General features: G+C 44.2%; 1 protein-coding gene across 1 annotated transcript; it reads left to right on the top strand.

Moving 5' to 3' along the window:
• The first annotated feature begins 38,789 nt into the window (after window positions 1–38,789).
• On the top strand, window positions 38,790–128,168 carry TMEM131L (transmembrane 131 like). The gene is made up of 35 exons (XM_066573629.1): window positions 38,790–38,987; window positions 39,540–39,610; window positions 50,925–50,968; window positions 66,025–66,087; window positions 69,751–69,874; window positions 77,059–77,175; window positions 80,209–80,313; window positions 83,045–83,122; window positions 83,207–83,357; window positions 83,464–83,519; window positions 85,403–85,508; window positions 87,336–87,438; window positions 88,012–88,165; window positions 91,669–91,839; window positions 93,274–93,340; window positions 95,232–95,352; window positions 95,440–95,575; window positions 96,904–97,013; window positions 97,138–97,210; window positions 97,562–97,689; window positions 97,900–98,042; window positions 99,096–99,282; window positions 99,608–99,793; window positions 100,223–100,372; window positions 101,614–102,230; window positions 104,849–105,000; window positions 109,418–109,545; window positions 111,567–111,724; window positions 115,712–115,894; window positions 119,923–120,001; window positions 123,194–123,276; window positions 124,393–124,513; window positions 126,000–126,088; window positions 127,194–127,366; window positions 127,737–128,168. The coding sequence occupies exons 1-35, from the start codon at window positions 38,870–38,872 to the stop codon at window positions 128,010–128,012; spliced, it is 4,821 nt and encodes a 1,606-aa protein (XP_066429726.1). The 5' UTR covers window positions 38,790–38,869; the 3' UTR covers window positions 128,013–128,168.
• The last annotated feature ends 16,011 nt before the right edge of the window (window positions 128,169–144,179 follow it).

Raw genomic sequence — 144,179 nt, 5'->3', positions numbered from 1 at the left:
AGCGTAATTCGCCGCGGAAATTCCAGTGGCGGTTCTGCCATGTGAACATACCCTTATAGCTAAAATGAAGTTTTACTTTTCACCACTATTGCAACGTTATGCATAACAATAGAATGTACAAGAATGTGATGTTATTATGCTTGGAATAACTAGAGGGTTCAGTTTGGGGGTAAATTATTAATTGAAGAAATTATCTTAATAAATAGTGCTAAAAAATAAGCAAAAAAGAATTTTTATCTATTTCTTACCAATTTTACCTAAAAAAATTCATTAATATCAGCTACCAAATCATAAGGAAGCCTCATGTGTCCAGAACATAAAGGAATAAAATATTTTGGGGTAGACCAAGAATCTCAAACAAAAAAATTTACCTTTAGGCTGGCTTTACACGGCCGAGAAAATTGCGTAAGTTTTGTGCGTTACAAGGTGCGCAAATCTCGCACAAATATGAACCACATTCTTTTGAATGGGGTCACACACATAAGTGATGCTTTCTGCATAGCATTGTGATGTGATGCTATGCAGGAAACAAATCGTGGCATGTTCTACCATGATGCGTAATCTCGCAGCGCCCATTGTTTTCAATGGGGCCGGCAGCATCATCGCACCATGTGCTAGGTGCATGCGGTACAATGCGAGATCTCCCATCAAAAACAATAGGAGTACCTCCGCGAACTCCTTTCCTCCCCGAAGTGATGTCAGGCTGTTTTCACATGAAAACGCCTTGCATCCTCTGGGATTCCACAAAAATGGGGAGCGCAATATGAGGGCGGGATTCATGGCCCCATATTGTGCTCACTCGTGTGAAATTAGCCTTATAATGCAGCATTCCAAAAACAGGAATTTTGCTCTGGGCATGAAGGTACAAAATACCCATGGTCATGAAGAGATTTAAAGGCGTTTTCCGGGATTTTATAAAAATATTTCTCATGCTTATAATTGTGTAAAGTAAAAAAAACAAAACCATACCTACTGCAGAGGCTCCCTGTCTTGTATTGGAGTCCCAGTGACCACCGCAAAGAACCCAGAGGAAGCTGGTTGGTGGCCACGTGCTGTAAATTGCACATACAACTGCTAAACCAATCACAAGTTTCAGCAGCCATGGAAGATTAACTGCTGAAGCCTGTGATTGGCTGAGTGGTTATGTGCACAATGAACAGCACAAGACTGCCAGCCTGTTTCTTCAGGGTTGTGAGTGGCAAGCCCTGGGGTCTAGTGCTAGACAGAAATTGCTGGAGTAGGCGAATATCCTTATTTACTTTATTGTAAAGAATTTTAAGCCTGGGAATTTTTTTAAGTCCCGGAAAACCCTTTTTGAGGTTACTCCTACAAAAACATGTTTCCATCACTGCTGCCTTCATCTGATTGTGACACTTTAGATATCACCTATGTTTATTGTACTTGCTTCCATGCAGTGTAGAATCCTGTCCTATAGTTATAAGACACCATCTTGATTTCCCTCTTTCTTATATGCTGTGCTAGCAAGCCCATGATGCATCATCACAGCAACACATGACCAACTAGAGCCAGTACCATTTCTGCCTGCTGGGAGGACTGTGTGATTATCATTACCTTCTATACTCGCCTAAATATTAGTTATATAGTCAAGAGTAATAGCATAACTATAGGGGATGTGATTGCACCCGGGCCCAGGAGCCTTATTGGGGCCCGTAAGGCCTCTCCTCTCCATATAGGGAGCCCAGTATTATGAATAAATAGTTATAGTTGGGGGCCCACAAGCTTTAAGTTACACCTCTGGTCAGGAGGATGAACTGTGAAACACAACCCCCCTCCCATGAAGAGCCTTTAATATCTGAATAAAATTGCATAACTCTTATTTACTAAGTGCATGAAAATGCAAGGTTTTTAGTGCATATTTTGATCAAAACATTTGGGCTCATCCGCCACGTCCAGGCGAACATTGCTTTCGGACAGGTTCCTATCTCTAACAGACACCTCACTTTGGGCTTAAACCTCTAAAGAATGCAGGGAAACTAGAACACCAAGCTATGTAGTCTAATTAAAAGACTTGGGACAAATGGGTAGATGAGAAGTGCACAAGAAAAGTGGAGGCAGCCACTCCTCCACAAATGCGAAGTCAGCACTTCCAACAACTAGATCAAATACACAGGTGCATGTAAGCTATGGCTGCGACCAAAACATGCGCTTCAGCACTCATATTTAATATCTCATTAACATTGCACAACTGTTGTATATACTAACCGCATAAAAATGCATCAGTCGTAACAGGGAAGGGGGCTGGCTTAGTTATTAAAATGCGACAAACAGCCCTTTATAACAGGATAGGCACAGAGAGGAGGTGCCATACAGTGTGACCTGGTATTGGAACCAGGCTGGTAGTGGAGGTTCCGACACTGCGGGTCCATAGTGTATTTAGGTTCCTTAGACAACCCCTTTAACTATCTGTTATCTCAATTCTGCAGCCTTTTACCCACCACTGATATAAACAAAATTGAATCACGCTGCTTGTAAAAAAAATTATGTCTGAGCATCATTCTGATTTCTGTTCTAAAGACAGATCTGTATGGACAATGATTAAACACATTATGATAATAATCTTTATTTGTATAACGCCAACTTATTCTGCAGCGCTTTCAGGCATGGGATAAATGCAAAACAATACAACAATTACAATGTGAGATACATTGGGTTAGACACAAGTGGGTTGAGGGTGGTACAGGAGGTGCAGGGGGTGGGGAACACAGGCAGTAGGAAATTTTATGCACAGATCATTGACAATCAGGACAATAGTAATAGCAACAGAAAATAGTGTGAGGTCAGCACCAGCCATCCTCTATCCACCCTCTCCAGAATTGTAAGTGGCCAGCAAGTCAGGATCAATCCTGCCTGGCTTTAGTTAATTACATTAAAAACACCATAGAAAAGAAAACAGCCATACTTACTGATACAAAGTTATAAGGGCAGGTACAAACACCAGTTCCCAGCAGCATGCAAAAAGGCAAAATGTTATGTGGGGAGGTAAAACAGGTGCCAAACACCGATGAACAACTACTCTAATACCTACCATTCATTGGGGCTGTTTAGTATTATACTTGCACCAATTGTTGAATGGGAACTGCCGGACATGCAAACTGGCTTCTGCAAAGGATGTGGCACCAGAGACCAAATCGCGAACCTGCGCTGGATCATGGAGAAGGCCCGATAGTATCAAAAGGACGTGTACATGTGCTTCATCGACTACAGCAAGGCATTTGATTGTGTGGAACATGACAAGCTTTGGAAGTGTCTGAAGCAAATGGGCGACCCAGAACATACTGAACAGCTTATAAGGTCACTTTACAACAACCAAGAAGCAACAGTCAGGACAGCTTATGGAAACACGGATTGGTTCAGAATCGAGAAAGGCGTACGGCAAGGCTGCATTCTATCACCAGTCCTTCTCAATCTGTATGCAGAAACAATCATGAGGCGATGCAATCTGGACGAATCAGAAATCGGAGTCAAAATCTGTGGCAGAAATGTTAACAACCTCCAATATGCAAATGATACCACCCTGCTTACGGAAAGTTAAAGGGACCTGGAATATCTTATCCAACGACTGCAAAAGGAAAGCGAACGCATGGGACTGAACCTCAACAGCGAGAAAATGAAGGTCATGACCATAGTAAGCAATGGTACAGTGAAGACAAAAATGAACGAAAAAGTCGAGTCGGTCCAAGATTTCATCTTCCCTGAATCCAAAATCGATTGCAATGGATAATCTGGACCTGATATCAAGAGACGGATTGCACTTGATAGGATTGCATTGCAAGGAATGGAAAAGATCTGGAAAAGCAAGGATATTAGCATTGCAACAAAAACCAGACTGGTCAATGCAATAGCCTTTTCTATAACAACGTATGGTTGCAAAGGTTGGACGCTCAGAAAAACAGACGGAAGGAAAATTGATGCGCTTGAACTATGGTGCTGGAGGAGAATGCCACGGATACCTTGGACTGCCATAACAACGAACAAGGTAGTGTTTGATGATTTTGGCCTCTAGTGATATTTTCGGTTTTACACAATCTAACAGGGGCTCTCTTTTTTTTGGACACGTGATGCGTGCTAACTTACTGGAATGCGTGGCTCTCTCTCGAGTAACTGACTTATCCGAGCGTGCTCGCTCATCTCTAATCATCAGTATTATACTTGCACAAAGATAAGGCTTGTATAGGGTGCCAATCACACAGATACATATAGTGCCCTGTACAGGTTTACAGCCTATTAGCGGCATCTATACTATTAGATCAGGTGGACTGTCCCACACATTCTAAGGCCTCATGTCCAATCGAAAAATACAACCCGCGCAGAATCTGCCACGGATTTCCGCGGCAGATTCCGCGCGGATTTGCTTTAAACGGTATTTTTTTTGCATGCAGATATCCGCACACATTGCTATCAATGTGATAGCAATGTTGCCGATCTGCGGCAAAATGGAGCATGCCGCGTTTTTTCTCCCGCACATGAAAAATGCAATTCTTTTAAAATGCCATCCGCGGATGCAAAAATCAATTTAATGGACCGCGGATGGCCAATGATTCCCTATGGGCAAAATCCGCTGCGGAATCCGCAATTCCATTTAGCTAGTGGACATGAGGCCTAACTGAACCACACAAAGTACTGACACCCTGCGCTCTTCCAAGGTCTCAGGGCCCAACTGCTTTTGTAAATATATATGTGAAATTGTTTGATCTTTTGGTCAAAATGCTCAAGATCACAACCCAAATCAAGGGACCTTGTGTCTTGTGAGTCCCTACTAGAGATAAGCGAGTATACTCGCTAAGGCTAACTACTCGAGCGAGTAGTGCCTTAGTCGAGTATCTTCCCGCTCGTCTCTAAAGATTCGGGTGCCAGCGGCGGGCGGGGGAGAGCGGGGAGGAACGGAGGGGAGATCCCTCTCTCCCCTCCACTCCCCCCTGCTCACCGCCGCAACTCACCTGTCACCCGCGCCGGCAGCCGAATCTTTAGAGACGAGCGGGCAGATACTCGAGTAAGGCACTACTCACTCAAGTAGTTAGCCTTAGCGAGTATGCTCGCTCATCTCTAGTCCCTACACTAACACAAATCACTGAAAAGAGACTAAATCCATACAAAAGTCACTGAAAGCAGCTATACTTCCTATGCACACTGAAAAAAACCTTAAAATAAAATTATTTCTCTACCGCAACATTATAAAACCTATAACATTTTTCTTTTCTTCGTCAACTGAGCTGTATAAGAGGTTAATTTTTGTGTGACAACAGGCACTTTTCATTGGTACCATTTTGGGGCAGAGATGATGTTTTGATGGCTTTTTCTTTCAAATTTTTTTTGGGTGGTAGGATTAGCAAAAAACATCAATTCAGTTTTTGTTTTTTAATCAAACTATGTCTTGTGTTTCAAAACCGGGGTGCTACGCCTAATTCCTAAGTGTGTTGATTGCAAAAAAAAAATCAATAACATAAAAACTATTAACCCTTTCCAATCCACTGTCTGACATCTAAAGATATTCTGATTGAAGGCTGTACAGCTCTGATGTCTGAGGACATCCAGCAGAGTATTACTATATTACTGGCTGCTCTGTTGTCGGTAGGCCTTTCCAGCATGTCCCATACCGCAGTACTGGCTCTAGGCAGCAGATGGCGCCATTGCATAATGGCAGAAAGAGAAAGCCCCCTAGGAAATGCTGTATCCAAAATAGGATTGCAAAAGGGTTAATGATAGATACATGAACAATATTGCAATCAATAAAGCATTAAACAGAGCATGTCTAAGATACTGATTGACCTTACTCTAACATCATCAGCCGATGCTTTCACAAAGTTGAGTCATGAAAATGTGTGTATCAATATTTAATACTTGTTTACATGTCGGACTCCGAAGTGCGGAAATTTTCACTGCAAAATTAAAAAATGGCCAAATATATGCATAATAAACACCAAAAGAATTATAGAAAACGTTAATAGGAAGAAAGATCTAGAGACGGGGAATCCAAGAAGACCCGGTGTAGTTAAACGTTGGCTTCAATTTCTACAAAACCAACCGCGGTATAGACTATACAATATACAGATAGAGTGGAGCAAATTGTCTGGCGCTATGCAGATAATCACGCAGTGCCATCTACTTCACGAGTACCGATTCAGCCGTTACCACAGCGACAAGACATAGAGGGATATATCACCGATACAGATCCTGATTCAGAAGTTCTCGCTGTAAGGCAACACACTACTGTGAAATGAAGAATGGTGTCGTCAAAGGTATCTATCATACATTTAAATGTGTTCCAGCCACTGAGAATATCACATGCAAACAAATAGAAGATTGACGATTCCACGATTCCAGGAATTTTGCATTTCTCAGATCATTACCGAACTCAATGGTATTTTGGCAGAATAGGTAAAACAATCTTTCCACCATGATCGGTCAACTTGGCAACCCCATTATGTTCTTAACGATGAACGCTAATGAAATAAAATGGCCACATCTGCTTTAATCATTATACAGATTGAATGATTACTTTAAACACAACGGCAATGTGAACATCATGAATATTGTGGATAAATTAAATAGACGTAAGTTGTTGTTGTTAGCCGTTTAGTCGTTCACGACCCTCGGCAATCCTGAAGGCTCCCTCCCTCCATGTTTTTTCGGTTTTGCACTGCTTCTTTTAGTTGTGTGATATCCATGCCAGTATCAGCTTTGACAGTATCAGCCAGGTCTTATTTTGCCACTGATCAGTCCAAGCATTATACATTTTTGCTCCCATTACATGGCCAAAATACACAAGTCTGAGTCTAGTCATCTTGCCTTCCAGTGATATATCGGGTCTTATACGATTCAGGACTCTGTTTGTTACTCTTGTCATCCAGAGCATACACAGAAGCTTTCGCCAGCTCCACAGCTTAAACGCATCACTCCTCCTATCAGCTTTCTTCGCAGTCCAGCTTTCACATCCATATATGGCTATGGGGTAAACAATGGTTTGCACTATCTTGCATTTAGTTGCTATGCCAATATCCCTACTTTTCCAGATTTTGTCCATGTTTAGCTTCACCTCAATGCTATCCTACGTTTTATCTCTGGCATAGATTCTCCAGCCTGGTCAATTTTTGAACCAAGGAAGATGCAGTCTCGCACGCATTCTATGGCCTCATTGTCGATTTTGATTTGAATTTGGCCATTTTTTTAAGTTGTCATAATTTTAGTCTTCTTTAAATCCAGGTAGAGGCCCATTTTTTTCACTTTCAGTTTTAATCTTACATGTCAGCTCCTTCAGACCTGCTTCTGTTTCTCCAAGCAGAGTTGTGTCATCTACATGATGGAGATTGTTGATGTTTCTGCCACCTATTTTCACCCTGATTTCCAATTTGTCTTGGTCCATTTTACGCATGAACATTTCCGCATATAGGTTAAACAAGAAGGTTGAGAGGATGCAGCCCTGTTGGACGCTTTTGCCGATCTCAAACCAATTTGTGTCCCAATACTGTGTTCTCGCAGTGGCTTCTTGATTGGTATAAAATGATTTTATCAGCTTGACTAGATGTGCCGATACGCCCAGCTCTTGGAGGGCCTGCCATAGCTTGTCATGGTCAACGCAGTCAAAGGCCTTGATGTAGTCGATGAAGCACATGTAGTTATTCTTTTTGTATTTTATTTTTTTTTTCCATGGTCTATCACAGGTTTACAATATGGTCACAGGTGCCGTGTCCTTGCCAGCATGTGGAATTAAGGCTGGTTGGAGCAATTCTTGAGTCACCTTTCTTTGGTAGAGAATATTTTTATGCTGACATCCAGAAAACTCTAAACAAAGTGCCAAAGAAGGACATCATTTACATTATGGGTGACTTTAATTCCAAAGTCTGATAAAGTTTCTTTATGTCTAATTGGAAACAGTCTTGGGAGAAGAGGTTAGCTTGTCCCATCTTCAACTGATGCATTGTCCTGCCATACCCAAAGTGTTTTTTTTAAGTGATGCTGCCAGTGCAAACCTCCTTTGGAATTTAATTCTAAAGTTGGAAGCCAGCCAGAAGCAAGCATAACAGGAAGATTTGGGCTTTGTGAAAGAAATGAAGCTGGTGATCGCCTGGTACAGTTCTGCCAAGAAAATCGGCTCAGGATAACAAACACATGGTTTATGCAACCCAAATGCCGACTGTACACGTGGACATCTCCCAATGGAAGACATCTATTGAAATCAGATTGATTACATCTTGTGTAATCATTGTTGGCAAACTTCAGTCGTTTGTATCAGCAACTGTGTCCAGATGCGGTCCTACATCATTGGGGCAGTAGGCTATGGGTAGAAATAGAAAATGAAAAAGATCCATTCCTGATTCAGGGGGCTTTTTGGATTCTGAGAAGTTGTCTCGGTGATCTTAGTGGACTGGATTTGCTGAATCACAAAGTCTAGTTAGCTCTCTGGGACCTCTTACCACGTTATTAGGAAATCCCTCAATTCAGAGTTACCCTCTAGAATTCTGTTTTGTTGTTTCTTCCTAGTTCTCCGATGCCATGTTTGAGGGATGTTTTCTCCCATTCAGGATTGCGGCCCTCTAAGGACTTTTAAATCACTTTAAAATACCATCCGTGGCTATTTATATAATCGCGGGTGGTCAATGCATTCCTCTGGGGAAATTTTACATGCGGATCACGTGTGCGAGTGATTCGCTGCGGATTTTAAAATATATTTTTCCTGTATACATGAGGCCTTAGAGAATCAGGGGCACCCACCAGGGCATCATTACAATATTTTCAGTTAAGAAGTTTTGTGAGCTCCCTGACACCCGTGGAAAATCTCAATAGACCCCTCACTCCATTTGAAGTACTGTGTATGGCCTCAGAATCCCCCAGACTCACCATTTCATTGATCTATAGAAAGCTGCTGACCTGGGAGATGGGGGACACCCAGCCGGATTAAGTATATGTTTGGGAGAGGGAAATAGGTAGAAGCTTTTCCATGGAGCTTTGGCAAAAAGCCTTTTTCCTATCACACAAGTTAGCAGTAGCCTGTAGGCTGCAGGAGCTTAACTTTAAGATTTTAACCAGGTAGTACAGAACACCGGAAAAACTACATAAAATGTATAATCAGCTTTCCCACTTATGTTGGAGGTGCTCTGCTAAGGTGAGCAACATGCTTCACATATGGTTGGAGTGGCCTTTGGTAGCCAGTCTTCGGAGAGATATTATGTTCATCTATAATCTCACTTGCGGTCTGTCAACTGACTTGACTCCAGAGGCGGTCCTGTTGTCGATGTTCCCCGGATCCATCTCTAAAACAAAAAGGGTCTGTTATACCTCTTTGTCTTGGCAGCTAGACAGATTATCCCCAGATTGTGGGGCACCACGACTGCTACGGCAAGAACAACATGGGTGGAAACCCTGAACACCCTTATGAGATATGAGGAAATGAAAGCTGATGAAGAAAACTCTTCCTCCAGGTTCTGTGCCATTTGGCAGCTGCGAGTGCAGATTCAAACCTCACAGAGATTTCAAAGTTGCATAAGTCAGGGAGCGTACGACCTATAATTATTATACTCCATCTTAGATTAAGAAGAGTTAGATATGTCTAGATTCTCTCCACCTCTCCTTATTTGCTTCCACCCCCTTCCTTCTTCCCCTTTCCCGTCTGTTCTATATACCCAGGATTGTTTGGGTGTAGTTGACTGTTTTTTGTAATAGCACTTATTTTATACAAAACTGACAGCGTTGTGTTTATTTCTGTTCTCCAGACCCGGTCCGGTCCTGGTGGATGTGCACTAAATTACATGGTTTATATGCTTAATATATACTGTACATGCTTATGACAAAATTGTTGTTGGCTGTCTAATAAAATACTTTAGAACATAAATTATTTAAACTGTGTTGTACAAAATGATTTCTTATTCGCCAAGTGGCCTCACTGGTGTATTTTACACCTTAACCCTTTCCAATCCACTGTCTGAAGTCTTCCAACATTCTGATTGAAGCCTGTAAAGCTCCGATGTCGGTTGACGTCCGGCAGGGTATTCTTACTGTATATTACTGGCCGCTCTGTTGTCGGGGGTCTCTCCGGCATGTCACATACTGCAGTACTTGCTCTAGCCAGCAGACGGCACCATTGTAAAATGGCAGAAAGAGAAAGCCCCCTAGGAAACCCTGAATCCAGAATTGGATTGCAAAAGGTTAAAACTAGCGACTGTTTTCTGACACAGCCTTGTCTGACATTTTTTATTATCCATCTAATTTACAGGTCTTAAAAAGTCAAATACATAATTTAAAAAACTATTCTCAAATAACGTTTATAAAGTTATATTCATACACATCAAAAAGCAATAACAGAGGTGGTCTGTAGGCAGGTAACCCAATAACTTTCATGATGAAAGGGCATGGTATCCTCCTTGATGCCTTACTCTTGCTGGTGCTACTTGCAGATTTCTGTCATTATAGATCTATGAGAGAAGATTTGCAATAAACACCATTTATATAATTTAGATATTTTCCTTTTATTTGGTGGTCTTATGTGTGTTCTGATCATTTGAAAGGGTGGAGCTTTATGATGTTTTAGTTCAAGGATCTATTTCTTTGGGGATTTTTTGCCTGTCCTGCTTTTTAACTTCATGGATTCCACTTATACAGCCACAAACTGCTCTAAAGAATACCATAATCTGGATAATTCTGATTATGTACGGAAACTCAGTATATGGGAATATATACTTTATTTTAAATGAAGGAAAACAATGTAAGGCAAAGACCTCGGTAAAAAAGCTCAAGATGTCATTTACAGTAAATGAGTGTTTCCATGTCGTGTCATGAGATAAACTGTTTTTCCTATTGTTGTAACCTTCATGTTCGTAATATTTCAATGAGGCTCTATTTTTAGTTGAGATATTAAAAGAACATTGTCTCCTTACTTTGGGATTGGTGTTTAAAGTTTGGGATTTGGAGAGGGTACCAGTTTATTTTCAGTTTAGTGGCATTTTCCATTATTTTGTACACTATAATAATGTGACAATTATATAATTGCATAAGAGCACACATGACAAAAGTCAGAGGGGTCCTCTCTGACCTACGAAATCTCACAGGGTGACTTTACACTGGAACCAAGAGCTACAATATGGTGATTATTTCTGTGATTTTATTATACTGGATTGCTGCACGGACACTAGTATTGCTGGCGCATAACAGGGAGGCTGGAGAAGATTTCTCTCCTCACGCTCCCCCGCCCCTCTCCATTGACTTAGCATAGGGGCTGTTCAGTACTGATCAGCTGCTATGTACACTGAACGATAAGCGATCAGCAGAACGATCATCGTTCAGTGTAAATAGCCGTTTAGTACAGAACGGCCGCTATGTTAAGTCAATGGAGAGGGGCGGGTGAGCGCGAGGAGAGAAATCTCCTGCAGTTCCCCTGCTGGATGCTCCGTGAGCAAACCAGCACTACTAGCTCCGGTGCAATAGCATGAGAGCGAGGACACACAGGGACGACTGTCGGGCATCATTTGCCCGACATTCGTCCCATCTAAATGGACCTTTACACTGACATGGGAAGGTCTTGCGGATGTTAGTTAACTGTAAGCTTAAGTGGAGCAACCAGTGTCAGGAAGCTTCTGCCAAGGCAAATAGGATCATGGGGTGCATCAGAAGAGGTCTAGGGTCACATGACGAAAACATTGTTCTTCTATTTTACAATCACTGGTCAGACCAGACATGAAATATTATGTATAGTTTATGTAAAGTAATCTTTCCAAACATGACGCATTTTCTGCACTACATGAAAGATTGTTGGTAGCCCCTTAGGCCACTCTCACACACACATTGCTATTACCACGGCACTCTGAGGGCCATGCTAACCGCGACACAACGCTCCCATTGATTTTAATGGGGTTACACAGACCTCTGCTTGAACGCGGTGTTTCTAATGGCTCGATTTTCGAGAGCTGTCTTTTCTGTTCTTGCGTATTTTGACGCACCTCCTCACCTATCACAATGATGGGGTGCATTAAAAAGTGCTGTCAAACTCTGTACCATGCGTTCAAAAACACCGCTCGAAATTGCGGTAAAAATATGACGATTTCGAACTGCATTTTCGGAGCGCATGCATTTTCGGAGAGTGGTCTTAGGGTGTGCTCATGTTTGTTGTTGTACTTTTGAACGACAATTAAAAAAAGAAACACATAAAAAAAAGCTCAAGATGTCATTTACAGTAAATGAGTGTTTCCATGTCGTGTCATGAGATAAACTGTTTTTCCTATTGTTGTAACCTTCATGTTCGTAATATTTCAATGAGGCTCTATTTTTAGTTGAGATATTAAAAGAACATTGTCTCCTTACTTTGGGATTGGTGTTTAAAGTTTGGGATTTGGAGAGGGTACCAGTTTATTTTCAGTTTAGTGGCATTTTCCATTATTTTGTACACTATAATAATGTGACAATTATATAATTGCATAAGAGCACACATGACAAAAGTCAGAGGGGTCCTCTCTGACCTACGAAATCTCACAGGGTGACTTTACACTGGAACCAAGAGCTACAATATGGTGATTATTTCTGTGATTTTATTATACTGGATTTCTTCTAATTCTGCTAACTGTATGTGATCATTGGCATATGCAGGGAGAGTGTTAGAGATTCACACCCTTGCTGCTGATCTCTTCTGCACCCGTTACCGTACATAAACTAAGCCCAGTTTAGCACATGAACCCACCTTGCTCTGGCTATGGTGCTTTTTACTGATGCATTTCACATGGACTTCTTTCTCTATAGGCCTTGAAAACTGCTAGGATCACCGCATGTACAAAATGACACTAAATCAAAAACATGACAACTCATAATAAGAAAGAATGAAGATTAACATTCTAGATAAAGCCAGCCCTTACATATGAAGTCAGAAATAGCTGCTGGAAGCAGTAAATCACTTCTTATGTAGAGGACAGGCACTTTTCAGAGTCCTGTAGAGTGCAAACAGAAATATAACTTGTAGCACCCCTTACTTAGTGTCCAGGGAACACCTCATCACGGCTCTGGTACAGAGCAGTGCAGGACATGTAGTACCGCACTGTAGAGAGGCAATATATCTAAATTATTCATTAACTTTTTTTGCATGTCATTCACCATGCAGGTTAAATAACGTATTGACTTGGTTATACAGGTCATTAGGATTGCAAAATAAAACTACTTTTTAAAAAACAAAACAAGCTTTTTTTTTTACCATGAACACTATTTTTTTAAATAAACTTAAAAAAAATATTTAAATTAATTTGTTAGTCACAGTCAGGTCTTCACAATGTTATCTGCGGATCGCTTATCCGAGTTGTAGTATACTGGTAAAAGCCCTTCTACAAGAATTAACATAACAAATCAGCATATACTCACCTCTCGATCGCTGAGCTCTTATTGGCTGCAGCCCGTCACGTCACATAAACCCAGCAGGACGGCAGCTGTCGACAGAGAACAGAACGAGGAACCGAACTTTGGAGCTGATTTATTATGTTAATAGCTGCAGAAGGTTTTTTTTTACTAATATACTATAGCTTGGACAACCCCTTTAAATAAAGCTTTGGTACACCCAAGCATGATTGCCTGTCCGTTATAAATTGACAGGCAATCTTTTAGGTCATGCCTTTGGTGCGGCCTAATAGGCATATAGCTATGGTAGACTTGAGGACCTTTGTTAGGCCCCAGTTACCATGGCAATCTCACGGTGCCCTGTGTCCGCTGTTTGGGGTGCGAATGGACTAAAAGAGGGATCCCCCTTCATTTGTCAAACACCTTTGATGTTGTGATCGCTATTGACTGCAGCATCTAAAGGTTAAATGGCTGCGATCAGAAGTTTATCTGATTCCAGCAGTTACAGCAGGAGCCCAGCCTTCAGTCTCTGCCTGGTTCTCATGGACAGGGCTAGTTTAAGACAAAATGGGGCCCCAAATTGGGAAATATTGCACCAACACAATCCCTGACCAACCTTAAGGGCTCCTACCCACTTGTGTTTTTTTAGTGCTGCGTTTTTTTAATGTGAATGTCAATGGGACTTTCTAATGTTAAAAATGCATCACGAGTTTGTGTCTTGCGATTTTTGTGCGAAGCGTTTTTAACATTAGAAAGTCCCATTGACATTTGCGTTAAAAAAACACAGCATTAAAAAACCTCAAGTGGGTAGGAGCCATCATTGCTATGCACATATAGTACCTGCGGTGCCAATATTGAAAAAGAGGTCAAAAAGTGAACCTGGAAACTACAGGCCAGTAAAGGCCCATTTACACGGAGCGATGATCGCTCAAACAACAGTTTAAGTGACAGCTTTGAGCGATCATTTTGCATAAACTATTAAGTAGCTACTCAGCTACCTAAGAGCAATTAAAGGGGTTGTTTCGCGCCGAAACGGGTTTTGTTTTTTTTCAATAGGCCCCCCGTTTGGTGCGAGACAAACCCAAGGGATGGGTTAAAAAAAAAAATATATATATATATATTACTTACCCGAATTCCCGCTCTGCGACGACTTCTTTCTTCCTTCTCCAAGATGGCCCCCGGGATCTTCTCCCATGGTGCACCGTGGGCTCTGTGCGGTCCATTGCCAATTCCAGCCTCCTGATTGGCTGGAATCGGCACACGTGACGGGGCGGAGCTACGATGACGACGCGGGACCAGCTCTCCGGCACGAGCGGCCCCATTCACCAGGCAGAAGACCGGACTGCGCAAGCGCGTCTAAAAACGCCAGAAGACAGCGAATTTAGATGGATCCATGGTGACGGGGACGCTAGCAACGGAGCAGGTAAGTGAATAACTTCTGTATGGCTCATAATAAATGCACGATGTATATTACAAAGGGCATTAATATGGCCATACAGAAGTGTATGACCCCACTTGCTGCCGTGAGACAACCCCTTTAAGTGTGCAAATGAAGCCTTAGCTGAAAGCAGTTAATACATGAGGGCTCTTATCTGCATTCAGATCCTTTGTTCTCCTATGAGAAACAATGCTATCAGCACTCCCTGCGGAGAACTGCTGATAAGGCTGAAGGACGATTTTTAAGTTGGACTGGATTTAACAATCAGCTAGCAGTGCACGAAAAGTGCACAATGGGCGCACATTTAGAAGCAATGATTATCGCTAAAACGATTGCCTTTTAGCAATTTTTTTAGCGATGATCGGTTCATGTAAATGGGCCTTAAATCTTACTTCTATTGTGGGTAAAATGTTTGAAGGGTATCTAAGAGATCCTATACTGGAGTACCTCAAGAAAAATGGCTATATAACTCCATATTAGCGGGTTTATGAGGGGTCAATCCCTGAGGAGGTAAGTTCTAGGCTGGACCGGGCAGAGTCACTGGATCTTGTGTATCCGGCATTTTCAAAACGTTTGGTTACTGTGCTGCATAAAAAGTTGGTATATAAAATGAGAATGCTTGGTCTGGGTGAGAATGTGTGTAAGTGGGTAAGTAACTGGCTTAGTGATAGAGAACAGAGGGTGGTTATAAATGGTACATCCTCTGATTGAGTCACTGTTACTAGTGGGGTACCACAGGGGGCAGTATTGGGCCCTACGCATTTTAATATATTTATTAATGATCTGCTAGAAGGATTGTACAGTAAAACATCAATATTTGCAGATGATTCAAAACTATGTAAAGTAATTAACACAAGAGGACAGAATGTGGTTGTAAATGGATTTGGATAAGTTGGGGGCTTTGGCAGAATTGTGGCAAATGAGATTTAACACTAATAAATGTAAAGTTATGCAAATCGACCAAGGAAATACATGTCACCATTACAAGCTTAATGGGAAACCACTGAGTAAAGGCCCAGTTAGACTAGACAAATGTCAGGCAAACGATGCCTGACACTCGTCCCTGCACATACTCGCTCCCGTGTTGCTGCACGGACACTAGTATCGCTGGCGCATAACAGGGAGGCTGGAGAAGATTTCTCTCCTCGCGCTCCCCCGCCCCTCTCCATTGACTTAGCATAGGGGCTGTTCAGTACTGATCAGCTGCTATGTACACTGAATGATAAGCGATCAGCAGAACGATCATCGTTCAGTGTAAATAGCCGTTTAGTACAGAACGGCCGCTATGTTAAGTCAATGGAGAGGGGCGGGGGAGCGCGAGGAGAGAAATCTCCTGCAGTTCCCCTGCTGGATGCTCCGTGAACAAACCAGCACTACTAGCTCCGGTGCAATAGCATGAGAGCGAGGACACAAAGGGACGACTGTCGGGCATCGTTTGCCCGACATTCGTCCCATCTAAATGGACCTTTACACTTACATGGGAAGGTCTTGCGGATGTTAGTTAACTGTAAGCTTAAGTGGAGCAACCAGTGTCAGGAAGCTGCTGCCAAGGCAAATAGGATCATGGGGTGCATCAGAAGAGGTCTAGGGTCACATGACGAAAACATTGTTCTTCTATTTTACAACCACTGGTCAGACCAGACATGAAATATTATGTATAGTTTATGTAAAGTAATCTTTCCAAACATGACGCATTTTCTGCACTACATGAAAGATTGTTGGTAGCCCCTTAGGCCACTCTCACACACACATTGCTATTACCACGGCACTCTGAGGGCCATGCTAACCGCGACACAACGCTCCCATTGATTTTAATGGGGTTACACAGACCTCTGCTTGAACGCGGTGTTTCTAATGGCTCGATTTTCGAGAGCTGTCTGTTCTGTTCTTGCGTTGACCCCTATCACAATGATGGGGTGCATTAAAAAGTGCTGTCAAACTCTGTACCATGCGTTCAAAAACACCGCTTGAAATTGCGGTAAAAATATGACGATTTCGAACTGCATTTTCGGAGCACATGTATGAGAGTGGTCTTAGGGTGTGCTCATGTTTGTTGTTGTACTTTTGAACGACAATTAAAAAAAGAAACACATAAAAAATCTACATGCAGTATTCAAAGACCACACACGCTTTTGAGAAACTGCATACACTATTAAAAAGCCCATGTGTTTTTGATGTGTTCTGTAATTGTGTGTAAAGTGTGCGTGTGGAGAACTACTGATAAAAATGAGTGACGATTTTTATATTGGACTGATTTTAACAATCAGCCGAAAAGCAGACAATGGGCGCACATTTACACGCACCGATTATTGCTAAAACGATTGACGATTAGCTGTTTTTATTTTTTAGCGATAATCATCCAGTGTAAATGGGCCTTGAGAGAGAGAGAGAGAGAGAGAGAGATAGATAGTGAGAGAGAGAGAGATAGATAGTGAGAGAGAGAGATAGTAAGAGAGAGAGAGAGAGATAGTAAGAGAGAGAGAGATAGATAGGGAGAGAGATAGATAAATAAATAGATATGAGATAGAAGGATAGAGAGATAGATATGAGATAGATGGATAGATGGAGGATAGAGAAATAAATAAATATGAGATAGATAGATGATTGAGAGATAGAGAAATCAATATATATTAGACAGATATATAGATAGAGGATAGAGAGATAGATAGATATTAGATACATAGATATATAAATAGATATTAGATAGATAGTGAGATAGAGAGTGAGAGAGATCGTGAGAGAAAGAAAGTGATAGATAGATAGACACCGAGATAGATAGACAGATACTGGTAGATAGACAGGTAGATAGAGAGATAGTGAAAGAGAGTGTGAGAGATAGTGAGATAGAGAGAGAGAGAAATAGTGAGATAGATAGTTAGTGAGAGAGAGAGAGAGAAATAGTGAGATAGATAGTTAGAGAGACTGTGAGAGAGAGATAGATAGATAGAAATGAGATAGATAGTGAAAGAGAGATAGTGAGATAGATAGACAGACAGTGAGAGAGCGTGAGAGAGATAGCGAGTGAGGGATAGTGAGGGAGAGATAGTGAGATAGATTAAAGTACTTACCACCTCCTCCGGGCTCCTATGCTCCCCGAAACTGCCGGCCATGTGATTGATCAGTGCATCACCGGCCAGTCCAATCACGCGGCCAGCAGTGCACTGATAGATTGCAGTTGTAATTAATCACAACTGCAGTCTCTCAGTGGGAGAAGTGCACCACTGGGGAGTCTGCAGCCTGTAATTGGCTGCCAGCTCCCCTGGTAATGGCCCTCCCCTTTCTGAGTGCCAGCTCATGGGCTGCGGCGGGCAGACTGTAACTGACAGGTGGCCCGCAGGTCGCAGCGGTGAGGCAGCATGTGGCAGGGGGCCCATGTTTGCTGAGGGGCCCGGTTGCCATTTCGACCCCTAGTGGTACGCCAGTGCCCAGAGAGGTTATCAAAATTTAGGTTATTTAGTTTTGAAAAAAGACAGCTGAGGGGCGACCTAATAACTATGCATAAATATATCAGGGGACAATAAAAAGTTCTCTCCCATCATCTATTATACCCAGGACTGTGACTGTAACAAGGGGGCATCCTCTACGTCTAGAGGAAAGAAGGGGGTTCTTTACTATAAAAGCAGTGACACTATGGAACTCTTTGCCTGAGGACGCGGTGATGGCAAATTCGATAAAAGAGTTCAAGAAGGGTTTCAACGCCTTTCTTGAGTGTTACAATATTATATGTTATAATTAGGGATGAGCGAGTATACTCACTAAGGCACTACTCGCTCGAGTAATGTGCCTTAGCCCAGTATCTCCCCGCTCGTCCCGAAAGATTCGGGTGCCGCCGCGGGGCGGGGAGCTGCGGGGGAGAGCAGGGAGGAACGGAGGGGAGATCTCTCTCTCCCTCTCTCCCGCCCGCTCTGCCCCGCTCCCCGCCGCAACTCACCTGTCAGCTGCGGTGGCACCCGAATCTTTCGGGACAAGCAGGGAGATAATCGGCTAAGGCACATTACTCGAGCAAGTAGTGCCTTAGCGAGTATACTCGCTCATCCCTAGTTATAATCACTAATTACTTCAGAAGGGTCAGTGATCCAGGGATTATACTGATTGCCAGACTGGGGTCAGGAAGGAAAACATTTTGTTGTTGATTTTGACTCCTATTGAACAATGGGGAAAATCTGAAATAAATTTGCAACCAAACCACAGCAAAAAAGTGACATGCTGCAGATGTAAAATCCGCAGCACAGGTCAATTTCCAAAGCTAGTGGATGGGATCTCTTGAAATGTCATGCATTTTGCTGGTACTATGAAACTCTGCAGGTTTAACACAGCCAGTTAGGGTATGTATACGCTGTGTATTTTCCAATGCGGATTTGCGTTTAAAAATCCACAGTGCAGTACAGCTCAAGCAATGTGAATGAGATTTTATTAAATCTCATCCACAAGCTGCAGAAAAAAGTCTACAGCAGAAATTGACCTGCAGTGATTTTAAATCCGCAACATGCCAATTTAGGGTGCCCACCCACTAGCGTTTTTTTCCCCTGCGAAATTCGCAGCATTTTTTTCTCTGCAGGGGTCTATGGGACTTGTAATGTTAAAATCGCGATTTTAACATTACAAGTCCCATAGACCCCTGCAGAGAAAAAAATGCTGCGAATTTTGCAGGGAAAAAAAATGCCAGTGGGTGGGCGCCCTTATGCTGTAGATTTTCACTGCAGACTTCAACTCTTTAAATGATAGGGTGAAATCTGGAAAGAATCCAAACCGAAATCCATGGCAAATCCACATACATGTGGAATTTGCTACAGATTTAATGCAGAATTTGCCACGGAATCACAGCAAAATCTGTGTTTGATAGGCAATACAGTGGACAATACGTCCTGTGTGGACGTAACCTTATACATACATACCTGTTTCCCCGAAAATAAGATGTACCATGAAAATAAGCCCTACCCTGATTTTTCAAGGAGCCTTGAAATATAAACCATACCCTGAAAATAAGCTCTAGCTGCATTACATAAAAAAAAAAAGAAACACGCGATGGAGAGCTAGGACGTGCTACACTTCAGCTCCGTTCTCCCCACGGCTGAAACCACATTAAATAAGGGCATCCAAACCCCCTAATAGCACCAAACCTGAACATGGGGAGGAGAAGAAGAGCCACGAGCCCCACCAGGAGCAGAGAGGAGGATTCCGGGCCCCTGGACCGCTTCATAACAGCCGGCGGGGATCGCTGCAGGCGAGAGGAAGAGGGCGGGAATCGGCCCCCGGCGGAGAGGACGAAGGAGAGAGAGGGGAGATGTCGCACAGAGGAGCCGGAGGAGGCGGACGTCAGCGCAGAGCCCCGGGACGAAGAGCGCGACTGCAGGTCTCCCACACAGCCGGCGGAGGATCCACGCGGCAACAAGATGGCGCCGGATGAAGCCCCGCTGCCGAGCCCGAAACCCTCAGCGAAAAACGGAACTCACCAGGCATCCACAGCGGCGCACATCGGCTCCCCGCCACGCAAGGTGCTCCATTCAACATCTGCCGAGGTCCGCCGCCCACCGCCAGAGGAGTCGCGAGCCCGGGGATGCCTGCCGGAAGTGCGGGCCCGGCCGCCATCTTCATCCACCGCCGTACCGGAAGTGAGGGAGGAGCAAAGAGGGAGGCTGCAAAACGCCGGAACGGAGGCCCCCAGCAGCAGCCGGGGACCCGGTGAGACACCAAACAGGGGGGGGGAGGCCAGAAAACCCCATATAGCCCCGAGGACCGCAGCCCTATCCGCAGGGCAGGCCCAGGGCAGGAAGGGGGGGCAAAGAAGGGCCAAGGGGAACGGCCCAGGCCATATGAGCCCATGATGGAGGGGGATGAGGCGTGGGCAGCCTCCCCCGGACCCTCACCCACAATAAGGGGAGGGAGTGGGGCATCAAAGCAGCCAGACCAGTGGCCCGACACTAGGAGGCAACAGGGGGACCCTGACCTCCACACGCCCCTGCCACCCAGATCAGCTCCAGATCGTAGGGGATCTACACAGGTGCAAAGATCCCACACCGGAGACTACAGCAATATGCCCCCCACCCCCCCTACGTATGCCAGTATAACTAAAGCCCCACAAGGGCAACAGAAACCGGCCACACAGCCTCCCACAACGACAAGTGGCCGAGCGGGAAGCGGGACCCCCACGCAGGACAAAGATCCCTCAAACGATAATTGGGACTGGAAGGAGCACCTCAGATCCATCCCAACCAAGGGAGATCTTGATGACCTCTTCGCCCGATTTGCCTCGTCACAAACAGCAGCGCTCGAATCCCTACAAAAAGAAATTCAGCAGATGGGAAACCGAGTAAGAGAGACGGAGGAGACGCAAGAACAAATACTTCATCACGTGAACGAGCATCATGACATCCTAAGCGAACACGCTAGCCTGATATCAGAACTCGCCACCCAACTAGACGACATCGAGAATCGCCACAGGCGTAACAACCTAAGGATCAGAGGCTTAAGTGAGGAGATCGAAAGCAGACACCTGGAGACCTGGGCGCAAAAATGCTTCGGGGACCTCCTGAGCAGAACCGCAAGCACGCCGATCGAAATTGATAGAATACACAGAGCCTTGGGGCCCAGACCAACAAACCCAGATAGACCGCGTGATGTGATCTGCAGGATACACTTCTATAAAGAGAAGGAAGAAATCCTGCGCCAGATTCGATCTAAAGGCCCAATCAAGGTCAGGGACAAAGAGCTATTGATACTACCGGATCTGTCAAGAAGAACCTTACAACAGCGTCGGGCACTTAGGCCCTTACTGACATTACTGAAAGAACGGGACATCCCTTATCGCTGGGGCTACCCCTTCCAGCTGGTGGCCGGCACGGGAAATGAGACAGCCATATTCAGATCCCTCGGGGACCTACCTAAGTTCCTTGCCGCTCTCGGGCTCCCAATGCTCTCACTCCCGGAGTGGCAGACAATAAGGGCCCCGGCGCAGCCCCCACCCAAAAGTCAATGGCAGACAGTACAACCCAGCAGAAGAAAGGAAAGCAATAAGGACGGAGGCCGGCGAGCACGAGACCCCGCCTCCTGAGAGACGAGAGATCCCCAGATAAGAGACTTCCTGTGCGTCGAGGAACGTTTGGGAACCACAATACAGACCCAACCTGCTCCCATCTCAGCCTGCTGCCATACTCCTCAAGATCCTGAGAAGCCCCCCCCGATGATGTTGCAACACTTAAGGCCAGGCTCTGAATCATTACCCAAGGAAGCGAGCCACCGAGGTCTATCACCCTACGCCCACTGGAACAGAGCCCTATCCGCGTGCCCACTCCTTCTAGAACACAAGACCCAAGACGGATAGGCTCATCCAGCTTATCTAGGACTCACAACATTGAAACCCCCTGGGTTGCGGCATGGGGGGGCTTCCCCCCCTCCCCCGTCAGCAGCATGGGCGCAGGAGGAAACCATTTACCATCCTCATTCTTCAGCCCCCCCCCCCTTTTTTTTTTTTTTTTTTCTCTTTCTCTCTCTCTCTCCCTCTTCTTCTTTTCTCCTTCCCCCTTTTCTTTCTCTCTCTCTCCTTCTTTTCCTTTTTTCTCCATGCCTCCTCGCTTTTCTTTCCCTCTATTTCCCCGGCCTGCACGGATACACACATCAAGGTTTGGATGCCCACCACACAACCAAGTTTTTTCTTTTCAGTCGCCGTGGAGGAGAGGAGCTTTGTCCGAGAGACTCGACCCGACCCCACAGCTCCCCCTCTAGGGACCGCAGCAAGTTCTTGCTGTAGAGACGTTAGTCGTTAGATAGCTAGTGTTTAAGTGTTTTCCACCCTAGGCTTCAAGTTTGTTATGTTTAAGTGGCTACCAGGTGGAACACTGTTACCCCGTCGTCCCTTCCTTCACCTTCCCTCTTGTGTGTCCCCTGCCCCTCCACGCCTCCAACCCCAGGTACTGTACACAAGCGGGACTCAGTCCTCAAAAATTAAAGGGCCAGCAGGTCGTTCTCCTAATATGTCCAGATGACACGACTAAATATATGCTCTTTTAACACAAAGGGGCTTAATAGCCCCAATAAAAGGAACCAAGTGCTGTATAGACTCCACAGGAAACAGGTCGTGGTCGCATTGTTACAGGAGACGCACTTCCCACGCTCGGGTCCACCGGACTGTGGTAGGAACAAATATTATCCCCTGTGGTTCCATTCCACCCACCCTGAGACCAAAACCTGTGGAGTCTCTATTGCATTCCATAAATCTATAACCCCGACGGTGATATCCCAGGAAGGGGACGAGGATGGGAGATACTTGTTTCTCAAGGTGTCTATCAATAGTAAAATGTACACGATCGCTAATATGTACTTCCCCAATCAAGGACAAGCGAGCTTCGCGGCCGGGGCTCTCCGGAGCCTCTCGGACTTCGCAGATGGAACCCCGATCCTGCTGGGAGGCGACTTTAATATGTGTATGGACCCCCGGTTGGATTCCTCCACAGGGCGTTCAGCGCTCTCAAGGTTAGCTACCCGAAAGGTTCAGGAAATCCTTGTGAGTATGGACCTGATAGATCTCTGGCGCATACTTCATCCGGGTAAGCGAGACTACACCTTTCATTCCATGGCACATAATTCCTATAGCAGGATCGACTACATTTACATCTCACATGGCTTACTGGACGGGGACCCTCGATGTTCCCTGGACATCCTGCTGTGGTCTGATCACTCCCCAGTGTTTGCATCCTTGGGCCCGGGGGACACGGAGTTGAGGACGCCCACGTGGCGTCTAAACGACAACCTGCTCAAAGACGTTGTCTGTATGAATGACGTCAAAAAAACAATAGCCAACTTCAGGATAGATCACGAATTAGACCCCACACCCGCCCCGTTAAAATGGGAGGCGTTGAAATGCGTCCTGAGAGGGGTTTTCATCTCACACGGCGCCAGGATTAAAAAAGAACAAACAGCTAGGCTGACCCAATTGATAAAGGACCTCCAACAAAAAGAAATGGCCAACAAGACGCACCCATCTCCCACCCTCCAAGCGGAGATCTCCGAGATTAGACACAAAGTCCTAGACATCCTCGACCAAAAAGCCCTGTGCAGAAGGGATAAGCTCAAAGCGGGATTCTATGAGTATGGGGATAAGAGTGGCAGATGGTTAGCCAGGGCCCTACACCCCAAATCGTCCCACCCCCACATACACTCCATAAACTCTGCGGAAGGTGGGAGAATTCACTCCCCAAAAGAAATATTAGAGGAATTCCGAAGGTTTTACTCAAAGCTATACAACATCCCTGAGCCACGACACATCTCTGACACCCAACACGCACAGAAGCTTGAGGAGTATCTAGACCAGTATGTTCCCAGAAGATTTTCGTCAGACGAAGCTGGGGATTTAGAGAGGGACTTCGACTCAGAAGAACTCTCAAAAGCATTAGCGGACATCAAGCCAGGAAAGAGCCCAGGCCCAGACGGCTATTCTCCGAGATTTTATAAGGCATGTGGGGACTGGGTATCGGATCTACTGATGCAGGCTTTTAACTCAGTGTCCCGGGGGTGCCCATTCCCCCCACAGGCCTTACAGGCTCACATTGTCTTGATCCCCAAACCGGGGAAGGATCCCCTGTCCTGTGGCAGTTACCGTCCAATTTCGCTGATCAATTGCGACATTAAAATCTTTTCTAAAATAATAGCCAATAGACTAAATCCGGTGATTCCGCGTCTCATCCACAATGACCAAGTGGGATTTGTCCCCGGGAGGGAGGCAAGGGATAATTCCACTAAAACCATGTCCCTGATAGATCGGGCCAGGAAAAAGGGAGTCCCTCTCTGTCTGCTTTCTGTGGACGCTGAAAAAGCGTTCGACAGAATCAGCTGGAGATTTCTGGAGGCGACACTGGGGAGGGTGGGGTTGGGGACGAGGGCACTGTCCTGGATACTGGCACTATACAACAACCCATCGGCCCGGATCAGGGTGAATGGCAACCTGTCCACTCCCCTCGAGATCAAAAATGGTACGAGACAGGGGTGCCCCTTGTCGCCAACCCTGTACATACTGGTAATGGAGACGCTCGCAAACGCCATCCGAAATAACCCCTCAATAAAAGGGATGCAGGTCGGGAAGGCAGAATATAAAATATCGCTTTTCGCGGACGACCTCCTAATATATGTCACTAACCCCCGTGTAGGCCTCCCAAACATTATCCAGGAATTTAACAAGTTTGGAAAAATTAGCAACTACAAAGTTAACGCACAAAAGTCGGTGATTCTGAACATTTCAATACCTCAGACAATCGTAGCTGATCTGTCCTCAGAATTCCCTTTTATTTGGAAACAGGTCTCAATCAAATATCTAGGGATTCAAATCCCGACAGACCCGACCGCGACCTATGAACTAAACTACAAACCCCTCCTTAGAACCCTTGAGAAGGACTTGGAGAAATGGGAGGGTATCCCGCTATCATGGTTTGGCAGGATGAGTGCGATCAAGATGGATATCCTCCCAAGGGTCCTATATATATTTCAGACCGCGCCATGTAACCCTCCAAAAGCTTTTTTCGATAAGCTACGTAGCCAAATCCTTAAATTTGTATGGAAAGGAGGATCCAGGAGACTTAGCTACAAAAGCCTAACTAAGCGGAAAGAGAGGGGGGGGGCGGGACTCCCAGACCTGCGTCTCTATCATAAGGCGGCGATCGGCACCCTCATATTAGACCTCTTTCACCATAGATCTGACAAACAGTGGGTGCAAATAGAGAATGATGGTAACGACATCGAGACGCGAGGGGTGTTCTGGGTCCCCGGTCTGAGGACACATGAGAAATCGACGATTTCGTTTTTAATGAACTCACTCCTGGGGGCCTGGAGAGGGGGGTGCGACGTGTCAATACCAGGGCCTCTCACACCACTGGCTGGTAACCCACAACTCCCAGCAACACAGCACACACGCAACCTGAGGTTCATGCCACTCGGAGGGGAGGCAAGGGTAGGGGAGGTGTTGGAGTTGGGAAAGCTGCGGGACATGGCAGATATTAGTGGAACAGCGAGCTCTCCCCCGGGCTCATGGATGCAATACCTCCAAATCCGTAGTTACCTGGAGAGAATAAAACCCGCGGGGGGCTGGACAGCGAACCTCACCCCCTTCGAGAAGTTATGTTGCGCTTCGGAAACGCCCAGACACACAGTCTCACTGCTATATAACCAACTACTAGACGAGAAGCTAGGAGACCATCGCCCCAGGTGGGTGGGGGCGTGGGAAGAGGCGCTAGGCCGGCCGATCCCAGAAGAGCTCTGGTCTAGGGCTTTTCTGCTCACACATAAGATGTCCATCGCGAGCAGAATCCAGGAGCTAAACTTCAAAATTTTATCTAGATGGTACATGACCCCGGAAAGATTGCACACCATCTTCCCATCAACCTCGAGCATCTGCTGGCGCTGCAAAGCAGAGACCGGCTCGATGCTTCACATTTGGTGGGAATGCCCCATGGTCGCATCCATTTGGCACCAAGTGAAAAACCTGTATGAGAGTACGTGCAGGGAGACTCTGGACATGACACCGGAAATGGCGCTTTTGTCGATTGCCCCCAACACCCTGTCCCTCAAAAAAGGCCTCGTAAAATTCTTCATTTTGGCAACCCGCCTGTCAATCCCCAGGTTTTGGAAACAGGATAAGGAGGTTCCCAGACACGCATGGGTGGGGGCAATGGACGAAATAGCCCAGATGGAGAGACTGAGGCTAACCGATGACCCCCAGGGCTATGATAATTTCTATAAGACTTGGGCAACGTGGATAGATATACGGGAGACACCCTCATTCACCAGATGGCTACAAACGGGTTCTTGCTCATAAAACCAAACGACCACGGCTGGCTTCTATACCACTGAACCAAATACCTGGACCCCCCCCCCCCCCCACCACACACATTTCCCGCTCCTCCCTCCCCCCCTGGTCCCAAACCCCTGTCTTGTCACATGTTTTGTTTACAAGATGACAAATTACAAGCAAAACGCATCTTTGTATGAATAAGAATTTATTGCAATAAGATTCATGGGGTCACGAACGCCCTGTCCATGTCTAATATCATTTACGTGTCAATGGAACTGTTTTGCCTTAATGTTAAAATCCAATAAAAATTTATTGAACGAAAAAAAAGAAACACATTGCCTATCAGGCTCGGTACAGGTCTATCCCGCTGCTCTCCAGAACTCCGACGCATTTCTTGCAGTCCACAGCAGCCCACAGAAGATTACTTCCTGGTTACGGAATTCATAAATCCTGCCTCTACTCGTTCCTTATTCCCCATGTTAGCTGTGGTAGACCATGGCCATAATCCAGTCTAAGCGTCTTGAAGTCTATGGGTGGTTTGGACAGCTATTGGTTCCCTTATGACTACGGGCAGTCACTCAAACTGCCAAGTATATGCTGCACGCTCTTGCTTCCAGCTGTAGATGACTCAGAATCACTCTCCTCCTCCACCGTTCTGTTACTGCATGTGCCTCCTGCTATGCCTTTCAGCTGTGGCGCCCCCAGGCTGCTTGCTTCCAAGGATGAGCAGCACCACAGCTAAACAGTAGTGGCAATTCTGAAGGTAGGGGGCCCCTTTGCTCAGTTTGCCCCCTTAACATTGGCCATGCTCATGGGCACAGCTTATACAAGGGGCTGCTGATAATTCTTTGGCTTTACCCAGAAAGAAACAAGATAGGAAGATGAAACTTTACATTTATTCCACATACTCTCCACTGATGTTAACACACTTCTTACACCGGTATTCCAAGTTTTGTAAGCCTTGCAAAAAGAAGGATTTGAGTTGTGCCTCAAACCAGTCATCCGTAGCAGCCATGGCATCAGAAATGGTGTTAAATTTAGTACCCTTGAGGTGTTTCTTCAGGTTTGGAAACAGATGATAGTTGGAGGGAGCTAGATCTGGTGAATAAGGTGGGTGGCCAACCAGCTGGAAGCCTACCTCCACCAGTTTTGCCGTGGTCGCTTGTGCAGTGTGAGTGAAGGCGTTGTCTTGCAGGAACAAGATTCCTTTGGAAAGCTTGCCGCGCCTTTTGGCCTTCAGAGCTGCCTTCAATTGGTCCAAAAGTTCAATGTAATACCTTGCATTGATGGTGGAACCATTTTGAAGGTAGCCCATTAGCAGCATGCCCTCCTTATCCCAGAACACAGACGCTCAACTTAGTGGCTGATTTTTGCACCCTGAACTTCTTTGCGTGAGGAAAACCACTGTGCCTCCACTCTTTTGACTGCTCCTTGGTTTCAGGGTCATACAAATAAATCCAGGTCTCATCCATAGCGACCAGTCCATCCAGGAAGTTCTTATCAGTCTGGAAACGCTGACAAATGGGCCGGGAAGTTTTCACTCACATTCTTTTCTGATCTGTTGTCAAACATTTGGGGACCCACTTTGCAGATCGCTTCTTCATGTTCAAATGTTCATGGATAATGACACAAACACGTTCACGAGAAATCCCCGTGATGTCTGCTATTCCTTTAGCTGAAATTGGCCGATTCTCCAGTATGGGGTTGTGCACAGCATCGACGATCTCTGAAACAACAACCTCTCTGGGTCATCCAGGACGCTCCTTATCATTGGTGTTGAAGTGGCCCGTTTTAAATTTGGCTACCCAGTTCTTAACTGTAGAATATCGAGGGCATTGATCCCCCAATGTCTGTGACATATCACCATGAATATCCTTTGCTGACTTTCCTTGCAGAAACAAGAATTTTATCACTCCTCAGCTCTCATTTGCTGTGAATATCGCCTTAGACTCCGCCATTTTGTTTTCCCGCGTGCCGAGATCACTATTGCCATAAGCTACAAACACAACATTTTGAAAACATATATTAGACACAAAAGGCTTTCTTGTGATGTGACATTCGTTACCATAGAAACAAAAAAAGAACGCAAAGCCAAAGACTTATCAGCACCCCCTCATATGCCTGTGTAATCATTATGATCTATATGAACATCAATTTGCCTTAACGAAAGGCATTCTATGATGTCTATGTATGTAATTTTTACTAATATTTATCACTAAGGCCTGTAGATGTGTTCCACTTGTGTTGAACTCTAGTGTCTTATCTATCTACTCTGCTATCTAGAAGAAATCTGGTGTTTATAGCCTTAGTGTTGACAAGGATCAGTATTTGTCGGACACCTCTAAATCTTCCTAACTCTGGAGAAATAATTGATCATGCAGGTCAAAATGCAACATGATGGATTCTTCTTCCTTTTCACCCACGTATGATGTCATGGTAGAGTGGGATAGTCCGGTACTTGGAAGCTTGTTGTCCTAGCCTATTCTCACCGAACATTTAAGTTCAGCTAAGTAAATGTCCTTTTACACAGGCCAAAAATTGTGAATAAGATTTAGTAAGTACGCTCATTGACCCAATCATTACTCAGTGTAAACAGCGCAGCGATCGGCCGAGGAACAAGCAAACACTTGTTCATCAGGTGATGCATCTTTTGTGCAGCCAGAAAAATAATCGTTCTCGATATCACATCTCCCCATGTGCTGCCAACAGCAATGGAAGTGTATGGGAGACGATTGATCGTGTGAATTATTTTTTATCCCCCATGGAGTCTAAATCAACCAGGTGAACAACTGCCAATCTCGATCATCTGCACTTATCAAAAGTCTGATATCGACCTATGAGAAGAGCTATGTGATGTGTAGTTTTCAAACATGACACGATGTGTTAACCAACTTCTTTTTTATTAAGTATATTAAAAAATCAGCAAAGGATACGCATTTCAGGAAGAATCTCTTCTTCAGTTAAGCTGGGTGGGACATCACTTCTGGCACTAAGGGATAGGGGACCCAAAAGTGCTGGAGCAGGAGACAGCATTCTCTACTTCTCCAACTGTCTCCAGCTCCATCACTAGTTCCACCAGCACTTTTGGGTTCCCTATCCCTTAGTCCCAGAAGTGATGTCCCTTATTGCCTGAAATATGGGGGTGGGAGGGTGGTCTCCACGCCCGTACAGTAGGCAGATCTGACGGCTGATACTAAGGGCTCATTCACAGGGGAATATCATCATTGCATATTATGCTCATGTATATCCCCGTTGTAACAAACGAAGAATGGAGTCAATGGAAGTCAATGTACTTTCATTGTTCCATGTACACCTGTGTGTGGGCACTGCCTATAGATATGCAAGAGAACTAAATCACAGCATGCTCTATTTCCCTACGTATCATACGCGGCCCTTCTATGGAAATGCTGTCTAAATGTAATACATTGCATATGGGCAGTGCTTCCATATACATCCCTGCTCTGAACAGAGTGAGGAATTAAAAAATAATAATCACACTGCGTGTGTCCATGAGTGTGTCATTTGCAGGCATGTGCAGTACCACACTTGGTCTCTGCCGGCACAGCGTATGGACTGTTATGTGTAAAATGCTGCGGAAAACCCTGCAGCATTGCACTTATACAGCCAGGTGAACTAGCCCTAAGGTCGATTACTTTATTTGTATATACAGGGTGGCCCAAAAAATGTATAAACACTGCAATAGTCCAAATTGAATTATGGCAACAATATGTAGTATTATCTTCTCTACAGATGTCAGTAGTCGCTCTGTTGGTAAAGCCGCCATGTGGCCGTCCTTAGAGTCAGACACACTTGACAATCCCAATCCCTGTGGACACTGTAACTGTTGTTGAAGTGTGTATATATGTTTTGGGCCTTCCTGTATGTTACTCCCATTGATTTAGGTGGGAACTATATACGTGTGTATGCAGTGAGCGCCACCTTGTGGGGGGTGCTGGTAGACAGAATTTTAGCATTTTAAAATATTGCTGTGTAAAATGAAGCACCCTCTCAGCACTGTTTATGAGGGGACACTGCTGGCATTCTATATCAGAGGTACTCTCCTGGCACTGTTTATGAGGGGACACTGCTGGCATTCTATATCGGAGGTACTCTCCAGGCACTGTTTATGAGGGGACACTGCTGGCATTATATATTGAAGGTACTCTCCTGGCACTGTTTATGAGGGGACACTGCATTCTATATCGGAGGTACTCTCCTGGCACTGTTTATGAGGGGACACTGCTGGCAATATATATCGGAGGTACTCTCCTGGCACTGTTTATAAGGGGACACTGCTAGCATTATATATTGCAGGTACTCTCCTGGCACTGTTTATAAGGGAGGGAACACTGCTGGCATTATATATCGGAGGTACTCTCCTGGCACTGTTTATGAGGGGACACTGCTAGCATTATATATTGGAGGTACTCTCCTGGCACTGTTTATGAGGGGACACTGCTGGCATTATATATCGGAGGTACTCTCCTGGCACTGTTTATGAGGGGACACTGTTGGCATTATATATTGAAGGTACTCTCCTGGCACTGTTTATGAGGGGACACTGCATTCTATATCGGAGGTACTCTCCTGGCACTGTTTATGAGGGGACACTGCTGGCAATATATATCGGAGGTACTCTCCTGGCACTGTTTATAAGGGAGGGAACACTGCTGGCATTATATATCGGAGGTACTCTCCTGGCACTGTTTATGAGGGGACACTGCTGGCATTATATATTGGAGGTACTCTCCTGGCACTGTTTATGAGGTGACACTGCTGGCATTATATATTGAAGGTACTCTCCTGGCACTGTTTATGAGGGGACACTGCATTCTATATCGGAGGTACTCTCCTGGCACTGTTTATGAGGGGACACTGCTGGCAATATATATCGGAGGTACTCTCCTGGCACTGTTTATAAGGGAGGGAACACTGCTGGCATTATATATCGGAGGTACTCTCCTGGCACTGTTTATGAGGGGACACTGCTAGCATTATATATTGGAGGTACTCTCCTGGCACTGTTTATGAGGGGACACTGCTGGCATTCTATATCGGAGGTACTCTCCTGGCACTGTTTATGAGGGGACACTGCTGGCATTATATATTGAAGGTACTCTCCTGGCACTGTTTATGAAGGGACACTGCATTCTATATCGGAGGTACTCTCCTGGCACTGTTTATGAGGGGACACTGCTGGCAATATATATCGGAGGTACTCTCCTGGCACTGTTTATAAGGGAGGGAACACTGCTGGCATTATATATCGGAGGTACTCTCCTGGCACTGTTTATGAGGGGACACTGCTGGCATTATATATTGGAGGTACTCTCCTGGCACTGTTTATGAGGTGACACTGCTGGCATTCTATATCGGAGGTACTCTCCTGGCACTGTTTCTGAGGGGACACTGCTGGCATTATATATCGGAGGTACTCTCCTGGCACTGTTTATAAGGGGACACTGCTGGCATTATATATCTATATATCGGAGGTACTCTCCTGGCACTGTTTATAAGGGAGGGAACACTGCTGGCATTATATATCGGAGGTACTCTCCTGGCACTGTTTATGAGGGGACACTGCTGGCATTATATATTGAAGGTACTCTCCTGGCACTGTTTATGAGGGGACACTGCTGGCATTATATATTGGAGGTACTCTCCTGGCACTGTTTATGAGGGGACACTGCTGGCATTATATATTGGAGGTACTCTCCTGGCACTGTTTATGAGGGGACACTGCTGGCATTATATATTGCAGGTACTCTCCTGGCACTGTTTATGAGGGGACACTGCTGGCATTATATATTGGAGGTACTCTCCTGGCACTGTTTATAAGGGAGGGAACACTGCTGGCATTATATATCGGAGGTACTCTACTGGCACTGTTTATGAGGGGACACTGCTGGCATTATATATTGCAGGTACTCTCCTGGCACTGTTTATGAGGGGACACTGCTGGCATTATATATTAAAGGTACTCTCCTGGCACTGTTTATGAGCGGACACTGCTGGCATTATATATCGGAGGTACTCTCCTGGCACTGTTTATGAGGACACACTGCTGGCATTATATATCGGAGGTACTCTCCTGGCACTGTTTATGAGGGGACACTGCTGGCATTATATATTGGAGGTACTCTCCTGGCACTGTTTATGAGGGGACACTGCTGGCATTCTATATCGGAGGTACTCTCCTGGCACTGTTTATGAGGGGACACTGCTGGCATTATATATTGCAGGTACTCTCCTGGCACTGTTTATGAGGGGACACTGCTGGCATTATATATTAAAGGTACTCTCCTGGCACTGTTTATGAGGGGACACTGCTGGCATTATATATCGGAGGTACTCTCCTGGCACTGTTTATGAGGACACACTGCTGGCATTATATATCGGAGGTACTCTCCTGGCACTGTTTATGAGGGGACACTGCTGGCATTATATATTGGAGGTACTCTCCTGGCACTGTTTATGAGGGGACACTGCTGGCATTCTATATCGGAGGTACTCTCCTGGCACTGTTTATGAGGGGACACTGCTGGCATTATATATTGGAGGTACTCTCCTGGCACTGTTTATGAGGGGACACTGCTGGCATTCTATATCGGAGGTACTCTCCTGGCACTTTTGATGAGGGGACACTGCTGGCATTATATATTGGAGGTACTCTCCTGGCACTGTTTATGAGGACACACTGCTGGCATTATATATCGGAGGTACTCTCCTGGCACTGTTTATGAGGGGACACTGCTGGCATTATATATCGGAGGTACTCTCCTGGCACTGTTTATGAGGGGACACTGCTGGCATTCTATATTGGAGGTACTCTCCTGGCACTTTTGATGAGGGGACACTGCTAGCATTATATATCGAAGGTACTCTCCTGGCACTCTTTATAAGGGAGGGAACACTGCTGGCATTATATATCGGAGGTACTCTCCTGGCACTGTTTACTTAGAGACACTGCTGGCATTATATATGAGAGTTACTCTCCTGGCACTGCTTATGAGGGTACACTGCTAGCATTATATATCGGAGGTACTCTCCTGGCACTGTTTATGAGGGGACAGTGCTGGCATTATATATCGGAGGTAGGCCCCCTGCACACGGGCGGATTTGCATTGCAAAATCCAGAGCAGGTGCCCGCCTCTGGATTCCGCTGCAAATCCAGCCCATAGCATGCTATGACAATCCACGATTTCCTGCCCACGAGCGGAAATCGATTGCGATGTTCCGCTCGTAAGGAAGAAATCGCAGCATGCTGCGATTTTGTGCGGGCTAGACACGGACAGCTTCCATTGAAGTCAATAGAAGCGGTCTGTCCCGCAACTATTCTGCTATCATCATTGCAGAATCGCTGCAGGAGCCTCGTCATCGTCATAGCGACAGCGCGGCGTCATCCCTACTGCACATGTGCGCTGGCCGGCACATCCATGCAGAGAAAAGAAGATGCAGGAGAGGTACGCCGGGGTCGCCTGCCAGGCACTGGGTGTCGAGCTCCGCTGTGGGATACCGTATGCGGGGTCCGACTCGCCCGTGTGCAGGCGGCCGTACTCTACTGGTACTGTTAATTAGCGACACTGCACTATTATACTGTATACTGGGGTCTTCTCCAGCCACTGTTCCTGAGAGCAAACTGCTGACACTACTATATATTGGGGTCCTCTGGCAGCATTGTGAGGGGACTCTCTTGGCATTATATATCAGAGATACTCTGCTGGTGTTAGAGGCACTGCTAGCATTGTTATATATTGGGGTCCTCTCTTGGCACTGTCATTTATTGGGGTCTTCTTCTGGCGCTGTTTATGAGGGGATACTACTAACACTTATATATTTGGGTCTACTTCAGGCACTGTCATAAATTGGGGTCTTCTGGCACTGTCTATGAGGGGGCTCTGCTGGCACTATTATATATTTAGGTCCTCTCTCGGCACTATTATATATTGGGGTTTCCTGGGACTGTTGGCTGGCTCTGCTAGCACTATTATATATTGGGGTATCCTGGCACTATTATATATTGGGGTCCTCTCTTAGCTCTATTATATATTGGGGTCTTCTCCTGGCACTGTTTATGAGGGGGTGCTGTTAGCACTATTATATATTGGGATCCTCTCTTGGCACTAATAATAATCTTTATTTATATAGCGCCAATCATATTCTGCAGCGCTTACAAAAACAAGGGGATACAGAAAGACAAAATTGCAAAAATACAAAAACCACAGTTACATGTAGTAATCAGTTGATGGAAACAAAAGGGGTGAGGGTCCTGCTTTAACGAGCTTACATACTACAGATAATGGGGTGATACAGCAGGTAAAGGGCTGGAGATGTGCACGGTATGGCGAGGTGGAGAGTGAGGGATGCTATACACATCTGGTCAGACATTAACCCCTTAGTGACGGGGCTATAGTAAAACTACGTCCTGCTGTTGCAGGACGTGTATGGAGGGAGGTAGCGGCGCTATCTCCCTCCATACAGTGCGGGTGTCAGCTGTTTATTACAGCAGACACTCGCAGGCAATAGCCACGCTCGGCCGTTCGCGGCTATTAACCCTTTAAATGCCGCTGTCAATTTTGACAGCAGCATTTAAATCCCCCGAACGCTGTTCGGGGGTCCCGCACGCCCCCCTGCGGTGAGATCGGGGGAGCCGTGCAGGTGTCATGGCAGCCAGGGGCCTAATGAATGGCCCCAGGGCTGCCTTAACAGACTGCCTATCAAGCCTTCCACACAGGGTGGCTTGATAGACTGCCTGTCAAAAAGCAGTATGACGTAATGCTATAGCATTACGTCATACTGCAGGAGCGATCAAAGCATCGCATGTTAAAGTCCCCTAGGGGGACTTCAAAGTAAAGTAAAAAAAAAAAAAAATCAATAAAGTTTTTTTAATTGTTAAAAAAAAAGTTATAAAATTTAAATCACCCCCCTTTTGCCATATCTATTATTAAAAAATCTAAATCATAAAATAAAAATATGTATTTGATATCGCCGCGTCCGTAAAAGTCCGATCTATCAAAGTAGCGCATTATTTTTCCTGCATGGTGAACGTTGTCCAAAAAAAAAATAAAGAACGCCAGAAATACACTTTTTTAGTTCCCCTGCCTCCCAGAAAAAACGCAATAAAAAGCGATGAAAAAGTCGTATGTATTCCAAATTGATACTATCGGAAACTACAGGACATCCCGCAAAAAATGAGCCCTTGCTCAACTACGTCGACGAAAAAATAAAAAAGGTATTGCGCGCACAAAATGACCGCAGAAAATAATTGAAAAAAATTAAATATCTTTTTAAAAAAAATTTAAGTACTACAGCAAAAAAAATACTATACAAGTTTGGTATGGTAGTAATCATACTGACCCATAGAATAAAAATATCAGGTCGTTTTTGTTGCAGTTTGTGCGCCGTAGAAACAGGACGCACCGAAAGATGGTGGAATGTCGTTTTTTTCCCATTTCTCTCCGCTTAGAATTTTTAAAAAGTTTTTTGAGTAAATTATATGGTACAATAAATAGTGCCATTGAAAAATACAACTCGACCCGCAAAAAACAAGCCCACATACAGTGACGTTGATGGATAAATGAAGGAGCTACGATTTTTTAAAAGGGAATAGGAAAAAACAAAAATGGAAAAAAGCAAAAAAGCTCCATCACTAAGGGGTTAAGCCGTGTGGTGGTTGAATAGGTGTGACTGCGGGAGGCAGTTGATGGCGGCTAGCAGGGATTGCAGTCTGTGGGACAGGGGAGCATGTTATCAGGCGGAATACAGATGGGTTTGGTTTAGGGGATGTGGTATGCCTCCCTGAAGAGGTGCATTTTTAGGGCATACCTGAAGTTTTGTGAATCAGGGATTGTAACGGATAGTTTTTGGTAGCACATTCCAGAGGACCGATGCTGCTCTGGAGAAGTCTTGGAGGCGGGAATGAGAGGTTCGAATTAAAGTGGCGCTCAGTCTGGTTTTGTTAGCAGAGCGGAGAGTCCGGGCTGGTTGATGGATTGAGATGAGGGGGGCGATATAGGGGGGCGCTGCGCTGTGGAGGGCTTTGTGGATGAAGGTAGCGAGTTTAAATTGAATTCTGTATTTAACGGGCAGCCAGTGCAGTGACTGGCACAGGGCAGAGGCGTCCGAGTAGCGGCTGGACAGGAAGATGAGCCTGGCTGCCGCATTTAGGATGGATTGGAGAGGGTAGAGTCTGGTGCAGGGGAGGCCGATCAGCAGCGAGCTGCAATAATCGAACAGGGAGTGGATGAGGGCAACAGTGAGAGTTTTTAGCGTGTCCACAGTGAGGAAAGGCCGTATTCTTGCGATGTTCTTGAGGTGCAGCTGACATGTGCGGGCCACAGATTGGATGTGGGGGGGGGGGGGGTAAATTTGAGATATCAGAGTCGAATATGACCCCAAGGCAGTGGGCATACTGTCTGGGAGTTATGGTGGTGCCACACACTGAGATGGAGATGTCAGGATGACATTGGTTAGTAGAGGGCGGAAATACCAGTAAGGCCGCCTGCAGACGAGCGGGTCCGATCCGGCAGCGAGAATTCTCGCCACGCGATCCGACCCGAGCGCCTGCAAGGACGAGCGCGTACTCACCCGCGCCTGACGGCCCCGGCTCTTTCATGTGCCGGCTGCCGCGCAGCCGGCGCATGCGCAAACCGGAGCCGGCGGCCAGGTGAGTGCGTGCCCCGCAGAAAATTAGGACATGCCGCGGTTTGTTTGCCGCGCGAGATTTCGCGCGGCCAAACCGCGGCCGTCTGCATAGGAGTGCGTATTTTAATGCACTCCTATGCAAACTTTCAGCGGCGCAAATCCCGCGGCGGGATTTCCGCTCGTGTGCAGGCGGCCTAAGTCAGTTTTTGAGAGGTTCAGTTTTAGTAGACAGAGGACATAGTGTCAGAGACAGCGGTCAGGCAGTCGGTGATGTTTTGGAGGAAAGGTGCAGAGATGTCACGGGCAGAGGTGTATAGCTGGGTGCCGTCAGCGTAGAGATGGTATTGGAGGCCAAAACTCCTGATGGTTTGTCCAATAGGGGATGTGTAAATGGAGAAAATATATTATATATTGGGGTCCTCTCTTAGCACTATTATATATTAGGGTCTCCTGGCACAGTTTATGAAGGGATGCTGTTAGCACTACTACATATATTGGGGTCTCCTGGCACTGTTTATGAGAGGGCGTTACTATATATTGAGGGTCTTCTCTTGGCACTATTATATATTGGGGTCTTCTGGCACTGTTATTGAGGGGGCACTGCTAGCACTAACATATATTGGGGTTTCCTGGCATAGTTTATGAAGGGATGCTGTTAGCACTATTATTTATTGGGGTCTCCTGGCACTATGAGGGGGCGTTACTATATATTGGCGGTCTTCTCTTGGCACTATTATATATTCGGGTCTCCTGGCACTGTTTATGTCAGGGCACTACTAGCACTATCCTGTATTTGGGTCTCCTGGCACTGTTTTTGAGGCGGCACTGATAGCGCTATCATATGTTGGGGTCTCCTGGCACTGTTAACGAGGGGGCACTGCTAGCACCATCATATATTGGGGTCTCCTGGGACTGTTTATGAGGGAGCACTGCTAGCACTATTATATAGTGGGGTCTCCTGGCACTTTTTATGAGGGGGCACTGCTAGCACTATCATGTAATGGGGTCTCCTGGCGCTGTTTATGAGGGGGCACTGCTATCACCATCATATATTGGGGTCTCCTGACACTGTTTATGAGGGGGGCACTGCTAGCACTATCATGTATTGGGGTCTCCTGGCATAGTTTATGCCAGCACTCTGCTAGCACTATTATATATCGGGGTCCTCTCTTGGCACTATTATATATTGGGGTCTCCTGGCACATTTTATAAGGGGGCACTGCTAGCACTATTCTATATTGGACCAGTTATATCTTGGGGCTCTGCATTGTGGGGTGCAGCTGGTACATGCCAGCAGGGTCACATGGAGAACTCCTCATGGAGTGCCTGCCCAGGACGAGAGAACTTCTGTGACACGGGACGGGGCCTGCTGTGCGCGGCCAGCCGTGAGATAGCCAGTGAGCGGCCGCCATAGGCACTGCCCCCGCCCGCCACCCGGAATAGCTGCACAGCGCAGCACATCTGCCCGGTGCGGCGGCCCCGTGCCCATTGTTCGGGCGGGCACAGCTGCCTCTTTGTCTGGGAGGGCCAGCACCGCCCCGTGGCGCACGCAAGCAGTGACAGGCCGGAGCTCTCCCCTCCCCGGGCCGCGTTCACACACACCTCGTCCCACGTGTGCACGGCGGGCCCGCCCGCTCCGCGGCTGCTGACACCCGAGCGAGCACTGAGCCCGAGCAAAGAGCAGCAGCATGGCGGGGCTGCTTGTCCCTCACCGGGGCGGCCGCTGCTGGAGCGCTACAGCCGTCAATATTCTACTGGGGGTCCTGCAAGTCCTGCTGCCCTGCTTCCGGCAAGGAGGGGGACAAGGTGAGGGCGGCATGCACAATAGGGAGTGCGGGTGCAGCTGGCGGAGGGGCCCTGCTGCTGCTGGGGTGCAGGAGGAGGCTCCGGCGGCGGAGAGGAGGGAATGGGCCTGGCTCCATGGATGGCTGCTGCCTGCAAACTCCACTACTTCTGCTTTGTTCATGGGCAGCGTGCATGATGCCAGTGTGGGGGCTTCTGGCTGCAGGGACATGGCATCACAACTTCTCAATATTATTGTCCCCATGTGTAGCTGGCATCACTTCCCTGGTAGCCCTGGCACATGTCCTGCAGCCGAGGGGACAATAACACTTCTTATATCTGCAGTCACAATCTGCCCAGGATGGAAATGATGTGCAAATACGGGAAATGCAATTAGTAATCTGCGGGCACATGCCTCTAAGGGAGCCTTTCTGACAATTGGCGTCACGCTGATGCCACTGCCGTCTTTGTCTCCCGGAGTACGGCCAGCTCGCCGTCATGGTGTGCACAGGGGTAGGCCTTGCATTTTGTAGGATTTCCTCCCATTAACGTGGGTTATTTTGTATCCCCTTCTAGTGATCGAGCCTGTACCCAGCATGGTGGAGCTATGGCAAGCGGAAGACGCTGAGCTTATGCTGCCCACTCAGGTGAGATGGAGATCAACCACGTAGTCCACAAACTTGATGACTATTATGCTCCGTGTTGGCAGTTTTCTGGTTATTGCGCTTCCTCGGTGGATGAGATAATGAACTTTCAGGATGCTGCTGCTGTAAACAAACGAGGAACGGTCCCTGGACAACAATGAGGACTACGTGTGCAGCAGCGTCTTGTAAGGGAATGCGTGCGACTCCTTGTTCTCACACCTAGGGTCGCCATGAGAGCTTCCCATTGTTAGGCGGCGTGTCTGTGTGGATGGGGCTGCTATGTATGGGTGATGTTGGTGAACTGTATTGTGTACTTAGACTATAATGTATTAGCATTGGCAGACTTTTCAGCAAAATTCTGGTAATTTTGGCACAGTTAGATAAAACTGGTTCGCCTGCCGTCTCTTAGGATGGCCTATATAATATACTGTATATTGTAGCAGAGCGTTTAGTTTCCTGCTTAGCAAGAAGCCTACAAATGCTATTGTTGCATAGGAGAAATGACATGCTACATTCTTGATACATTTACTTATGTCCTGCTGTGTTCTCAGGAGACTTTCCTTTATAAAGGGTCATATTTGTAGAGAAGGACTGTTATTCGGATACATACTTATGGGGCCCCCCTGGCTGAGAGTTCCACTTAATGTTGCGAAAAAGTTGTTAGTGACTATGTACTAAAAGAAATGGGATTTATAGAAACTTCGTAAGACATAAGTCTACTTAGGGAAACGCACTTATTTTGCTTTTTTACGGCTGTGGCAGCTCGGTAGTCGTCATTGCTATTAAACTTTTGAACTTTGCTGATACATTCAGTAGAAGGCGACTCATGTTGCTAGGTTTCCTGTTTATTTACATTATGCCAACGTATTTCTTCACATTCTATATAGTAGGTAGTAATCTCACTGTCGTTCTTCTGCCCAATGGAGCTAACAATCCAACTTCAGAGCTGCAAGAAATCACACTTTGGGGACCTTTTTCATAGATGTCCATTTAAAGCAACCCTCTGGATAAAATTCTGTCCCAGACCTCAGGTGGGGTATTTTACCTCCCATTGTTCTTCTTTGCCAGTGTCCCACCGATCTGCCAGTCCTGGGCACGGTTTTTGGCTGTCCAAGATGGCCAATTTTCTAACTACCTAGTGCACACTGTGCACTGCTCTTTGATTGGCCAGCATTGATGTGAACACTTCTGGCCAATGAGAGTAGTTCTAGTGCATTGATAGGTCAGGTAGTCTGAAGATTGTGTTGGATCTGTTTGAAATAGGACCTAGAACCAGCGGATTGGAGGGGCGTTTTCTCAGAAGACCAACAGTCGGTAATATATCTGCCCCCTCTGGTCCCAGGACAAAATTTTGTCTCGGGATCGGATGGTTACTTTAGTGTAAGGGCCGTATAACAGAACGAGGACTGTATTATTGGCCAGTAGGCACTTTGTGCGCCTCTGTGCAACTTTATTACAGCACAATTCTACACTAGAAACAATGCTTCTAGGTGCGACTCTCTTGGTGATTGTTGAATTCTATATGAATGCGAGAAAAGAAAGTGTTCTTCCTTATAAATTCGGAAGCATTAGCAGTCTAGCGTGGCCCTATAGACATCTATGAGTTACTACAGTGCAGATGCATACTAATGGGTGTTTGGTGCCATAATATTGCTCTGCACACAAGGCCTTAGATTGAAGGTATACGCCTGTATAAAGACGGACCTTTTCTTCCCAGTGTCCTTTTTTAAAAAAAAATAATTCTGGAGTATTCCATCCTTTTTTCACATTGTTCAAAAAAACCTGAAACTGGCCCAAATCTTTTAGTCTGCATTTCTTGGCAATGGGTTAATCAAATATTGACAGCACATGAACAACATTGGAGTGCTGTCCAGTATTTTTTTTTCATCCTCCTTGACTTGAATAGGCAGCCTCATCCGCAAATTGGATCAAACTAGTGCATGTTGCATTTTTTTTTTTAAATGCGTGATTTGGTGCATTGACTACTAAGGCTGGTCTCACACAAGCGGATACTAATTGCGGATTCCGCAAGCGATTGATCTGCGGTAATATGCAGATCAATCAAATCCATTGGATTACACAGTTCCGCTCACATTGGTGGGTCAGAATTCCGTAATCCACCCGTGGAAAATAGAACGCAGCTTGGTCTATTTTATAGCAGAATCCGCGACATAGAGCACATTGTGCCATATGGACGTGGATATAACCACAGCCCGTATGCAATTACATTCCGTATGGACTTCGGGTACCTGTATTATTGCTGAGCAACGCCATGGGAAATACATACGAACAAAAAAAAAAAGCTGCACTGCGCATGACCGCCTGTGAGTACGCAGTCATACTTAGTATATTACGCGACCGTACGCAGATCCACGATCAGGCTAACAGCTGAAATCTGCTGCCAGGCTCTGTAAGCGCATCCCGCATACAGTCGTTTGAGCTCGGCCCAAGGGCTCACACCGACTGGCAATAGACTTTTCTGCGATGCGAGACTGAGTAAAAATGCATGATAATGAAACCAATGATTTTCAATGGTTTCATTTTGATTAGCGATGTTTTCACTGAAGCCTCACAGGGCTAAAAAAAAATCTGCTCTATCACCTATTGTTTTCAATGGGGCCGGCGGCAGCAGCGCCAGCCCCATTGAAAACATATAGAGTACATCGCGCTCCCCTGACACAGTTGTGACAGCTATGGCAGGGAATTACTTTATCCCTGCGGGGATTGGGGAATCCTCTGCCACAGCTGTGGCAGAGGTACACGATGCTATCCAATTGCTTTTAATGGGGCCAGAGCTGCTGCAGCCCCGGCTCTTCTCTCCGGCCCTGGCAGTCGTATTCTGTCTTCTGGAGGCCGGGGATTGAAAAAATTCCTGCCCCTAGAAAGCGCTGCCTTTGATTGGCTGAGTGCTGTGACCAATAAGGAAGGAATCCCCTGCCATAGCTGTCACAGCTGTGTCATGGGAGTGCAATGTACTCCCTATGCTTTCAGTGGGGCTACCTGCCACCGGCCCTATTAAAAACCACGGGCGATAGCGCAGATTTTGCTTTGCCCTGTGAGACTTAGTGAAAACATCGCAAATGAGAATGAAACCATTGAAAATCATTGGTTTCATAATCATGCGTTTTCACTCGCATTGCAGAAAAATCTATCGCCAGGCTCCTTTTACATTGAGTGATAAATCACTCGCACGAGCGATGCTCATGCAGCTGGTTTATACAGGCAGATAAATCGTTCGCAGTCTCGTTAACGTATCATTCAGTTGTTCACATACTGTACTAGTGATTGTGAACGAGGGAGGGAAGGGGGGGGGGGGGCATAAAATATAAGCCCTATGCAAGGGACCCGAAGGCTGGCTACTAGGTGAGTATTACAACACCTCCCCCCCCCCCCCCACACCCTTCAAAAAAAAGAAAAAAAAAGACGCGCCGCCTCTTTTGGGGCAAAAATTAATATGACAGTGTCTTATTTTTGGGGAAACACGGTAGCTGTAACCATAGGATGTTGTTCACCTACAGAAGTTCTATTGGGAACTGTTTACTGGGCAGTTATGGCATCCACATGTTATGGTTACCTCGGAGCCACCTTAAATCATATATCAAAGACTTAACAGGACCTCTTCCTTAAAAAGGTTGTCCGGGACTTCTACTATTGATGATCTATCGTGGTGACAGGACATCAATAGTTAGCGATCTGTCGCTCAGCATCCCCTCCAATCAGCTGATCGCCAGGCAGGCCCCCGCGCTCAGTGTGAACAGTGCTGGAATGTAAAAAACGTTGAACAATACGTGAACGAGAGCTGCACAATTCTCAACAGGCCGCCCGAGGGTGAATGAACTGGTGAATGATGCTCATCACCAGCTCATTTCGTCGGGCAAATGAGATTCGTGAAATTCTCAGCCCATATAAAAGGGCCATTACCTTCCTTGGCAACAAAAAGGATCGCACACTTTGAAATCCATTTCTTTCCCTTTTGTCCCCAGGCAGTTGGGACACTCCATATACATTAGATGTAGCACATACTGGCACCTTCAGGATATGTTCACACAGCGTAATCCACCGTGGAAAATTCTGGGCCCATTCTGCCTGTTAGGTCCACGTCAGAATCAACATCCTTCTGACAGTTTTTGGTGCGATTCCGTTCACGGAATTCGCTTTGTCAATGGGCAAAATCCGCATGCGGAAATGAGTAACCTTTTACTTGACTCGGAAGCGCAATTTTCCTCATCAGAATTCCTCATGCGGAGTTTGTAAATTCGTAGGGCAAATACTGCGTGTGGATTCATGTCAGAAAGACACGGATTTTCCCCAATGACTTCCGCCATGTGAACATGTTCTATGGGTGTGTTCACACGTGGCTGAATTTCTGTAGAGGAAAATCTGCATCAAATTCCCTGTCAAAATCCGCACCATTGGTTCACATTTAATGCGGGTTTTGGTGCGGATCCATAGTAGAATTCATCCCTTCGATTGAAAGGGTTAAATCTGCAGCAAAGACTTCTCAAAATCCACACCAATTGATGTGGTTTTTGGTACAGATTTACACTAAACTCTGCAAAGTGTGAATGTACCCTACTCAGCATTTGCTCAGCATTTGACATATTGGACAATGTTCTGCACCGTTTTAAAGGGGTTTTTCGAGATCTTTTTTTTATTTATTTTTTTCTTCTATACATCAAAGCTCCGCCTGCTATAAGACAAGAAATAGACATATACCGGTACTAGTCTTGTCCCACTCCGCCTCTCCGTCCTCGCTCCCGTTATTTGTTAACAAGCTGCAGTCCCTCCTGTTTATGGGACGTCACAGGCTGCTGCAGCCAATAGCTTTGTGCTCTGTCATTGGCTGCAGCAGCCTGTGACATCCCATAAACAGGCTTGGGCACACCTTGGTGGGGAGAAGTGAGTATATGCCTATTTATTTTATGGCCGGCAGAGCTCCGATTTATAGAAGAAAAAGATCTCGGACAACTCCTTTTAACTTTATTCGGATTGTTCTTACCCCTGTCGTCCGAAAATACAGACCAGCAGGTTGGAACTGCTTACAAGAATTGCACTTGTACCTCGGCAGGCACATATGTATACTCTGGCAGAATGATCCCTTTTATTATGTACACATACCGGACTCCATGGCAAGCGAATGTTGCCCTTGGTCTGTTAGCTGGCCTGGGAGTGGATCCATGTGACGGCAGCCCAACCCTGGCAGGCTGCAGCCGCCACACTGTGTCAGATAAGATTATCACAGGGTGGAGCGGGATCTGTTCAAGTGACAAGCTATTTATTTGCCAAGTCCACACATTTGAGGCATTCAGTTATGTAATGTGAATGGCGTTCCCATTGGCTTTGTGCTGAGTAGTGGTTTCTGAGCGTCTCCGGCGTCGTCCCAGGTAGCAGATTCTGGACTGTAGCTTTCTGCCAGAGCAGATGTCCTTTTGTGCAGCTACATTTATTGTGTGCAGCAGCATTCAGTGTGGATGTGCTTAAAGAAAGATCCACTGAAAGGGATCTGTTTCTTCATTGCTTTTTTATTTTTTTTTTTTAATGCCTTGGCGACTTTTGTCTTATTGCGAAATAGTCAGAACTGTGTAACCTAACTTTTGAAGCGAAAGGTTTTGTCACTGCTGTCTGACATCACATCGTATCACAGGCACGCCATGCAGAAGAGAATGGAACGTGCGATGAAATACAGGAGAAGCTTAAGTCTTGAAAGCTCATATGGTTCATGGCTGTTAATCCTAGTTTATGTTTTCGGCCCGTTAGCTAATTGCTAATACACTTTTAATTGCTTTAAGCTGAAATAATACCAATTCTTACAACAGCTATACTGTCTGGCTGTGACCGGAGTAGTGCATAGAGCTTCAAGCCTCATGCCAATTCCTTTGTCCCTTTTTAAGTCCCTAACCGTACTTGACTGTTTGCAATACCAGGCGCCTCCATATAGGTTTTTGTGCCATCGCTGGTGCGGAGGTACGGCCGTGATCCCCATCAGCACTAGTGTGCCTATGTAATTGTGCATGAGCTGTCACACAAAGGGAAAAGCACGCTGACTGTATCCCCCCTTCCCAGTGCGAGTGGAGGGAGGAGCAGATGCAAAGTCCTTCATGTACTCCCTAAATACCGGCACAAGGAGTTAAGCCTGCGTTCATTGTCATTCTGCATGGCTGCTAGGGGGGAACAAAAGGCTTGGAGCTCTACTTGAATATGTTAGATATGGCTTTTAATAATCTTTGTGAAACAAGCAGGACCTCTACAGTCATATCAATGGCATTAACCGAATTCTGCTGATGTTGTAATTAAGGAATGGAGATGCTTTGACAAGTTCCCTTTGTTTAGAGGTGAATGATGGCCCATTGTTACCCATGCTGCCTTCTTGCGTTCGGTGGTGATCAGGAAGTAAATAATTTTGTGGCTTTTTCTTATTTTATTAATTATACAATGACTTGTTTGATATTATTTTTTTAGTGTCTTTATTATAGCATCATTTTCTTATTGAAGACACTAGGGAAATTCAGTCAATTAACCTGCCAGGCAGTCATAACTGGATTGTAAGGGGATCTCTTAAAATGGAAGGAATGACTGGTGGAAGACTTGAATGTTCACAGTGCACTTTAAAGGCTTCAATCTTTATTTTTTTTTAGCATTTTTCTATAAGAGCCGCCTAAGTCCTCCGTAATGCTGCCACATTAGGGCTGCAATATCCAGATGTCTTTGTTCTACTGAACCAAATTTGTATCAGCTTTGAACATTTACAGTGATGATGGTTAAAGATGACCCCTTGTGTCTACATCAGTACGGCTGGTTGCGTAGCCTCAACATCGTTGACTCCATTGCTGCCCATGTTCTCTAGATCCTTGTCTGTTCAGCCTTTAGGGCTCCCTGGGCTGTCCATGTGTCAAGCGAGTGGTCTCCACTGCTCATTGTCAGTGGATGACATCCAGTTGTGTTCTGCTCACTGGCGTCACCTATGAGACTGCCCATTTGACACATTAACTCTACTGGGAGCTGAGTCCAAAAAGATCCCATTTGAGCAATTGAAGATGAGTATAAAATAGGCAGCTATAAAGTCAGTTGGCTGCGGCTGTAGAGCTCTCAAGCCACCTGTGCTAACATAGACACATGACACATTCCCTTTAAAGTTGTTCAGTTTTAAACTATTGGGCGCCTATTCTCAGCATAGATCATAAATATAGGTTGGGGGTTAATCACCCGGGACTCTTGCCAGTCAGCTCTTCTCCAAGCCGGCATGCTTGTGCAGTGAACTGATTTCTGCAGGGAGCAGACAGCTCCGTTCTTATATCAGTGGTCAGGTTTGGTATTGCAGGTCTCATTCATGTCAATGGGAACTTAGCCTGCAATACCAAACAAAACAACAACAAAAAAGTTGAAGTGCTGGATCCCCGACATAATGCACCTTATGTAAACTAACAGAGTCCGTGTTTCTGTTATGCGCTCTGGCACTTGGCTGGATAAAATAGCTGCACTGTTTTTGTCTGCCATTTTTAATTAGATCTGCGCTACTTTTCTAACATCAATATCTGTACATTACTTGTACTTCTTCTGTCCTGATGATTTAAGCTGGTGCATTAGGCACTCGCAAGACATTGGTAGCCGATCACCAGCGTGTGCCACCAGTATCCAAGATGTGTCCTAAGATTCCTGCTGATGGCTAGAACGCCGGTGACATAAACGTTAACCAATGAGACAGCCCCTTTAGAAAGAATAATTTTACTAAGCCCCTCGTAAAGGCAGATTCAAAAGTTTAAGAAACTGCTTTGTGAATTCCTCACCGAAGTATGTAGGTTTTGTATCTTATGCACAATGCTTTACATGGTGGTTTACCCTTCTGAAATTAAAGTTCACACGTTGTCTGCCCGGTAACCCTCAAGACACAGTTATGTCAGTCTTTAAAATTGCCATATACTTCTGTTTTACCTCAATGCTTAAAATGAGAAGCCACTTCCTGTCAGTGTAGGAACACGAAGTATTGTTGGTTTCCTATTATCATGTCGCTTTTAAACTACTTCCCTATTCTTCCCCCTCCCCTCTACTAAACCAAATACTCCAGAACAGACCTACTGAGTTGTTGGTTAGGAGGCCAAAAACCTTCAGATAAATCATCTGGATTGGAGAAGCTGCATCTACCGTATATGCCATATCCGCTCAGTTTTCTTGACTGCCAACGGCTGATTATCACGGGTACCAGCAAACTTTTTGGCAGTGACATTTCTTTGTGGTACACAATCAGCAGTTTACCACCAGTGGTAGCGCTGCATGTGCCGTCCCCGGGAACCTGGCAGCTGTATTCTAGTCTCCCTATGGTGTTATACAGTGCAGTTGCTTATGGTAATGATGAGAAATGTGAAGAAAGAAAACCAACATTAGTTGTGCAAAAGGCGTGATAGAAGATCAAATTTTGATTGCTTCAAACCATGACTGCTTTTTTAGTTTTTGTGTCCATGACTTTCCCACTAGATCATGGCCGAGTAGATGGAAAATCAGCCCTTTACTGCAGGCAGGAACTTGTATCCGACGTGCCATGAACTCTCATTACGACTCAAAAGTTGGGAGACTACTTTAAATGGGTTTGCCACATTTTTGTATATAAAGCTTAAAGGGTTTCTCCAGGCTAAAACTAAATAGGAGAAGAAATGATGGCCGCTCTAACAAATGGGCGCCTACTCTTCTTTTTAGTCCCGTTGCCGCTCAAGTGGCAACAGGCCCATGTTCTCTTGTAAGTCTGTTGTAAGCCTCCAAAAACTGTATGTGATGGAAGCCTGGGGGGAGTTTTTTTGCTCTGTAACATCTTTTACAACCATTTGACTGGTATAAAGCAGTAATACCTTACCAATCCCCTGTTGCTCCCCTACTCTTCTCCCCCCCCCCCTTTTTTTTTAAGCTTACCAAAAAATAATTTCCACCCAACTGCTTTACTGCCATGCACAGATGCCATCCTAGGGCTCGTGTCCACAACTGTATTTTCACTGCATATCACAGGCGCATGGTGAATAAAGTTAGTGAAATTCAATGGACTTTCATTGATTCATGCACACTGGTGTATTGATACACAGGAGAAGTAAATCGCAGCATGCTGTATTTGTAGGCGCCCTATACCCTTGTATGATATGCTGTACATCCACAATACATTGTGTGAGCAAAGTTTTCAAGCACATCCCCGGAGAATTTAAAAAAACAAAACAAAAAAAGCAAACACGTACTGTGCGTGTCCGTGTGTATGAGATACATGGGCACATACACTGTCAACAGAGTGCATAGCTGCAAAATCTGTCCAATTCTGTGGGGAGACCCGCAGCGTTTTACACATATGGCCGTCGGCAGAGCCCTTAGGCTGGTCTTTTTTTTCTTTTTTTTCCCCTTTGTTCGGGGAGAAGAAAAGGGGAATCCGCTGGCAGATCGGGCCCGTCTCCGTCATATGGCGGAACTGAACCCGTTATTGACTATAATGGGGTTCGTTCGGTTTCCACTCAGTTGCCTGGCGTTTTATCGCAAGAAAGAGTGCTACATGCATCACTATTTATTCTAGTATTTTGTGCCAGATCTGCAACGGAAACTCCCACCCGAGTTTCTAACGCCAATGTGAAGGCAGCCTAGGTGAGGCAGGCTTACAACCTTACTGGAGCTTTGAGCAGTAATGATCGCATCAGTCCCAAAATAAGTCAAAATACATCATTAGTAGTTTGCCATGAATCCGTCAAAAGGTACCCCCACCAATTCTCTGTTTGCTGGGCCGATGCCCTCGTGCACTGGGGAGGCAGACAAGCCAAGTTCTCATTGAAATGAATGGGAGTTCAGACCAGCAATAACAAGCTGGGCCAGTACAATGGGCACAGAGGTGTCTGCTGCTTCTAGCTTATTGACATGGATGCAGATCAGCGGACTGCCATCGATCTGCTATTGATGGCTTATTCTGAGGGTAGGCTATCAATAGTTTACAACTAGACAACCCCTTTAAAGGGTATCTGTCCGCTCCTGAGAGCCCCACAAACTAAAGTTATGGGCTAATAGGAAAGGGGGTGCTGAGCTTAGGCGTGTGAATTTTATAGTCCCCATTCCCCCGCATTCCACCCACAAAGTTGATGCTCAGTGCATTATGTCCTAATGACAAGACAGTGTTTGCACATGCTCAAAGAGTAGGCTGCATTGAACAAGCTGTAAAATTGCAATGGGGAGGCACGTGACTTTAAAAATCACACCCCCTGACTTGGCACCCGCTCTACTATGAGCCTGGCGCTGCAGAGCTATTGTTTCATCTCACTTATTTGCATATTACCCAGAGGAGGATGAATGGCCTTATAAGTCTCCTCACTCACCTTCTAGGTCCTCTCCCTAAGGAGAAAAGCTAGCGTTCCTGACTCGCGTCACAAGCCTCTCGCTAGCCAAGCATTCCTGACTTTAGTTTATAAGACTCACAGAAGCTGACAGATTTCCTTTTAAGTGCTACATGTTTCGTAGTTGTTGGTTTATTAGGTATTAACTTCATTTTAAACTGCTTTCAGAAAACTGAATGACCGATCGGCCCGTGTAAAAAGGCAGTCGTTCACGTTTCACCACCTGCCTGTGTATTATGAACGGAGGTGGGTGGGCCATGCGATCCCCGTCCTACTCCACCTCCATTCACTCAGCGATCCTCGTCCCTGTGTAAAAACATTGAAGTGAATATTGCTGGGACATCCTGTTGTGCATCTACGCTCGACAGGTCATCCCGTGTTAAAAAAAAAAAAAAAAAAAAAAAAGCCCTAACGCAAGTAAATGGAGCGATGATTGCGCATGCACACAGACGCTCTATTCATTGTAATAGGACTGGCAGAGTGCTTGAACTTCAGGACTCGGAGTCCCTTGTCTAGGTCTAGGGGATAACTTCATTTATCCGGACAACCCCTATAACTTCGTGGAGCCTTGGTATAACTGTAGGAAACCGTATGAGAAGTATGCAGTGTGTGTATATGTGGGTATATATAAATAATGGTAAGAATGATTAATACGGAGATGTTTTTTCCTATTGGATGCCAGATTTACTACTTTTATGGTTAGCTGAAGGCGGCTAGCAATAGACTATATACCACATTAGAAGGGACAACAAATAATTCCCCTTTCCACTCTTTTATCCTTGTCCTAAAAAGAGTTGTTTATTACCCGTAAGCAGTGTGTTGAGTTGATGGAAGTAATAGTTCATTTCTGAATACAATTCTGTTAAATCCTCTGTATGTTATGAAGTTTTACTTTGTATTGTATCTTATCTCAATGTTGTTTATCATTTTTTTTTAATGATTCTGTGAAATAATTCTTGACCTTTCTTTATTAGACTGATTCAGATCAGCATACAGGGGAGCATTTACAAGAACAGAAGTAAGTACGTTTGTGTTTTCATTCATTTTTTTTTCTTCCAGTTTTAAAGTGACCCTTTGGTTTTGGGACAAAATTCTGTCCTGGAATAGGAGTGATAGTTCTTCTCTACCAGTTTTGGGTCCCATGTTCGGCTATTCAAAATGGACCCAGCAATTTCCTGACTACCAAATGTGCACTCTGTACTGCCTTCTAATTGGCCAGTGCTGATCACAATTGGCCAGTGCTGATCACATGAGCATTTCTGGCCAAGCAGAGAGCAGTTATAGTACATTGGTAGTCTAACACTACTGGTGCACTATGGATATTGACGTAGGTAGTCTGAGTGAGGATTGTGCTGACCATCTTGAACGGCTGAAAATGGGACCTAAAACTGACGAATCAGAGGGACAAGAGAGAACAACTGCTGGTAGTGTACCCTCTGGTCCCGGGACAAAATTTTGTCCTGAAAGAGGAGGGGCGCTTTAAATTAAAACTATGTTGCAGTGACATATTGGTTTCATAAGTGGAAGGCAGGAAGAATGGAAGTCTAGTGAGCCTTGTCTCCTGTAACAATCCATTCCTCTTATGATCATGTCTTGCCTTATAACAATGTTCTCATTTTGGCAATTGTACAATCTCAATCAGATGTTCTTGTCCAGTTACCGTTTTTACATGTTTCTTTGTAAGCAATAGCAAGTGTCTGCAGAAAAATGTACAAGTTCATCACCTAATGTTCCTAGTTGTCTTAGGCCGGCTGCACACGAGCGTGACGGGCTCCGCCGCGGAATATTCCATGGCGAAGCCCGTCACGGCGCCCCCCACAGACCCCATACTTACCAGCGTATCCGGGGTCTTCGCTCCCGCATGACGCTTCCCCGCCCGCCGCGTCACATGACTGCAATGGAAGCCGTCAGCGCGTACACCCGCGGCAAATAGAGCATGCCGCGGGTGAGGACGGGAGATTTCACGGTGCGGAATTCCGCGGTGGAATTCCGCACCGTGTGCCCTGAGCTATTGGGTTCAATAGAACCTAATAGCTGCGGGCAACGCAGCGGATTTTCGCCACGAATTACGCGGCAGAAATCCGTTCGTGGGAAGGAGGCCTTGATCAGTTTTTTTTTTTTAATTTGCATATCTGTTTATTAAAGAAATAAGCCCAAGAAAAGGTATAACACTTTATTTGCACTTCTACAGCTAATAGCAAGACATGGTTGTAGGCCCTGGAAAACCCCTTTAATAGCAAAAATAATAAATATATAATAAAAAAAAATGAAAGCAATAAAAAACCAAAAACGTTATGCATTATTTATCTCATACAGTAAACCTCGTCAGAAAAAACAATTTTTTTTTTTGGCCAAATTTAATAAGTAATCAAAAAGTCATATGTACTCCAAAATGGAACCAATAGAAACTACAAGTTGTCCTGCAAAAAGCAAGCCCTCTCTCAACTTGGGTTGAAGGAGCAATAAAAAAGTTATGGCTCTCAGAAGATGGTGGAAAAACACAATTTTGTTTTTTTCCAAAGATATTTTATCTAATAGTAATAAAAAAAAATAAAATACAATTTTTGTATAGTCTTAACTATTCTGTGTCAGACCGATTTATGTCATTTTTTTCCCCCATGTGTACACCATAAAAACAATTCCTGCCCAAAGATGGCGGAATTGTTAGTTTTTTTTTAAATTTAATTATTTTTTTAAATTTTATTCCACTTGGAAGTTTTGCAGTACATTATATGTTTAATTAAATAGTGCCATTGATGAATACAACTCATCCTGCAAAAATCAATCCCTCAAACAGCGACGTCGCTGGATAAATAAGAGTTATAATTTTTTAGAAGTGGGACTGAAAAAAGGGTGGGGGGGGGAAAGAAGGAGTTAGTGTGGGTACTGTTGTATCTTGTCTCCACCAGAAAAATAGATGGAGATCTGGGATTGTGTTGTGGGAGGTATAGGGTACACCCACAGCAGCTGATAGGCTGTTAGTTCCCGATGCCCTCCGTGCTCCCTGCACTGCCCCCGGTTGTAACTGTGTTACCGCCGGCCTCACTGTCATGCAGTCCCCACAACCCAGAAGTCGGCCCTGATCTGTGTGTTCCGATGCTTTTCTTTTCTCTTCTGCAAACGCCTTCACCCCTGTGCGCCCTGCCCCGCCCCCGGCTGTAACTGTGTTACCGCTGGCCTTCCTGTCATGCAGTCCCCACGACCCAGAAGTTGGCCCCGCTCTGTGTGTGAGTGCAGTTGTTGGCGGCGCTGGCGGCACCCATTTCATTGGACAGCAGTGCACAGCAGCTGCCAAAGGCACCGCATGAAAATCGCATTGTTGTCAGCGGAGGAGGGGCCACTGACAGCGTCGGACGTCGTTGTCTGGTGGGGAGAAGTAAAAGCGTCTGAGAATCGTTGGCCGCCGGAAACACATACAGCGGAAGAGCAGGAAAGGCAGAATTGAGTGCCGTGGACATGTACAGCAAGCCGGAGGGGGCATGATGGGAGAGCGGCAGGGGGAAGTTCACAGAACAGCGTGAAGAGTTACAACAGCGGTACTGCGGGATGCGGTCCCGTGCCCCTGCAGAGGCCTGCGGCTCACCCGCTCCCGGCGTCTCCTCTCCGCGCTATGTCCCGGCTACCAGCCAGTCTCTGCGAGACCTGCACAGAAAAAGGACATGCTGCGATTTGTTTTCCTCGTGTATTTTCATGCGGACAAATCACGTTCGTCTGCATAGGATTGCGTTTTGTAATGCAATCCTATGCAGGCGGGCACGGGCGGAAATTCTGCGGGAAATCCCGCCGCGGAATTTTCACTCGTGTGCAGGGGGCCTTAATGAGCCTTTGTATGTTAGCATCTTGTTAAATTCATCCCAGCTCATTGGTAGCGGGCAGATGAGTCTATGTGCATTTGTTTGTCTGTCCTTTGTTTTGGTAACACCTGTTCTGGGTGTCTGCTGTCTCTCACTGAATCATCCTATGAATCTGGCACTCTGTTTATTATATAATAGGATCTCTATTTATATAATGCACTTCTGACTACTGTCAGACAGAGCCAGCTGCTTGTTCGAGATAGACCTTTTAGCTGGTTCTTTGCCGGAGCACACAGGCTGCTGGAGTTGCTAACGGTCTTCCAGGTATAGGTAGCTGTAAAGAGATCTCTATTCTTTATAAATGCTAATATTGCAACCAAGTCCCAATCATTACTGGGCTTTCAAGGTCAGATTTGCCCATCTAAGTACCAAAGGATCTTGCAGCGGGCCCAAATCCTGGCACCATTATGGACTGCTAATATGAGAGGGTCTCAAAAGTCTCAGTAGAAGATAATAAGAAATATTATGATACAATGAAATGTGGCGGTGCACGTGTCTTTCAAAGGTTGAGAATGGACCCTCCGAATACTTTCCTCCAGTGGGCTCAGTTTAGCCCACTGTGATGCAGCTTGGTTCTCTAGCAAGATATGGCAAACCTCAGCAATCTCAACAGAGGAGATTGGGATTGATTTGTGAAAGTAGTGCAGATGACTAGTGGAGATGTTTAGAACCTGTCCTCATGCCAATCGTTACTTCCGTGACATTACCTGAAGAATCCTAGAAGTAACTCTGCTTGTCTTAACATGTGATTTTGCATGCAGATTTTACCCATTTCTGCTAATGTGATATCAATGTTCTAAAGGAGGATCTAAAAAAAAAGTTTGAAAACTACAGGTACTGTATAAGTTGGTCATCCTTTCACTTCACCATGGGCGCAATATAATAGTACATTACAATGACTGTAGGGAAAACGTCTATGCATCAACAGACATGCTCCCCCAGCTATTATTCCAGTAGCTGGGCCCTTGAAGATCAGCTTCACTATCAGATGGAGTTCTTTCACCAACATGGGTTTTCATGGGTAGACAATCCCTTTTGAAGGTACACATAGAAAGGCATCACAAAATTACACTTTTGCTTTCTGGTACCTGTTGTTAGGCCTCCTTCACTTATGTCTGGGCCTCAATAAATGTATCCTTTTTTTTCCCTGTATGGACAATCTTGTTTCATAGTACTGCTCCTGTTTGCAGATATCAACCCAAACCAGAATTGTGCAGAACAGTTGTATCTGGCTTAGATGACTACCAAATATAATTGAACACCTGAGCCAGAGTAAAAAGTAGTATTTATTTACATATTTTAATACTTAGCAGGGCTTCCTATGGCCCTAATGATATTGATTGCTGTCCTTGGCATACTTTCTACTAATGTTCGATAGACATCAGCTGATTCCCTCCAGTCATCCTTCAAACCCCCTGGTGAGTTCTCTCAAAGACTATTAGACGCTAATGATATTTCTTGACCTGGTGTTCCAGTTAAACCCAAATATCTTCAGTAGAGTTCATGTTAGGACTGTATACAGGCCAGTCCAACCGTGGAACATCCGTGTCCTCAAATCAACGTAAAACAGCATTGGATTTGTAATAAGGCACTTTGTCTTGTTGGAAGTATTTCTGGCCTTTCCCAGAGCATTGCCACATTGTGGGCAGCACATTCTAGTCTATAATGTCAGGTTAAGCCTCCATGTTCATTGTTCTTATCACTACAACCAACAGACCATGCCATATAAAATGTCCCCAGACCATAAAGGAACCTTCGCTGAACTTAAGACATTTCCCAGGCCTCTTCCGCGCCCAGGTATGTCCATCTGATTTGAAGATAGAGCAGTGTGATTGGTTACTCCATAGAACAGTCTTCCATTGCTCAAGTGTCCAGCGATGATGCTCCTTGCATCGTTGTAGAAGGGCCAATGCATTGCGCTTCATGATGGGCGGTCTGTGTGCAGCAGCATAACCCGTAAATCCAGTTGCGTGAAGTTCCCTACGCAAGCTATGGCTGACGTCTCCATGGGTCTGCATCTTATGTAGCATGGTTTAGGACGCTTGACATGCTAATAAGACAATCCATTCTACTTATAGGGGTCTTCACATACTTTTGCTAGAATAGTGTTTGTAAAGGCCCGTTTACACGGGACGAGACAAACAATACCCGACAGTGCGTCCCAGAGATACTCGCTCCTGTGCAATTTGAACAACTCTGAACAATAGTCATCCCGTGTAAAAGGGCCTTAAGCCTCCAGCCTTTTGGCTGGAACATAGCACACCATTGAAAAACTGCAACATATAATAAAAGCCCTCATAAGGTGCATCACACAAAAGGCATTGTGTGAATCGAAAAGTATCTGTATGTGTTCTCATCCACTCACAGCTTACATCTGGACCATTTTTTTCACCATAGTCCTAAGATTACTTATGTTCAGTAAAGGTCCCCAAAATGTGGAATGTCAAAATAATTATTTTCTTTGCTCAATACTGTGAAACGGACTACCTGTGAGCAACTCGGAAGCAGTAAGATGCACCCAGCTGTGACTGCGTGATCTGAATGAGTTGTTCAAGTGCTTGTTTTATTTTCAAGTACTTCCATGTGGGAAAAAGTTTGGAGAAACTTCTTATTCCTGACTTTATTACCTGAAGATGTAAAGTTGGTTATAAACTGCTGAAGTGTGTCTACATGTCTGAGCAAGTCCGTCCCACCCCATGCAGTCTGTTTTTTGAGAACCTTGCCAAGAAACCAAAAAATGTCATGTTTGGATAGTATGGAGTTGAATTACTGTAAGTTGTTTTGTCTTGACTACAGAGTGCAAAGCCAGTATAAAGCATTCATCATGCATATTGCTCAGTCGCAGTTGCTTTCAGAGTTGTAACCTTTGTTTAAAGAAGCCTGGGTGTGCATGTGAAGTAAAACATTCGGCCCGTGTGCTGCCAGTAGGAGCTATGCCAATTATGCTGTCAGACAAATATGGATGAAAAGATACATTAATTCTGCAACAGTACAGTTGCTATACACACATTGTAACCATTATTCTAAGGCAGCCATAAGAACTGTAACTGTTCAGTTAAACTTCTATTGGCAACAGTATGTAAGTTCCAAATATTGTATAGAAGAGATTGTATTAGTGTGACATTTTATAAATGGAGTTTAACATAGAGTAGGTCTATTGTGAAGTGAGCAGAAGAGTTTCCTGTGATTTGAGTAAAAAGATAGAAGAGAATTGTGTTAACTAAAAGCCTCTTTCACAGGCTTTAAATGTCTAAAATGAAATCGGGAGGATGAGCTGTGATCTCCTCTATTATAGCTGTGTGACAGGAGCTATGTGATCATCATCAATAACTGTGATAGGAGTGCCTGTGTCCCCCTCTGGGCAGTTTCTTTGGTACATTTGTATGTAATAGCATCACGCAGACTAAGAAACTGACTAGAAACTGAACAAATAACCCCAAGTAAGTCTGAGCTGGTCAGAATTGGGATCACTTGACCATCTGAGGAGAAGATCTTCGAGTTTCAGATAGTAAAGCATAGCTAAGGTAATACTAGTCCGTTTATAGATACTGGGAGGATAGCTACACAATGAATTAAAAACAAACAAAACACTGGAATGACCCTTTAATTTGCTCAGCTACACATATCAGCAGTAATGCATAAATAACAGAATTCATTTACCGTTTCAGCACTTATCTGAGCCTTTTTAGAATTGTTCAAGCCGAAGCTTCTTTTCTCAGCTTTTGGAAGTGTTGGCTTATTTTTCTGTTGATTTCTAACCTTGTATAAGATCTAAATCTACAGTTTTAACTCTGACTGTCACTGCACTTCCTCTTGGACTGCAGTTTGATTTAATTTCCCTTTAATGTGTGAATCTAATAAGGCGCTGTTTGGGGGGTACAGGGCCTTAACTCACAGAGTATGTTCACACGACAGAATCCCATGCTGATTTTTCCACATGGATTCCGCCTCTAAAAACCATTACAGAAATCTGTATCTCAAGTGCGGCTTTCTGACGAGGCTATGCAAATGTGAGGCTGAAGATCCGCACGCGGATTTGGCCCTTTTTAATGGGCAAGTCTGCATTCGCAATTCCCAACATGCATATTGTGTAGAATCCACGTCGAGAATTGACGTAGCTACTTTTTTTTTTTTTCTTCATATGGCTAAAACCTATAAGATACTGTTGAAAAGATACAAAATATCTACTGCGTTACAGGCGTAGATGAACTGCCCTTAATGAGCTGTATCCTTGATCGACACTTGTTTAAGGCCTCCTTCCCACGAGCGTGACGGGGTCCGCCGCGTAATATTACGCAGTGAAGCCCGTCACGGCGCCCCCCAGAGCCCCTATACTTACCTGCGGGAGATAGCGTGAAATCGCTTCCCCGCCCACCACCGCCGCGTCACCGCCCGTCACCGCCCACCACCGCCGCGTCACCGAGCGTGTCACGTGACGCGGCCGGCCGCGTCATTTGGCGTCAGATGACGCGCGGCGGTGGGCGGGAAAGCGTTTTTTCACGCTATCTCCCGCTGGTTACAGCGGGAGATAGCGTGAACGGACGGCTTCCATTGACTGCAATGGAAGCCGTCAGTGCGTACAGCCCGTCCTCACCCGCAGAAAATAGAGCATGCTGCGGGTGAGGACGGGAGAAATCGCGGTGCGTAATTCCGCGCTGGAATTACGCATCGTGAGCATTGTGCTATTAGGTTCAATAGAACCTAATAGCTGCGGGCAACGCAGCGGATTTTCGCCGCGAATTACGCGGCGGAAATCCGTTCGTGGGAAGGAGGCCTTAAGGTTTCTTTTTTCCATCTGTCTCAGAGCACTCTCTGCCATAAATCAACAAATAGTCTCTCCCCACCCCCTGCTGCGAACCACGCCACCGCCCTGTCCTCGCTCCAGTTGTTTACAGACTGCAGTCCCACCTATCTATGGGATGTCACAGGCTGCTGCATCCTATGACAGAATTCAGTGCTGGTGTACAGTCCAATCTGCAAGCAGTATGTTATAGAGCATGAAACGTTATAAAATGTACCGCAGGGATTATGGTCCCATGAGTCCAGTGGGCAGCGACTGAATGCTTGTCCGCCTTCCTTGCATTGCCATATATACATGGATAACTGTCAATCACTGACCATGTGATGGCCCTCTAGTATTATAAACCACTATGAACAGAAATAATCAACAAAATAACAAATTGGACCCTACAAAACTATATAGAGACATGAGTGTGGCAAGCTTCTGTTTAAGTGGAAGGTTTCTTCTAGTTTTTGCTTGAGTTTAACTTTGGGCAAATGCAAACTTTTTACAGAAAATTGTCATGGGATTGCAATGCGATTTTTGGGCAGCTTGTGTGGGAGAGACAGGCTTTTTGAATTTATGTGGTCAAAACTGTAGCAAACGTGGATTTGCAACACAGTAATTAGCTGTGAGGCGAAAACATGGTGCCTTTCGGCACATGTGAAAGTACCCTTAAAGGCCTTGACAGCATCTTTGTAGTGCATCAGGAACAGTTTGTGATCTGCATGATGTTTGTGTTCTTATAGCTTAACATATACCTGCTGAATGTTCCTTTTATAGCATTTGTTCTTGTGGAGCTGCTAGTCTTAGACCAGTGGGTGGATGCAGTCTCATAAAATGAAAAGAACTTGAAAATGCTAATTGCACTGAATTGGTCCTATTAACCTGGTGACAGACTTTGAGAGGAACCTTGGTTGACGTTAATAATAGTGAGACGCTAAGACATCCCTTTACTTAGAGAGAATTCATCTCAAGTATTCACCCATTTGTATTTTAGCCAGAATTTGTCTTTATTCTTTTCTTTGCTGCATCTTCAGATGACAATTTTGTTAATTGGTGCTAAATTTCAGTAATTTTTTAAGCTGTAACGGTGACCATATCCCATCAGCGTTCAGACAACAACCTTTCCTCCCAGTCTTCCTATAGACACTTTGTTCAGGAGAACATGTACGTGTTCTCAAAAGGGAAAAGAAGCGGAAGCCACTGCCAGATACCCCTCATGGCAGCTTACCTCCCCGTTAGAGCAAAGGACTTGTTGAAATCACACATATCCACTACCTCCATCTGCCAAACCTTTAGATCAGGGGTATCAGGCTCATTTTCTCTAAGGGCCACATCAGCCTTATGGTTGCCTTCAAAGGGCCAATTGTAACTGTATATTAAGGGCTCGTTCACATGTGCGTGTTTGCACAGCATATTACATGCATTATTTTTGCGTGCATTATACACAGTGAATAGAACCCATTGATTTCAGTGGGTTTGTTCAAATGTGTATTTGCATGAAAAAAATACATGGCACGACCAATTTTGGTGGGTATTGTGCACCACAACAGGCCATAGAAGAGAATAATCGGGTGAAAATACGCAGGAAGCCTGCATATTCACTGCTCATTTGCCTACTATTTCAATGAGCCTGTCTGCGTTCTTTTATGCATATGTAAAGACGCAGTGTATTCACGCACACAACACCCTGATGAGTCCGAAAAATGTGGGCATAAGCGCTTTTTTTTTTTGGTTGCGCAAATATGTAGCGCATTTTTACAACTGAAATGCGCTTACACCCATGTGAGTGAGCCTTAATAGTGGCCCCTATCAGTAGTGATAGTGACCCCCATAGTAGTCCAACAGATGCTGCCTGACCAGAGGCCAATAGTAACTGTATAGGTTTTGCACTGATCCTGCCCACAGCTCCGATCCACTGACCTCACCTCGGCACAGAAGTCAGCTGTCAGGAGAGGCCAGCGGTCACAGACTCTGCACTGCTAGAATGGAGCTGCAGGCAGGGAGAGTAGAATTCCCTTAAAGGGGTTTTCCAGGCAATGCCTGCCAAGATACACTTGGGTTGGAGTGAAAGCACTTCTCCAACTCCTGTGTAGTGGACGGCGGTCATGAAATCAGTGGGAGCTGTGTTTTGTAATTGCAGGCTGGGGTCCCATTGATTTCATTGAGAGCTACGCCTGCAATTACAAGCACCGGCCACTACTCTGGTTGGAGCAGTGCTTCTGCTCTGCCCCTAGCGTATCCTGCCAGGCTTTACCTGGATAACCCCTGTAAGGTTTAATGCACGGCTGCGGCCACATAAAATAAAGCCAGGTTCGACCTGTGGGCCTTGTGTTTGCCATAACTGGCATTCTACTGTATGAGCCTGTGGGCAACATCCCTCTGTATGTGGGTACAGTGTGATACATGGCAGTCTTCTGTGAAGGTATACATCGGGAGACCCTAGGCTCATACACAGATGTGAACCTCTGTGATGGTGGTGCTGACCTGTATAGTCTGCCACTTTTGGAAATGGGAGGGAAGCAATGACTGAGTAGATTTAACAGCTTGACAAAAGAGAAATTGTACTTATTAGTTCTGTTTTATTTCTCTGGGGTCATTTGCTACTTAATGTTTTTATCCTGATTTGAAGAGGGCTATTCTCGGAGTAGATGGGACATGAGGGATTCTGTGTCTGTTCCTGCAAATACGGACATAGCAGTTTATTTTTAGTTAGCCTGGGGAAATGTGTTTCGTGGCTTTTGGCACTTGTCGATGGTCTGGTAACTGCTCTGTGGAAGCTCCACTGACTTTATAGCTGCTGTGCATCCAGCCTAGTAGCTTGATATGTTTGCAGACTGTTGTTACATTAGTTTTCTGCTGGTGGACCTGAACAGGGATACAGCTTCCGTACCAAAAACCGTGTTCACTGTTTGATAAGGAGTTAAGAAATTGATACATGAAGCATTTGTACAGGTTTTTTAAAAATATAATTTACTAGCGTACCCGTCGCGCGTTGCTGCGAAGACAGACATACATACATACTTCGTTTTTATATATCTAGATGACGGCAGCAGCGACCACTGAGGTTTTGTAGGCCGCTGCTTCCCCCTTGCAGGCTGAATAAAATAGCCGTTGTGTGAGAATCGCTGGGGGGGGGAGACATTCTTACTGCTGGGAGAATTGCTGGGGGGGGATGGGAGACATTCTTACTGCTGGGAGAATTGCTGGGGGGGGATGGGAGACATTCTGACTGCTGGGAGAATCGCTGGGGGGGATGGGAGACATTCTGACTGCTGGGAGAATCGCTGGGGGGGGGATGGGAGACATTCTGACTGCTGGGAGAATCGCTGGGGGGGGATCGGAGACATTCTGACTGCTGGGAGAATCGCTGGGGGGGGGGATGGGAGACATTCTGACTGCTGGGAGAATCGCTGGCGGGGGAGCGGAGGCATGACTGCTGGGAGAATCGTTGGGGGGGGGCATGGTGACTGCCAAGAAAATCTCTGTGGGGGAAGGGGGGCATGATGACTGCCAGGAGAACCGCTGGGGGGGAGGGGGGCATTATTATTGCTGGCGGACAGCTGGGGGTGGCATTGTGACTGCTGGTGGACCACTGGGGGGGGGTATTATGACTGCTGGGGGAACCGCTGGGGGGGGGGGGGAGCGGGCATTATTACTGCTGGGGGACCGCTGGGGTATGTCACTCTTATTACTAATGGGGGGAGTGTCACTATTATTACTGCTGTGGGATGTCACTATTATCGCTGGGGTGAAGGTGTCACTATTACCGCTGGGGTATGTGTACATGTGGCAGAAATGGGCAGGGCTCTTTCAGAATAGACCGGGTGCAGATTTTGACTGCTTTTTAGATGCGGAAATGCTGCAGAATTTTCCACAGAAATCTCCGCTGAGGACATTCTGCAGTATTTCCGCGTCCAAAAAGCAGTCAGAATCTGCACCCGGTCTATTCTGAAACAGCCTTGTCCTTTTTAGAACGACGGGGGTAAAATCATACGTTGTGATAAGCCCCGCCCCCTGACGTGTTGGCACTTTGCGATACATAAGTGGGTTTTGGGTTGTAGTTTGGGCACTCGGTCCCTAAAAGGTTCGCCATCACTGGCCGAGTACATGTTTGCCCACTTCCAACTCCAATGGAGACTGACTGTAAATGGCTGGCGTGCTCTAGTATTTATGGTTTCAAGCTGTACGTGTCATTGCATACAGTCTATCTATCTATCTATCTATCTATCTATCTATCTATCTATCTATCTATCTATCAGGGTTATTGCATACAGTCTATCTATCTATCTATCTATCTATCTATAAGGGTTATTGCATACAGTCTATCTATCTATCTATCTATCTATCTATCTATCTATCTATCTATCTATCTATCAGGGTTATTGCATACAGTCTATCTATCTATCTATCTATCTATCTATCTATCTATCTATCTATCTATAAGGGTTATTGCATACAGTCTATCTATCTATCTATCTATCTATCTATCTATCTATCTATCTATCTATCTATCTATCTATCTATCTATCTATCTATCTATCTCCTATCTATCTCCTATCTATCTATCTCCTATCTATCTATCTATCTCCTATCTATCTATCTATCTCCTATCTATCTATCTCCTATCTATCTATCTATCTCCTATCTATCTATCTATCTCCTATCTATCTATCTATCTCCTATCTATCTATCTCCTATCTATCTATCTATCTCCTATCTATCTATCTATCTCCTATCTATCTATCTATCTCCTATCTATCTATCTATCTCCTATCTATCTATCTATCTCCTATCTATCTATCTATCTCCTATCTATCTATCTATCTCCTATCTATCTATCTATCTCCTATCTATCTATCTATCTCCTATCTATCTATCTATCTCCTATCTATCTATCTATCTCCTATCTATCTATCTATCTCCTATCTATCTATCTATCTCCTATCTATCTATCTATCTCCTATCTATCTATCTATCTCCTATCTATCTATCTATCTCCTATCTATCTATCTATCTCCTATCTATCTATCTATCTCCTATCTATCTATCTATCTCCTATCTATCTATCTATCTCCTATCTATCTATCTATCTCCTATCTATCTATCTATCTCCTATCTATCTATCTATCTCCTATCTATCTATCTATCTCCTATCTATCTATCTATCTCCTATCTATCTATCTATCTCCTATCTATCTATCTATCTCCTATCTATCTATCTATCTCCTATCTATCTATCTATCTCCTATCTATCTATCTATCTCCTATCTATCTATCTATCTCCTATCTATCTATCTATCTCCTATCTATCTATCTATCTCCTATCTATCTATCTATCTATGACATCAGGAAATGAGAGAATTAGATTTTGTAGGCCGCTGCTTCCCCCTTGCGGGCTGAATAAAATAGCCGTTGGGTGGAACATACAATTTATCCGACTGCTGTGGCTTCTTAGGAAGATATCCTAGTACTTGTTTACCCACTTCCAACTCCAATGGTAATTGGCTGGCGTGCTCTAGTGGTTCCAAGCTGTACGTGTCATAATAGAGCCTTAATGACATCACAATGCAGCTTTATAGAACATGTTGGGGCATGTTCAAGGGCGTCCGATGTTGATGACATCAGTGATGACATCACAATAGCAGGTGGCTTACTTATTCGATCTACGTGGGGGGGGGGGGGGCGTAACTTTCGACGACGCTCGCGCGCCATTTATCGTAGGATATTTGTACTATGCCTATAATCTTCCCAGGAGTGTACTTAACAACTTCCCAAAGTTTCATGGCGATCGGATGAATGGTGTAGTAGCGCATAAAGGACAAACAGACACGCACGCAGACACGCACGCAGACAGACATACATTCAATTTTATATATATAGATAAGATCCCTGCTTTCTCTCAGTAGGGATATTATAATGTTTACTTCCGATGAATAAATATCTGTTGTGGTCATGTCACGGACGCACAGATGTGTGACTTTTTACAGTACATTGCAGCAGTATTATAGTATTACAAGCCAGCTGTGTAAATGACTAGCTGTCCCAGAGCCGAGGGTTGTAGTGGTACACTGCAATAGCTCATAGACCTCTCTGTGACATGTATCTCCTAGTAGGGGATGTAATAATGAAACAACCCGCACTTCCAGTACTCTTTCTGTACCGTGCTGCTATTAATGACTCCTCACCAAGTTGGGTGTTACTAGGCTGTATGTCCTAAGGCAGGCTTTATCTGTTGTCTTGTGCTTGTTGACACACCTATCATCTGTATGGCACACCTTGCCTGCTGAAAGGACTTCATACATACTAAAGATTTCATAGAACATATTGGCTTTAAATGACATATTGCTTTTAGTACTAAATTATTTTGGCACAGTGTATTAAGGTCCATCTGGACACAACGATTATCGCTCAAAGGCAATCTTTTAAGCGATAATCGTGTGCATTCACACGGCAAGATGATCGCTCAAAGTGCACTTTGTGTGACAGTTTTGAGCGTTCACTTTGCATAAGCTCTTAAGTAGCTAATTAGTGTGTAAATAAGGCTCCCGCTGTATGCAGAAGACAGCGGGAGCACTGTCTTCTGCATACTTCTGCTGTGTTCTCGGAGCACTCAGCTGACTGCTCAGAGTGGGATATGCAGAACACAGCTGGAGCGCTGTCTTCTGCATACTCCTGTGTTCTCCGAGCGGGAAACCAGCTGAAACTGTATCGGTGGTATCCCGCTGAGAACTCGGCACACGGTCATGATAAGACTCTGTCTTTCAGCTAGCTGAAAAATAACGATGAGTGAATCGCTAACGAAAACGGCACATTAGCCGTGTGTTTTGACACAACAATTATCGCTCATAAGACTGCTTTTGAGCAAATTTTGAGCGATAATCATTGCCTAAATGGCACTTTAGAAAACGTGCGCTGGTGCCGTAGTTATGATTTCATCACTTATACATAAGTTATGGCATCCTTTCTATTGACAGCCCACTTTGATAAGTTTGATTGTCTATGCTTTCAGGCAAAATGTTTCGCTTGCACCAGAAGACTGGACAGGGACAATTTTGTAATCTATAGGGGTCCCAAGCAATTGGGCTTCTATTATATCTCTGATCTATCAGAAAGTAGATTTCTTGGTTAACACTGTAGACAAGCAGTTGTTCAGTAGGTACTGAGGGATTGGAAGGGGTATAAAGTGTCGGCTTTGATGCTGACGCTACAACATTTCTACAAACATGCTTGCGTATTAATTCCTTATTCCAATGCCAAACACTGGGTTTGAGAGATGTGCCAAAGTGGGAAAGTAATAGCTAAACTGACACTTGAAGAAATGAGAACTTTTACAACTTACGCAAGTCAGAGTTTTTCACAGTGAAAACATAATATACATGAACTGTGATTATTTTACTTTTTATGTGTAACTTTCTTCTTTTTTTTCCCTTCCAGTATGGGACGGCCTAGTGGGAAGGCCTTACATCTCCAGCCATCTGTTCTAGATTTTGGAGCCCAGTGAGTATGCGTGTTGCACGTTACAGGAAGGACTTACTCTTGCTATTTATTTTAAAGTCTGCAGCATGTTTTGAATTTGGTGAGCTACGGATAAATAATCTGTCCATAAATCATTCACATTGAAGTTTAATGTTAAAAAGTTTGGGAATGTACTACTTGTATTTACTACTTAGTGTGATTACTAGTCTCAATAGAAGAAAAGAAATGGGTCACTTCCGGAACTTGCCGCCCATAGAGAAGCATTGGGCATCCGCACTTCATTTAAGTCCTGCGGATTTGATTTTAAATGATTTGCAGATGCCACGCATGCATAATAAATCGCAGCATGCTCCATTTTACCGTGGATCACTCTGCATTTTTCTATATAAGAGCTGAGGATCCGTAGTGCATCCGCAAATACTTTGGATTTGAAGGTTAGAACCGATTGGGGAGGTGGGAAAAGGCTGTGGGAGGTGGGGTTGCGGATTTTTTTCTGCAGTGCACCCACGTACATCCATGCAGAAAAAAATCCACGATCTCCCGCAAGGAAAAAAAAATCAAGTGTAAGATGGCCCGCAGTGCATTCGCTGTGGAAATCCGCATTAAAACTATCCGTGCGTGCCGTGGACATGAGGCCTTATTTGGTCATGAACTGTGTACTGAATACAGGACAAATTGTAGAGGAGTAAAACTGTTCTTGTTCAGATGGACACTATTCCCACACTAGATCTGTCCAACTGCAATATGTATGGAATTCACAAGGAAAAAGAACCCATTCGTGCACGTGAGTGATTTTTCACTCGGAGCGTTCACATACCGGTATTTAACATACTATGTGACTTTACCTGGGGATTCAGTGACAGCTGCTGATAACAGCGCTGTGACGGGATCCCCTAAGGCCGACTGCAGACGGGCGGAAATTCCGCGGCGGGATTCCCCGCAGAATTTCCGCCCCTGGACGCCTGCATAAGATTGCATTACAGCACGCAATCCTATGCAGACGGCTGCGGTTTTCTGCGCAAAATCACGTGCAGCAAACAAACCGTGGCGCGCTCTAATTCTGTGCGGGGCTCGCTCACTCACCGGCCCCCGGCTCCGCTCTGCGCAGGCTGCCCGGCAGCCGGCACATGAAAGAGCCGGAGCTGCGGGAGCAGGTGAGTCCGCAGTGCTCTCTGCAGGCGTTCGGGTCGGGGCTCGCAGCCGGATCTGACCCGGTCGTCTGCAGGCGGCCTAACGGAAACAAACGAGGCCATTCACTTCTATTGTGAAACGGACACCTCTTTGGTGTCTGTTTTACAAGGTTCCCGATTGTTTCTGCCTTATATTTGGAGTACAGAATAAACATGGACTACATTATTCTGTACTCCAAATAAAGCAGAAGCTAATGGGAACCTTGTAAAACGGATACTAAAGAGGGGTCCGTTTCACAATAGAAGTGAATGGCCCCGTTTGTTTCCGTTAGGGGATCCCGTCAGAGCGTTGTTTTCAGCAGCTGTCACTGGACCCCCGCTTAAAGTCACATAGTATGTTAAATAACGCCACATGAACGCTCCCTAACTGAAAAATCGTGACATGTTCTAGTCTCGTGGGAGTCTGAGAATAGGACTTGTAATGCCCATTGTCCCACACATGGGATGGCACTTGGGCGGAGTGTGCTCTACCATGTTTGTTGCACCCGCCTGTGTGCATACAGCCTTGCTTGGGTACATATTGCTTTAATTCTTTGAATGTGTTAAAGTTGGTCATAGAATATTTTAGACTTTCTTGCATCCTAGTTTTAGGAATGGATTTCTTTTAAGGGAGTGTGAAGACACCAAACTAATTTTTCTTAGGCATGATCTAATATAAACAAGGTCCCACACCAAACCCCTCCCCCTTCCCGCCACCAAGGTAAAAAGTTTATTCCTTTATATAGGCATAAGGTCAATCTACAATTTCCATTCCTTCTTTCATTTTCAGATTGCCTGATAAACCGTTTGCACTGTACTTCTAGTTTCTGACACTTCTCAGGATGTGGCTAACTGCACTAGCTCTTGTGTACAAGCACATCTTCCTCCAATACTGATCTCCTCTTCTCCTCTGCCCGGTGCAGACACTGATGTTGATGGGTAGAGTGATTCCCCCACTTCCTCCTATAGGCTTTGTTGTGGTTGCATCCTGCACTGTGATACAGCCTGTGTGACTTCTCTATCCTGCAGACTCTTCCTATCTGTACCTTGTCTTCTGCCCTGCTGTGTACATCGTCCTTCCATCCCTGACCTTACATTGTGGAAGGAGCCCGGAGAGAATTTATACCATGAGCTGAGAGGAGCAATGTGCTGTCAGACGTGGCATCGTTGTGCCAGCTGTGGGAAGGGGTTGTACAGAAACTACAGCAATAAAGTAGTAGGACATTGTTATTGAAGGCCATTTAGAAAGTGAACAAGAAGAAAAAAACTAAGCCATGGTGTCCATAGCTTTCAAGGGGTTTTCCACAATTTAAAAAAATTAAGCTAACCGCTTAGTATGTGAGGCCAAAAAAAGACACCTGTCCATCCAGAAGAAGATGGGTGCTAAAACAAAAATAATTACACTTATAATAAATCCCCTGCAATCCCTCCAGTGACCACTACAGCAATTTACTGCATTTAGCTTGTCTGGAACAAAATTATTGAGACCTCTGATTGGCTGTAGTGCTCATATGGATGTAAGACATATCACTTCAGGAACCACCAGACTAGTAGTGCCAGATTGATGTTAGGTGAGGAGGATTGGCACTGAGAATTTAGGTGTGAGAAAAATTGGACAGCACGGATATCATTTGTGTGCTATTTGATTTTCTCTGAGGTCCATATACTACATGCCCTATGAAAATGGATGGGAATAGGGCATGCAGCTACTCCAAAAATAAGCTTTAGTTATACTACATAAAAAAAAAAAAAAAAAAAAAAGGAATATATTACCTAGCAGGCTCAGTCCAAGTCCCTCCTGCTGCTCTCTAGAGGTTTGGCGCAGTTCCCCCTAGTCCTCATCCTTTCATACATCACCACTTCCTGGTTACAGCCTTCATAAATCCCACCTCCAGGAAGCGATGGCTGAGATTGGCTGAGCAGCGGTCAAAGAACCAATCAATGCAGCACTGGATAAACCAATGCGATGGCTGTGATTTAGTTTATCCAGCGCTGCATTGATTGGCTGAGCAGCGGTCGAAGAACCAATCACAGCCGTCGCTTCCTGGAGATTGGATTTATGAATCCCTTTCCAAGGAAGTGATGTGGTATGAGTGGCCGAGGACTGCGGGAAGCACGTCGGAGCTGTGGAGAGCAGGGGGAAGGGACCCGGACCGTGCCTGCTAGGTAAGTATAATAAGACGTGCCTCTTTTGGGGCAAAAATTTATGACACGGTCTTATTTTTGGAGAAACACGGTAGTTATAGCCATCTGTATTTTGCCACAGAAGGCTTGGGTTGATTTGATGCCGCCTCTTCTACACTGGTCTATCATTGGATTATTATTCTTCTCATAACGTAAGATGCCGTATTAGGAGAAGTATATGAGGTTAAACAGAGATTTTAGTCTATGATCGTCTTGATGGTGTCTGATTGTGTTTTTTTTAATGTTCAGATCTCTAAATTTTAACCATTGCACAATAATAAACTTGCAAATGGTAACGAAACTAAAATAAATCTTCAACTTTTTCTTTCAGATCAGTGGGTCTCCCGAAAGTGCTGACCTTCTGTGCTTTCAACCCTAGTAGGGACACGGATATCGAAGTAAACTCAGTGTTTACAAGCGGTAGAAACTTCCATGTGTCTCCTGTCCATAGCATGGTGAGTGGTGATGGACCTTTGAAAACTGTTTGTAGATGAGAGCCTCAACATTTAGCTTTTCTTAGCAAATGTCTTTTATGTAGCAGCTCCTAGGACGACCCCTTTCCCAACATACGGTTACACATTCCTCTACTGGGGAATTACTTGATGTCTCCAGAAGCACAGATCAAGTAGATCAGTCATTTAGGAGAACTGATAATTTTCTTGGGATTATCAGTTTCACATTTCCAAATGGACCTCTATAGAGGGCAGCACTTCTTGGCAAGCAGAATGTAGTAGTTTTTTTGTTCCTGCAGGTGCTCTCTGATTGGCTGAGTGTACATCAGAAGCAGCCCCTGATTGGTGCGTGCAGGCACAGTCACCGCTTTGTGTTACTTTATACTTATTTTTATCATCATCCCAATAACTTAAAGCGACCCTCCAGTTTCGGAACAAAATTCTTTCCTGGGACCAGAAGGTTTGAAGTATAACATGAAATCTTCATGTGTATTGGGAGTCGACTGATCGCAGCTGGTCTGATTTCTGAACGTCACAGGAATCTACTGATATCCCGACTAACTTCTTACTTCCCCTTTCGAAGCCACTACAGTGGAATTGTAATCTTACATTGCTGGCACAAGTCAGCCATATAGAAGTCACACTTTTAGCATTTCCTCTCTCAAGATGCTAGAATATGGGGGCAATGTGACATCTATACCAATTAGGACATGCACATTGGTGTGTTGACTCAAGCTGCTTATCTACAATATAAATTGAGTGATCTATACTTTTTATTAGCTTCATTCAGCTGCAGACTGCATGTGACTCCATTTGAATATTTGGGGCAGATTAGGGAGAAAGAGAGGCAATCCGCGCCACCACACATAGGCTCAATATATAAAAAGGATTGAACTCGCCTGGTGCAAAGCGGAGCCCCTAACATGGAGTGGGCATCCCGATGGTCCTGGTTGGCTTGTAACAAATGCTGTGGATCCTTCAACAATCCTAAATTATTAGGAGAGCAGCAGAAGAAAGAATACCCTAAAATTGGATGACCAAATGAGGGAAAAAAAGATGAAGAAAAAACAAATCCTCCGCGCTCCTGTTGTCCGGTGCCTTCATGCTATAATAAATCCCCTACGGTCTGTTTCCCAGTTTTTAAAAATTTATTAAAAATCCAAATTGGCAAATACAAGTAACAAAGGGGTTATCGTAGACAAATATGCAGCGCGTTTCGGGGTTCAAAATGACGCCCTTCTCAAGCATATAGTGTTATCATAATAATTATGTCATATATATATATTTATATATATCTACTAGCTTACCTTGTGGAGCTGAAGACAGAGCTGCATGGTGTTGAACGCTGGTCGACCATAAACTGGCTTCATCGACCGGCGTCAAGCCCTTTTGGGGCAGATTAGGGGGAAATCTGAAATGGTCTGCAAGTGTTACAAGCGACCCATCTCTGCAGTATCCGGGGGTAGAGAAGAGGAGTGACCAGTATAATGTGCGCTAGCATCCGGTGATCGGGCTGGACCTCCACTATCTGCAACACAGCAGACACTGATAATGTCTTTCTAGTAGTGAAGGAGAACAGAGGAGAGATTTGCAGCTTAAGGTGCAACTAAACTTTCTGCAAAGTTCTGACGTGGCATAGTAATCTCACATGTTGATCAGTGACTGTCTGGTTGCTGCATCCCTGCTGGTCGCTAAAATGATGGGGTAGAAGTGCTCATAGGATTTAAAGAAAAAGCTTCACAAAAGTTCAGAATGCAGAATATAACCATTTCCCCTCAGATTAGATCATCTCAGTGTTTAATAGACACTCACACATGGGTTGAAGCACTTATTATTGGAACATACACGTGATTGATAGGATATTTCAAAAGAAACTTTTTTTCCGCTCTCAGAACTTCTCACATTGGTTAACATTACTTCATATATTTTGTCACCACTGCAAAATTTTGACATAGTTGATATTGCAAAATATGTGTTCATCTCTAGAGCAGCAAATGGGAGAAGCAATGGTGTGATTAATGATATGGCCTTGATTAGTTACCAGCTGAAAGTGCAGTCGTCTTTGTGCCTATTGCTACCATGAGACAGCTGGCCCTCTACAAGATAAAGGGTTAAAGGGGTTGTCTCACGGCAGCAAGTGGGGTTATACACTTCTGTATGGCCATATTAATGCACTTTGTAATATACATCGTGCATTAAATATGAGCCATACAGAAGTTATTCACTTACCTGCTCCGTTGCTGGCGTCCCCGTCGCCATGGTTCCGTCTAATTTCGGTGTCTTCTTGCCTTTTTAGACGCGCTTGCGCAGATCCGTCTTCTCCCTTCTTCTCCCTTCGGCTCCGCTCGGCAGCATCGGCATTTTGGCTCCGCCCCCTTGTACGCATCATCGCGTAGCTCCGCCCCTGTCACGTGCCGATTCCAGCCAATCAGGAGGCTGGAACCGGCACACATCATGGGGCGGAGCTACGCGATGATGCGTACAAGGGGGCGGAGCCAAAATGCCGATGCTGCCGAGCGGAGCCGAAGGGAGAAGACGGATCTGCGCAAGCGCGTCTAAAAAGGCAAGAAGACACCGAAATTAGACGGAACCATGGCGACGGGGACGCTAGCAACGGAGCAGGTAAGTGAATAACTTCTGTATGGCTCATATTTAATGCACGATGTATATTACAAAGTGCATTAATATGGCCATACAGAAGTGTATAGACCCACTTGATTTCGCGAGACAACCCCTTTAAACAAGTAGATATTCTCACCATCTCCTAGAGCTGAACCCGGCTTCCATATGGCAACTGCATTGGCTGGGTAGCCCGCACAAGCCCTCTTTGTCTGCTGGCGTCCAACATGTGGGTTCATGGCATAGTAGGGCCTCACCCTGTGTTCCCCAGCTGACCTATTTTACTGGTGCTGAAAACACTGGATGCCATGCAAGATTTGGTATGCAAGGAAGATGAAGAAAATATTAAGAAGGTTGAATTTTGGATTCTGTGAAATAATCTTGGAAAGGGAAATTTTCTAATAAATAACCTAGAAATATGTTGAGTACGGTGGAATGTTACTTTATAAAGCCATTAGGGGGACAAAAGAAAAATGAGCTCCTGGCAGTGAATGTCCTGAATTTCCGGAAACTGCTGTATTATCTCTTTCATCATAGAAGTGTATTACTGTTAGCGCTCTTATCAGCGGCAGTCTTAAATGTATAGCATGGCACTTTTCAGCATATATACACCATGTGGCTACAATTCTCAGTTGGGACATTGCTTTCCTTGTTCTGTGGCCTCTAATGCACTACAGATGTGGTTTTAGGCATAGGAGGGCTGAGAGCGCTGAACACAAGACCTGTACATATTTCCAAAATAAGTCATTGCATAGCTGTCAGAATGTGTAGACTAGTATGTGCCTGAAACCAGCATGGAAATAGAGCTGAGAAATGTGTGTCGTTTTACGTCCCCAGCTGAGCTGTAATATGGAGCAGGACAGCGCTGCCTGTGTTGGAGGAGCTGCTGATTTGGGGGGTTGCATGCTAGTTCCACCAGCCCACTGTTACTGGAACTGCTCAGGATCCTGTGCGCTGTACTTAGAGCCTGCTTTGTTTTTCTCCACGTGTCATAACTTTCCTTTTTTTAAAATCTTTTTAAGCCATATGTATGTTTAACACAAAAAAGGACTTGTTTTTATATTCTTCTGGTCTGATCTGTATTCTGTAAAACAACCGCCCTTTTCTTTTTACTATTCTGTGGTGAATAGAACTCTAACACGGTAATTTCATAACGTTATGGAACGCTGAGTGCAGGAATCTTGGAACGATTAGCTATTGCTGAGTTACATAATAGGGAGCCTCTGACTTGGAACAATGGAGCTCCATTCCAAGGCTTCATCAGTGGCAAACACTGTATATCTAATGTATTGTTAGCAGAATTCAACGTTAAAAACTTCCTTATGCTAAATAGGAACTGTTTTTAAAAGACTTTTATGCAAACTATTTCTACTCTGTAAATGTAAACCTAACCCTTATCTCTTTAGGTCCTGTTTACACATTCAGGATTTGATAAGGTTTTAGGCATGGATTTCATGCTTAGGCCCGCTGTCCACGGGCGTTGTGGTACACGGCGGCGGAGATCCGCCGCGGGAGCCGCAGACTAATTTCTGCCGGTCAGCCTGCCTGACAGATTCGCAGCATGCTGCGAATTGTCGGCCACGAGTGGAGAATTGCAATGATTCTCTGCTGGTGGACACGGGGCCGGCGCTTTTCATAGCAACGCTGGACAGGGGGCCTTGAGGGGCCATTAAGATAGAACGATTATCGGTCAAAAGACATCTTTTGAGCGATAATCGTGTGCATTTACACGGCAAAGTTCGCTCAAACAGCAGTTTGAGTGACAGTTTTGAGTGTTCACTTTGCATAAGTGTGTAAATGAAGGCTCTTGCTGTATGCAGAAGACAAGCGTGACCGCTATCTTCTACATACAGCTGTTGTTTTCTCAGAGCGCTCTGAGCTGGGTATGCAGAAGACAAGCGGGGCCGCTTGTCTTCTGTATACACCTGTTGTTTTCTCAGAGCGCTCAGCTGGTATACCAGCAGAGGGCTCCGAGCGGAGTATGCAGAAGACAGCTCAGCTGGTATACCAGCAGAGCGCTCCGAGCGGAGTATTCTTCGAGCAGGATACCAGCTGAAACCATAGTTGCTGAAAGACAACGATGAGCGAATCGTTAACGAAATCTGCACGATGGCCTTGCGTTAGACACAACGATTCTCTCTCAAAAGACTGCTTTTGAGTGAATTTTGATCGATAAACGTTGTCTAAATAGGCCTTTTTATCCGAATCAAATCCACTAACACTTAGCATCTGATGCAAGTGAAGGAGGTATTTTATACCACTATCAAATACTCTGGGGGGTGGGGGGTGGGGGTGGGGGAGGAATCGCCGATTTTTGCAAAAAGTATTGTGCAGCTGAATGAGCACGTTTTATTCTAGCACCAATTGTCATGCAGATCGACCAGCACATTCACAGCAGAAACGGTTGCTAGATTTATGCACCAGATCCTCTTGTAAATACTTTTGAATTTGGCATAGGCAATCCTAAATGTGTAAACATACCCTTAGGCCGGCTTCACACAGGTGAGAAAATCCCGCGAGATTTGTGCGGTGCGAGACGCACAAATATGAACCCCATTCTTTTGAATGGAGTCATACACATGAGTGATATTTTCCTACATCCCACTGCGATGCAGCAAACAAATCGCGCCATGTTCTATCTCCCTCCGTGCCTTCGCATTGCAGCACCCGTTGTTTTAAAAACAATGGGAGAAACTCCATGATCCTCCATCGTGGCTGACGGCCATAGTAGAGGATTGCTTCTCTCCCCGAAGTGATGTGAGGCTGTTTTGACATGAAAACTCCTTACATCATCGGGGAATTCACATGGTGGGGAGCGCGATATGGGGGCGGGAATTGTGGTGAGATATCACGCTCACCAATGTGAAGTTAGCCTTTAGGCTCCATTGGTTTTTTTTTTTCGTTTTGTTTTTATTATTACATTCTAGCTCAATGCCAAAATTTGCATTGGGATCCAAATGGTTTTTGCATACCATACCATCATGTTCACTGGGAATCCCTGCAATAGTTCATATGGTCCAGATTGCAAATTTGTTTCCTAGAGAAAAAAAAGTTCTATTGCCATCGAGGTGGTAGTTGATCTTAATGCCCTCCATGACAAGGTTGAGTGAGCCCCATAATGTAAATACACGATTCCTATCCGCTTAGTACGCTTCCTTGGGGTAAGTTGAGCACGCTCACTCCATAAACCTAGCCTTAGAATGTAGGAGGCGAAGTTTATTGGCGGGAGCTTTAAACTGCAACCACATATCCTGATGGTGAAAGTTATTTATGTCCATCTGAGTTCTGCTTTACCCCGGAGTTACATCGTAGCAAAATGATGCAAAGCTCTTCCTCTCATGCATCACTGTTCACACTCTAATGGATCCCATCAGTATTGCCTGTAACAACCAGCCTGCAGGAAAGTAGCAGTTAAAGGGCTTGTATATTCGGTGTATGCCTCAGCAGTAAGGAATGCCCATTGATGTTTCAGATTGCGCAGCATAAATGACCCCCATCTTGGTGCAGGCTGCATCAATGTGTAAATACTTGACTACATTAGCTTGTTGATATTTTCTGGGACTCCAGAACTGTTTGCTTTGGCTCAAGCTTTCACTACCAGTAATGTGTTCTTTAAGCTTGTATCTTGGGTTGTACACTGTATGAGTGTGGGAGCCTGCACACATACCATATGTCCATCTGCAGCGTGTGCTTCAATGAACAAGCAACTATCTGGGTCTTCCTGTTTTAGTGTCTATAGTTTTTGGCGCCCTGCAGAACTTTTCTAACTTCTGGTTCATAAACTTGTACTTTATGTTTTGGATATGCGATTTGTAAAGACATTACTTGTAATTATATGTCAAACACGTAGTGTTAGTAGTGACACACCCTGCTTTCACATTTCTTTCCACTTATCCAGCTTTACTAACCGCTGCACTTGCGTACAACTCTTTAACTCTGAATTGTCAGCCCTTCATTTTCAGTAAACTTGGGCTGAAACCCTTCCCATAATACTACCCACAATGTACAATCTGACCGAGACCAAGTTCAGAATGTTCTTCGTGCTTTTGCATTCTGCAACTCCCTTCCTCCTCCATATTCCATAGATCTGCAGAAATCGGGGTCTTATACGGTAAACTGCCCTGACTGCAAACCTTCTCTTAAAATGGAAAGTATGAGAAACCTCTCACTTCAGGTTATTATGGGCAGGGTTTAGGAGGAACCAGTTTGGACACAGCAGAAGAGATGTGTGTTGACCTGGATAGTCGAGGAATGGGTGGTGGAAGATATGAGTGATTAGTGACACGTCGGATGGCAGAATAATTTGGTTCCATCGAATTGTCCTGTTCTGATGCAAGAGCTATACACGATAAAACGTGTTCTGCACTTGTGCACGGCTGTCACATAAAATACACAACAGCTGTAGGGTGCTGCTGCCAGTATGGCGTGGATGTCTTGAAATCCATAGGATCAGTTACTGAATGTGCAGTCGGATTATTGATGTAGAAATGCTTCCACATATACAAGGTTAAATATCATAAATGGCTTTTTTTGTCATTCATTCATGTATTTTTTTTCCCCATTTCTAGGTTATTCCAGCTAGAGGAAAATCTTTATTTACAGTTGTTTTTCTGCCAGATGAAGAAGGAAGCTTTGAAAGCTCTTTATTTCTAAATACTTCTTCACATGGTGTTACGTCCTATCAGGTAAGGGGGGTTTGTAGCAGTAGAGACTTATTCCTGTGGCAAGTGAAAACTACCGTAGTACTGAAAGGAAGCGGTCCACCAGGGGTGGGGGAATATTTCTCTGACTAGTTCTCCCCTGTGTATAGACTTCTAGACAGTTGTCCAAACCGTAACTAAACTGGAAACTACATTGTTCAAAGTTGTTTTACTTTAAAGGGAACCTGCCTAAAACACCGTAAACTAACTTGTGCTGTTAGGTGGGATGACGGGGAGCCAGGTGCTGTATTCTTTATATTTACCTGGTTTTTGCGGTGGCCACCACTGACGTCTGCGCGCCACAAGAAAATCTGACTCTTGTATTTGAGGCTGCCCCAGGCCAAAGGATTCTCTAAATGCTACTGGGGAAGAGCAAGGTCTGAGTACAAGTAGTCGGGGTTTTCCTCATGATGCAACTTGGGGAAAGCCCTCGGGAAGTCCAGCTGCTGATGCACCTTATGATGAAAGGAAAGGACTGCGCTGTACCAAAGCTCACATACTAGCAACATAGAATGTGCGTAGCATGAGTCTAGGGAAATTAGACATTGTGAAATTAGATTAGTGATATTCTTGGAATTAGCGAATTGTACTGGACAGGTAATGGATATTTTCAGTCCGATGACTTCACATTACAGTAAGCCGGACACAAGGAAATCCCAGAGGAATGGAGTAGCCTTTATTACAAACAAGCGGACATCAAAAGCAGTAGAAAGTTTTAGAATAATCAGTGATCGTATCATTGCTATCTAGATATGCGGTAAGCCAGTGGACATCTCAATCTTACAGGTCTTTGCATCAACGACGGATGCTGATGAGTAAACCATTGAAGGTCTTTATGCCGACGTCCAGAAAACTCTAAACAAAGTGTCAAAGAAGGACATCATTTACATTATGGGCAACGTCAATTCCAAAGTTGGCAGCCAGCCAGAAGCAACCATCACAGGAAGATTTGGACTTGGTGAAAGAAATGAAGCTAGTGATCACCTGCTAAAATTGGCTCAGGGTAGCAAATACATGGTTTATGTAACGCAAATGCCGACTGCTCGTGTGGACATCTCCCAATGGCCTCTATCGAAATCAGATTGATTACATCCTGTGTAACCCTCGTTGGTGAAGTTCAGTTGTTGCAATGAAAAACTTTCCTGGCACCGACTGCGGCACGAATCATGAACTTCTTGTAGCTAAGATCAAGATCAAATTCTGTAGCCATTCAGAATGACAATCAAATTCAGGTGCTCCATTGAGAAAATTCGACACCTCTAAAATCCCCCAATCATACACTATTGAGGTAGCAAACCAAGTCGAACTGCTTGATACGTCAGGAAAGCATCCAGAGGAGCTATGGCATGATATACAGTACACCGTTATGGAAACGGTCAGAAAGCATCTTGCCTATAAGAAGCAGGAGAAATTACGCTATTGGTTGTCTGAGCAAACCCTCAGAATAGCTGATAAAAGAAGAGCAGCAAAGGCGTCCAGCAACAAAGACTAAGGTCTGCAACTAAATGCTGATTTTCAGTGAGCGGCAAGGAAAGTTAAGTAAATTGACTGGAATGAGTGTTGCAAACAACTGGAAACAGAAGCCATGAAACGCCATATGCGAGGCCTATTCTCACAGGTCAAGATGGCCCGAAAACCTTTCTAGGCATGCAACAGCACAATTAAAGAAAAAATGGGAAGGAACTGAATGACCAACAGAGTATCCAGGATAGGTGGAGGGAATACACAGAGGAACTATATGCCTGCAATCACATACCTGAACCATTGTTTGAGGTGGAGCCTGTGGACTTGGATCCCTCCATTATGGAGTCAGAAGTGGTTATGGCAATGAAACTACTAGCTATTGCTGCCAGTACCAGTGAAAACCATCACTGTGCCGTGCCAGACAATATGGGCATCCATACAATGGCCACAGGACTGGAAAAGATCTGTCTTCATCCGTCTACCAAAGAAAGGCGCCTCCTAGAATGGCTCCAACTACCAAACAATAACCCTCATTCCGCATGCTAGCAACATCCTTCTCAAAATTTTACAGGAAAGACTCAGATAAGTATTCGAAGCAGCACTCCGTGATACACAGGCAAGATTCCGGTGAGAATGCTGCACCCGCGACCATATTGCAAACCTGCCATGGACCGTGGAAAAAGCTTGAAGAATACTGAAAGAATATCTACATGTGCTTCATCGACTACATCAAGGACTTTGACTGCATTGACCATGACCCGCTATGGCACGCCCTACAAGAGCTGGGCGTATTAGCTAATAAAATCAGTTTATACCAATCAAAAAGCCACTGTGAGAATGCAGTATGGGCACACAGATTGGGATAGGCAAAAGTGCCCGACAGGGCTGCATCCTCTCAACCCTCTTGTTTAACCTATATTTGGAAGTGATCATGCAGAAAATGGACCTAGACGAATTGGAAATTGGGGTGAAAATAGGTGGAAAAAACATCAACAATCTCCATTATGTGGATAACACAACTCTGCTTTCAGAAATGGATGCAGGTCTGAAGCAGTTGATATGTAAGATTAACACTGAAAGTGAAAAAATGGGTCTCTACCTGAATTTAAAGAAGACTAAAATTATGTGCACTGCAAAAAATGGCCAAATTCAACTCAAAATCGACACTGAGGTCATAAAATGCATCCAAGACTTCATCTTCCTTGGCTCAAAAACTGACCAGGCTGGAGAATCTGTGCCAGAGATAAAACAGAGGATATCATTGGGGTGAAGCGGAATGCTAAACATGGACAATATCTGGAAAAGTAGGGATACTATGTTTCACTGTACTAAAACTCACATTTGCTGAAAACAGAATATCCCTTTTAATTCTCCTTTAAACCATTGGCTGTATAAAACCATTTCATCATGGGAAGCTGGATAATATAGTAACTGCAGATTAGGCATTTGGTGATGGCTGTGGATGGTGCAGTAATAACATACAATGTCTAGACAGTATTATTGTTGGTGATCAGGTAGCATCTCTGTAGAGTAACAATTCTCTCTTTTTTTCAGGTCTTTGGCCTTGGGACTTTACCTGCTGCGGATTCTAGGAGTTCCTTTCAGAAAACTGATGTGTTATTTCCTCGAATTGCAAATATCCATCTCTCACAAGCACAGGTACGCCAAGATGTCTTTGTTAGGAGTGGATTTCCAAACTAGGTGACGCCTGAAGCTTTGACATATTGCTCACTGACAAGCCACTTGCTGAACCAACCTCTGTACTGACAGACTCCTAGCAATGAGTAGCAGCCTGGTAAAAGAAAAAAAAATGAATATGGGTAATTTATATGGGCTGCCACCTACACAAAGATCCTTCTTAAATGCATTTTTTATGAGCGAGAACATTTCTATAAGGCCTCATGTCCACGGGGAAAATCAGGCCCGCTACGGATTCTCCATGGAGAATCTGCAGCGGGTCCCTCCTGCCCCGCAGACATGAGCGCTTAAAATAGGAATTTAAAAGAATTAACTCACCCGCAGCGGACCGGGCAGACCTTCTCTTCCTCACGGCCGGATCTTTCTTGCTTCTTCCTTGCTTCCTATTTTATTCTATTGAAGCCTATGGAAGCCGTCCAGATCCGCGGGAGACCCGCACAAAAATGGAGCATGGTCCAGATTTTTTCATGCTCCATTTTTTTCTAAATCACTTTTATTGACCATCCGCGGGTATTTATCTACCCGCGGGTGGTCAATGCATCCCTATGGGGTGCGGATCCGCGTGCGGGAGAAGAGTTAAAATCCGCTGCGGATTTTAATTCTTCTTTTGCCCGTGGACATGAGGCCTAAGGGTAAGCCGATGAAAAGAACATAATGTAAATGAAACTTTTGTAGTAAAGGAACATAAAATAAAGGTTTAGTTGCCATACAGTTTTGAGTTGGCATTGGGTCTCCTGTAGCTATCTTGTATTGTACAATTACCGTACTGGTGCCACCTATCTTTCCCCCTTTTAATGTGTGTTTAGTAGTCATCCGTTTGCTTATTGGATTTAGGTAGAAGTACAAGGTTCGTTCACAGTGATTGGGCATCATTTTCCTGGGCAAAATGCCCATGCACCCAACAGTATCATAAACCTTAACCTATAGTTGTGCTTTGTTGGGTCCACAAAATTAGATGTGGACCCTTATAAAGTTTGGTCATCTCAGATAAACGTCAAGAATATAATTATGCCGGTACATGATGTCTATCATATACGTTAAAGGGCGCAGCTTTAAGGCACTGTTAACACAGATCCACTAAGGGTGTATTCACACTGGTGGCGATCTCGTGTGAGTTCTGTCTGATTCCAAGATGGGCAGAACTTGCACAGGTATAAGAACCCATTCATTTGAATGGGTTTATTCACACAAGCAACTTCTTTTTTTTTTTTTTCCTCTTAAGCACTGGTTACTATGGGGACCACGTGCACAAAAGAACCATGAGGTGCAGAGTAGAGAAAAATGCATGTGGAATTAAAATAGCATGGAAAAAGGGTTAGGTTGTGAACAAAATTGTGCTTGCTCGTGTGAATACAGCCGAAGAGTCATTGTATCTTGTTCTGCTAGGTCTCTCAGGTTGGATTATGTGTTTCTCGTCCTCCACAAGTAATGTTACTTAATTGAACCATTCAGGAACAGACAAAGGAGCGAAATATTAATACCACCATAGTTGCTTTAGGTAGAGCCGGGACAAAGGGATTTGGTGCCCCAGGCAGATCAGGCGAATGATCCTCCCATACTAAGAAAAAAAAAAAATATATATATATATATCCTGGCTGGATAACCTTTTATTACAAACGCCCGGGTCAGCCCAACTTCACAATTTAATACAGATCTAGTTAATACAGCTCTTGGACCAATAAAATAGATTTAGGCCCTCTATCCACGGCCCGACGGCATATATCGCGAGCGATATAATTTTATTTTTTCTTTTAGCCCCCCCTTAACAATGAGCCCAATGATGCCGCGATTTCTAGATGAGAGCGGAAAATTGCTAGGGATTTCCCGCTCGTGTACACAGTGTCCATAGTTATCCTATGGAAAGCGTTTCAAGCGTGGTCAGCGTGCGATTTATCATGCTATGAAATATCACCCATGGGCAGTCAGCCTTGCTCATCCCTCCTCCCGTTCTTGGCGCCACATTCACTGCATTGGGTTCTGGTCTGGAAGCTGCAATGTGAAGAAGAGCGGACACTATGGGTTCTTGCATGCCAAGGGCACTACACTATGTTCTGATGCCACCACACACTGCGACCTGACTTCACGGTGACAAAATGCGATGCAGTGCACATGGCTGAACGTAGCACAGGCACCCAGTGGTGAGTAATGCAGTAGCCCATGTCCGCTGTCATCCCTGCCCTGGCATCCTGTAGCAAGCAGCACGTTCATCACTGATAGAAGTGCTCATTGTTTATAAAACGTAGTAGCGCAAGAGTTTACCATCTGCAATAAAATTGTGCCCCTCCTCAGCTGTGGCATACCTTTATCCTGCCACTCGTCCTGGCCCTTAGGACATATAAAGGAATTCATGAGACTTTTTTTTTTTGGTCAGTTGGGGTTTTCATGGTAAGTAGATGCTGCACTATTTGTGCCATCAGGAGTGATGGAACAAACCATTCCACCTGCGGTGTAAGCCATGTGTTGTAGGGACATTTTAGAGAATACTGCAAGTGTCTGCCAGGACAGATTCACAGAGTTTACTTGTAGGACAAGAAACCGTTCTCCTGGGAAGACTCGTTATTTCCCCAACATTAATGCGTGTCTCTTGTCACCGAGCTATGTTGCATAATTGTGTGCGCTGAGTCAGCGTTCATTCTGTTTTATTAGCAGACCGGTAAATTATTCAGTATGTTGTTGCTGGTTCTTTCTGCAGGCAGAAGCTATAAACTCCAGTGTGTGGCAGGTTCGTCTGAAGTGCAGCATCCCTTTCAAGCAGCGGCAGCCGTGCGGGGTATGTGGCACCTGTCTGGGGCATTACTAGTCGGGGTATTACTAGTACTCTAGACTTATTGCCTTTCTCTCTCCTGATTCGCAGAGCTGCTTCCTATCCGGGCACTCTCTGCTGCTACAGGTCTACTTTGCTGTCAGGCTGGACGGCAGCCAACATGACCTGGAGACCCTCAGGAAATACATATTGGAGAATATTTGTATGATCTTTGTAACAACTGAGCGAAATGAAGCCATTGGTAAGCCAACATTAATGCCTATGGTATGTGCCTGGCAGCAGGTTGGAACACAACATTGTTAATTCACATAGGCTCACTTAGTGTTACTTTTTTCTTTTGTGCACAGATAATTCAATGACCATGTACGTATTGAATTCTGGCAATGGGCTGGTCCATATGCAGGTAATGGCGTGTTTGGTTCATCTCTTGCTTGACACATTTTATCGTTTGTGGTCACTTTGCCTCTCAAAGAAATGCAATAAAAGCGATCAAAAATATTGTATGTATCCTAAAAAGGTAGCCATAAAAACTACAGCTTGTCATACCAAAATTAAGCATTGCCCATCTCTGATAGAATACAAAAATTGCGTATTTTTGAATGCAACAATACCAAAACCAAATTTTCCTAAAAAAGTGTTTTTTATTCAGCAAAAGTGCAAAAAGCTAAACAAAAAAAATATAATTTTAGCATCTGTGTATGTGTACTGTACGACAGCAAAAAAATTGTTAATGCCACAAGGCGAACACAGTAAAAAAGACAGAATTGATGTGTAGTTAGCTATGATACTTCTATGTACCTCAAAATGGTACCATTAAAAATTCAGCTTGCCACTTAACGAACAGGCCAGCATTTGGCAGTGTTGCCGAAAATTGGAAAAAAAAAAAAAGGTACTGAAGATGCATATTTAGGCTACCTGTCGAGGGGTAACCGGCCACGGGTAACGTACTGGATGCTTTCCATATCCTTGCTATGAAAAGCACAGCCGCCGCTCGCGGGATCTAAGTCGTGGCATGCCACGGTTTGCCATGATTTTCACTGCAGAGAAGTGACTGTGCCCCTCTCCCTTTTCCCCCGCGGCAGAATATCGCTAGCGATATTCCGCAACAGCCGTGCACAGGGGGCCTTATAATAATGGCACTAAGTGGAAACATTGGGGAAATTTTTCACATTCATCGGAATACCCCTTTAAGGAAGAAGTCAGGGTGGTTTTGGTGCTACAGTTTATGGAGATTTCATGAAGCTGGAAGACTTCCTGTTTGTCACAGTTCCCCTCCCCCTCTTTTTCTATCTCTAGATTATTTCTATCTTCCACTCTATAGATCAATCAAAAATATACCTTCTTTTTGGGATGCTTTTTTTTTCTGTTTTAGAGATTTTATTTTTATACAAGTTCTTGCATTTTAGGCTTTAAAAGAGCTCTATCGCCGCGGCGTATTTGCGCCCTGTATTACTGTATTGCACATGTAATACAGAGAGCTGACACTCAATTGATTTACATTAGGGTATTCAGACACACGTTTTTCACATGCGTTTACAAATAAACTGCAGCACGTCCTATTTTGGGCCATATTACGGCTTTAAGTAGCCCATTTAAAGTCAATGCGACTGCTTAGGTATGCACATTATAAACGTTGCATATTCCACACTGAAACAAAATAGGCCCGTTTGAATAAGCCCTAATGGGTAGTTTAGGCTTTTATTCTGATACCACCTGTGTGCCCAAGTGAAACCTTTGTAGTAGCCGTAATAAAGGCCCCTTTAAAGGACAATTTGAGTGACAGCTTTGAGCGATCATTTTGCGTAAACTATTAAGTAGCTACTCAGCTACTTAAGTAGCAATTAAGTGTGCAAATGAAGCCTTAGCTGAAAGCAGTTAATACCCCGAGGGCTCTGATCTGCTTTCAGTTTCTTTGTTCTCCAGCGCGAAACAATGCTGTCAGCACTCCCCGTGGAGAACTGCTGATAAGGCTGAACGGCGATTTTTAGGTTGGACTGAATTTAACGATCAGCTAACGGTGCACGATGGGCGCGCATTTAGACACGACGATTATCGCTCAAACGATCGCTTTTTAGCGATTTTTGAGCAATCTTCGCTCCATGTAAATGGGCCTTAAAAGCTTTATAACTCTGCAATTAAGGTGTTTCATGCTTTTTTACATAGTCTCTCCGAATTAACTGACTCGTGTACCGGAGTGAACGTTAGGGCATTGTATGTGCTGCTGAGTTACTATGAGAATGGACTTCATCTATAGTGTATTTACAGTACTTACTGTTTTTTTTTCAGGATATTCACCATTTTCTTGGTGACGATTTATTTGTACGTTTTGATCCTGTAATGCTTTTAAGCTCTTCCATCAATTTCACAAAGGCGGCGACCATTGTTTGCCCAGGTAAGCACCTAAGTTTTAGAGATTACTTCTCTCTTCATGCGGTCTTGTTGGAATGAGGTGTTCCATGATTACATCTTTGAGAGCAGGAAGGCTCGATGATAACTTCCTAATTATAGGCGACCGGCTCCTCTGTTTTGGTGCTGTATTAATGCCCGGTTACAAAGCTACCGTTTGTTTCACAGACCCATAAATGTAGAGCACATAGTAGGCTGTCCCTGGACAATACAAACTAACTACATTAGCTGCAATGCTAAGTACTAATGGATTTTTTTTTTTTTTACTTTTACGCCATTACAATAATGTTGTTGATCCAGTTACCTGACTTAATAATGAAAGTCATTAATTTTCTTCTACCTAAAACTCTATTTCCAATATAATTTGTCAAATACAGCCTTGTCCTAACACCGGATTCACTTAAAGAATGCTGTTAAGAAAAGTCAGATGGTACAGCCATTATTGTCACAATAATTCCTCCTACACTCTCTTCTGACGACTCGGTGCCACAAAGTGGCTAAGTGAGTGGAAAGTTATGAGAGAAGAGGGGGGTGTTTTGCAGCGGATGACTTATCAGGGAAATGTCAGAAGGAAGTTCAGGGGGGCAGTAAGAGGCAGGTGGCTTCTGTGAGAGAAGTTGGGTGATGGGTGTTTTTACAGTATATAGTGAGTGATGTTGGGTCAGTAAACAGAAGGTAGTTTGAGAGAACTTTTAGGGGTCAGTAAACAGAAGGTAGTTTGAGAGAACTTTTAGGGGTCAGTAATCAGAAGGTAGTTTGAGAGAACTTTTAGGGGTCAGTAAATGGGTGGCTTTTGTTGGAGAAGGTGGGCGTTTTGCAGAAGGTTGTTGGATAGAGAGAATTTTAGGAATAGTGAGCAGCAAGTATCTTGGGAAGAAGATGGGAAGCCATCGGCCACAGGTTTAATAAGGCGAAGTGGCTGTTACTTTGTAGTGGAGAAGTTAGCTTGTAGAGCATCATGTTGCCCGGTTGGTTTTCACATTGAAATAAACTTTTCAGAAAGTAGCTGTAGAAATGCAGCTTAGTTGACATAAAAAGACTGATAAAATAGTTCTTAAAGGGAACCTGTCAGCTTGAACATGCCCTCCATCTTATAGAACAGGAGGATCTGAGCAGATTGATATATAGTTCTGTGGGAAAAGTTTTAGTATAACTTCTATTTTATCTATATCCCTGCTCATTCTGAGCTTGGCGGTCCTATTAGTGACTGATGGCGATATCTGTATGTGGAGCCATACACCACTGTTGGTCAGTGATGAGACCGCCCACTGGACACCTAAGCTCAGAATGAGCAGGAATATACATAACTAAAATAAAAGTTATACTGAAACTTTTCCCACAGAACTATATATCCCCGCCTGCTCTATAATATACTACCTGCAGCTTGGACAGCATGTTCAAGCAGACAAGTTCCTTTCAGGTTTCTTAGAGGCTAATTCAAAGTTAGCGCCAAATATGGCTGCCTTTCTGGTTTGGTTTTAAAAAAAATGTCCACCGCAGCCGAATAGGAAAAAACCATTGCATCTCTAAATGAAACTGGTATAATTGCTGAACTTTGATTGCTGCTCTAACCACTGATGTGCTCATATATGGCCATTTTTACATTTTGGTTCAAATGATCGTTTCTGGAAAAGTTTTGACTTTTACAAAGGTGTTCCGTCCTGCTAATAATGTGTCCATTTGATAATGATTCCAAACGAATATATAAATACATTTGTTGGCTATGTGTTACTATGAAAAAGTCATGTAAGATTCATTAATTTCACAGTATTTTCTTTACTGTAACGTTTCATTATTTGATGTCTTACCACAGCCTTGCGAGAGTCTGATTGTCAGTCCTCTGATGCGAAGCGACCTCATGTCTTGGAAGCTGCTCCTCCGCCTGCCCTGTGTGTTTCCTACAACATAACACAGGGGTAAGTAGTTTCTACTACACAGCACCAGCTCAACACTAGGAACTCAACCAGAATCCCTTGGGATGAAATCTTCTGAAAGGAGTTTGTGAAGCCAATAGTAATTTAACGTGTTTGTGATAAAGTTATTTTTATAACCTCCGTTATCATTACAACCTAGAAGGGGAATGTTAATTTAAAGGAATGTTCATCCACTTTGTTCCATGTGGCTTTCACTACAATTGTTAGACATTTATGTGTTCTTCTAAATAGTTACTGTGGTTCGCTTATCGCGGAGACCAGTGTTCCCAACTAGTTATTGGTTGTGAGCCACAGATTATCTTGAGCCACACTAAATGGCAAATGTTAAAGGTTCCATTAAACATACAGCTTAGTAATAGGGTCTTGACCCTAGTACAAAGCTGTTGTAATGTTGAGTACCTGGTACCATTAGTGTACCATGATTTTTGGAAATGCACTGATTGTGGACTACTGGTATTGAGAACCCCATATTATGGTGCTTGTTATGTTTTTATGTATAACGCGTATTGATATGGAGCTGTAATATACACCCTCAATGTTTAATATGTTCCTCAGGTATTTGAATTTTGACACTTCAAAGATATCATTTTATATTCAACAACTTCAAGATCCTTCTGGGTTATGGTCATTATGGCTGGAAAACAACCTGAGCTTTCCTGTAGTTCTTACTGATGTGATTGTACCAGAACAACTCCGGGGGCTCCTCAAGGTACGGCGGACGTAATAGTGGCTTACTTGTGCCATAATGCTATGAAATGGGGAGTCCTAAACCTATCTGAGCACTCTGTAGATGCTAATGGAAGTAATGTAGCTCTCCTGGTAGGATGTTGAGTTCCTCATAGTGTTAGCAATTTACAAATAGTTTGGTTGAACCTAACAGTATATGACTTTTTAAAAAAAATTTTAAGGGCTATTAAGTAAAAAAAAAAAGCTATAGATCATTTAGAATTTTTCAAAACAACATGGCTGAATGAGGCTGTGAGGTTTTAGCTGTCAGTATGTTAACTTTTAATTATGAAAATAATAATCCATGTTTCACTTGTATTTGGCTAAAATAAAATACAACATGCTTGTATAATGCCATCTGAAGAGTGCTGCCACCTTCTGGCAGATTGTCATACATAAAAATAACAATTGGATTGCTGAAGTCTACTCATTTGTGCCATCAATGCAAAAAGTTGAGAAAATGTTGCTTACTATTATGCCCTCCCGAGGCATTGATGGACCATTGATAGCTGCTCTTCACACTTGGCATCCAACAGAAAAAAAAAGATGGCTTTTTTTCACATCTATTCTGTAAATTTTTTGTGATTTCATTTTCTGTAAAATACTGCTGCAGCGCCCTCTGCTGGTAAAATTAAGCTACATCATTTAAAAATCTTTCCTACATAATATATCAGTTTAAAATAACTCCCTTTTGATATTTTATATATTGCTGTTCTGTTCAACTCTTTAACCCCATAATGATGTGGCCCCCCCTTTTTTTTCTTTTATGTTGTTTTCTCCCCACTTTCAAAAAATCATAACTCTTCTATTTATTCATCGACGTAGATGTTTGAAGGCTTGTTTTATTGCAGGACTAGTTGTATTTTTTAATTGTACTATTTAATGTACCATACAATGTGCTCAAAAACTTGTAATAAAGTCTAAGTTAAGTCAAATGAAAAAAAAACCACAATTCCGACATCTTTGGGAGGGGGGTCTTGTTTCTACGGCATACACAGTGCAGCGTAAATGGCGTGATAACATTATTCCATGGGTCAGTATGACTGCAACGCTACAAAATTTTGTGTGGTGTTTTTAGGTTTTTGGTTTGTTTTTTTTGTTGCACTACTTAAAATTTTTATCCAAATGACTTAGTTTTTATTTTTTTTTTAATTTTCTGCTGCAATCTTCTGATGGTTATAATGTTTTCATTTTTTCATCAGCATAGTTGGTTAATGGCTTGTTTTTTTGTGATGTTCTGTACTTTCTGTTCATACTGTTATGGAGTACATACGACTTTTCGATTACTTTTTTTTATTACATTTTTTTTCTTCTTGGAGACGGGGTTACCAAAAAAAGTGCAATTCTGACAGCGTGTATTTTTTTTTTTTCTTCTTATGACGGTTACCATGCAAGATAAATAGATCCAGTGATAAATCATACTTTTATGAACGCAGTGATGCTAAGGTTTTTGTTTTTTCTTTTTATTATAAATATGGGAAAACTGTGTTCTAGAGGTTTTTTTTTTTTAAGACTTTTTTTATTTAAATGATTAAACCCTTAAGGACACAGCCCTTCCCCCACCACACCACCCCCATTTTTTCCACCCCCTTTAAAAAAAATCATAACTCTCATATATATCAATCAACATATATCTCTTAGTGCTTGTTTTTGTGCGAGCAGAGTTGTATTTTTTGCTACTATTTAAAGTTCCATATAATGCACTGAAAAACTTTGAAAAAAAATCTAAGTGGATTGAAATGAAGAAAAAAACTGAAATTCCGCCATCTTTGAGTGCATCTTGTTTCTACAGCGCACACACTGCAACAAAAAAGACCTGATGGCTTTAGTCTGTTTCAGTACGATTACTGTGATACTAAATTTATATAGTTTTATTTTGTGTACTACTTTTATTTTTTTTCTCAAAGATATTTTAATTTTTTAAATTATTTTCTGCTGCCATAACTTTTTTTTTAATTTTTTCATCGACATAGTTGTGCAAGGGCTTATTTTTTTGTAAGATTTCCTGTAGTTTGTGTTGGTACTATTTTGGAATGCATACGACTTTTTCATTGCTTTTTATTACATTTTTTCTTGGGGACTGGGTGACCAAAAAAAGCGCAATTCTAGAGTTCTTTATTTCTATTTTTTGTCTGACGACGTTCACCGTGCGGGGTAAATAATGTGTTACCTTGATAGATTGGACATGGCTTGATAGGCAATTTGTAATGTCAGCCCTGGGGCCTTTCAGAAGGCCACCAGCTGCCATAACAACCTCACGACAACCTGCGATCTTATTGCGGGGAGCAGTGCGGGACCCCTGAACATTGGTTAGGGCATTTAAATGCCACTGTCAGAATTGACGTCAGCATTTAAAGGGTTAACAGCTCCGATGAGTAGCACGGCTTAGCGGAGCTGTTGTGGGCGGGTATTGGCTGTATTAAACAGACACCTGCAATGATCACCCCTTCATACATACCCCGAAGCTGCATGACATAACTGCACGCCCTGTAGTGTTAAGGGGTTAATAAAACCTTTTTTTTTTTTTTTTACAAACTTTTTTCTTTTTGTTGAACATGCGATCGTTTGGTCTCTCCTGCAGTATAATATCATACCATATTAAACAGCGATCTGACAGGCAGTCTACCAAGGCATGGCACAGGCATGGCTTCATAGGCAATCTGCATTGCAGCCCTGGGAAGCTTCAGAAGGCCCTCAGCTGCCATGGCAACTGAATATTCTGATCACAGAGGACTATTTGGAACCCCTAAACTTTAATTACAGCATTTAAATGCCGCTTTCAGAATTGACAGCAGAATTTAAAGGGTCAGCAGCTGCAATCAGCGTTCATGCTGATCATGGCTGTTCAGCGCTGGTGTTGGCTGCCAGAGACAGCAGACACCAGCATTCTATGGATCAGGATTGACCGCCATCGCTCAATACAAACCCTGGGACCCTCATGATGTAACTGTACGTCATAGAGCGTTAAGGGGACACAATATATTTTTCCCTGGCAAGTAGTGTGGACACCAGTATGACTGACATTACTATTAGATGCCACAAGTTATGCTCCCTAAGGCGTATTTGCTGTAAACAGCTGGGTAGCTCTGGAGTTTGGATTTCAACATACATTTTTTTTTTTAGCGGTCCCATCTGCTATGTTGTATCATCTGTAAAATGTACATCGCCTTCAGCGTCCTCTGATGTGACAGCTGCATATGTAGTTTTAATGTGAGACCTATTCAGAGAAGTGACTGCTCTGGGACAAGTGACAGACCTAGAGCGGCATTGGCTGGAGTGTCTAGCAGGTCAACTAGCAAGGCAACCAGGGATTCTCATTCAGCTTGCCTGCGTAGAGGTATTTGCGTAGCATAAACCTCCCCCGCGCAGGTCAGTGATGTCGGCGAGTTGTAGGCTGCGGACATCACATTTCTTGGTAACATTTAAAGTAGAATGCATCATCCTAAAGATTGCTGCATCGCACCTTACTGTCTTCTCTTCTTGCAGATCCTTAACTTCACCCACTTGCTGCCCGTGCCTCCTGGATGCTGGGATATATTTACATTGAAAATCCATGCCAAAGAATCTTCTTTTAATTTTTTGACAAACCTAATGATAAGCACGTCTACAGGTGTTACATTTGAGATTCCTATGCTTGTGCATAAGCTTGTATCTATGGTAAGTCAATGTGCCCCCTCGTGTTTGCATATATAATTGAGATGTAATAAGTGAAAGCTGTTCTGTGTTGGTCCCTGAAGGGAGACGGACTGTACAGAGATTTTGAATGACTTCTACTTGACTTGCAAAATTCTGGAATCACTATTTTAAAGGGGTTAACTATTGCTAATTTATCCTTTAGGATAGGTCCTCCATATCAGATTGGTGGGAGTCTGACTCTGGCACCGCCGCCGATCGGCTATTTAAAAGGGGTCATGGCACTGAGGCAAGTGCTACAGCCTCTTTATAGTATACTAGGCACAGCATTGTATGTTATGTAGCACCAATTCCTAGTATTGCAGCTCATTACCATTTATGGCTAAGCTGCAGGAAGGCCATGTAACCAATAGATGTGACGTCACAGGCTGAAGAAGAGCTGTCACACTCCCCACCAATGAAACAGATGCCTGGAATCATACCCTCACTGATGTGATATTGGTGACCTATCCTCAAGATAAGCCATCAGTATCTAAGTCCTGGACAACCCCTATAGCATTTGTTAACACCGTGCTGAGCTGCCCCCGAATGGCTCTGCTCATCGGCGTTGCCGCCAGCAACGCTGTTGCTCTCCCTGTTCTCCCTGCAACCGCTGCAGAGGGGGACCGCTGTGACTCTACCAGCAGTAGCGGCCGCACCTTCAGGGCCAACCCCACTTTCAGTGGCATATGTCTGTGTGGGGCCCGGGAGGATGAGGCAGGAGGGCACGTTTACGGCAGCCATTCAGCCGTTGGGGGCGTGTCCTTCAACTCAGCACGGCCAAAGCATGTCTCCACCCATTATTCTGGTGGATACAAAATACAACAGTACTGTAATCATCATCATAATAAAGTCAAAGGACCTTGAACATGTCCATATGAAAATATGAAATGGAAAATTGCTCTTACACTTTGGCTATCTCAATAAAGGACAATTTACCATTAACTAAGCATTAACTTACAAACTAAAGAAAGTGTCCCAGGGCCAACAATAGTAATGTGAGTTTAGATAGATAATAATCTTGATTTAGCGCCAACATGTTCCGCAGCGCTTAGCCAGGAACAGCATGGCATCTGCTCACCTTTTTAGCGGCGTTATAGATTTTCAGTGCAGAGTAAGGCCCAATGGCCACAAGTAAATTTGAATTGCAGAATCTGCGCGGGGCACCTGCACAAATGATTCGCAATTCAAGCCGCCCTTAGGGGAACATGGGCGTCTTGTCTGGAAAACAAATCACAGCATGCTCGATTTTGCTGCGGTTCCCGCACGGACGGCTTCCATTGAAGTCAGTGGAAGCATTCTGATCTGTGGCCCGTCCACGGGAAGGCAGGAGATTTGAAAAAAAAAAAAAATGACTGTCAATTAACATATAACTGTTCTTTGCAATTAACATGCTTTTTATCCTGTGTTTTATTTCAGTCCAGAAGCCAGCATATAAGTGCTGTACAGTGTGGGAATCACCCCATTATCAGGCACTTGACCTCTGGTAAATATCTTATTCTTTTTCAGCATATCTGTCTTGTTCTTAGTTCTGGGGGTTATGTTATATCGGACGTCTCTCCTGCAGATCTTCGGTACATCCTTCTGCTGGTATGAGGTTAAAGAGCTGTCTCTGTTTTACATGTTGGGATTGGCAAACTGTTATGATCAGAAAGTAAAGAGAATGATCATTTTGTTTGTTCCTCTGTAGCCGCCAACACACTTTCAGATTTGGGAGGAGCAGAATACTACTTTGACTTAACCCTTTGATGACAGGCCTATTTTGCACCTTAAGTACCAAGCGATTTTCATCATGGCTTTGCAAGAGGCATAACGCGTTGAGGCCTCATACCCACTTGCACACACGGATTGCACTGCTGAATCCCGCAGTGGAATCTGTGCGGCCATGGAGCGGGAAATACATTTTTCTTGCCTCTCTGGACGCTGCGGGGCTCTCCTATGTGCAGGCTGGATCTTCTTTCTTCTGGCTAGCGGATGTGCTCGGCACTTTGCTGTGCACAGCTTTTTAAAGAAAATCTCCCGCGTATCCACAGCACAAAAACAACTGTGGCTGTGCCGCTTATGGACGGCTTCCATTGACTTCAGTGGAAGCCGTCCGTGCGGCAGATCTGCAGAAAAATGGAGCATGCTGCGATTTCTTCCCGCGATTTCTTCACACCGGGAAGAAATCACATCCGCATGCTTTTAGCTGCCCTGCGGATGCTAATGTATCCCTATGGGCAGCAAGACGCACGGATCTCCACATGTGGATATTGGGCCTGACATTAGCCATATGTGGCTTTTTTTTTTTTTTGCAGCATTCACTATTTGTTAAAACTAACATGATAACCTTCTTATCTGGATCAGCATGATTGCCGTCACAAGTTTATATAGATTATTTTTTACCACTTTTGCACAATAAAAACCTGCTTTTAAAGAAAACCAATTGAATCTGCATCATTGCATTCTAAGAATCATAACATTTTCATTTTTCCGGCAACTGAGCTATTGCTGCTGCTTTTTATTACACTTAATGGGAATCGAACAAAAGGAAAATAGCATTCTGGTGTTTTAATATTTTTACTGTGTTTTCTATGCGAGGTGAGCAACAAAATATTTTCATAGTTTGGGTCATTATGAATGCCTATTGTGTGGGGTCTGTTTATTTCGCTATTCTATCCAATTAAAGTAGGTTTTGGGAGCAAAAATGGTTTTTTGTTTTTTTTTTTTAAACTGGATTTTTTTCTTTAAATTAAGCTTTATTGAACTTTTTTTACGCTACTTTTTAGTCCTTGAAGGGGATTTACAATTGTAATTGTTCGCTTGGATAGTATACTGCATTACTTATGTAGTGCATTCCACTAAGCTTATGTCAACAGCCTATGGGAGAGGCGGGCGGGAGTTACATGGCAAAAATGGGCACTTTCTGTCAGGTTTCTGGCTACCATGGGAACCCATTGGTACCTTGCAATAGCACTTTGGAGTGCTGATGGGTGACAGAAAGAGCCCCCTGTCGTCTGTTTGCATACTACAGTTGCTATTGATTGTTGCATGTAAGGGGTTAAACTGTCAGGATCTAAGCTTTCTCTACTTCAGGCTGTTAGAGCAGGAGTCTGGCTGTCAGTAGTCAGCTAAGCCTCCACCTTGAAACGATGTATGTGTAGGTTTAAAGCCCATTAGTGACCACTGTAAGAAGGTGTATTGGTGATCACTAAGAGGTTTAAAAAAAGGTTATTAGCAGATTGTGGGGACATTTTATTTGGTATGTTTTTTTCCCCCCCGAGATTAATCTATCTTTATAAATGAGTTTTGTTGACCCTTTCACCTTTTATGGACAATTTTGGCCCCATGTATTTAGTCTTTTGGTGATGTTCCTTGTTACGACTTTGTCTCCGCAGCGGAGAGTTTGCGCTGGCAGCATAGTCTCTCCTTGGGGATGTCTACCTGGAAAATAGACTACGAGTTAGGAACTGAACTTTATGAGAAGTATCAGAAGATACAAGATAAAGAATCCTGCGGGTTTGTATTTCTGGGCTCCTGAGCACTGTAAAGCCATCATTTTCCTGTATATAAGTGTATATAAATATACACTTCTCTCTCCTGCAGGAGGAAGAGTTCTGAGAATCCCAGCATCACGCGACAGAAGAGGGATGCCGAGCGACCGCTTGTCTCCCTGCCACGATTAAATGCTGAGCCTGGTCTTGTGGTGAATTTTACTGCAACTGCTCTGAGTAACAGCTCGGTAATTAGTAATTACACTGTACTCTCATCTATTTCCCCGTCTCCTTCTAAGAGGTTAGGTCAGGTCTCTTCATCTGGAAGACTTCATTTCAGAAAAACATGAAAGTAGAATTTTGCAGATAAGATACTTACTTGTAACAAATGATAAATTGGAACAACCCAACGGTCAATTTCGGTGGGACCAGCTGATCAGCTAATTTGTATGGGGATGTTCCTATGTTCCCCCGCCAGGAGATATCCAGGGAAAGAAGGGTCCGGCACGCCCAATGCTTTCTTCTTAAGGAAGATAAGCTCCCTCTAGGGGTGTGTGGCAATGGCTTACTTCCCCCCTCTCTATTAAAGGGCCACTTCTGTGAAATGGTTTTTTTTTTCCTATTAAGATTGTAGCCATCACCCTAGTTTATATGTGAGCTAGTGTTACCTTGGTTAATTATTCCTTTCTGTCTGAAACATCTCTCTCCTTAGATGGTCATGTGATTGAAATTCTGACCACCTCAGATGTACTTATGGTTATGCTATCTGAAACTACTCAATTTCTCAGTTTGTGTGATGTGGTTTACATGGACCCTACTACAGGAATTGCCTAGAAGGGGACACAATCTCCTATCAGAGTTACTTATGATGGTCATATAGTTCCTGTCACACAGTTACAATAGAGGAAATCATGGCTCTTTCTCTTGACTGTATACTTATGGCCTGTAGCTTATTAAGAAGAGTATAGAAGGTAATGAAAACGAAACTGTCCACCCAACAGGCAAAATGGTATAGCTCTAGCGAATTCTGTGCTGACACAATCGGATTGATGTGAAAATGAAACAAAAAAAATTACCATCAAGATGGTGACAGATAAGTGTCAAACAGGGGGCTGCACTGCATGGAAGTGGCTGCAATATACAGGAGACCTCCAGAGTGGGTCAGGCAATTAGCTGTAGGGTACAGGGATGAAAAAATGTATATTAGCAGGGGCAGCCCTTTTAAGAAGACCGGCATCCTTGGCTCAGTTGACTGTACATCTATGAGTATCAGAAGGTCGGGAGGAACAGCTGTTGGCTGAGTCGTATTCGACCGACCGCTATCTATATGGCCACTTTTGGACTCTGTTTACTGCAATAACCACAGACTTGTTGATCAGTACCGCAGCTTTTATAGCACATCTTCCCTTTCACTCTGCTATTGTTATACCACACCACCTCTAGCCAAAGTTTCTGGAAAGTCCAACACCCAGAGTACCCGTTGCAGGATGTAGCAGTTTTACTGCCATTGCAATAAAATGTCATTAAACAGAACCTTTTCATGGACGTTCTAATTATTTACTGATTTTATGTGTAGGTGAAAAATATAATTTTGAAGAACCCATCTCCATTTCCAGTTTGGGTGCAACTGCTACCTCTATCTCATTATCCCAATCCACAAGCTGCTCTGAGCCTTCTCAGCAAATGGTATGTATGAGAGTGACCTGTAGTGTTGTGACTACATGCTGCTACACATATAGGCAGCAGATTTAGCTACTTCAGCACCATTGCATTGCAACACTTGTGTGATTATTTCTTTACGTTTCTCTAGGTATGACGTAAATGAGCAGATAGTTGACTTTACGACTGTGGAGTTTAGACTCCAAAAGGAATGTGACCAAGAGGTAACATATCACCAATGCTTATGTGTGCTATACCCTTTATTTTGTGAAAATATTGAAAATGTGTGCAGCTCATGTCAGTAGAATAATACAAAAACTACTGCATGATTGTGAAAATGTTGATCCAGCTACATGATCAGCCAATCACGCCCCCACCCCCAGTCCATGTATTCTAATAGGGCCTAAACATAAGGGTTGTTTCTATGAGGTAACGCAATTAAAGGGGTTGTCCCACTTTTTAGTTGATTTGCTGCAGGAAGCAGATAGCGCTGTACCTTGTGCAGTGGCCACGGTTGATACTGCAATGATAAAGATTTTACCTTTACTTCATAACTTGGTTACTTTAACTTTCAGCTTGAGGAAGGTGATGACTGCAGCCAAGAAGTGGTTGAATTGCAGTTACAGCCCTGGGAATCTCAACAAGTTGGTATAGTCTTCAGACCTGTAGACTACAGAAAAGTTACCTCGCTTATACTAATCAGGTATGCATTTTTTATATAAGAATATGTGCGTTCTTTTAGTTAAAGGGCTCCAACTTTTCAGACAACTTATGCTCATGTAATAGCCTGTGTGTCTCATCAATACTGGAGAGAAGTGGGAAACACTTGTAACCACCTGAAAATGGAAGTTGATGGATATACTCATTCTGTTGTAATGCATGATGACGTTCATTAATATCTGATTATTTTCAGGAATAACCTGACTGTTCTGGACATGGTCACTATTGAGGGTGTTGGGGCAAGAGAAATGCTGCGGGTTGGAGGAAGACTGCCTGGAATAGGAGGGTCCCTCAGATTCAAAGTCCCTGAATCTACCCTGATGGACTGCAGACAGCGTGAGTTTCTCCACCAAGATGTCTCCTATATATCTATATTGTATGCTAATTCATATGAGACGGTCAAATTAACAGTAAAGCGAAGTAATAAAGGATACAAACATCTGGGTACACATGGATTTACCATAAATGCTGACCTGCAGTGGCGGATTAAGTAAACCATAGGCCCTGGGCTGTTCCTAAAATTCCAATCTACCCACCACTGCCACTGCTATCACACTGTGTTTATAGTCAACACCTTTCTCTACTAGCTGGTTTCAATGCTCATTTAACAGTAACCTCTTTTTCTGCTTGCATGAAAAATTGACAATTGGATCTTACCATTGCCATTGTCAAAGAACTCAGTCCCTAGACTGTCTGTCCACATCGGGCTGTGTAGGGTTGACAAGGGGTATGGTAAAACCTAGTTGTCATTTAGGCTAAGACTACACTGACACTTTTGTATGTTTTTTTGTGGAATACAAGTATTAACTTCTCCGGCCCGCATCACCATGATGGCCGCAACATTTGCTGGTTTAAATGGTGTAGAAGTGTGATTTAGATGAGCAAATGCTCAACTTGACACACCTTTTTTATGGAAAAGAGAAAATATGTGAAGAGAAGATATGTGATGTAACTGATGGGAAGGGGAGGGTTTGATAACATGAACAAAAGTCGATGTTAATCCTTCTGTTGAAAAGAGGGGCAGGCAGGACAATCGCAGTACTTCTCTGCTGCCTACTTGTCTCCACCTTCCCCCCTCCTTCCCATTCTGCAGACAGACTTGAGTGACAGCTATACATTCAGTATTCTTGACTACTTCAAATGGTTGTAGTGATGGTTCTATGATGGCTACAAACCAGAATCAATGCTTTATAATACGATCAAAAGGTGTCGGTAGCACTGATAGAACCGGAGCTATAGCCCTTTGAAGCAGAACAAACTCTGTTGTCCAAGACTGTAAGGTCCTTTTCCTGTAGAATGGGTAATCAGTAGGGGTGTTAAGCTACCTGTAGGCATGTCTTGTATGGTTTGCATCTGTGTAATAAATAATTGCTTTTCCTTTTTCTACAGAGCTTAAGGAAAGCAAGCAAGTTCTGTCCATCACAAAAATCTTTAAAGTTGAGAATATCGGTTCTTTACCCATAACCATTGTATCCATGAAAATAAATGGATACAGCTGCCAAGGTTTTGGTTTTGAAGTTCTAGACTGTTATACATTTTCTTTGAGCCAAAATACTTCAAAGGAAATCAGCATTGTGTAAGTATGTCTGTAATTCTTCTCGCCTTTTTGTCCCCTTTACTGTATGTGTGCTCTTATGTTTGTGGATGTGCAGTGCTCAGTTTTACTGGCTTAGGGTTTCATCCCAGGATTCAGTTCTCTGGGACTGTAGGCAGCTTTTTGCTTGTATCTTTCGCCTGCAGAATAAAGTGACCATATTTTGTAACGGCGGCGATGACCAGCCCCAGCACTAAGGTGGAGCACTGCGCTTGATGGAAAATGACCTATTTTGTGTTCTATGTTTTTGTCCCCCCCCCCAATACCCACGATGATATGTTAATGTATTTTGTCTTTAAATTGACAGCTTCATTCCAGACTTCACATCCTCCTGGGTTATACGTGAGCTGACACTTGTAAGTGCTTCCAAGTTGGAGTTTCGATTTACTCTTAACGTGACTCTGCCTCATCACTTGTTACCTCTGTGCGCTGACGGAGTTCCCGGACCCAGCTGGGAAGAGTCTTTTTGGAAACTTACCGTACTCTTTGTCAGGTAGATGCTTTTCTTGTTTAAATCTTAAGGGATTTGAGTGGGTATTTTTCTTGGGCTGCACCTATCCATATACCGGTGTGGTAGTAGACCGTCTTCCTCTTCTAACTGATGCCCTTATGTTCTGTCGTTCCTAATTCTTCACAATAGTTCTTGCTCGCGGTAAGAGATTCATATCCTTACAGCTATGCCATTTAATGCTTTATAAAAATGAAATGGAGCTCACTGTTTAACATGCCTTATTTATTTCTGTCAGCCATTATAAAGCTGTCCTACCTGTAAGGATATATAGTGCTCGGTGTCAAAAACAAAATATCTTTCAGCTGGCTGTTGTGGTAATGACCGTTTTTGTCACATTGACATTGCTTCACTTAATGTCATTTTGTGTTCTGTACATATGTGGTAAGTGGTCATTCTCTTTCTGTTTCACAGTCTGTCACTCTTTGGTGTAGTGTTGATAGCCATCCAGCAAGCCCAGTACATTCTCACCGATTTCTTAAAGTTAAGACATAGGAACTGCTCGAGCTCATCCTCTCCGCACACCTCTAACCCGGTAGACACACTCACCTCTGAATCCTACAGGTAAGTCCTTAAAAAAACCTTTTCTTGTGACAGGTTTGTAGTTTCTCTACCCAGGTTTACACTTTGTTTTTGATCTTTATATTCTTTCCATACAACTAAGATCAACTTGTAAAATGTATAAAATTATGTATTTAAAATATATAATGGCTAATAAATCTGTATGTTTGTGTGCCTATGTAAGGGCAGGCAATACATTTCCCCATGCTAAAATATAATTCGCCAGCACTCCATGCCGATCCTGCAGATCCATGTGCACAGAAGGACCTGTCAATCAGCATGTGGAGAAAGGAGGAGGAGGGGGGAGAGTGTACATATATGAATATGCATGAGCTTTATTAGACTCCTCTCCCATCCAGTCCTGCAAAGTTTTAAAAGTAAGGCTAGTTTCACACAAGCAAGGGCGATATCTGGCTGTGATTCACAGCCTGATTGCGCAATTTCCACCCTGTGAAAGTCCCATGGATGCGAGGCATTTTCATGTGAAAATGGTCTCATCACTGCGGGGAATCCCTTCATACCATTGCTCTCTATAGGGCGGAAGCATTGCTGGCCCCATTGAAAGTAATGGGACAACTTGTCGATCCTCTGTAACAGCAGCGGGCGGGGAATCCCCTGCCGCTGCTGTCAGAGGATCGACGAGTTCCCCTATTGGTTTGCATGGGGCTGCCGCCGGCCCCTTTGAAGACAATGGGCAATATTGCAGGCAAATAGAACATACTGCAATGTGTTTCTCGCATAGAAGTGTTCTGAGAAAAAACCCCGCTCATGTGTATGAACCCATTCAAATCTCGCAACGCACAAATCTCTTGCGATTTTGTCGCCCGTTTGAAACCAGCCTAAGAGGAAGGACAAGTTTTTGGTCTGGCCATAAGTCATAGCAAATAAAGGTAGTTGAATCTGAATAAAAAATAAGATGTCATCCTTTAATTCGGGATTGTAGTATATTATTGCCTTAGTATAGTTTTATTTTTCTTCAAGTGTGTACTAAATTTTGAAGCATATATTAAGAAAATTAATGGACTGCCAAGCCAGGTCTAAACAAGCTAATATTTGCAGCTTGCACTGGTGCACATCCAGTAAATTTTCTTTTTTTTTTTTTTTTTTTCTTTTCAGGAATGTAAAAAGTAGGTTGAATGAAAACTTTTGTTTTTATATATAAATTTGCCACTAAATAATATATACAGTTTATTGTTTTCTCCTCCTAAAAATTAATGCATTGTTGTTAAATGATCACCTTGCAGAGGCAGCTGTAAAAGCTTTACAGACTCTTCCAGCCCACCGGATAAGGGAAAAGGGAAGGGCTACCTAGCAGTTACAGCTCCACCGGTCCGAAGCCAGACTGCATCCAAGAGGGGACCGGCCACGTACAGCCACTCCCAGAAGAAGCACAAGTGTTCTGTATACTACAGCATAAAGCAGAAGCCAAGCAGTACATCCAGCAATGCACCTGCTTGTGACACAAGCCAACAGCTTGTTGCTGACATGCAGCCTCCCTCGCCAAAGGACTCTACTTGTAGTGAAACTCTAGCAGAAAGGTGGACAGACTTTAATTCTACAGACCACATAGATACGGGTAACCAAAAGCACTTAACCAACCTAGATATGGTTCTGGGTGCTAAGGAACCTGCACTGCAAACCACACTTCTCTCACAAAGGACTATAAATGAAAGCACTTTGAAGGAGGAGCCAATAATTTGTATGTTTCCCATGGAAACGGACTTCAAAGCTTCCTCAGATAAGTTGTCTGAGTCCAAGCAGCAGAACTGTTTTGGTTTATCTGCGTCCAGTAAAATACCCGAAGACAGCAATCTGCTGCAGCAGCAGACTGAATCGCAACTTGTTTTCAGAAAGGCGGAGGGTAAATACTGTATTTTTTTCCCCGTTTCCTTTATTTATCCCTGTGATATGTATGTCTTTGCAGAATGCTTATGTAACACCTTGGTTACTAAATTAATTGATTACAGTGAGTAGATGGATACATGATAGCTGCAAACGTCCAGGAGTATCACACTTAGATTGTAAGTTATATCGAAAAAAGGTACAGTCCCCTGGTGCAAGCACAGAGTCTTGGCAGACTGTTTTTGTGGGGTGGTTTGCCATTACCTTTCCCAGACATCTCCCCCCCCCCCCCCCCCCCCAGCAAGCTGGGTTCTCATTTTACTGACCTCAGAAGGATGGAAGGCTGAGTCAACGTTGAGCTGGCAACCCGAACCATGCGGGGATTGACTTCAGGTCATGAGCGAGAGCTTAGGACTAAATTCTGCTGCCTTAACACTCCGCACCACACAAGGTTCTACCCGCTTGTTAATGTCTTTAAATTAGACTTGATATCTATGGTTGCATTTTTGTTTGTTTAAAGCTGAACAAATCCTAATTCTTTGCTACTTTTTATTCTATAGAGCTCCAATTACGTTTCTTTTTTGCAGTAGTAATAAAATTGTGCCTAAAGCCTCCACGGGAAGGAGTTTAGGGGCTTACTAGAAACTGATTTATTACTGATTACATTGGGTGCTGTAGAAATATACATATGTGCAAAAGTTCTATGCAGGTGTATTAAAAATGCTGCAAAGTAAGAATGCTTTCAAAAATAGATGTGTTAGGGTAGTTTCACATCTGCATCGGAACCTCCAGCCGGGGTACTGTCACCGATCTGGCTGAAAACACCAGTAGAAAAAGACTGCATGCAGTGCTTTTTCTCCTGTCAAGAAGCTGGGCAGACCCCATTATAGGCAATGGTGTCCCCCTGGCGCTGTTCAGTTCCTTCCAGAGACTGAACTATTCGGCTGCGAGGATTCCCCTTTCATGCTCATCGGCTGGAGCAGAAAAAGCGGAATCCCTGCTGTAGATGTGAAAGCACCCTTAAGGCTGGGTTCACATGGGACGGAATTGCTGCAGAATGTCCGCACGGCAATTCCACCCACGGCTTCTAATCCTGGGATTAGCCAGCGTTGTGGAGAAGATTTTGCAAAAATCTCGTCCACGTGCTGCGGCCAAGCCGCACTGAACTTGACATGCTGCGTGAAAAACAAAGAAGCAGCATGTCCATTTTTTATTTTTATTTTTTCCATTTCCGCAGCTGCCTCTCTCCTCTATGGGAAGAGATGGCCACAGCGGAGATGCAGGTGGCGAAGCCACTTCAAAACCCACGGTTCTGCAAAGGTCTGGAGAGCGGTACAATAATGAGTGTCTGCAGGCAACAGTGAAGCACCGTGGAGAGTCTGCAAGTTTGGGACTGTGTTTTAGCAAATGGAGTTGGGGATTTGGTCAGGATTAATGGTGTCCTCAATTCTGAGAAATACAGGCAGATACTTATCTACCATGCAATATCATCAGAGAGGCGGCATCTGATTGGCTCCTATTCTGCAGCAGGACACCAGACCCCAACATACAGCAATGTCGTTAAAAACTACCTTCAGCTTAAAGAAGAATGAGACCTGGAAGTGATGATGTGGCCCCACAGAGCCCTGATCTCCACATCAGGTCTGTCTGGGATTACATGAAGAGATAGAAGGATTTGTGCAAGCCTACATCCACAGAAGGTCTGCGGTTTGTTCCAAACCTCTTGGAAAACTAGCTGTCTGCCAAGTTCCTTCAAAAACAGTGTGCATAGAATTATTGATGCTATTTTGAAGGCAAATGCTGGTCAAACCAAATCTTGATCTTGATTTAGATTTCTCTTTTGTTCACTTTGCATTTTGTTAATTGACAAAAATAAACTATTATAACCTCTATTTCCCAAAGCATTCTTACACCTGCCTAAAACGTTTGCACAGTACTATATGTGTAGTGAGTGTCGCCTATTGACTGCACCAAACACGTTCTCTGATGGCACAAAGGCAAAAACCAAGCTCCAAGACCAATGGATATTTATAAAATGGTTTGGCAAATCATTTTGGACCTGTTTAGTGAGAAACAAACAGTAGGTGCAGCGCTTTGGCTTAAATATGTTGAAAACTTTGACTTTGCTCCTGACTTATTTAGAGTCCATGTTGTTTTAGGACTTAAAGGGGTTTTCCTAGTTGTATAAAAATATATACTCCCTACTCTGCTCCAGCACTGCACCTTCCGTCCTCACCGCCACTCTTGTTTGCATTGACTCTAGTGGTGATCTGTATACACACACGCTGCCACTGCAGTCAATCACTGGCCTTAGCGGTCTCAAGGCATATACTGCTGAGGCCAGTATTGGCTGCATTGGTCATATGTGTAAATGGAATGTCACTGCTGCAGTATTAAACAAGAACAGCTTGGGGTGGCGGCTCTAGACCAAGAAGGGATTAGAGTGGTGAGTGTACTTTTTATTTTGCCATTTTTAACCCTTTCCTTCTGTCTTTTAATAAAACAAGAAGAACTCATTTTAAGTATTTTTGAAAATGCCAATTTTTATTGATCGTTAATACACTGATTTCTAGGACTATGAGAAAAAATGTTTTTGTACAATTCTTTGTTGTGCTCATGTGGTTTATATAATTGCAGGGAATAAGCATCGAGCTTCCCCAGCAGTGCTCAAGGCTAACATTGACACCGCCAAAAAGACAGTGGACAGAGATGTCTTAGCAGAAAAAAGTACCCAGTACATTACCAGAGAGGAGAAGGCCTGTGGCAGAGTAGACTTGGCTTCGACAAAGGTACTCTACATGGATCAGATTTGCAATTTACTGTACATAAATTTAGTGTTCTTCAAGCTCAAAGGTGTTTTTCAGTACCTGATTGGCTGGGTTCACCACTTGGGGCCCTCACTGATCACCTGGTCGCAGGGCCATTTGGTAGCGCCATACACTCTCTAATACCGAGAATGGTACTGCAGGCAAAGATTCCATTCAAGTGATAGGTCACCAATTGTCCAGTCCTGGAAAACGTCTTTAACCAAAAACCTGCACATTTTGATGGGCCTGTATTTAACACTAATGTCCTTCATATCACACTCAAAAAAGATTTAAGAAGCTGAGATATGGAAAATTGGATGACAAGTAACAAACAGTGACAATCCGATATAAGAAAAGGTGGTAGCGCGCTGAGCAGTACAGCTCCCGGGGCAAACAAGCAGTGTCTGAATCTTCTGCATGGGTACTATTAGATGTCACTGCAAACGGCCATATTTTACCAATATACTAATACGAAGATGCACAAGGGTGGGTACAAACACCCCTTCTCAGCAGAATACAGACATTGCACAGGTGGAATATACTGGGGCAGTCTGGGGGTTGGTCCAGTGTGGTTCACTTTGAGGTGCAGGGCAACCTGCCAGGCTGAATAGTGTGCGGCATCATTAATAAGTTGTAAGTCTACGTAGTGCACTACACACCTCAATGTGACTTGGCACCCTTTGAATGCCTTATCTAGATGCTAGTATAATGCTAAGCAGCCCCCCATCCCATATGTGGTTAGTGTGTAAATGGCTTGCTCATCTGTAACATGTACTTGTGCAATGATAGATAGATTTGGATCCTATCTCCTGAACAGGATTCTACTGTTCCCCAATATCCGGCCTAGTGAGTTGGCCACTACTCCAAGTGAAGAGTGATAGAGAGGTGGCCACACATGTCTGCCAGTCGCTCTATTCACTTCTGTAGAAGTCTTGGAAACGGTCAAGTGTGCATTTGTAAGAAGAATATAGCATAGTAATTTTGACACTGCTTTCCTTTGGTTTGTACTTTTACTGGTATGAATTGCAGTAGCACATGTGGCCTGCAGAGGGCAGCTTAAAGAGTTATTTCTGTAAAAATAGTGCTCTGCTATTTTAATCTTCATTTTGTATCCGGGTACGTTCATACATACTGGATTTTGGTGCGGATCTTTACCAAAATCCGAATCCTAATTTGCGCTGCAGATTATGGTGCGGATCCACGTCATAATCTGCACTAACGTTGCGGATTTTTCGCTTTAGAAAATCTGCACCAAAAAGAAGTGTTAAAAGTAGCCCAACTGCAGGTGTATTTGTCTGCAGGATTTGGAATTTTGAACTCGTTTCCAGAGCCCATTGCTCAGAGGGGGACAGGGATTGGGAGTGAATCCTCAAGAATAATTAACACACTGATTAAATAATCTTTTGGAAGTTACCTTTTCTTTTCTTTTAATTGGCATGCTTATAACTTTGGAAGTTGGTACTGGAACAAAATGAGGTGGCTCCAAAGCTAGAAAAATTTCAAGAAGTGATGAGAAGTAATTATAGACATAATTAGTTAACAAAGTTGCAGGGCATCATAAAATGTATGTGTGTGTATATATATATAATATATAATCTCAGATAAGATCTATCTCTTATAAGCCATACATATAACAAAAAGTCCCTTCTATAATATATATCAAACAGAAGAAAAGCAAACTGGAGTGCAGGATTTGGAGCACTGCCTTTAGCTGCTAATACCCAGAGGAGCATAAATGGGCATTAGAGATTTCCTCACTCACCCACCTTCTAGGTGCTCTCCCTAAGGAAAAAATCTAACGTCCCTGACCCAAAAATCCATATAAATGTATAGGATTAGATGTATCTAGTCAGTGCATTTCTAGTATGACGCCCTATCCAAGAGGAAAAGGCACAGTGCATCTCACAGATAATGCAAAGAGTTTTGAAGCCCTGTAAAGAATATAAAGCTCTTAAGAGCTCCACCATAAAGCTGTCTGCACACAGGTGGATTTTTGCTGCGGAATCCGCAGCGGGCAGCCACACCGCAGATCCGCAGCCAATACCGCCCATAGCATGCTGTGGGAAATCGATTCTTCCTGCACATGACCGGAAATCCATTGTGATTTCCGCTTGTGAAGGAAAAATTTGCTGCATATTCAATTTTTGCGCGGATTCTGCGCGGACGGCATCAAGTCAATGGAAGCCGTCTGTCCACTGCGGAAAAATACACACTTGAAAAAATTTCTGTACTACACGTGTCCGACGGTGAGCTGGGCAGACCATCCGCAGTATAGATGAAAATGGGGAAAAAAAACAAACGGGGTCGCTGGTCGGGTCAGAGCTGGATTTAGCTGTGGGCTCCCACATGTGGAATGCAGCTCTGGCGGGTGCAGGCTGCCTAATGTGGGGAATAGACCCCTGATGTGCGTTTCCGACCAGCCGCCTTCAGACATGTAGACATAATAGGTGAACTGATTAGCTGCTGTCAGCTGTCTTTCCTGATTCCTCCATTAGCATGTCTGTTTTGGACAGGCATATTATTGATGGATAGATGAAGATGTGCGGCTGCCAATTACCTCAGGCACCGTTTATTCAGTGGAAACAGGATCACCGGTGTTCAAATGTGGAGATTGGCCATCGGTAGACCTTTTTCATTTGTAAACCTCTTGAAGCCATATAAATCGTATTTTGTGTCCCGTCAGTTTTGTACTATTCCTGCTTTTAGCAGTGTTTCTGGCAGCACAAGTCCTCAGAGGAACTGGTAATATCTAGTGCTTTTTCTTTATAGCAAGGGCAGTCAATAAGGATATGTCTGTGTATTTGTAAGGCTGGAATAGCACATACAGATTGGTTTAACCCCTTAGTGACGGAGCTTTTTTGCATTTTTCCATTTTTGTTTTTTCCTACTCCCTTTTAAAAAATCGTAGCTCCTTTATTTATCCATCGACGTCGCTGTATGTGGGCTTGTTTTTTGCGGGACGAGTTGTATTTTTCAATGGCACTATTTATTGTACCATATAATTTACTGAAAAATGTTTAAAAAATTCTTAGCGGAGAGAAATGGAAAAAAAACGACATTCCACCATCTTTCGGTGCGTCCTGTTTCTACAGCACACAAATTGCAACAAAAACGACCTGATATTTTTATTCTATGGGTCAGTACGATTGCTACGATACCAAACTTGTATAGTATTTTTTTTGCTGTAGTACTTTTATTTTTTTTTAAGATATTAAATTTTTTTCAATTATTTTCTGCGGTCATTTTGTGCGTGCAATACCATTTTTATTTTTCCGTCGACGTAGTTGAGCAAGGGCTCATTTTTTGCGGGATGTCCTGAAGTTTCCGATTAGTATCAATTTGGAATACATACGACTTTTTGATCGCTTTTTATTGCGTTTTTTTTCTGGGAGACAGGGTAACTTAAAAAAAGTGTATTTCTGGCGTTCTTTATTTTTTTTTTTCAGACGACGTTCACCGTGCGGGAAAAATAATGTGTTACTTTGATAGTTCGGACTTTTACGGACGCGGCGATATCAAATACATATTTTAGTTTATGATTTTGATTTTTTAATAATGGATATAGCAAAAGGGGGGTGTTTTTAAACTTTTATAACTTTTTTTTTTTTTTTTTAAACAATTAAAAAAACTTTATTGATTATTTTTTTTACATTACTTTGAAGTCCCCCTGGGGGACTTTAACATGCGATGCTTTGATCGCTCCTGCAGTATGACGTAATGCTATAGCATTACATCATACTGCTTTTTTACAGGCAGTCTTTCAAGCCACCCTGTGTGGATGGCTTGATAGGCAGTCTGCTAAGGCAGCCCTGGGGCCATTCATTAGGCCCCCTGGCTACCATGACACCTGCACGGCTCTCCCGATCTCACCGTGGGGGGGCCGTGCGGGACCCCCGAACAGCGTTTGGGGGATTTAAATGCCGCTGTCAGAATTGACAGCGGCATTTAAAGGGTTAATAGCCGCAATCGGCCGAACAGCCGAGCGCGGCTATTGCCCGCGGGTGTCAGCTGTAATAAACAGCTGACGCCCGCGCTGTATGGAGGGAGATAGCGGTGCTACCTCCCTCCATACACGTCCTGCAACAGCAGAACGTAGTTTTACGATAGGGCTGTCACTAAGGGGTTAAAAGCAAAAACAAAACTGCATCACAGTCAGAAGAGAATCTAACCTAAAGGATAAGAAGTCTATCATTTGTATTATCCGTTCCTGACTTGCAATTTAAAAAAAAAACTGCATTGTAAACTTTGTATGTGATTCCGGCCTAAACCCTTATTCTGTAATGCATTCTATTCCCTGGAAGAGCTTTGTTGGGAACAGAACTGGTTTCCATGTGGTCAGAAGGCTCAGGTCCTACTTTCTTCTTGGTAATTATTGCATAAATTTTGTTTTTCCTTTTAGCACGAAGAGCCATTTCGGAAAAAGAGTCCAGTGGAAAAAAGAGATGGTGTTTTCCCAAACTTAAATTGGAATAAAAACAGAACCTGTGCCAGGAAGAATAAGAAAAAGAACAGTGTCTTCTGTACAAGGTGCCTGATGCAACACTTCAGTAGATACCGGACACATTTTGCTTTCACTTCCCGGTTTTAAGGGCGTGTAGAATATTCGTGTTGGGTTATGTTACATAAATCTTGTTTATTTCAGTACGTAACCGCTTGAGCCATCTGCACTAATTACTCCCCTTAATTAGTCACGGTTGGTAAAGTGTTCTTTCTATGCTGTAGATGCATGGTAGGAATAGTTCACATCTCTGCCCACTGTTTATTTTTTTTATACAGTATGTAATGAAAATTGTAGCAAATGCTTTATTTAGAAGAATACTTTGTTTTACAGGGAAAAGTAGCATTCCCTGTTTGACTAACCTTTGCTGGTATGCTCCAGTCTTTAGGCCGCCTTAGGTACCCATAGCATAAAGTGTTGTCATGCTTATAATGTAGAAAAAACCCTTAACATCTGATCAGAAAAAAAGGAAGTTTCAGGACATACTGTGTGAAATTAAGAGAAATTGAATACTCTCCTATCCCGGTGGCTTTCCTTCAGCGCTGCAGCACTTGTGCCCACTGTATGGAACCCGGAAGACACGGCGGTCACGTGGTGTTAGTTGTGTGTGCGACCGCTCAGTCACTCACAGGGTTCAGTGCTGATTCTTCTATGGCTGCTGAAGCCTGGGAGTGGCTGAGTGGTTATGGGCTCAAGGAACTGCACTTGACCGCCCGCTGTGTCTTCTGGGTTCCATGTAGTGGGCACCGTGGCTGCAGCGCTGGACAGAGAGCCACTGGGATAGGGGAGTAGAGTATTCAATTTCTCCTCATTTTAATCCTTTTAAACATAAATGATAATGTTTAGGAAAACCCCTTTATATATAACCTGTGTACGCTATGCTGATCTGGCATAACATTAAAACCACCAGGCTATAAGTTGTGTAGGTTCTCCTCTTGCCACCAGCTCTGACCCTTCAAGGCTTGGACTCCACTTGACGTCTGAAAGTGCCCTGTTGTATCTGATACCAAGACATTAGACGGTTTTCGAGCACACCCCACATAAGCTCAATTGGATTGAGATATGGGACATTTGGAGGCCAAATCAATGTCTTAAACTCTGCAAAAGTCTTCATAAATAGTTTGAGGAACATGACAATGTGGCAGGATGCATTATCCTACTGTAAGAGGCTACTGTTAGGGAATACCGCTGCCATAAAGGGATGTACTTGGTCTGTAAGAAAGTTTTTGGTAGATGGTTCTTGCCAAAGTAGCATACACATGAATGCCTGGACACAAGGTTTTCCTAGAGCATCACACTGTCATCTTTCTTGCTTTACATAGTGCATCTTAATGCCATCTCTTGCCCAGGTACGTGACACATATGCATCCAGCCATTTATAAGATGTAAAGAAAACATGAGTCCTCAGAACATGCCACCTTTCTTCCATTGTTCAGAGGGCCATTGTAGGTGTTTTTGGTAGTGGACAGATGTCCAGTTGGCACTATGTCTGCTCATCTGCCACATAGTCTTATACGGATCAAGCTGCATGACCTTATATGGATCAAGTCTGCCAGCCTTTGCTCTCCACATGCATCACTGAGCCTTGGGAGCCCATGACCTTGATGTCCGTTCAGTTTGTCCTTGCCTTGATTACTTTTTTGGCCAGGGAGATCCTTATACTTGCCCAGTTTTTCCTGCTCCCCACACACCAAAAACAAAAAGAACTAACTTGCTGTCTCATATACCCTATACATGACAGGTGCCATTGTCATCAGATAATCAATGTTATTTACTTCCCCTTTCAATTGTTTCAATGTTATGGTTCATCCGTGTGTAGTGCTTTGCTTTGTTATGTTCTGTTTTTTTACTACTTTATTACTATTTGGCTTTTCTTCTATGTTTATTTTGGCAGTTTTCAGACTTGTGGGTTTCTTGGTCAGATTATGCACTGAAAATAGTCAATAAATCACAGTACACAACGTTTCAATGGGATTTCCAGTGTCCAGATAATATATGTAACTTTGCCTTCCAGTATAAAAAATTTTATTTTTTTTCCACTTCAACCCAGGATTACTGAGCAAAGTGCGTTGAAGCATAGTTACCAAGAGGCAGATAGACCAGAATTAAGAGCATCAAGCAGGGGAAAGTTGTGGAGTTCCTTGACCAATGGAGATGTTTGCAGAGGAGAACAGAAATCTTGCAGAATGCCTCTACGTGGCGATACAGGTAACCGCCCAAATATCAACATTCATGCTATCTGCTTTTGACTTTTTTCCTTCTAGTAAATATTCATCATGCTCACCATTAGACTTGGTGCTTTTTGTCCAACCCCATTTTAGAAATCCTACTATTTAATCTGATACGAAAAGTGGAGGATCTCTATTCTTATTCCTGAGCCATTTTCAAAAGTGACAAGTTATAACATACTGAATATTAACCCCTTAGTGACAAAGCCCTTTTGCGCTTTAACACTCAAGGATGTACATCTACGTCATGGAGTTTCGGGGTTTGTATGGAGTGGGATCGGGGGTTGAATCCCGCTCCATACAATGCAGGTGGCTGCTGTTTTGTTTTTGTTTTTTTTGCAGTTGACACCGCCTGCAACAGCTCCAATCACCACCTGATCGCAGCTGTTAATAATTTAAAAGCCCGATCGATATTTGGGGATCCTGAATGACCCCCCGGAACGAGATTGCAGGCTGCTATGGAGCCTTCTGAAAATCCCCAGGGCTGCTACTGCAGATTGGCCTATCTGTTTGCAGTATAATGCAATACTATGGTATTACATCATACTGCAGGCGCGATCAAACCATCGCATGCTCATGCCCCCTATGGGAACTTAAAAAAAAATCATTTTGCCATCTTCATAATAAAAGCATCTAAACAAAAAAAAAAAAAGCCCAATACATAATTGGTATCTCTGCGTCCATAAAGGTCTGATCTATCAAAGCAACACATTATTTACCCTGCACTGTTTGGCCGCCTGCAGACAGGTGGAAATTCTGCGGCGGGATTTCCCACGGAATTTCCGCCCGTGGAAGCTGCCATAGGATTGCGTTAGCAAACGCGATCCTAGGCAGACGGCCGCGCGAGATCTCGCGCGGCAAACAAATCGCGTCATGCTGTATTTCTGTGTAGGGCTCGCAGAGCCCCGCACAGAAATCTCACTCACCGTCCGCCGGCTCTGGTCTGCACATGTGTCGGCAGCCGGCACATCAAACAGCCGGAGCCACGGAAGGAGGTGAGTGCCGCGCTGCTCTCTGCAGACGCTCGGGTCCCGCTGCGAGAATTCTCGCAGCCAGATCCGACCTGGCCGTCTGCAGGCGGCCTTAACGTCAGAAAATAAAAATGCCAGAATTGTGCTTTTTTTTTATCCTGTCTCCAAGAAAAAGTGTAACAAAAAGTGATCAAAAAGTCATATGTACTCCAAAATGGTATCAATAGAAACTACTGGATGTCCTACAAAAAAAGGAGCCGTAGCGCAACTATATGGATGGGAAAATGAAAAGGTTATGGCTGTCAGAAGATGGCGGCATCTTCTGCCCTAAAATAAGAACTTAAACTAATACACAACAAAGAATGAAACATAGGTCATCCTGCTTCTAATTAGCTCCACCTTCTCCACATTCCTGTTTAGAGAGTATTTGAGGCAAATCTATATATCACAGGGTAGAAAGAAAATTGTACAGAAGTCCCAGGATATCTATCAAATCGAACCAGGGTCCACCTACCCCTCTGTACCTATCTAGTGTATCTGACCGTATACCATAGATTCTGCCATAGAGGGCTATTAGTGAAACTATTCATTACTTCCTGAAATGATAGATTGGGTTGTTTCCATGTACCGCAATGTGCGTTCTAGTCGCCATACATGTATTCTGTATAGGTTTGCATACCTGGTGTTTAACTCTCGGTGGGCGATCTCCTAATAATTAATTGATGGAGTAGTTTATTAGCCTGAGGCCAAAGCTGGGACACCTCTAGACAAGTCCACCAGATTATGTAACGGAGATCCAGCCTCCGAACAACCCCTGAAGCATAAGGGCGAAGAGGATGGATAGAATGGATTAATTCTAGCAGGCACCATATATGTATGGTGTAGAAGTTTTATAGAGGTTTCCATTAGGGTGACCTGGGGGCTGCTCTTCGAGATGGTTTCACAGTAATGGTGCCATCTTTCCTCGGACAAGCTAATTTGTAAATCCGTCTCCCATTTTCACATGAAAGGGAGCTTGCCCTCTACCGTCGGGTTACATAATGTGCTATAGAGCGAAGAAAGAGTTCCCTTCCTCAGAGGTTTGTGAAGGCAAAGCTTTTCATTTTGATTTCTTTTTGCATTGTTTTCTAGAAGCAAGATTAGCATAAGCTGCAATTCTGTCATGCTTATTTTAACGATCTTTATCGTGCAGTCTAAATATTTAAAAAGCGGTCTGCAGACCAGTACGATTATGTCAATACCGAACATATAGGTTTTGTTATTTGGGTTCTTTTCTTTTTGCAACCTTTTCACGCTTGGGGCTTAGTGAAAGGGGCATTTTTTCGCAAAAATTTTGTTAGCATAACTGATGAGAGCTGAGAGCTGCCTCTGATTGGTCACAGCGCTCAGCCAATCAGAGGCAGCACTCACTCACCCATTTATGAAGTGCTGAATACTACTGAAAGCAGTTTGGGAGAAGAGCCGGCTGGGCGCGGGTGAGCCCTGGCAGCTGCAGAGAGGTGAGTATTGATTTTTTTACACATTTTTAGGATGGTTTTCAGGGAAGGGCTTATATTTGAAGCCCTTCCCCGAAAATTAAAACAGCGCTTGCCGGCAGCCCATTGCTTTCAGTGGAGCCGGCTGAATTGCCGGCTCCATTGAATTCAATGGGAGAGTGATCTTTAGTATATGTTCTCAATGGGGTCGGCGCTGATGCCGCTGACCCCATTGAGCGCAGATACACAGGAACACAGATTTGCGCAGAATGTAGTTACATGCGTTCTGCGAATTGTTGTGTCCTATAATTTTCGCTGCATCCGATTTAAAAAATGGACATGTGCCCGCTCCCATTGGAAAGCATTGGGTCTATATAGATGCGGATTGCAAACGCACCTGCAAATTGTGCGAAAAAACGCCCGTGTGACTAAGCCCTTAGGGGAAGAAATGTTTTTTTTTTTTTCATTGCTGTATTCAAAGACCCATATAATCCTGGTTTTTTTTCTTTTGTCAATAGTGCTGAGAGGGTTTTTTAAGTGGGATGAGTTGTACTTTTAAATGGTACCATTTCAGATGACCTTTTGATCACTTTCTATTCCTTTTTTTGTAAGGCAAAGTTAGTTATTTACGCTATGTTTAAAAAGTTTTTTTCATGGCGTGCATAGTGTGGATTGAATGATATCCTAACTTTTTTTGGTCACAACAAATGCGGCGATACCAGATTTGCACCTGATTTGTTTTTCTTTATATAGTAAGTGAGATTTTGATGTTTTTATTTATTTATTTATTTATTTATTTATTTATTTATTTATTTATTTTTTCTATAATTTTTTTTATTTTTGTCCCACTGGGGGACTTAAGAGTCTCCATACTTTATCATATATATTATTCTTATAATGCACTACTATACTTCAGTATTGCAGTGTATTATAAATCCTGTGAAGCCACCGTGCTTGGCTAACCTGGGGACCGTATTTGAGCCTCTGGATGCCATAACAACCCATTAGTATCCCGCCATCACATTACAAGACTCTAATGGGCGACCCCTCCCTCTGTCAGCGCTTTATATGCAGCAGTCGTGGTACGTAAAGGGTTAAACAGCAGGAATTGTTTCTTCAGCCCCCGTTGTTTGAGTAGGTGCCAGGATATTATGCAACAGCGGAGCATCCACTCCCCTTGACATGTGCTTGGCTTCTGATGGCAGTCACCATACAAGGCTATTGCATTAAGGTAAAGATGATTAATGGCCGCTGTCAAAAAATGTATGAGCGGTCGTTGGGGGTTTAAAGGGAAGAAAAATCAGTCAGAAAAAAGTAATTGAGAGACACTCAAATATGTATAGTTTTTACAAAAAATGTAGATGTCTTTTATTTCAGGAAGTAATTAAAATAAAACACCCACTGTATCTGGGTTTGGTTTTATTCCATCACGGTTGTAGCTAATGGTTTAAAATTCTCTTAAAGTATTTCTTTGTGTTACTAACATTTATAGAAAATCTGTACACATTTCTTCATTTTTAGAGTGCTACCAGATTCTGAAAAAAAAATCTGTAGAGAAGTTTTCCTCGGACTCCAGCTCGGACTGCGGCAGCTCTCGTGGCAGCGTGCGGGCCAGCCGGGGCAGCTGGGGAAGCTGGAGCAGCACTAGCAGCTCTGATGGAGATAAGAAAAACACCCTCCCCAATCGCCTATACTTCCCTCCAAGTAAGTGGCTGACAACCAGCATCACTTAGTTTTTTTGACTACTCTTGTTGGTAAATGGACTGAAAGGTTTCTCATTCATGTGTGTTTAACTAGCCAGTCCTATGACTAATGTGAAACAAACACATACAGTAGTCACATAGTATGTAAGGCCGGACACATGCCCAAATACGTCTGATTATTGTTGGGATAACCTGCTGACCAGTTGCTGATTCTCATAAACCTCAAATATGGCATATGAAAAAAACAATGTCTTTTTTAGAATATATGCATAGAAAGGTAAAAAACGCTCACGTGTGCGAACGGGGACCTACACATTTAACTGTGGTGTTCTTTTGCTGGTCAGGTTCTATGTTTTTTGTATGTAGTAGGACTTTTGATGATGTCACCAGGGGCAGAGCATGAGAAGCACACACATACTAACTGACAAGTGGTCGTTAGTAGTTTAATAAATGAATTAATCTAAAAAGTCTGCGATGTTGCAGAGGAAGAAAATGTTTGTTTGTTTTAATAGAGAGTATAGACCAAATCTTAATTGAGCACATCTAAAACAACCTTTAGGCTTCCTACACATGGCCGAGCGTGATATCTGTCTGTGAAGCTCTGCCTGATATTGCGCTTGCGCACATTCGATGTACTGGCAGAGGTGAGGCGTTTTTCTGTCAAAAACACCTCTCCTCACTTATGTGAGGTTGCGCTTCACATAAGTGAGGAAAGGCGTTGCTTTCAGCCATGTCGGAGGATTGACAAGTGTTTCCCATTGTTTACAATGGGAAGCCTCTCGTGCACATTGTTTCCCATGCAATGTGTTTTCTTGTTCCATTGAAAACAATGGGCGATGTGTTGCAGATAAAAATCCAGATTGGATTTTTTGGATTTATTAATGGTTGTAGAAAAGACATCCAGGGAAGAAATGGGCTCATTTTTTTAACCTGATGAAAGCTAGAGTAGTTAACTGGTCTTCATATGTCATTTCCAAAGCAATGGCTTGTCCAGTGCTATTCAAAAACTTGAGGGTAAGAAACGCTATCTTTTCTCCTTAGGGAGAGCACCTAGATGGCGAGTGAGGAGACTCAAAAGGCCATTCATACTCTGGGTAATATGCAAATAAGGGAGATGGAATATTACCTCCACGGTGCTACCTATTGGAAGGCAGCAATCCATCAAGCCAAAGTTAGACTCTTTATACAAGCCTTGTAGCAATGACTAGAAATTAAAAGCAAAGCCAGACTCCATGCACAGTAGGTGTTTTTCCTAAGAAGAAAAGATAACATTTCTGACCCCCGTCCCAGGCCTTTCACTAGCAAAGGCAGACTCCTGCTTTACATTGATGAAGGGTAAACACCCTGAAACAGCTGTCTGTGCATGGAGTCTGGCTTTGCTTTTACTTCCCAGTCATTGTTACAAGGCTTGTATAAGGAGTCTAACTTTGGCTTGAAGGAATGCTGCCTTCCAATAGGTGGTGCTGTGGAGGTAACCTTCCATCTCCCTTATATTCAAAAACTTACCTTGATCTGAAGTAGTATGAGTAACTGGAGTAGTACTTTCTATAGTAGGAATATTGGGGAAATGTTTCTTCACCGTTATAAGTCTTATAAATTTATTGACATTTTTGATTGTGTGATGCAGATTCATATTACAGGGGGGGTGCAGAATTGAGACGCTTTGAAAGAATAGATAATTATGCTGAATTCAAAATAGCTGCCGATAGATTGACAACTGGTAAAGCATTGTTCACGCAGGATGTTTGTGTTTCTGCATGTAGTAGTTTTTCTGTGTTTTTTTTTTTTTTTTTCCTCTACCGGCTTACTGTTGCCAATTTTTAATGGATTTTTGGCATTATGCTGGGTGTTTGCAGAGGGAAAATAAGGAATGTGGTGAGCTGGATAAGAATGAACTTTGTTTATTTGAAGCCACACAATAATTGCAAGAATCGTCCGGATCTGAAGAATCAGTTTGTATATCAGACGTATCTGAAGAACTCACATTTTTATTGTGGGTATTAGATTTCTTTAAAATAAATTTAGGCTTCTTGCTATGGAAAGCGTCAGCACACTGTCCACGAGCGAAGAACCATTGCGATTCTCCGCTCACGTCAGGCAATTCTCCGCAGTCAGCCTATTTATCAGATATGCTGACCGGCGGAGATTCGGCGGCGGATCTCCGCCGCAGGATACCGCAACGCCCGTGGACAGGGGGCCTAAGTGTTTTGCGCTGCAAGCACCAAGTATACAAAGCTTTAGTCTCATAGTTGTGTGCGTCTCGTTCAAGCTGGGATCTTTTGATAGAAGTAATGTGATCCTCTAGTTCAGAGAGGTTATCTTGTAAAGATTTATGCAATGTCCTATAATCTTTACGAGTTGGATATAATTGTAGTGAAGATGGAGTTTCCTGTATGACTGAATCATCAAAGTGTTTAAGTTTCTCGTGTTCAAATGAGATGATCAGCTGCATCAAATCAAGTGAACATATAGAAAGTCTAGCAATTCCATCGAACTAAAAAAGATTCAGAATATTCCATTCGTCAGCCACGTGGTGTCATTTTTTTTTTTGTGACCAACTGTTCCAAAGTAGTAACATCCACTAAATACGCAATTGCTGTGTCATCTGTTTTTTCAAGGTGTTCTTGAGGCTTTTTATATAATATATATATATATATATATATATATATATATATATATATATATATATATATATATATATCTTTCTTTCATATTAGATTGCCCAGAAAACATGCCGGGTTAGTTAAAACTGGAAATGACACAGTAGATGAAATCTATCCATTGTGGAAGCAACAAATCACGGATTCAATATACATGTATAGAACAAATAAACTGATCCCCAGCGTTATACCAAACAGCCAACCTCCACTAAGGGGAGCGCACGGAGAACTATGCCAAGCCGGTTACTCAGGAATGCCGTGCAGTAAAAGTCATTTTCTGTAATCTATTGGCAATAAAATATCAAGGTAGTTGGAGTATTTCCTGGATAAATGTCCAACAAAGATCATTATCAGGATAAATGAATTCTGCAGGCAAAATAAAGCATCGCACAGCATCCATTAAAATAGATGGGCCAACCATGTAATACATTGACTGGCTGGATCCTCTACTGCACGAAGGTCCTGTATCATATGTATACCATCCGTATGTCTTAGTAACGTATATGGAAACGTGTTGTGCAGTATTAGGCCAAATGCACATGGGTGAAAATTCCGCGGCGGGATTTCCGGCAGAATTTCCGCCCGTGCCTGCTGCCATAGGATTGCATTACATAATGCAATCCTAGGCGGACGGCTGCGATTTGACCGCATGAAAACTCATGTAAACAAATCGCGGCATGTCATATATCTGTTTCTCGCAGAGGCCCGCACAGAAACATCTCTAGTGACACGCCAGCTCTGCGCATGTGCCGGCTGGGCGGCAGCCAGCACATCACAGTGCAGAGAGAGAAGACGCCAGACGGGTGAGTATAAGGTCTGAACCGGGGCAGAATTCTCACAGCGGGATCCGAGGCAGCCGTCTACAGGAGGCCTTAAGCAGAAAATGACTTTAAATGCCCTGTGAGATATTGCTCCCAATGGTGCCCTAAAGGATAGGCAACTAATAAAAGCCCCAAAAAAGCTGCTTGTTCTTTTATCTACTTGGAGTAGGGCAACCCATTCAGATTGATACATTATCATGATCCGAGATCATGAGACATTGAAATCTATTTTCTTCTGGTGCTAAAAAGGTTTTAGCCTTTTACCGAGCAACAGTAGAAGTTAGGATCTTCTAAAGATAATGAAATGTAAATGTCATGATGTAATCATAGGTCCAGTTTCTTTTTTTATATTTTGCTGTGGTTTTTCATCAAGGTGTTTGTTTCTTTTTCTCAATCTGTGGACCAGTCCTTCTCTAAGTTTTTAGTTTTTAATATTGTCCTTTTACTTTGAGGAACAAGATGAGAAGGTCCATTTGCACTAACCATGATTATTTTTTCCTAACTGTAAATACTCTGCATTATTAACTGTATTATGTTTTTCACCGTAGGAGAAGCCCCGACACAAAATAATTTCCCCTCAGAAAACCCTATTTCATTAAATTTGTCACACAGTATTTGTAATACAAGGTAAGAGGACCACTTTTTACTGTTACTAAAGTCTGTACCTTTTGTGAGTTAAGACCTACCTAAGACTATGCTGCATTCACAGTGCACAATTTAGGTAAAAATCTTATCTATACCTATAGCATTTAAAATATAATACGTTGCAGGTCTTGTGTTGCTGTCTAGTAGGGTAATATGTTAGAGCTGAAATTTGCCCAATTTTAAGGCCCTTTTAGACACAACGGGAGTCGCTCAAAAATCACTCAAAGCCGTCTTTTGAGCGATTCTCGTTCTGTCTAAATGCAGGGACATAGCGCAGTTTTCGTGCACGAGTCGCTGATCGCTGAATTCTAGCTTGCTAGAATTGAGTGATCAACTGTTATCAGCGGAGCAGGCTGTTATCACCCGGCTGCACTGATAAGATTCTTTGTGCCTGTGCCCTGCTGTGAATTCACAGCAGGTACACTGGCAGTCAGAGCAGAGAAGAATACAGCTGTTTGTTTATGCAAAACAGCTGTATTCTTCTATTAGTGGCTGTGGCTGTGTTCCACGCCACCTGCATATTCTATAGTAGCTAATTAGCTACTATAAAGTATGCAAAGCTCGCTCAAAATTGTCACTTAGACGATCGCTCAAACAATAGTTTATCGGTGTAAATGGGGCTTTACTCATAGGCTATACCAAACGTCCCAGCAAGGCAACAAATGCCCAAAGTTGTGTGTACCCTAGCATAAAACCTAAATCTTTATTGTAAATAGTAGAACATGAACTAACAGGCATACATGTGGTTCATACGTCCAAGCATGCTAGGAGTTCAAGTGTCCAACAAGATCCATATAGAATGGTTAGTCTGTAATGTATAGTTAGTATGATAGTATCTCAAACTAGAAGTATAAGAACGTGGCTGTAGTTTGCAGCACAAGAATCCCCTAACTAGTATGTACTACAACTCTCAGCAATCCCTGCAGCTAAAAGATCAACACATTTAACCCCGACATGTTTCACCACGAACGTGTTGTCCTCAGGGGAAAGGGCTACATGCTCACAAGCTGGCCACTCCCAATAATTAAATGGACAAGGGTAGGTACCCCTGGTGTATGAACAGCCAATCTAAATTAGTGATCAGAACTCCATGAGATGCTCCACAAATAATAGTGATCAGAGTCCTGGATGGATTAATGTACCTATCCGAGCGCCTCTGCAGCGAACACCAATCCTTACTGAACGTTCGCTTCTAATGAGCAGGTCAATGTGCCAATTGCAGCGTTCCGATAGCGAGCATCAGATATAGTCTAGCATTCGCATCATACCGCTATCACTGAGATAGCTTCCCCCATTTGGGGCATGCCCACTACTCCCAATATCAGACTTGGAAAAAAAATCCTTCAGCTATCAGTTAGTACTAAAGTGTTGGCAGAGATTTAGTACTTCAAAGTGGTTTATATAAACCTGGTGTATATATTCAATCCAGTAAGTTTAGAGATGTTAAAAGGAGCATATACACTGCAAAGTTTGTATCCTATATAATACATATCCCAGATTTGAGGTACTTGTCTACTGAGAATATGGGGGCTGTTACATAATCACACCTAGTTCCCATAGTTTATATAAATGCTCCCAACTTGGGTGGTATATAATCATCCATACGTCCCTATGGATATATGTGGGTGATCGGTGGAGTCTAGCAGTAGCTGTGTATCCCCTATTGTTCATAGTGACGGTAAAGGGGTATATAGATGTATATCATTACTTTCCTCCTAAAAGCTATGCAGTTAGAAGAAGGCTGAATGTAAAAAGCCTTTGTTAAGGTCAATTGGACTCCTACTTTGAAGTCACCTGGCCTGCTCCATGTAACGTTTGGGGCATGGACAGTGCTTGTACATTGTACATTATACTTTATTCGAGGGTAGGCATATCTTTGGGCATTTGTTGCCTGGCAAGCAGGTTAGAGCCCGGTCTCTAAGGGGTCCTCTTTGTTTTTTGTCTTCAGTTTATTCTCACAACCTCCTTCATTGCTGTATCCTGGTATGTAGACAAGCAAACTTGTACAAAAACATCACAATAGAATAGCTTTTCCCCTGTGAAAGCCACCCTTCCAAGTCACTTGTTTGTACAGACCGGTAATGTGAGTCTGGTGGCCTTGTGTGCGTTGGCACCTTGCCTGCATACTTCTGAACACCAATGAGCCCAGATCTCCCTGGCAACTTTTCTGAGAGGAGTCAGACCCATCATAAATTAACCTTTTGTGTTTGAGAAGGTTTGACATTTAATATCAGAGTTGCTACATTAAAGGCAGTTTCCAAATCTGAATTAAAATAGTCATGAAAGTAATCCTTTTCCATGTAAAAGGGCAATTAAAGTAAGAACCTAAATGTTATCGCAGTCTGTATCTAGTAGCTATTACTTCAGTGAGCACTGGATTGTATGTGGATACTGCAGACGCGGTTAGTCCCTCATTTTAATATAATGTCCTACATCACAGGCAGACCACCGTAATGTGTAAGGGTGCTTTATATACAACATACCATTTGATTTACTTCCTGTTTTCACAATGTTGCAACATGTAGTTTTCAAGTATTTCTCAAATTGCAATCCAAAGTAATCCCAATATTGGTTAATTATTTCTGAGAAGTATTTGTGAAATACTTTAAACTTTACCAGAAGAAAAAACCCCGTAAACTCCTGGTGCCTAGTGATATGCCAGTACTATATGGGCTCGTGTCCACGGCGGGTCGGATTCTGCATGTGGGAGTGAGCAGCAGAATCTGACCCTGCCCAAGGCTGAAAAACCCTGACTACCCGTCCAGGTCGTCTTTTTTTTTTTTTTTTCTTCTCTGCTGCTGAAGTGCCAGGCAGCGCATCCGCAATGTTAATTGCCGGCAGTCTGCGGATCGGACGGCTTCCGTAGACTTCAATGGAAGCTATCCATGTGGCAACCGTACTAAAATAGAGCATGCTGCGATTTGATTTCCGCACCCAAAGGTCCACAAATTTAAATCTGCATGCTTTAATTCAGTTGTGGACACCTGTGTTTCCCTATGGGTGGCTTGAACGGTGGATTCTGCAATGCAAATTCGCCCGTGGACATTGGGCCTAAGTGATGTGATAGATTGGAAGATCCACTTGCAGAGTTGCATTGCGGCTTAAGGCCTTTCATTAAAGATGCCCAACATGTATACGCTGGATTCTTTAACACTTAATTCTCTTTATTTTCAGCTCCGATATAAGCTCATTGCCTCGCTACCCCGACATCTTATCCTCACCTTTCCCAGAGGTACCAGAGGTTGATAAAAACAAAGGTAAAACTCTTGTACTTTACGGGTTGCTTAATAATTCTAAGCAGTACTTTAAAAGCAGTTGTCCAGGATTAAAAGAAAAAGGCCTTGTGCCCATATTTAAAGTCTAAACTACTTTTGATATGTAACAGTTTTAAAGCAGCACATTTTTTTTATCAATTAGAGGCACAATTATTGAGCTATGCGATCCCACATGCTTTTTCTTATCACTTGGTACGATGAAATGTGTGTTAAATATAAAGCATTATATTTTTAATTATTCAGCTGACAGTATGGCCGCCCTCTCCAATGACTTTCTTGGACTCCTATTCTTAGAAACCTGTAAAAAAGAAATAAGATATGATTTTGACATTTAAAGGGGCTTTACGCAGGATAGGCTTATTGGCTGGGGCCTGCCGCTTGGGACCCCAACCGATCAGCTGATAGAGGCTCGCTGTCAGTGCCGCAGTACACCGGGTCGGAGCAGAAGCAACTGCTCCAACTTCGGTGCAGTGGACGGCGCTTGTAACTGCAGGTGCAGCTTCCATTAATTCTAATGAGTTACAAGCGCCAGCCATTACACTGGGGTTGGAGTAGCATCTTCCACTCCGACCGCTGTGTATTGTGACTCTGACAATGGGCGCCTGATCAGCTGACCCCAGCCAATCAGTAGTATTTCCCTGGAAAACACCTCTTAAGTATTTTACAGTTCTGAGCTCTTTCATATTGCACCAGTGATAATCCAGTGAAAAATTCTTGTCTTTATCTTGTTTTTAGATTTTGATAGCCTATCAGTAGGATATGCCTTCATTGTCCAGTTGGTGAGGCCACTGTCAGTTTGCTCTAGGAATTTGGAAAGGGTTGCAGTGGTCTTGACCCAACCTACCTGTCGCATATTGATGGCATTATGTAATCCATATCTAAATTGTGAAAACTCCTCTTACTCCATGAGTACAGAAATAGTAGCCAATGTGTCTGCTTGTCATACGAACAAATAAGAGATAAACTATACCTCATAATTATGAGGGGGAGGCATGGTGTCACATTGGGTGGTGGGGGGGAATACTTTATTCTCAGCACTACTCTGGAGGCCATGACTTTTATATCATTTGATCTTCTACATCAATGTTTTGTCTTTAGGACTGTACCCACAGGAAGATGTGTGGTCTGCACAGCCCGTGTGTCTAACCAACGATCTCAACTATAACCTTGAGAACTCCGTGCCATGTGTAACACAGGATCCCCCACCGGTTCAAAATAGGTCTGCATGGTGGTATATCTATTACACTGATGTTCATGATTACTGTGTCCGATGATGAGCAATGCCAGTTACAAGGAAGAGCATTAACCCTTTCCAATCCAATTTTGGATTCCGGGTTTCCTAAAAGGCTTTCTCTTTTTGCTGTTATACAACGGTGCCATCTGCTGGCTAAAGCCAGTGTGTGCACGCCAGAGAGGCTCCGACAGCGGAGTGGCTGGTAATAGACGGTAAGAATACCCTGTTGGACGTCTTCTGACATTGGAGCTGTACAAGCTTCAATCAGAATTTAGAAAGACGTCAGACAGTGGATTGGAAAGGGTTAATAAAACGTGTTCACTATATATTTGCATTACAGTATTGCAGGGACTTTATAAGTATAGTAATCTGATGTAGAAAGTACAATTGTCTTCTGGCATTCAGAATAATGCATTATAGAGACCCAGCCAAATGGTTGACTGGCTTTATTAACCTGTAGAATTATGAATGCACCTCAAGATCTGTATGAGATAAGTAAAACAAAGCATCATGAATGTATTATTAACCCCCTAACAGTCATGTTAAATTTGGAAAAAGCCTCCTGAAGAATTTTTTTTAATTGTAGATTTTGAATTCATGTCTCATGTAAACAAATATATTTGGTACAGAAGTCCGTCACCTTTAGTGCACTTTCATTCCCTTAATGACATACCTTGAACTAAATTTAATGTCATCCCTTCCCTGGGACAGGGGGAGAAGAAAGAGAATTGCAGATCTTCCTGCTGCTCTGCACAAGAGCTGAAATGTGACAACTGTAAATTCAGTATTCCCGACCCCACTTCACACGGCTGTAGCTTCAGTTCTGTTTGTGCTGCCGACATGTAATTGATGTCATTTTAAAGCCAAGAATCATGCTGGTAACGCTTATGGAACCAGAGCTACAGCCATTTAAAGTAGTACAAGCTCTGTTTCTCCAAAACTGTAATGTCCTTTTCCTGCAGATCTAACAGAGCTCGTCGTAAACTGTTGGGACACTAATACCCCCTAATGTGCCTACATAGTAGTAATTCCACTTTTTTGCTAACTACAAGGTATTCAGGTTATATCTCCTCCATGGCCTTCCCCACAGCCACCAGCCCACAAAATCCAGTCCAGCAGTGCACATCTTTCCATCACTAGTGCTGTCACAAGATGGTAGTGCTGTGTGCATGCATAGACTCCTCCTGTTCCTGTTGCTTCAGAGCACTAAAAGAGGAGATGGGAAGAGTGCAAGTAGGCACACTTGATGCATTCCCTGGCATAGTCCACCCCTGCTGCTAAGCCCTCAGATGGTTCATAGATGCATTGAAGGAGATACTGCGTTCCTCCAATGCATCTATGTTGGTAGGTCTGTGTCGTCCAGATAGCTGGTGGGTCCGGTCTGGATTTGAATCATGATCTACCAGTTGAGTACCCTAGCTGTGTCGTGTGGACGACTGTGTGTATTAATATTTTATTCTATGTATTCCAGCTACATCAATTGGAATTCAACATGTGACGGACAGTTTCCAGGCATTTATGGATCACTGGAGTTAAATGACTTTAACTCTTACCCAGAAGGTAAAGACTAAATTACACTGTATAGATAATATAATTGGCTTCCCTGTATGAAATAAGAATTGTATAGGATTGCTATGTACTGTAATTTGTTTTACAGTAAGTTTTGGTTAGACTGTTATTTGTACGTATGTGTATGCACTGTATTTATATCTAAAACCACATCCATCATTACAGCATGCATAGGCTACAACCGAAATTGCTTGTTTCATAAATATTTTGCACGCATTGCACTTTATTTTAAAGAGCATGCTGTGAAAAAGAGAAATGAAACCGAAGTCTTCCTCTATTTTGCGGAAACTGAATAAATCCCGCATCAAGTCTTTTACAGTTACAAACTCACTGATGGTTTACAGATTTCTAAGAGAGAACAGACTTTCATTTCAGAGGCATGCATTATATTAAGATAATAACGTATTCACATTAGACTGCTGTTAACCAGGTTCTTTATTTCTGTGAACCTATTGTATTAAAAGGGGATGTCTGAATTATAAACTTCATTTGTAATACTGTCTAGAGAGGGAGTGCCTCGCTCAGGACCTCTAACTATTAGCCAGGGCATACATGGCTGCAAAAAATCTCTCTCTCATTGTGTCTGGTTAATCTAGCATGTCCATGCACACTACACACACAACCCACTTGCCTCTGGCATCACCCTCACCTTCACAGTCCTTTTATTTTTGTGTATACTAGCAAAAGAGTTTTCGTTAACCTTTTCAATATTTAAAACTTATTTTTACTTTTGTTTGTTTCTTGTTCCCGTTTTGATCACTTATACCATGTACTGCAATACTTTAGTAATGAAGTATATTATAATTATGTTGGCATTCTATTAAGCCTTACCACAGGCAGGGCTTTATATATAAAGGACCATGGTAGCCTTGAATGCCTTCACAAGGACCCAAGCTGCCATGATAAACAACTGTCTGCAATCTCGTCGGGGGCATGTCTTTCAGGCAACGGAGGGAGCCTCTCCTTCTGCTGGGCCATTTAAATGGCACTGTCAGAATTTCGGCTAATCCATCACTACGTTCAGCATTTAAATCTGAGTTTTTTTCTGATGCAGCATAGAAATATTTAATGCTGCTTTTATTTTATAATTCTGCAGAAAACATGAACTTCCACAATAGTTTTTCATGTCCTGATGTGCAAAATCCAGCGTTTATTGACCAATGTCAGTCTACTTGGAACTTGAACCCTCCGGCTCCACCACCAGCGCCCCCTCCACCAGGTCAAGCTATGCCAAACTCTTGGGAACCAACAAGTTACGTCAGCAACTCTGTAAGTAAATGTTTGTTTGATAAGTTGAACGTAATCTAGTGGATGTTAAGGCTTCTATACAAAATAAAATGGATGTTTGTTTTGGAATGTGTGATGAAACCCATGAAAACATAGGAAGTACATACAAAGAAGCCAGAACCAAGTTCCCAAGGGTGCTAATTACTGAGCCACCATTGTAGTGAATTGTGTATTATTTTACAGGTCATAGATGATAGAAAATGTAAGTAGGTTTCTGTATAGATGTCAGTAGGTTATCCATAACCCATGTTATCTTAGTGGAAGCAGTTGCCTGAAATGTGAGATGCCAGCAGTACCCATGTGTTACTACAATGTCCCTTCTGTGTTCTGATGATTGTGCTCTACGTTTCAGCCTTACCTCTCCAGCACCAGAAGCTTATCCCCTATGTCAGGACTGTTTGGATCTATCTGGGCCCCACAGAATGACGTGTTCGATGGGTACTGCCCCGTGAGTGGCTCTCCTCCCCATTCTGAGCATATTGGGACTCACTCAATTATGTGCAAGCAAGAATACTCTTCAAGGTTCAACCCCTTCCATGCATACATGAATCTGGACATTTGGACAACTGCTAACAGAAACCAAACTTTTCCAGTCTCAAGAGACTCTGGTTACTGTGGGAACATGTGAACCGGATACCAGTGGAAGAAAATGTGATTAGTGTTACTTGCTGTTTTTGGTCACTAGAATGAGCAAGGTGTTGGAATAGAATAATGATGTTGGTGAATATTTTGGCACTTTTTATATGGATAATAAATCCTTTTTTCCTTTTTTTATTGACTTTAAGCTTTGTGTTTCATTTATGTGCACATAACACTAGAATGGCAAACTTTTAAAAGATTGTGTAGTATCACTCCAGCCAATGGTAGCCTTTAGGCTGGGTTCACACGGGGTGGATTTGCCACGGAAATTCTGTGCGGAATTTCGCCGCGGCAAATCCGCATGCGGCCGCTAATCCCGGGATTAGCCAGCTATGTGGACAAGATTTCTCAGAAATCTTGTCCAGACGGGACGGCAAATCTGATGCGGCTAAGCCGACGCTGCGGCGCGGATTTGCCGACCGCAGCATGTCCATTTTTTTCACCCCCGCTGCAGCCGTGCTCTCCTCTATGGGAGCGCCGGCCGCAGCGGAAGAGCAAGCGGCCGGGCTGCTTCAAAACTGCCGTGGGTTTTGAAGCAGCCGTTTTCCCAGCGGAAATCTCGCGGTTTTTCGCTGCGGCCAAACCGCGGGATTTCCGTCGGGAATCCGTCCAGTGAGAACCCAGCCTTATGCTCCTCTAAACCTCATTCATGTTCCCATTCAAAAGTGCAGAGCATAGTCACCAACTGCTTGAGCCTGTTATGAAGTGTTCATTGGTATATGGTAACTTTTTATGGCATAGCAGTCTGTAATTTGCCATCCCCTAGTAGTCCTGTTGACAAGTCATGTGAGGCAACTGCAATATGAATGTATGTAAATGACAGTCTAGGTACAAATGATGGATTGAATGGTCAAAATATGAGCTAATACTTCTGCTGTGATTATTCCAGCTCCGGCTAATTGAACCAAGACACTCAGCATATTTGTGTAGCTGAAATGTAAAAAATGGAATTGCACGGTATGCACAGTGAACACTTCACACAGAACAAGTCCACAATATTAGATAATGGTAACAAATATTCAAAGAGTAACTGCACTTTTAACTTATTTTTGACATGTTAAAAGTTTTTATTAGGGGGAGTCCCACTGCTGAGACCCCCTCTGATCGCTAGAATGAAGGGCCTGCAGCGCTCACCCGAGCACTTTACCACTTCGGATTTCTTTCCTGATTTTTGGCTTCTTCTGACAGCTGAAGATTGCCTCTGTATGCAACTGCTTTACACCTCTGAGGCCGTCTTCAGCTGCCAGGAGAAGCCAAATACCAGCAAAAACAGGCAAAGGTGCACACTCCTCAGGTGAGCCTGCAGCCCCCTTGTCCTAGTGATCAGCGGGGGTGTTAGCAGTGGGACCCCCACTGATCAAAATTTTTGACATGAAGCTCTGACATGACAAAAGCGCAGCTACAATTAAAAGCTCTAAAAATTGTGGAAGAGAAAAAGTTTACACCACTGAAACAGAAGGCTAACGTATGATTAGCTTAGATTTAACAACATGTTGGAAGTAGTAATTTTCCCTGGTAAGATCAGGGTGTAATGGAGCCAGCGGGCTGTCCTGGCACTTTTTATGGCTTCCAGGGCAGAAAGTGTAATTTCAAAAGAGGCCCCATGTGCCCTGGATGTGTTTTTGTATTGTAGGCAGCACACTTCTACTGCAGGGGATGGCAGATCTGCTGAGCAGCGGCCCAGCCTGTAGTACAAGAACAGCTATAATGAGTGTAGGACCTTATGTAATGTCACGGTGACAAAGACCATGAGTGCACGAATAATACATACTGTAGCAGTCTGGAGACTAGAAATGCACCTCTTTTCTTTTCATTCTATAGCTTCTACATTTGGGATGGGGATGCTTCCATGGGCAAGGCCCAAAAGATCCAGACCAGTTCTGCAACAGAAGAGACCATTCCTTTAAAAATTGCATCATGTCCCATCTCTGACAACTTGGGTACAGCTTTTGGCACCCATGGCAAATGGCTGCTTTTGCCAGCAAGACCTTTCTGCTCCAGGGGAAAATGTAGTATTACACAGGAGACATTCAGACGAAGGATGGTCCAAGGACAGTTCGTTCATCTCAATGGAGAAACCGTTTTCTATAGAATATCCTCTGGAATACCTGAGTCATACTTATAAAATGCTGCTAATTCTTTTCATAGCATGTAATTAGGCTTTTTAATTCTATAAACGTGTATGAGTGTGCGTTTAGATGTTGTGGAAACACTTATTAGGCCGCTTCCACACGGGCGGCACAGAATCGCAGCGATATTGCATCTGTGTGATGTCACGTTTTCTTGCTGCGATATTGCGATTTTGTGTCTCTACAAAGCCATTTATGTGATTTGGTTCTTGAATGCCGCGGATCAGCCAATCAAAGCCAGCGCTCAATGAACCAATCACAGCCAGCGCTTCATAGAGACGTGTATTTTAAACCTCCAATCCAGGAAGGGCTGCCTGAAGACTACAGAAAAGTGTGCCGGAGCTGCAGAGGAGACGCATGCTGGAGCTGAAAGCGCCTGATAGGTGGCGTTTTTTTTTTGTTTTTTTTAAGCAGATAGGGTTTATTTTAGGGCTTTTACAGCCAAAGCCACAGGAAGAAGTATTTATAGTTCTCGCTCTGTGTTAATCCACTTCTGTCTTTGGCTCAAAAAACTGCATCAAAAACTGCAACTGTATTTTCAAAATTTCTTTAAGTGAAGCCACCCTTAAAGAGGTTTTCTGAGATTGTGCAAAATCTAGCCTGGGCGATGGGGTGTGTGCTATAAAGATATCAATAGAAGGATTACTTACCTGGTAGATCCACCACTGCTCTGTTCCTCCCCACAGGGCTTTATTTACCTAAGTGCAACAATGACATAACATCTACGACAGGTGAGCTCAGTCAGTCACCGGCCTCAGCAGAGCCTCGCACAGCCCTGTGAACTAATCACATTTCCTCATACCATAGATATAAATGAATCAAGTTTTTTTCAATAAAGTACAAAAAACCATATATTTTTTTAACACCTTGAAATAAAAGTAATTTAATATTTATTTAAAACAAATACCGTATATACCGGCGTATAAGACGACTTTTGAACCCCGAAAAATCTGCTCTGCAGTCGGGGGTCGTCTTATGCGCCGGTAATACAAAAAAAAAAAAAAGTGTAAAAAAAAAAAATTTATTACTCACCTCCCACGGCGTTCTGTCGCGCTCCGGCAGGATGTCGCTCACTTCTCGTCCCCGGCGCAGCATAGCTTTCTGAATGCGGGGCTTGAAATCCCCGCTTCCAGAAAGCTAATACACACGCCGGCAGCCATGACAGCATTGAATGGCTGTGATTGGCTAAAGCACACGTGGCTTCAGCCAATCACACTATTCAATGACATCATTGAATGGCTGTGATTGGCTGAAGGCGCACGTGTTAGCAATCACACCCATTCAATGATGTCATTGAATAGTGTGATTGGCTGAAGCCACGTGTGCTTTAGCCAATCACAGCCATTCAATGATGTCATGGCTGCCGGCGTGTGTATTAGCTTTCTGGAAGCGGGGATTTCAAGCCCCGCATTCAGAAAGCTATGCTGCGCCGGGGACGAGGAGCGAGCGACAGCCTGCCGGAGCGAGCGACATCCTGCCGGAGCGCGACAGAACGCCGTGGGAGGTGAGTAATGAATTTATTTTTTTTTCTCCACTGTATACCGGCGTATAAGGTGACAGTTGGGGGGTCGTCTTATACGCCCCGTCGCCTTATACGCCGGTATATACGGTAATTGCAGCAAATTCCTTTCAATTCAAATCAGTGATATTTGAGAAGAGTCACGTTCTCAGATATGTTTTAGTCAGTCGTAAAAGAGTAAGATATAAAATTGTATACAAAGCTCAGTGAATTATTAGAAAATCTGCAAAGTCCAAAATAGAATTCCAACACAAAAAATGCAAATATATATTTTTTCCCCCCAGAAGTTCTAATTTTGTATTTTGCTTCTATAAAATCCATAATATATGAATAGTGCTGTATTGTGGGAAGGTTTGGCACAATGGGCTTCATGGGTATGACATTTGGTCTCCATACAGAGTTTATTATAGAAAACTGGGGTAAAGGGCACTCCGCCACCCTCAGCCCAACCTGGCACAGAAAGGAGTTTCAGCTAGTTTTTGTTATATCCACATATTTTACATTTGCTGTAAACGGGCTATACAGACACTGCAGTGAAAGTCCTAAATGACACCTATTCAATGAGAATACTGAAATACAGTATATGTGTGTATATAATATATAAACAGTGGTTATATAGATATCTAATAGATAGATATCAATATATATAATTAGCCCCATAGGATTTCCTAATGTTACTGAATTATCTCTGCTACATTCTTCCTATGCTAAACAATATTACTTGTAATAGAACCAGGAAAGCAATTCTACATATTAAGTTGCACAACTCTTGAGAATTCCTCAAGGTGCGGTCTGGCCTTTGTTGGTATATAAATACTTGGATTAAGTCATTTAGTCAACATAATCTCTGCAACCGCAGCTTTGGTATTGAGTTAGTCTTTTCAATGTAGGAGTCTAACTGAGCCTCATATAAATGAGCTGCAGTACCAGGCACAGCACACAAATGATGGGTGGCGCTGTATCAGAATTGTAACCGCAATCCAACAAGAACCGCTACCTTTTTTCTTTCTTGTGGTTGGTGGTAGTTTATTAGATATCCTAACAATGGCCATAATCCTTGTATTTTCTGTCACTATCTTCAACACAATCGATCTAGACTGTTTGCTGACCAGGTCTTTGAGTTGATGTGCTTTTTATATGAAGAAAGGCTTCATCACTCTTTGCTCTGTGAGGAGATGCATTATCTGGAAAAAGACTTCCTCACCAAACCTATTTCCCATCAATGAAATAAGTGTTCTAATTCTCTGCATACCTATGTGCCTGGACGAATGAGGTAATGATTGTCATCTTCCTGAAATTCAAGGCGGCACGGTTTTCAATTTGCATGTGGCTAAATGCAGTTAGATTATTGAGGTAGGGAATTGCTGCTAATTTCCAATCCAACTGCTTATCTTCCACCTTAATGTTGGTGTGGTTTCTACTGCAACATGAACACTCCTTAATCCTTTACTGGATGGAATAGGTTCAACTGACAATTCTTGTTGGGTCAATGCTTTCTTCAATTAGCCACGTCCAATAGCTTTGTTTATGTCTTTAAGCAACCACTTTTTAAAAGGAACTTGTCAGGAACTTTTACTTCCTAACCCCCCACTATTGCCTTATGGTGTAAGGCATTATTGTATGTTTCTAGACTCGTCACTATACCAGTTTTGTTATGCCACCTGGAGGTTACCCCTGATAAGAGATGGTACCACTCTCCCAAATCATGCTGGCCCCTTCTTTGCATGTTTGATGTTCCTCTGGCTGTTACTCAGCCAATCAGAGCAATCTCTCGCTGGGAGGCGAGGATTTCAATTCCCATCACTAGGAAAAGATCCTCTGTCTGCTTGACAAGTGGCCAGGAGCTCCGGAGAGCAGCAGTAGGGACCAGACAGCGTCAATGAGTATTCCCTTTTTTTTTTCTTTTAAAGCAGCCTAGCTGGCATTTCGCACGGCCAAAAATGTGGTACCAAGTTGTGCCACGTTTTCAGCAGTGATGAAACCGCTGCCCATTCATTTCAATGGGTGACGAACGGCTGAAGACCAAAGATAAAACGTGCATTGCTGTCAAAGCGCAGCGTTTTGACGCTTGTGTGAACGGAGGTTTGTACAGCATTCGGCGCTAAACCCTGAACAAAAACGGCTGTATAAGGGAGATCTTAGGCTGGGTTCACACGGGACGGAATTTCCGTGTGGAATTTCCCGGGATTAGCCAGCCATGTGGACAAGATTTTGCAAAAATCTTATCCAGACAGTGCGGCCAGTCCGTTACGGCAAAGCTGGGCAGAAACTGACATGCAGTGGGGAATTCAATTGCGCGGAATGTCAATGCTTTTTTTTTTCCTCCCTGCTGCGGCCTGACTGGGGCAAGAAAGCCGCAGTGGAATGCTGACGGCGGTACTGCTCCAAAACTGGCGGCGAAATACTGCAGGTTTTGAAGCTGCGCAAATCCCGCGGCTTTTCAATGCGGCCAAGCCACGGGATTTCCGTCCTATGAGAACCCAGCCTTAGGCCGCCTGCAGAGGGCCAGGTTGGATCCCCTGTGAGAATTCTTGCAGCGGGATCCGACCCATGCCCCTGCAGGGGCCAGTGCGGCTCTCACCTGCTCCCGCAGCTTCGGCTCTGATGTGTCGGCTGCCGCCCAGCCGGCGCGTGAGCAGAGTTGAGCCGGCCTGTCACTAGTGACGTTTCTGTGCGGGCCTCTGCGAGACACCCACAGAAATAGAACATGCTGCGATTTTGTTTTCTGCGTGTGTTTTCACACGGACAAATCGCGGCTGTTTGCATAGGATTGCGTTTTGTAATGCAATCCTATGCATGCGGGCACAGCGAAAATTCTGCGGGAAATCCCACTGCAGAATTTCGGCCTGTGTGCAGGGGGCCTAAGACTGCATTCCCACGAACGTATATCGGCTCGGTTTTCACGCCGAGCCGATATACATCGTCCTCATCTGCGGGGGGGGGGGGGGGGGAGGATGGAAGAGCCAGGAGCAGGAACTGAGCTCCCGCCCCCTCTCTGCCTCCTCTCTGCCCCTCTGCACTATTTGCAATGGGGAGAGGCGGGACGGGGGCTAATTCATTACAATTTCATTGCAAATAGTGCAAAGGGGCGGAGAGGAGGCAGAGAGGGGGCGGAAGCTCAGTTCCTACTCCTGGCTCTTCCATCCTCCCCCCCCCCCCCTCCCCGCAGATGAGGAGGACGTATATCGGCTCGGCGTGAAAACCGAGCCGATATACGTTTGTGGGAATGCAGCCTTAGGCTGCTGCTGCATTTACCAAATCTTTTGTGTTTGTTCGTTTAACATGTTTCTAGACAAACGAGACTCAATAATCGCATGAAGAATGTCTTCTATTTACAGTTCTACTTCTTGTGAAGATCCTTCAGCTAAAAAACAAAAGCACTGCTCTTATGAAAACCGTAAAGAGCAGTTCTATTGATTTAAGGTAAAAAGTAAACTGGATATAATCAAAAAGAACACAACTAGAGATGAGCGAACGTACTCGTCCGAGCTTGATATTCGTGCGAATATTAGGGTGTTCGGGATGCTCGTTACTCGTAACGAGTACCACGCGGTGTTCTGGTTACTTTCAGTTTCCTCTCTGAGACGTTAGCGCGCTTTTCTGGCCAATTGAAAGACAGGGAAGGCATTACAACTTCCCCCTGTGACGTTCAAGCCCTATACCAACCCCCTGCTGTGAGTGGCTGGGAAGATCAGGTGTCACGCGAGTATAAAAGTCGGCCCCTCCCGCGGCTCGCCACAGATGCCGTGTGAGTTAGTGAGGGAAAGTGCTGTTCTATTGGAGATGCTGTAGGGAGAGTGTTTGTAGTGAGTGTAGGCTTCAAGAACCCCAACGGTCCTTCTTAGGGCCACATCTACGTGTGTGCAGGCTGCTGTTAGCAGTGGAAATTTTTTTTTCTCTCAAAATCAGCAGTGCAGAGCATTGCACCCGGTATTAGGGACAGAAGTGGTGCTTAGGCAGGGAGAGTGTTAGGAGTGAGTGTAGCCTTCAAGAACCTCAACGGTCCTTTCTAGGGCCAAATTTAACCGTGTGCAGTACTGTGCTGGCTGCTGTTAGCAGTGTTGCATATTCTTTTTTTCAAAAAATCGTCTGTGCAGAGCATTGCACCCTCCATTGATACTACAGGGACAGAATTGTGTAGGCAGGGCCACAACACAGTTATTGTTCATTGAATATCCGCAGTGGGGCCTTCCCTTTGCAAAAAAGCAGGGAAAAAATTATATTTGGCCTGCCTGTGTCAGTCCTAAGGTCTCCGTGTACGTGTGTGCTGCGTGGAGAACGTACAAAAATCAAACGCAACCAGCTACGGTTTACTGCAGGCTTGCGCCATTGTCTTTCCTGACTGGCAAATGCCTGCTCTGCCAGAGTTAATAACTCTGCTACACTAAAGTTGTGTGACACTTTTTCAGGGCCACGCCACAGTTATTAAACGTATTGTTCATTGAATATCCGCAGTGGGGCCCTCCCTTTGCAAAAAAGCAGGGAAAAAATTATATTTGGCCTGCCTGTGTCAGTCCTAAGGTCTCCGTGTACGTGTGTGCTGCGTGGAGAACGTACAAAAATCAAACGCAACCAGCTACGGTTTACTGCAGGCTTGCGCCATTGTCTTTCCTGACTGGCAAATACCTGCTCTGCCAGAGTTAATAACTCTGCTACACTAAAGTTGTGTGACACTTTTTCAGGGCCACACCACAGTTATTAAACGTATTGTTCATTGAATATCCGCAGTGGGGCCCTCCCTTTGCAAAAAAGCAGGGAAAAAATTATATTTGGCCTGCCTGTGTCAGTCCTAAGGTCTCCGTGTACGTGTGTGCTGCGTGGAGAACGTACAAAAATCAAACGCAACCAGCTACGGTTTACTGCAGGCTTGCGCCATTGTCTTTCCTGACTGGCAAATACCTGCTCTGCCAGAGTTAATAACTCTGCTACACTAAAGTTGTGTGACACTTTTTCAGGGCCACACCACAGTTATTAAACGTATTGTTCATTGAATATCCGCAGTGGGGCCCTCCCTTTGCAAAAAAGCAGGGAAAAAATTATATTTGGCCTGCCTGTGTCAGTCCTAAGGTCTCCGTGTACGTGTGTGCTGCGTGGAGAACGTACAAAAATCAAACGCAACCAGCTACGGTTTACTGCAGGCTTGCGCCATTGTCTTTCCTGACTGGCAAATACCTGCTCTGCCAGAGTTAATAACTCTGCTACACTAAAGTTGTGTGACACTTTTTCAGGGCCACACCACAGTTATTAAACGTATTGTTCATTGAATATCCGCATTTTCGCGCTCCCTTTGCAAAAAAGCAGGGAAAAAATTATATTTGGCCTGCCTGTGTCAGTCCTAAGGTCTCCGTGTACGTGTGTGCTGCGTGGAGAACGTACAAAAATCAAACGCAACCAGCTACGGTTTACTGCAGGCTTGCGCCATTGTCTTTCCTGACTGGCAAATACCTGCTCTGCCAGAGTTAATAACTCTGCTACACTAAAGTTGTGTGACACTTTTTCAGGGCCACACCACAGTTATTAAACGTATTGTTCATTGAATATCCGCAGTGGGGCCCTCCCTTTGCAAAAAAGCAGGGAAAAAATTATATTTGGCCTGCCTGTGTCAGTCCTAAGGTCTCCGTGTACGTGTGTGCTGCGTGGAGAACGTACAAAAATCAAACGCAACCAGCTACGGTTTACTGCAGGCTTGCGCCATTGTCTTTCCTGACTGGCAAATACCTGCTCTGCCAGAGTTAATAACTCTGCTACACTAAAGTTGTGTGACACTTTTTCAGGGCCACACCACAGTTATTAAACGTATTGTTCATTGAATATCCGCAGTGGGGCCCTCCCTTTGCAAAAAAGCAGGGAAAAAATTATATTTGGCCTGCCTGTGTCAGTCCTAAGGTCTCCGTGTACGTGTGTGCTGCGTGGAGAACGTACAAAAATCAAACGCAACCAGCTACGGTTTACTGCAGGCTTGCGCCATTGTCTTTCCTGACTGGCAAATACCTGCTCTGCCAGAGTTAATAACTCTGCTACACTAAAGTTGTGTGACACCTTTTCAGGGCCACACCACAGTTATTAAACGTATTGTTCATTGAATATCCGCAGTGGGGCCCTCCCTTTGCAAAAAAGCAGGGAAAAAAATTATATTTGGCCTGCCTGTGTCAGTCCTAAGGTCTCCGTGTACGTGTGTGCTGCGTGGAGAACGTACAAAAATCAAACGCAACCAGCTACGGTTTACTGCAGGCTTGCGCCATTGTCTTTCCTGACTGGCTAATACCTGCTCTGCCAGAGTTAATAACTCTGCTACACTAAAGTTGTGTGACACTTTTTCAGGGCCACACCACAGTTATTAAACGTATTGTTCATTGAATATCCGCAGTGGGGCCCTCCCTTTGCAAAAAAGCAGGGAAAAAATTATATTTGGCCTGCCTGTGTCAGTCCTAAGGTCTCCGTGTACGTGTGTGCTGCGTGGAGAACGTACAAAAATCAAACGCAACCAGCTACGGTTTACTGCAGGCTTGCGCCATTGTCTTTCCTGACTGGCAAATACCTGCTCTGCCAGAGTTAATAACTCTGCTACACTAAAGTTGTGTGACACTTTTTCAGGGCCACACCACAGTTATTAAACGTATTGTTCATTGAATATCCGCAGTGGGGCCTTCCCTTTGCAAAAAAGCAGGGAAAAAATTATATTTGGCCTGCCTGTGTCAGTCCTAAGGTCTCCGTGTACGTGTGTGCTGCGTGGAGAACGTACAAAAATCAAACGCAACCAGCTACGGTTTACTGCAGGCTTGCGCCATTGTCTTTCCTGACTGGCAAATACCTGCTCTGCCAGAGTTAATAACTCTGCTACACTAAAGTTGTGTGACACTTTTTCAGGGCCACACCACAGTTATTAAACGTATTGTTCATTGAATATCCGCATTTTCGCGCTCCCTTTGCAAAAAAGCAGGGAAAAAATTATATTTGGCCTGCCTGTGTCAGTCCTAAGGTCTCCGTGTACGTGTGTGCTGCGTGGAGAACGTACAAAAATCAAACGCAACCAGCTACGGTTTACTGCAGGCTTGCGCCATTGTCTTTCCTGACTGGCAAATACCTGCTCTGCCAGAGTTAATAACTCTGCTACACTAAAGTTGTGTGACACTTTTTCAGGGCCACACCACAGTTATTAAACGTATTGTTCATTGAATATCCGCAGTGGGGCCCTCCCTTTGCAAAAAAGCAGGGAAAAAATTATATTTGGCCTGCCTGTGTCAGTCCTAAGGTCTCCGTGTACGTGTGTGCTGCGTGGAGAACGTACAAAAATCAAACGCAACCAGCTACGGTTTACTGCAGGCTTGCGCCATTGTCTTTCCTGACTGGCAAATACCTGCTCTGCCAGAGTTAATAACTCTGCTACACTAAAGTTGTGTGACACTTTTTCAGGGCCACACCACAGTTATTAAACGTATTGTTCATTGAATATCCGCAGTGGGGCCCTCCCTTTGCAAAAAAGCAGGGAAAAAATTATATTTGGCCTGCCTGTGTCAGTCCTAAGGTCTCCGTGTACGTGTGTGCTGCGTGGAGAACGTACAAAAATCAAACGCAACCAGCTACGGTTTACTGCAGGCTTGCGCCATTGTCTTTCCTGACTGGCAAATACCTGCTCTGCCAGAGTTAATAACTCTGCTACACTAAAGTTGTGTGACACCTTTTCAGCGCCACACCACAGTTATTAAACGTATTGTTCATTGAATATCCGCAGTGGGGCCCTCCCTTTGCAAAAAAGCAGGGAAAAAAATTATATTTGGCCTGCCTGTGTCAGTCCTAAGGTCTCCGTGTACGTGTGTGCTGCGTGGAGAACGTACAAAAATCAAACGCAACCAGCTACGGTTTACTGCAGGCTTGCGCCATTGTCTTTCCTGACTGGCTAATACCTGCTCTGCCAGAGTTAATAACTCTGCTACACTAAAGTTGTGTGACACTTTTTCAGGGCCACACCACAGTTATTAAACGTATTGTTCATTGAATATCCGCAGTGGGGCCCTCCCTTTGCAAAAAAGCAGGGAAAAAATTATATTTGGCCTGCCTGTGTCAGTCCTAAGGTCTCCGTGTACGTGTGTGCTGCGTGGAGAACGTACAAAAATCAAACGCAACCAGCTACGGTTTACTGCAGGCTTGCGCCATTGTCTTTCCTGACTGGCAAATACCTGCTCTGCCAGAGTTAATAACTCTGCTACACTAAAGTTGTGTGACACTTTTTCAGGGCCACACCACAGTTATTAAACGTATTGTTCATTGAATATCCGCAGTGGGGCCTTCCCTTTGCAAAAAAGCAGGGAAAAAATTATATTTGGCCTGCCTGTGTCAGTCCTAAGGTCTCCGTGTACGTGTGTGCTGCGTGGAGAACGTACAAAAATCAAACGCAACCAGCTACGGTTTACTGCAGGCTTGCGCCATTGTCTTTCCTGACTGGCAAATACCTGCTCTGCCAGAGTTAATAACTCTGCTACACTAAAGTTGTGTGACACTTTTTCAGGGCCACACCACAGTTATTAAACGTATTGTTCATTGAATATCCGCAGTGGGGCCCTCCCTTTGCAAAAAAGCAGGGAAAAAATTATATTTGGCCTGCCTGTGTCAGTCCTAAGGTCTCCGTGTACGTGTGTGCTGCGTGGAGAACGTACAAAAATCAAACGCAACCAGCTACGGTTTACTGCAGGCTTGCGCCATTGTCTTTCCTGACTGGCAAATACCTGCTCTGCCAGAGTTAATAACTCTGCTACACTAAAGTTGTGTGACACTTTTTCAGGGCCACACCACAGTTATTAAACGTATTGTTCATTGAATATCCGCAGTGGGGCCTTCCCTTTGCAAAAAAGCGAAAAAATTATATTTGGCCTGCAGGCTTGCGCCAATTTATTTCCTGCCTGGGAAATCAAATCACTGGTAATACAGCATGCTGAGGGGTAGGGGTAGGCCTAGAGGACGTGGACGCGGCCGAGGACGCGGAGGGCCAAGTGAGGGTGTGGGCACAGGCCGAGCTCCTGATCCAGGTGTGTCGCAGCCGACTGCTGCGCGATTAGGAGAGAGGCACGTTTCTGGCGTCCCCACATTCATCGCCCAATTAATGGGTCCACGCGGGAGACCTTTATTAGAAAATGAGCAGTGTGAGCAGGTCCTGTCCTGGATGGCAGAAAGTGCTTCGAGCAAGCTATCATCCACCCTGAGTTCTGCGCCGTCCAGTGCTGCAAATCCGAATCCTCTGTCTGCTGCTCCTCCTTCCTCCCAGCCTCCTCACTCCACTACAATGACACATGCTCAGGAGCGGGAACACTCCCAGGAACTTTTCTCGGGCCCCTGCTCAGATTGGGCAGCAGTGGTTCCTCTACCACCAGAGAAGTTTATCGTCACTGATGCCCAACCATTGGAAAGTTCCCGGGGTCTGGGGGATGAGTCTGGGGACTTCCGGCAACTGTCTCAAGACCTTTCAGTGGGTGAGGAGGACGATGACGATGAGACACAGTTGTCTTGCAGTGAGGTAGTAGTAAGGGCAGTAAGTCCGAGGGAGCAGCGCACAGAGGATTCGGAGGAAGAGCAGCAGGACGATGAGGTGACTGACCCCACCTGGTGTGCAACGCCTACACAGGACAGGTCTTCAGAGGGGGAGGCACGGGCAGCAGCAGGGCAGGTTGCAAGAGGCAGTGCGGTGGCCAGGGGTAGAGGCAGGGCCAGACTGAATAATCCACCAACTGTTTCCCAAAGCGCCCCCTCGCAGCATGCCACCCTCCAGAGGCCGAGGTGCTCTAAGGTCTGGCAGTTTTTCACAGAGACGCCTGACGACCGACGAACAGTGGTGTGCAACCTTTGTCGCGCCAAGATCAGCCGGGGAGCCACCACCAACAGCCTCACCACCACCAGCATGCGCAGACATATGATGGCCAAGCACCCCACAAGGTGGGACGAAGGCCGTTCACCGCCTCCGGTTTGCACCGCTGCCTCTCCCCCTGTGCCCCAACCTGCCACTGAGATACAACCCCCCTCTCAGGACACAGGCACGACCGTCTCATGGCCTGCACCCACACCCTCACCTCCGCTGTCCTCGGCCCAATCCAGCAATGTCTCGCACCGCACCGTCCAGCCGTCGCTAGCGCAACTGTTGGAGCGCAAGCGCAAGTACGCCGCCACGCACCCGCACGCTCAATCGTTAACCGTCCACATAGCCAAATTTATCAGCCTTGAGATGCTGCCGTATAGGGTTGTGGAAACGGAGTCCTTCAAAGCTATGATGGCGGCGGCCCCGCGCTACTCAGTTCCCAGTCGCCACTACTTTTCCCGATGTGCCGTCCCAGCCCTGCACGACCACGTCTCCCGCAACATTGTACGCGCCCTCACCAATGCGGTTAGTGGCAAGGTCCACGTACCTACGGACACGTGGACAAGCACAGGCCACTACATCTCCCTGACGGCACATTGGGTGAATTTAGTGGAGGCTGGGACAGAGTCAGAGCCTGGGACCGCTCACGTCCTACCCACCCCCAGAATTGCGGGCCCCAGCTCGGTGGTGGTATGGTCGGCGGTGTATGCTTCTTCCACTAAAGCACCCTCCTCCTCCTCCTCCTCCTCCTCAACCTCTGTCTCGCAATCTAGATGTGTCAGCAGCAGCAGGACGTCGCCAGCAGTTGGTGTCGCGCGGCGTGGCAGCACAGCGGTGGGCAAGCGTCAGCAGGCCGTGCTGAAACTACTCAGCTTAGGAGATAGGAGGCACACGGCCCACGAACTGCTGCAGGGTCTGACAGAGCAGACCGACCGTTGGCTTGCGCCGCTGAGCCTCCAACCGGGCATGGTCGTGTGTGACAACGGCCATAACCTGGTGGCGGCTCTGCAGCTCGACAGCCTCATGCACGTGCCATGCCTGGCCCACGTCTTTAATTTGGTGGTTCAGCGCTTTCTGAAAAGCTACCCACGCTTGTCAGACCTGCTCGTAAAGGTGCGCCGGCTCTGCGCACATTTCCGCAAGTCCCACACGGACGCTGCCACCCTGCGCACCCTGCAACATTGCTTTAATCTGCCAGTGCACCGACTGCTGTGTGACGTGCCCACACGGTGGAACTCTACGCTCCACATGTTGGCCAGGCTCTATGAGCAGCGTAGAGCTATAGTGGAATACCAACTCCAACATGGGCGGCGCAGTGGGAGTCAGCCTCCTCAATTCTTTTCAGAAGAGTGGGCCTGGTTGGCAGACATCTGCCAGTTCCTTCGAAACTTTGAGCAGTCTACCCAGGTGGTGAGCGGCGATGCTGCAATCATTAGCGTCACCATTCCTCTGCTATGCATCTTGAGAACTTCCCTGCAAACCATAAAGACAGCCGCTTTGCGCTCGGAAACCGAGCCGGGGGAAGACAGTATGTCGCTGGATAGTCAGAGCACCCTCCTGTCTATATCTCAGCGCGTTTAGGAGGAGGAGGAGGAGCATGAGGAGGATGAGGAGGAGGGGGAAGAGACAGCTTGGCCCACTGCTGACCGTACCCATGCTGCTTGCCTGTCATCATTTCAGCGTGTATGGCCGGAGGAGGAGGAGGAGGAGGATCCTGAAAGTGATCTTCCTAGTGCGGACAGCCATGTGTTGCGTACAGGTACCCTGGCACACATGGCTGACTTCATGTTAGGATGCCTTTCTCGTGACCCTCGCATTCAACGCATTCTGGCCACTACGGATTACTGGGTGTACACACTGCTCGACCCACGCTATAAGGAGAACCTTCCCAGTCTCATTCCCGAAGAGGAAAGGGGTTCGAGAGTGTTGCTATACCACAGGACCCTGGCGGACAAGCTGATGGTAAAATTCCCATCCGACAGCGGTAGCGGCAGAAGGCGCAGTTCCGAGGGCCAGGTAGCAGGGGAGGTGCGTAGATCGAGCAGCATGTACAGCCCAGACAGTGCAACAGTCTTTAAGGGCCTGGCCAGCTTTATGGCTCCCCAGCAAGACTGTGTCACCGCTCCCCAGTCAAGGCTGAGTCGGCGGGAGCACTGTAAAAGGATGGTGAGGGAGTACGTAGCCGATCGCACGACCATCCTCGGTGACGCCTCTGCCCCCTACAACTACTGGGTGTCGAAGCTGGACACGTGGCCTGAACTAGCGCTGTATGCCCTGGAGGTGCTTGCTTGTCCTGCGGCTAGCGTCTTGTCGGAGAGGGTGTTTAGTGCGGCTGGGGGAATCATCACAGATAAGCGTACCCGCCTGTCAACCGACAGTGCCGACAGGCTAACACTCATCAAGATGAACAAAGCCTGGATTTCCCCAGACTTCTCTTCTCCACCAGCGGACAGCAGCGATACGTAAGCAATACGTAGGCTGCACCCGCGGATGGAAGCTACGTTCTCTCTCACCATCCAAAACGGGGACATTTCTGCTTCATCAATCTGTGTCTAATATTCCTCCTCCTCCTCCTGCTCCTCCTCCTGAAACCTCACGTAATCACGCTGAACGGGCAATTTTTCTTAGGGCCACAAGGCTCACTCATCTAATTTTTCTAAACAA

This window comes from Eleutherodactylus coqui, chromosome 7 (genome assembly GCF_035609145.1).
Source record: "Eleutherodactylus coqui strain aEleCoq1 chromosome 7, aEleCoq1.hap1, whole genome shotgun sequence".
NCBI classification, from domain to species: Eukaryota; Metazoa; Chordata; class Amphibia; order Anura; family Eleutherodactylidae; genus Eleutherodactylus; species Eleutherodactylus coqui.
Note: the sequence above shows the minus strand (reverse complement) of the source record. Positions and strands in the feature narration are given on the sequence as shown.

Excerpts from the sequence above, each read along its gene's own strand:
- TMEM131L (XM_066573629.1), top strand. The coding sequence starts at position 38,870 with ATGGCGGGGCTGCTTGTCCCTCACCGGGGCGGCCGCTGCTGGAGCGCT. Across the intron at positions 99,794-100,222 it reads CTTACCGTACTCTTTGTCAG|TCTGTCACTCTTTGGTGTAG; the intron begins GTAGATGCTTTT and ends TCTGTTTCACAG. Across the intron at positions 109,546-111,566 it reads AACAGTGTCTTCTGTACAAG|GATTACTGAGCAAAGTGCGT; the intron begins GTGCCTGATGCA and ends ACTTCAACCCAG.